The 144,179-nt window shown below is 40.8% G+C and overlaps 2 protein-coding genes across 3 annotated transcripts in view; both read right to left on the reverse strand.

The window, feature by feature from the left end:
• Positions 1 to 31,222: 31,222 nt before the first annotated feature.
• On the reverse strand, positions 31,223 to 103,456 carry FAM149A (family with sequence similarity 149 member A). Of its 2 annotated transcripts, none has more exons than XM_075196745.1 (14): positions 102,461 to 103,456; positions 51,126 to 51,236; positions 48,219 to 48,351; positions 46,810 to 46,952; positions 45,816 to 45,950; positions 43,784 to 43,963; positions 43,365 to 43,552; positions 38,613 to 38,767; positions 38,258 to 38,352; positions 37,131 to 37,355; positions 36,603 to 36,723; positions 36,244 to 36,372; positions 35,990 to 36,068; positions 31,223 to 31,421 (listed from the first exon to the last, which is right to left on the reverse strand). In XM_075196745.1, the coding sequence occupies exons 1-14, from the start codon at positions 103,066 to 103,068 to the stop codon at positions 31,348 to 31,350; spliced, it is 2,376 nt and encodes a 791-aa protein (XP_075052846.1). In that variant the 5' UTR covers positions 103,069 to 103,456; the 3' UTR covers positions 31,223 to 31,347. The 2 variants fall into 2 exon arrangements, with proteins under 2 accessions (XP_075052846.1, XP_075052856.1); XM_075196755.1 differs by lacking the exon at positions 102,461 to 103,456 and adding an exon at positions 56,560 to 57,065.
• A 22,743-nt stretch (positions 103,457 to 126,199) lies between these two features.
• The window catches only part of TLR3 (toll like receptor 3), a 33,832-nt gene continuing 15,852 nt past the window's right edge, over positions 126,200 to 144,179 (reverse strand). The window contains exons 4-5 of the mRNA XM_075196766.1: positions 128,292 to 130,120; positions 126,200 to 126,883 (exon numbers count right to left, since the gene is read on the reverse strand). Of these exons, the coding sequence (XP_075052867.1) occupies positions 126,655 to 126,883; positions 128,292 to 130,120 (2,058 nt within the window). The 3' untranslated portion in view covers positions 126,200 to 126,654. The remainder of the gene's footprint in view (positions 126,884 to 128,291; positions 130,121 to 144,179) is intronic.

Raw genomic sequence — 144,179 nt, forward strand, 5'->3', positions numbered from 1 at the left:
CTGCATTCTCCTACATGCTGTTGCAGAATTCCGAAAATGACCCTAAATATTTCGGGACACAAACAGCATCTCCTGTATGTCACTGTCATTTTTAAAAATGTTCTGTACCACCAAGTTGATTGTTTGAGCAAAACAGGGAATGTGATGGAATTCCCCGCACTGTAATGCTCTAACAATATTGGTGGCGTTATCAGAAATCACAAATCCTGAGGAGAGTAAAAGCAGGATAAGCCATGTTGCAATGACATCCCTTAGTTTTTCAAACAGGTTGTCAGCGGCATGCTTCTTAGTGAAGCAGATGATACACAGAGTAGCCTGCCTCTGAAAGATCTGGCGTTGTTTGTTAGATGCTGCTGCTGTTCCTGCTGCTGAAGGCGATTTACCAACCCAGTGGGCTGTCACAGTAATATAATCTTTAGTTTTCCCAGTTTCACTTGTCCCCATATCTGTGGTTAAGAGTACAGTGGGTAGAATGGCATTTTGTAGCTCAATAATTTTCTTTTTTGTAACCTCCTGGTACAGGTGAGGAATTGCTTTCATTATAAAATGATGTTGAAATGGAATTTGGTAACGGGGACACAGGACCTCAAGTAACTGTCTTATTCCTGCTGCATTAATGGTGGATATTGGACACAGATCTAATACCAGTATACAAATAAAAAATACAGACCATTGATATGGCGCCAAATAATACACCAACCGCTATGTTGGACAGAGACAGTATATGCTAAATGTCATATAAAATCTGCATAACAAAAATAGTGATAAGTAACAGAAAGGCAAGTTGCTGCAAAACCAAGGTGGCTGTGCCCACCGACAAACAGACAGTAAAAATGTTATGTATGCAGCGCTCAAACCTATCTGTCAAACAATATTGAAAGGAATTGATAATAAAAAATCTAGGTCACATATCGTCAGTATAAACATAGATTTATTACCATGCATATAAAACCATAGAAATAACAATAGATGCTGTTGATAGCATAAGGGAGGAAAGGACTCCACATAAACTAGATCACAGTGCACTTGTGACCTAGTCGGCAAAATACAAACAGTAAATAAATTAAATAAAAATAAACACACTGAATAAAATACTAAAATGTGATGCTATTCCATATTCCACAGCGCTACTCTGTGGGTGTTGTCAGCTGAAACAATGTAGCCAAGGGAATATGAAAGCAGATAAACATGAAAAAAAGCTTTGGGAGTAATTCCCACAACAATATAGCCACTGTATGCCGTAGTGCTCAATATAACCATGAAAAAAATCATGTATGGACGAGTGGTAAAGTCTCAGTATCCATATGCAAATGGATGACACATACGGTAACTATTATAGCTGAAGCTCAAATCCCTTGTATAGTAAATGTCTCGTAAACTTTGAATACTAGGTCACCTTTGTCCCAGAGTACTGAGTAAGGCCCCCCAATATGTTCTAATTTGCATACACTTTTTATCCGATTTTAGTTTTTTAGGAAAGCATGAGAAACTGTGCCTTGTATGTGTTTGACATGCATTTAGCCTGTGCTGTGTGGTGAACGCTGAGAGCTGTAAGGACTGCGGATCTTTTTGGAGATTACATACATTAAGCCACATTTCACTTTAGTGCAATTTGCTGCCCGAACGTGCACGTAAAATGCAGCCCACAAATGCACTCTTCAAAGGATATTTTGAGCTGAACATATGTTAAGATATGAGGGGCCCAGAGATGTCGCTCTAACTTCCCGCACCTTCTGTAGTTCCACCACTTGTTACATTAATATAAATTAGAGATGGGCGGGTCCGGTTCTCCGAGAACCGAACCCACCCGAACTTTGGGTATCCGAGTACCGAGCTGAGCAGCTCGGTACTCTCCCGCCCATTCCGAATCCAAATCGAGGCCGAACGTCATTGTGACGTCGTCGGATCTCGGGACTCGGTTCTCGCGATACTTCAACTTTATAAATACACGCCTCCACAGCAATCCATCGCCATTTGACAGAGGGAGAGAGCAGGGTGTAGTCATAGGCTAATTAGAGCAGGGACAGAGAATACAATATTGTTCTTGCAATTGCTCTAACCAAAATCGCTAGTGCAGAGAGGAGGATAGAGGTTTATTATTTTTTCTTCATATTTGGCACTCCCCAGCGCTTTTGGGGTGTCCCCCATAATTGTGCATTAATATTTCTGGCTGTCAAAAGTCATATCTGTCAGCAGTATCTACTCAATAATTTGTAGCACACCTCAGTGTTTTTGGGGTGTCCTCCCTAATTGTGCATTAATATTTCTGGCTGTCAAAAGTCATATCTGTCAGCAGTATCTACTCAATAATTTTTAGCACTCCTCAGTGTTTTTGGGGTGTCCTCCCTAATTGTGCATTAATATTTCTGGCTGTCAAAAGTCATATCTGTCAGCAGTATCTACTCAATAATTTTTAGCACTCCTCAGTGTTTTTGGGGTGTCCTCTCTAATTGTGCATTAATATTTCTGGCTGTCAAAAGTCATATCTGTCAGCAGTATCTACTCAATAATTTGTAGCACACCTCAGTGTTTTTGGGGTGTCCTCCCTAATTGTGCATTAATATTTCTGGCTGTCAAAAGTCATATCTGTCAGCAGTATCTACTCAATAATTTTTAGCACTCCTCAGTGTTTTTGGGGTGTCCTCCCTAATTGTGCATTAATATTTCTGGCTGTCAAAAGTCATATCTGTCAGCAGTATCTACTCAATAATTTTTAGCACTCCTCAGTGTTTTTGGGGTGTCCTCCCTAATTGTGCATTAATATTTCTGGCTGTCAAAAGTCATATCTGTCAGCAGTATCTACTCAATAATTTTTAGCACTCCTCAGTGTTTTTGGGGTGTCCTCCCTAATTGTGCATTAATATTTCTGGCTGTCAAAAGTCATATCTGTCAGCAGTATCTACTCAATAATTTTTAGCACTCCTCAGTGTTTTTGGGGTGTCCTCCCTAATTGTGCATTAATATTTCTGGCTGTCAAAAGTCATATCTGTCAGCAGTATCTACTCAATAATTTTTAGCACTCCTCAGTGTTTTTGGGGTGTCCTCCCTAATTGTGCATTAATATTTCTGGCTGTCAAAAGTCATATCTGTCAGCAGTATCTACTCAATAATTTTTAGCACTCCTCAGTGTTTTTGGGGTGTCCTCCCTAATTGTGCATTAATATTTCTGGCTGTCAAAAGTCATATCTGTCAGCAGTATCTACTCAATAATTTTTAGCACTCCTCAGTGTTTTTGGGGTGTCCTCCCTAATTGTGCATTAATATTTCTGGCTGTCAAAAGTCATATCTGTCAGCAGTATCTACTCAATAATTTTTAGCACTCCTCAGTGTTTTTGGGGTGTCCTCCCTAATTGTGCATTAATATTTCTGGCTGTCAAAAGTCATATCTGTCAGCAGTATCTACTCAATAATTTTTAGCACTCCTCAGTGTTTTTGGGGTGTCCTCCCTAATTGTGCATTAATATTTCTGGCTGTCAAAAGTCATATCTGTCAGCAGTATCTACTCAATAATTTTTAGCACTCCTCAGTGTTTTTGGGGTGTCCTCTCTAATTGTGCATTAATATTTCTGGCTGTCAAAAGTCATATCTGTCAGCAGTATCTACTCAATAATTTGTAGCACACCTCAGTGTTTTTGGGGTGTCCTCCCTAATTGTGCATTAATATTTCTGGCTGTCAAAAGTCATATCTGTCAGCAGTATCTACTAAATAATTTTTAGCACTCCCCAGTGGTTTGCGCTCAGAATGGATTCAAAGCAGTCCACATATGATCTGAATGAGCAACCAGGTTCTGTCACCAGTCCTGATGTTAGTGTTCCCAGTACGTCATCTGGCCAAGGCGATGTCAAACAACAGAGTGTTTTCAAATTAGTGCAAAAAACAAAAACCAAAAAAAAATTTACTGTATTGAAGCGAAAAAGAAGTGTAACTGAGCAAAAGTTAAGTGACGATAAAAAAAAAATTGCAAGCATGCCATTCTACACACGCAGTGGCAAAGAGAGAATGGGGCCTTCACCTTTGGCTATTAGTGGCAGATCCCAAAAAGTTACCCAGCCTACAATTGGTGCACAACTACTGTTACGCGTCAAAGCCGAGCTGCAAGATAACAGTGAGGCATTACAGGAGAATATTTGCTCTGATTCACAAATGACAACAATCCCTGTGGAGAGTCCATCCAACAGTGGGATGTCTAATCGTGAGCATTCTGCTGATGTGTGCCTTAATAGCCCGAGTGTAGCCGGTGATACCCAAATTGAGGATGCCACTTTGGAATTAGAAGAGGATGAGGGGGAGATTTGTGTAGGCGACGAGGGCGCTAATGATGATGTTGATGATTATGATGCAGACAGATACCAAATTGCCTTTCTCAATTTCTATTTATATTCTAGATTATATAACGGCTGAATAGTTTTCTATTTTACTCCTAGTGGAGAGAGGATCTGATGCAGACAGATACCAAACTGCCTTTGTCCATTTCAATTTATATTGTACAGTATATAACGGCTGAATTTATTAGTATTTTATACAAGTGGAGGGGGGCCTAGAGAGACAGAAACCAAACTGGCTTTCTCCATGTCAATTAATATTGTACAGTCTATAACGGCTGGATTTTTTGGTATTTTATACAAGTGGAGGGGGGCCTAGAGAGACAGAAACCAAACTGGCTTTCTCCATGTCAATTAATATTGTACAGTCTATAATGGCTGAATTTTTTTTTTTTTTAAAAAGTGGAGGGGGGCCTATAGAGACAGAAAGCAAACTGTCTTTTTCCATTTCTTTACATATTTAACTATAAGTGTAGGGTGTAATATAGATTCAAAGACGATGGCTGCATTGCCAATATGCATAGATGGAGTGGAAGACAATCTGTTTTGTGTGTAGAATAAATGAAGGCCTACCAACGAAGAATTAAACAGTTTTTTTGGATGATTTATTACCTCAACAATTAGATTACTTATCTCTAAAACAGTTGGAGCACTAAATTGGGTTATTTTAGGCACAAAAACATGTATTTTCCAACAAAATAGCAAAACAAAACCAAACAAAACCAAAACCAAAACCAAAACACTCAATGTCGGTTTTGCAAAACCAAAACCAAAACCAAAACACGACGGTAATCCAGATCCAAAACCGAATCCAAAACCAAAACACGGGGGTCAGTGACCATCTCTAATATAAATGTAGTTGTCTTTCAGCTTCTGACTCCAGTTTTGATTGAATATTACAGGATAGCATTAGTGAACACAACTTAATCAATGCATAAGTTGTTAACTAAAAGCGTGTATGTAGTTTATCGCACATCAGTCATTCAGTTACACCAACGTCAGTTGGTCAGTTACACTTGTCAGTAAGTCTCACGCACGTCAGTCAGTTACACACACGTCAGTTAATCGATCTCATGCAAGTCAGTTAGTCTCATTGACATCAGTCAGTCAGTTACACACACGTCAGTGAGTCAGTTATACGCATGTCAGTCAGTCACACACACATCAGTCAGTCACACGCACGTCAGTCAGTCTCACGCTGATCAGTCAGTCAGATATATACATGTCAGTTACACACACACATCAGTCAGTCTCACGCACATCAGTCAGTCAGATATATACATGTCAGTTACACACACACATCAGTCAGTCTCACGCACATCAGTCAGTCAGATATATACATGTCAGTTACACACACACATCAGTCAGTCAGTCTCACGCACATCAGTCAGTCAGATATATACATGTCAGTTACACACACATCAGTCAGTCTCACGCACATCAGTCAGTCAGTCTCACGCACATCAGTCAGTCAGATATATACATGTCAGTTACACACACATCAGTCAGTCTCACGCACATCAGTCAGTCAGTCTCACGCACATCAGTCAGTCAGATATATACATGTCAGTTACACACACACATCAGTCAGTCTCACGCACATCAGTCAGTCAGATATATACATGTCAGTTACACACACACATCAGTCAGTCTCACGCACATCAGTCAGTCAGATATATACATGTCAGTTACACACACATCAGTCAGTCAGTCTCACGCACATCAGTCAGTCAGATATATACATGTCAGTTACACACACATCAGTCAGTCTCACGCACATCAGTCAGTCAGTCTCACGCACATCAGTCAGTCAGATATATACATGTCAGTTACACACACATCAGTCAGTCTCACGCACATCAGTCAGTCAGTCTCACGCACATCAGTCAGTCAGATATATACATGTCAGTTACACACACACATCAGTCAGTCTCACGCACATCAGTCAGTCAGATATATACATGTCAGTTACACACACACATCAGTCAGTCTCACGCACATCAGTCAGTCAGATATATACATGTCAGTTACACACACATCAGTCAGTCAGTCTCACGCACATCAGTCAGTCAGATATATACATGTCAGTTACACACACATCAGTCAGTCTCACGCACATCAGTCAGTCAGTCTCACGCACATCAGTCAGTCAGATATATACATGTCAGTTACACACACATCAGTCAGTCTCACGCACATCAGTCAGTCAGTCTCACGCACATCAGTCAGTCAGATATATACATGTCAGTTACACACACACATCAGTCAGTCTCACGCACATCAGTCAGTCAGATATATACATGTCAGTCAGTCAGTTACATACACTTCAGTTACACACACGTCAGTCTCATGCACATCAGTCAGCCAGTTATACACATATCAGCCAGTCACATGCTTGTCTCCCCCGATCCTCCTAGTGCCCCTGCACACTTAACGCACTCAATTTCTAGTCCATCCTCTTCCCTTCTATCCATTTTCTCTCTACTCCCTTAGTCTTTCACATGTCTCCTTGCTCCTGTCCAATACCCATTCTAACCCCTTACACTCATCTACATCCCAGATCCAGACCATTCCCACGCACAAGCAACCCAGCCAATGTCATCTATATCTCCCCAATTCCCTCTTTTCCTTTCTCCTGTGCTCTCTGGAATTCCAGATCCATCTGCAATAAACCGCCCTCTATCCATGACCACTTCATCTCCAGCTCTCTTAATCTTGTTGCCATCACATAAACCTGACTTTCTTCCACTAATACTGCTTCTCCTGCGGCTCTCTCTGATGGGGTCCTCTATTTCACCCACTCAGTCAGACCTGATGACTGCCCAGGCGTCGGGGTAGGCATCCTCCTATCCCCAATTGTACCTTTTGTGCCACCTCCCCTGAGCCCTCCCTTTCATTCTCCTCCTTTAAAGTCCATTCTATCTATCCATTCTATCTCTTCTACCTCATCCATCTCTGTGTCTCAGTCATTTACTGCCCCCCTAGTCCCACTTCCCACATTTCTTGATCATTTTGCTGCCTGACTTCCCCATTACCTCTCCTCAGACCTCTCCTCCATCATCCTAGGTGACTTTAACATCCCCATCGACAACCCAACAGACCCAGCATCCATCAAACTTCTTGCCCTTTTTACCTTTAGCCTCTCACAGTGGACCTCTTCCTCCACCCACTGTCTCAGTCACTCCCTTGACCTTAGAGAAGAGAGTGGAGGAACCACACCAGGTATAGTAAGTAGATACTGCCCCTTAATTAGTTATATAGTAAAAACTATTCAAGAGGAACATCTACACTCTTGAAGGGTGCACCCAACACATAGTTTTAACATATATCAAATCAGAAAGAGAAAAGCAACGTGTATCAATGTCAATCATGCGAGTCTTGAAGCACGATCATTATTGCTCCAGATATTCACTAGTCATGCATGGCATGTAAATAATGTTCATATTACATTAGAATCGCTCTAAATTTATTATTATATGGATTTATATATGGCGTGATTATTCTCATGGAGATACACTATTTAGGGAGTTAATACACGGTGCATAACAAGTACCAGTGTAAGTTGAATTTTACCCCCACATTAGAACATATGGTTAATGATATATTAATATCTAATTGAAGGAAAGAAAATGTATTATTAACTGTTCCATTTATGAATTTGCCCCAACAACATGAGACCAATTAGGACTGGTTGCTAAGGAGAAATAACGTATGATTGGCCAGGGGAAGTGCCGTTCAACCTAACATCGGGGGATTATTACCATTGGTCCGGACATTAATTGACACACCTACTTTTTTCAGTATATACGAGCTGTCATTACTTCTGTCATTCAGCCTTAAAAAAGCCTAGGAGCGAAACGCGTGTAGGGATCTCACCTCACATTATCTTGATGTTGTGGCTCTCCTACTGAATTGCCCCCCAGTTTGCTAATAGGTAGGGTTACACACAAAATCTCACGATTACAGGAGTCAGACCATATTTGGAAATCTATTGATGGCGCTTTTTTAGCCCAATTCATTTGGAAATCCAGTGAATCCATTTATGGAAACTTAATTTAGGGACTTACCTGATATATATGGCATTTTTGTCTGAGATATGAAAAGAGCCTCATAATTAAGCAATAACATATCTATCTGAATCTATTACATTGCAACATTAATTTTTATTCTTGGTATATTTCTTACACCTTATGAACTGGCCAACTTTATTCAGGTCTAATATAATCTCCAATTTTGGATAATAGTGAGGCTATGCAATTTAAATTTGCATTTTTAAATCACTATACACATGGAGTTTAAATCCACATTTTTTATTTATTATTTTGCACTCTCTTTTTTCCAATCCTTTTAATATATCTGCAATAAAAGTAACATTTAAAAAAATTGCTACCCTGGAGTGCCTCTAGATACACGTTGCTTTTCTCTTTCTGATTTGATATACTCCCTTAACCTTGTCGTCTCCCATCAATGTGCTCTTTCTGACCACCTCTGCTTCACTCTTTCCTCATCTCCTGCAAACTTTATGCTCTTGGTCCTGCTATTTTCTCCTCTTCACTTGAAAGTCTCCTTTCCCCTCTATCCACCCTGGCCTGCCCCAACCAAGCGGCCTCCCTCTACAAGCACAGCCTTACCGCAGCTCTTCACTCTTCTGTTCACCTTCGCTGCTCTAAACCCCAACCTTACCCAGTTCCTTCAAATATGCACATGTACTGCCAAATGCCACTGGAGAAAATCTCATTCCTTGGCAGACTTTGTTTCAAGTTCAACCTCTCATCCTACAGTTCCGCCCTCTCCCTCGCTAAACAATCATTCTTCAAGTCTCTCATCTCTTCACAGTCCTCCAATCCCCGAAACCTTTTTTCCACTTTCAACACTTTCCTTTGCCTCTCTCCTCCCCCTCTCCCATCCTCCCTTACTGCCACTGACTTTGCTTCCTTTTTACCTTCCAAAATTGAGGCTTTCAGACACAAAATCTCCTCCTCCCATTACTCTTCTGCAGCCTGCACAAAAATTTGTAGCATGACGTCAGGAGACAGGGTAGTCTCTGCAGGCCTGTATTGTTGTACATTCATGAATGACCTAATTGTATCTTCAGTGTTTAGCATTGTACTTTGTTTACTTCTAAAGAGTAATGAAGACCACAGATCAGTCTGAATGTGCCATAAATGCTTACAAAGTGCAGTTGATATGAAGCCTTAACTTAATAGCCTCAGGATAAGAGATAATGTTACCTTAAAAATCAGGTATTCATTGGAGGATTAACCCATAAATATACAGAATGTATCTTTTGTTGCGATAAGAATCTTTAGCGCAAGCATAATAAGTAGTTCTATAGGGCTATAGGTAAAGGTGTAGCTAGGTTTACAGGTTGGCACATAACATTTTTTAACATGTTTATTGTAATTTTACATTAATTCTCTGGACAATCATATAATAAATGAACATGTATCTGAATATGCATATTTGGGTCTGTTCCTTGACTATTTGTAAATATATTCGGACTTAATAAAAAAATCACAATAACTAAATATTTATACATGTTTTGAAGTGCCGCGGCTCATCTGTATTTCCAACTGTAATTTGCAATATATGACACTTTACAGTTCATTCATATAAAAAAAATTATCATATGGCTCAGAAATTTAAAATAACTTTTTTCTGTGTCGTATTGTGCATTTCGATGCTCTGTGATTTCATACATAAGGGTGAATTCATTTTTTAAGGTACAGAAATCTGTATTTCATGTGATTTTGTTATAAATAGTGGAGTGTAGCTGGAACCCAAGCAAAAGCATAAACGTTTAGGTGCTGTTGTCAGTAAGTTTATATGCAGTATATGGAGCCCTACAAAACTAAGTTCCATACGTTCAATTTTTTTGTTGTATAAAAGATAACACTGTATCCTTAAAGTACATGCAAAACACTGTTTGAAATGATTATATCTCAAAGACTGTGTATTACTGAGCTGAATACTACACATGAAATAACTGGACTATTTATACTAAACTAAATAAGTCCCCCATTCTCTCTTTCCCTCCTGTGTAGCAGGATGGCATTTTAGGAAGAAGGTATTTCTCTAAGTGATCAGGCAGAGTTTGACTGACAGACTGGCAGACTAGCTGTGCAAAAATGCACTGTGTGGATTGGTGAATGAATACTAAGGGTTAAGACTGGTGATGTCACAGCAACTCAAGTGACTGCATTCTCAAGTTGTTGACATGTATTAGATCCCATCAGGATACTATCATAAAGATGTGTGATGAGCTTTAGGTATCTGTAGTAGAGTCTGGAGCATATAGCTACCATGGAAAGTCATCTTAACACTGAACAATGTATTTTAACTTTATCATTTACTTCTGAAAATTTCAAGTTTGAGATATATTGGTCCTTTAAGGCTTCATGAAAAAGTTTCAACATGTTTTCTCCAGCTAGTGCCAAACAGCAGCTGACAACAGGCAATGCTATTTATAAAGTGCACAACAGTCTCCTGACATCAATTCCAGTTTTGCTATAAGAACTAGTTAGGCTGAAGGAAATGCCAAGGCACAGCATGCCACAACATAAGGGAGCAGCAGATTACCATGAAACATGTATCCACATGCATTAGCTGTTTCTTCAAATCTGTGAGCACAATAAATGTCTAAGACTCCCACACACACAGCAATCAGTGTCCAGTTTACCCAGACATGTAGGATCTCTTCCAGTGTCATTGGGGCCTATTAGTAAATCAGAAGGTGACCTCATGCACAGGCCAATAGGGCCATCTGCAATCATCTACAAACATGCCAAATAATGATCATACAGATTTCAAGAGGATCTTTATTGAGCATTGGGTTCACTTTCAGCCGTACACAGTATGTACAGTATTGTCTGCATTATGGCAGAGGGTATGGTCATTATTACTGTCGGTCTTCAGCAATAATTTGACCACTTTTTAACATAAGACAGAAACAGGTTACATCCTCTGTTTCATCCACCTGGCTATCTTTTGAGTGGCGCATTAAGTTGGCTGATGTGTCCATATGATTATTATATTTTCGTCAGTAATAAGCTCAGATGGATACCGCTGGCTTGCTGAGTTGCTTGATTATGATATTATCTGATGACATTTAACTGGCCATGGAGGCAAATGAATGCAATTCCTCAGTGCACTGGGTACTGTAGACACATCACAGAGAAAGATGCACACAATGCTGTGCAACATTTTGGCACTAAATATAAGGACTTATTGCCTTTCTGATCATGATGTGCATAATAGGTGCAACGTATCCTGAAATTATTGCAGTATATTTTTTCATACACTTATTCAATATTTACATTGTTTCCAACATATCAAATGACCAAAGAAATACTGCACAATACACTTTAAATATGTTCTAAAATGTCGTCAGTATTGCTGTTTTTAGTGAAAGAGTCAAGCAAAAGGGATGGGACTGCACACTTTCAGATGTTATCTATCATAAAACACCACTTGCTATGAATAGCTACAAGCAAGACATAGCACTTTACAATACACAGAGCTAATAGTATTTGGACAGACACAAACATGAGACAAAAATTGGGCAGGTTGTTTTGGTTCCAAGAGAGAATTGTAATTTACAAACCCAGTGATCATTTGAGACCCTGCTATGGGGCTGTGTTGTCCTTGCAAATTCCACATGACCCGCACTTTGCACCTGTTTATTACAGTATTTACTGTTCAGTTTAAGCTTTTTATCTATTATGATAACATTTAGATACATACATGTGTCTCATTATTTAAACATGGCATTTGCTACAGTAAGTCAGACACTTGCTGTGCTATTTACATTAAACCATATAACCATTTCATACCAAGAGTGTTTTTTAGCACTTCATCTAAGGCCTTTCCACTATTCCAAGATTTATTTTTACATAATTTATTTCTTATATACCGAATTTTAAATATATATATATCCCTCCTCACACTGTCCTCTCATCACGCTGTTCCCCTCATCACACTGTCCCCCTAATCACACTGTCCTACTCATCACACTGTCCCCCTAATCACACTGTCCTACTCATCACACTGTCCCCCTAATCACACTGTCCTACTCATCACACTGTCCCCCTAACCACGCTGTTCCCCTCATCACACTGTCCACCTAATCACACTGTCCCCCTAATCACACTGTCCTACTCATCACACTGTCCCTCTCATCACACTGTCCCCCTCATCACTCTGTCCCCCTAATCACACTGTCCTACTCATCACACTGTCCCCCTAATCACACTGTCCTACTCATCACACTGTCCCCCTCACCACGCTTTTCCCCTCATCACACTGTCCACCTAATCACACTGTCCTACTCATCACACTGTCCTACTCATCACACTGTCCCCCTCATCACACTGTCCCCCTCATCACACTGTCCCCCTAATCACACTGTCCTACTCATCACACTGTCCCCCTCACCACGCTGTTCCCCTCATCACACTGTCTACCTAATCACACTGTCCTACTCATCACACTGTCCCCCTCACCACGCTGTTCCCCTCATCACACTGTCCCCCTAATCACACTGTCCTACTCATCACACTGTCCCCCTCATCACACTGTCCCCCTCATCACACTGTCCCCCTAATCACACTGTCCTACTCATCACACTGTCCCCCTCACCACGCTGTTCCCCTCATCACACTGTCCCCCTAATCACACTGTCCTACTCATCACACTGTCCCCCTAATCACACTGTCCTACTCATCACACTGTCCTACTCATCACACTGTCCTACTCATCACACTGTCCCCCTCACCACGCTTTTCCCCTCATCACACTGTCCACCTAATCACACTGTCCTACTCATCATACTGTCCTACTCATCACACTGTCACTCTCATCACACTGTCCCCCTCATCACACTGTCCCCCTAATCACACTGTCCCCCTCATCACACTGTCCCCCTCACCACGCTGTTCCCCTCATCACACTGTCCACATAATCACACTGTCTACCTAATCACACTGTCCCCCTAATCACACTGTCCTACTCATCACACTGTCCCTCTCATCACACTGTCCTACTCACCACGCTGTTCCCCTCATCACACTGTCCACCTAATCACACTGTCCACCTAATCACACTGTCCTACTCATCACACTGTCTCCCTCATTACACTGTCCCCCTCATCACGCAGCCCCCCTCATCACACTGTCCCACTCATCACACTGTCCCCATCATCACACTGTCCCCCTCATCACACTGCCCCCCTCATTACACCATCCCCCTAACTATACTGTCCTCCTAACCACACTGCACCCTCATCACACTGCCCCCCTCATCACACTGTCCCCCTTCTTAAACACAATTCTTTACTTTTCAAACAGGATAGATATGCGCACAGACAGACAAGTACAGGATAAATATACATAAAAATACAACAAAATCAACTATGAATCTCAAGACAGTCCAAAGTCTTATTTCATATATTACCAATAAATAGAGATTCAGCGCTCATCTAAGGATATGAGAAATGTATGTATCTGGTCTGTGGACTCACTAGTAAATGAAAAAACCTAATAGTAAGTATATTCAGCAAAGAAGTATGCAATTAGAGGAAGTAACAGTGATACACAGGGAAATCAATAGTGACATACAGCACTGTATTTAACCATGCTTAACAGTTCTTATTCTGCAGTCATGGGCATAAGTTTTGAGAATGACACAAGTATTGGTTTTCACAAAGTTTGCTGCTTCAGTGTTTTAAGACCTTTTTGCCAGATGTTGATGTGGCATATTGTAAAATTACAAACATTTCATAAGTGTCAAAGCTTATTATTGACAATTACATTTAGTTTATGCAAAGAGTCAATATTTGCAGTGTTGACCCTTCTTTTTGAAGACCTCTGCAATTCGCCTTGGCAGTCAACTTCTGGGCCACATACTGACTGATGGCCGCCCATTCTTGTCTAATCAATGCTTGGAGTTTGTCAGAATTTGCTTGTCCACCAGCTTCTTGAGGATTGACCACAAGTTCTCAATGGAATTAAGGTCTGGGGAGTTTTCTGGCCATGGACCCAAAATTTCGATGTTTTGATCCCCGAGCCACTTAGTAATAATTTTTGCCTTATGGCAAAATGCTCCATCATGCTGAAAAAAGCATTGTTCGTCACCAAACAGTTCTTGGATGGTTAGGAAAAGTTGGTTTTGGAGGATGTGTCACGGTTCTGTAGGTTTGGATCTGCCTAAATTAGCACTACTTCCAGCAATCCGCGGAGTCTAACAGGCAGAAGGTATTCACCAGGGACTGCCGCAAGGTGGTTTGGTCTTAGCTGCGTCTACACCGCAGGTCGCGGCCCTTACTGGAAGGATAGGGAAATGTAGAGAGGTGAATCCATTAAGCTCGACAAGCTTACTACTAGATAGATGGTGATATAACAAGAAAAAGTGTCAGTCCTGTGGACAACAGGTTACAGCAGGGGTGAAGAAAAGTCAGCTCAGCGGTCAGCAGTTTACAGCAGGAGTGAAGAAGTGTCAGCTCAGCGGACAGCTGTTTACCACTGGGATAGGAGCGAAGGTCATGATGAAGTGTCAGCTCTGCGGATAGCAGGTTACAGCAGGAGTGAAGAAGTGTCAGCTGAGCGGACAACTGATTACCACTGGGATAGTGGCGAAGTTCACAATGAAGTGTCAGCTCTGTGGACAGCAGGTTACAGCAGGAGTGAAGAAAAGTCAGCTCTGCGGACAGCAGGTTACAGCAGGAGTGAAGAAAAGTCAGCTCTGCGGACAACTGGTATAGCAGGATACAATGCACAGGACGGAGAACAACTAGTAGGAGAAATGGACTTATGTCTAGTACCTAGCAGGTAACTTGAAGAACCTCTTTGGTAAGTTAGCTCTCAATTTAAAAACACATATGTATGGCCCAAATATATGGGACTCTCATTGCTTAGAGTTAGGACCACCCTATTAGCAAAATCACTGTGGAGTGGCGGGTGGCTTTAACATACATTTGCAAATGTGTGCAACTAAGACTTTTGCATTTTTATCTACAGTAGAAATGGCAGATCTGTTGCTGGCTATAGCAGTGTGCTGGGGGATCTCTCTGTGTGTTTGTTCCTTTCAGGATAACCCCACCCTTTCAAGCACCTGCTGTAGCCTATAAATTGATTGAGCAACTTCCACTTCTTTATTAACTTGAAGAACAGGCACTGAGCTGCAGGGGAAAGTGTCTTTTAAATTAGGAGACAAATTGAGTAACCAATGGGCGAGGAGCAAAATATATAAAAGGATCAAGTCTGCGCATGAGCAGACCGAAAGAAAGATGGCAGACGGCGGGACCGAGTGCGGCGGTCAGCGAGGAGCAGGTAAGTGTGCCGGGCTTCGGTTATAGAAACTGAATGCCGGCGTGTGACAGGATGTTTTGGTACCATTCTTTATTCATGGCTGTGTTAGGCAAAATTGTGAGTGAGCCCACTCGCTTGGCTGAGAAGCAACCGCACACATGAATGGTCTCAGGATAATTTACTGTTGGCATTCATAGGACTGATGGTAGTGCTCACCTTTCCTTCTCCGGACAAGCGTTTTTCCAGATGCCCCAAACAATCTGAAAGGAAATTCATCAGAGAAAATAACTTTACCCCAGTCCTCAGCAGTCCAATCCCTGTACCTTTTGCAGAATATCAGTCTGTCCCTGATGTTTTTTCCTGGAGAGAAGAGGCTTCTTTGCTGGTCTTCTTGACACCAGGCCATTCTCCACACCTGCCTGCTGCCATCCCAGAGCAAGCTCTGCACTGTTAGTACCTTGATCCCCAGCTGAATCAACTTTAGGAGACGTTCATGACGCTTGGGTGCCCTTAAGCCTTCTTCACAACTATTGAATCTTTCTCCTTGAAGTTCTTGATTATACAATAAATGGTTGATTTAGGTGTAATCTTACTAGCAGCAATATCCTTTTGCCTGTGAAGCCCTTTATGTATAAAGGAATGATGACTGCACGTGTGTCCTTGCAGATAACCATGGCTAACAGAGGAAGAACAATGATTTCAAGCACCACACTTTTAAAGTTTCCAGTCTGTTATTCAACTCAATCAGCATGACAGAGTAATCTCCAGTCTTCTCCTTGTCAACACTCTCACCTGTGTTAACGAGACATAACGTAAAATACGCACATGAGCGCACATAACGTACGGCCGAATTTATCAAGCAATGGATCTTAAGATATGTACCAAGATGAATACAGTCGCAACTCATCTAGGTTACGTAAAAAGTGACTTAACAAACCTTTGCATCTGATAATGGAATCCAGCTGCAACGGGCAAAACGGACTACGAACTTTAGAGCACTCTATGAAATGTCTGTATAGAAATAGATTAGTCCCGTGGACTTGCCTAGTGTTGAGATATTATGAGTTTATTTTGTAATAATTATTATAATGAGTGTACTCTGCAGAACCGTTCTTAGGTACACACCACATTATTATTTTTTACATTATATATATATATATATATATATATATATATATATATATATATATAGTGTGTATATATATATATATATATATATATATATATAGTGTATATATATATATATATATATATATATATAACAGTCCATATTTTCAAAATAATTAGCAGCTTAGTAGCTCTTCCAGTACACCCATTAGGTGGCTGCCCAGTGTCATTTATGTTTTTATATTAAATGTTATACAAATCCCATCCATCCAGAACAGGCTCCCTGGGTCAAAGTTCTGGCCAGCATACATCAACAGGAGGTCTGACCGGGACCTCAACCCCTAGTAGGTCTGCTGGCATCCAATATTAGCAGTCTGTGAAGTTTTCATCCAAATCCATCAAATGGAAGGCTAAGAGCAGGCTCCCCGGGTCAAAGTTCTGCCCAGTGTACACCAACGGGAGGTACGTCTGGGACCCTAACCCCTTAAAATTTGACGATATTAAAGTCATTTTATCGCTTACCAATAAAACATTGTCCAATGCGATTGCTGTGGTTCCAACGCACTATGTATTTAATTGCAAAATATAGCAGGATTTTACAGCAAGCCATTGTTACACATTAAAGATGTTTAAAATAAGTTGGAAAGTATAAAAGCACAGAATACATTACATCTTCCTTATAGGGTTCACCCAGGTTCAATGAATGCAGCCATGCTCTCACGTTGCCAGGATCAAAGAGAACTAGAACAAAAGCCAGCAGGCTTGTATATATCATCATCATCATCATTTATTTATATAGCGCCAACATATTCCGTAGAGCTTGACAATTTGGGAAAAACATAGTAAACTAATGAACAAACTGGGTAAAACAGACAAAGAGGTGAGAAGGCCCTGCTCCCAAGCTTACAATCTATGGGACAATGGGAGCTTGACACATGAGGTTAACTCTACATTTTGCATTTCGGCAAAGCCAGACTGCAAAGCTAAAACTGACTCATAAGCTAAATGATCCTGTCACACAACAATGTTGGTCAAGGGGTAGTTGTCTTGTGTGAAATTGTGTAACGGGTGGTAATAGGGTAATGTAGTGAGGTTAAGAGGGTGGTTGAGGAATATTATAAGCTTGTCTGAAGAGCTGGGTTTTCAGAGAATGCTTGAAAGTTTGTAGACCAGAGGAGAGTCTTATTGTGTGAGGGAGAGAACTCCATAGAGTGGGTGCAGCCCGAAAAAAGTCCTGTAACCGGGAATGGGAGGATGTAATGAGTGTGGATGAGAGACGCAGATCTTGTGCAGAATGGAGTTGCCGAGTTGGGAGATATTTTGAGACAAGAGAGGAGATGTCTGTTGGTGCAACTTTGTTGATGGCCTTGTAGGTTAGTAAAAGTATTTTATATTGGATTCGGTAGAAATCAGGAAACTAGTGGTCTTCATTGGTCCAGGGTTAATGATATTTCAGTTCCTTGCAGGTTGTAGGTCAGTTTAATTGATCCTTTCAAAGGGGTGAGGGGAAACCTCACCCACCCATTGTCCACATGTTTAGACTCTGAATGACCAGTTCAAACTGACCCACACAAAAGTATTTTTGAGTATTAATCTCATATTGCTTGTATCTTGCGATCGCTAGATGCGATCGCTACTCTGTCCACACCAGGTTAATGCTGGTGAAATAAGCTTTAATATGAGACCAAACTCTTCACCTTTTAAAACATCTGAACCATAAATAGCTTTACTACAGTATTATATATGAATAAAAAAACAATCTAATACATTTTACTAATAAATGAATGTGGATTGGAACCTTAATAAATATCTATATATATAAGTGAATGTGTAACTGCGAGTGTATGCGTGCGTTATTTATCGTGCGATTGCGCCATGACACGTGGAGTACTAATCGCAGTCGCACGGTAAAACAATATTAATCAATATACTTTCTTTCATCCAATTATTCAACTTTGACAGCCATGAGCCAACTGGACCTCCTCAAGTTGGTTTCATTCCAATCAGTGCAGGGGAGTCCAAATGCATACCTGTACAGATTAACAATCCAAATCCATCCAGTAGAAGGCCCAGAACAGGCTCCCCAGGCCAAAGTTCTGGTACACCAGTCTGACTTTGACCTCAACCCCCTGGTTCGCCTACAATATGATATGTGTATATATATATATATATATATATATATATATAATCATATTGTAGGTGAACCGGGCCGCCCCTCGTCTAAAGGGGGCGGCCCGACTGTCACTATCACATGACAGGCAGCTTAGCAGCGATTGCTGCTAGCTGCCTGTCAGTGCAGCCGCTGGGTCTTAGCCTGGTCTCGTAAGATCAGAACTCCCACATCTCACGAGACCAGAATAAGAAGCATCCGTGGCCTCACTGACAGGCAGCTGTGAGTAAGTGACGGGTCCACTTTAAGGAGCAAAATCCTTCAGGTATGCTATAATCCTGGCATAGTAAAGTGAAATTATGCAAGAAGATATTTATCTGTAAGTACTTACTGAACAAGTTAGTCATGGAATAAACGGGAACACAAGTGTGCTTTATTCACTTATATATAATAAGTAATATAAAATATCACATGTATAAAAATATTATTCTTTTCTAGAAATGCATGAAATGTAGCCTGCTATTTTAGGTATAGTAAAATATATCCCGCGGGGGGAAGGTGAATCATTACAAATGCTGTGTACAGCAAGACTGAGCCTGGCAAGTGCTATGGTATCCAGTTTATTTATAGATACAAACATATTTACAACAGAGTTTTGTGGTTTCTTGGGGACGAGTAGAACATACAAACAATGTCATTGTCCATCTTTTATTATTACTCCTCATTAAATTGGTACTTGGAATTTTCTTCTTCAAGTTGGTGGATTCCTCTAAAATATTTTTAGTTGATATTGTAAACCTAGACAAAAACACAAGTTCAGGTTTAAAGCTCACATTATGGTACTAAGGACCTGATTCATTAAGGAAAGTTAAGCAAAATATTGAGTAAATTTCAAGTTTTCTGAACAAAACCATGTTGCAATGCAAGGGGTGCAAATTAGTTATTTTTTATTTTGCACATAAGGTAAATACTGGCTGTTTTTTCATGTAGCACACAAATACTTGATAGCTTATTTGTACACTGAAATCTAAAGTTGATCTAGGACATGCCCTACCCCAACTATGAATCTGCCATCACATTTTAAATTTACCTCCCCCTCCAATGCAACATGGTTTTGCCTTACTTGCTTACTTACTTAACTTTCCTTAATGAATCAGGCCCTAAGCGTTTATAGCAATGTAATAAACCATACAAGATAAAGAAAATAATACTCAATAATTGACATGCAATCCTTTGCTGTATGTGGTTTTTGGCCCATACCAGCAACATTGGTTGCATGATATGTAATTTGCTGTTTGTGAAAAAAGTAAATGCTCCGTTACAGTGAAAAATCAAAATGCAAATATTTTACTTTCTAATTTATATTAATTTATAAGTATATACATCATATATACTTACTGTATTTATTTCTCTTTTCAAAGTAATATATGTTGCCTGGTGACCTACACTATTCTGCTGCCTATAAAGGTGGCACATTGTATGCCTCATATCATTGATTTTCTTCCTAAGGGCACCTTTGCTTGTACTCTTTTCTTTAGTATTCTTCACAGTTCATAGAAATTATCAATAACACATGACCCTTATCAGTGTTGTATAGAACGCAAGGCCATCTGTTTAAAGTTCATGCTGATAAATAAAAAGAAAAGATACAGCTAGAAAATGAGTTGAAGATGTTAGAGGTAATATGCAGGGTTCTATTTGTTTCACTTCTGATGGTCTATTGGTCATCACCATGGTCAGGGATTCAGAACTACTGATAATGGTATTAACTTAAGTAGTACTATATTGGCGCTATAGCAGTCACATAATATCTGTGTATTAGAAAAGATATAAGAAAATGCTTCAAATGAAGAGAGGGTGGTATGCATGAGCAATTCTTTCTCTTATGCATGAATTAAAACATTACAAAAATGAGTGTATTAGTTGGTTATCGACAATAGTTTTGTAAAGCTAAGATCATGGGACTCACATAACCTACTTTGCCCCATAGGTTAAGGATACTTAACAACTTTTAAATCCTCCACTCTGGGAAATCCACTGCACTTGCACTTGTTACTTGATCTCTAATGGGGACATAAAGTGGCAAGTGCAGGAGGGAGCCTGGCAACATGCAATGTTTTTTCAGTAATTACAAATATTTGGACATTCTATTTTGGCGATCCAGACATGTGCAGGCGGCATATCTTCTGCACTTGAAAATTATTTTTTAAAAAATATGAGCTCACAACATTATGACATTTTGTAAAAATATCTTTGCTCTATGGAAATCTGCTCCTCAGTTTTCTAGTTCAGCAGAGTTCAGAGGTGCTACATTAATAGGAATTCTCTGAAACATTCATTGTAGTGTGAACACGGTACTAGCCACAGGACTGCATTTTGGAGGCACATGCAGATATATTAGGGGGGTGGCATTCTCCTTACTAATGCTAAACACTCTTGTATAGTACTGCATATAAACCATTTATATGCATTACACAGACAGGATTTTTAAATAACAAAGCAAAAAAAAAACTTTTCAAAAATTGAATTGATGTAACAAACACTTAAAAATAATGTTTTTCAGTAATTCCACATTTAGTAAAGAAATTATTTCTAAGGCCTACATTTTTATACTGACACTACAGTAATTAAAATAATACTAGATTATTAAATCAATGTACTTACATTCTTCAGGGGCCTCAGATGTGCTCCCTGTATCCTCTTGCTGGGGCTCCTCTACAATGACAAGAGGTCCCTCCCCTGGTCTTCCTCCGAGGGAGGGGAGAGGGGTTCCTCCGGGGATGGAGAAAGGAGTTCCTCCGGGGGTGGGAAAAGGGCTGTTCTAGGGGTGAGGAAAGGGGTTGTTTTAAGGGTCAGGAAAGGGCCTCCTCCCAGGCCTCCTGTTGAAGATAGCATTCAGTTGGAAGAACAAGTAACTTTAAGGGAGATGGAGCGAGCTGACAACTGTCAATAGCTCCCAGTCCCTGGACAGTGTGTGACATCACAGACTGTCCCAGCCTGGAAAAAAAAGGAGGAGGAGCTTCAACTCTGCCTGCACTAGGTAAGTATGCTGGGCTGGGGGGTATATGATGTGTCTAGGGAGAGTATGGTGTGTCTGGGGGAGGGATATGATGTGTCTGGGGGGCTTATGGTGTGTCTGGGGGTATGATGTGGCAATCATAGAGCCTTGCCATTTTGTGGTCCAGGATGTACTGTATGTGTATACATATATATATATATATATATATATATATACATACACATACACACACACACACACACACACACACACACACATATTTCCACATATCTGCTATCCATATTGCTTGGGAAACTTGTCTTCTGATGAAGAGATGACTGGACAAAGCCAATCCTCCTCCACGAAGCGTAGGCAAGGTAACTTTGCCCCAAGGGAGTTGGAAATTCTCAGCTGGTGGTGGAGAAGCTGCACCATACCAACTGGCAGCTATCTGCCCCAGTGAAGCACCGCATTTGGAAGGACATCAGGGAGCAGGTCAATGCCATGGCTCCTGTTCAGAGGTCTGTGACTGAGGTGAAACTGTAACCGAAGGCACATTTTTAAATTTATATTATGCTCTAAATACATTACTAAAATGTCCATCTTCTTTCAATATTGTCAGACACACAAATGTTGTGCAAGGCATGGGAATACCAAACCCAAAACCTTTCCAAAATATAACAATTAAAATAATTGCATGCTTACATTGCGATCTGTTTTAAGTTTAAAACATTGTTTATGACTGTGTAGTAGTCTGTGAGTGTTTTGTAACCTTTAGGCCCCCACCAAATTACATATATATCAAAATATATGTCTGCACCAGTATGTTGAACTTGTTTTTTCAGTATACATTGCAACTTTCTTCATTATAAACATTTCACACAGGTGCCAAACTCATAATTGCCTACTGTCCCGGAATTTCAGGGAGGCTAACGAACTTGGGTAGTCCTCCCAGACTCCCAAAAGAGTAGGCAAACCTCTCGGATCCTAAATAATGGCTATATTCACAGCATTGAATATTAGGGATCGGGGCTTAATTGTGTTATTAAGCCCCATCCCCGCTATTTAATGCCGTGAATTTCAGCATTTTATAGTGGGGGCCACGCCCCCTCCTACCCCTGTCACTTGACAGAGTCAGAAAGTCGGCAAGTATGGGCAAACTTAGAGACCACGGGCCACCACAGACATGCCAGGGGGACAGGCGATGGTCCCATGACATCCTTAAACTTCTGTCCTCTGGAGCACAACTGTTTTGGCATTGAAAAGTAAACAAGCCATAGCCAAGAGCCCTAATTATCATTCTCACAACTAACTTCTGTACTAAAATTATTGTCCCCAGAACAGATTTGGCAAACAACTTGTAACTTGTAACAGTTAAGCTTTGCTGCCCTCTTGTGGTCATGCAAGAAAATACTAAAGAATAATATGATAACTAAGAAAAACGTTTCAGTAATACCTACCAATGTTTGTCGAGATAACTTCTCATCACTAGAGATAGCTGACCCTGTCATTCTGACATCCTTTCAACCCTTACAAACATATTTAAAAGCTGACATAACCTGCAAAGTATTGAAATCAAAGATTGCAGAATTGGGTGATCACACTGTCCACGCCAAAAGCAAGATGGAGGAGCTGGCCACATCTGCACATGAAACACCCAATATAAGATAAGTTAACGGATTTGGAAGATAGGTTTCAATGTTACAACATCAAAATAAGAGACATTCCCTAATCTGTATCCAATGCAAATCTCAATAATTTTGCCACTACCCTCAGCTTTTCCTAATGACCTCAATATCGACCGAATACATAGACTCCCCAAATCTAGGCACATCCCAGACGCCTCACGTAGGGACACTACTTAGATCCATTTTTTCACAATACAGATCATATCCAGGCCGTGCCATCTGCCTCTGCATCTGAAATCCTTGAATACTTACATCTGTTTCCGGACATCTCTCCCTACTAACCTGGCAAAACTCTGTCTTTTCCATCCTATCACCACAGCTTTAAGATAAGCAAACATTCACTGCAGATGGGGAAAAACTCATAAATAAATAAAGAAAAAAAAAAAGGAACTTACATGACAATCGCATCTCTAGAATCTGAGCTGAAGATTGTGAAGGAATGGAAAATCCATGTAGAGGTACCGTTCCCATTACCCCTAAACAGATCCCTAAGCAGTAGACAACTGTCGTCTCCTACTCATTTAATATTTTATATGCTGTCTACAATTATTTTTAATTTCAAGAACCTTCTAAAGAAGGTTGTGTTATATCAGCCCATGAGGTTAGATGAGTTACTGTTGTTACACATTACGGGTCTGATTCATCAAGGCACATATACTGTTTGTTTTAAAACTCACGTAAATCGGCTCTGCGTATTCCTGAATTCAACAAGCAGTGGATCTGAAGATACATGTGATTATGAATATGGGTGCAGTTCTCCTCTGCTCTGTTACACAAGACACTGCAGGATACGATCAATGCCTATATGGAATATACATTCGTAAAAGAACGCACCGAAAAAAAACTATTCAATTAATGTCACCTGTTAATAATATAAGCATTAATGACAAAAAGGTTGAATTTTATTTTATTTTTTTCCATTAAATACATTTATTAGTATGATGTTAATATCTACTGAACATAAAATACATTTTTACAGTTGCTCCTGATTGCAAACACATGTTATAGCATGCATACAACACGACATCACGAGACGACTAGATGGCTAGTAGACTAGCCCTGTTGCTGGAGCAAGAGATACGGCAGAAAAACAAGTAACTTTGAGATGCCCAAAGTTCGGATCGGATGTTTCTTCCCAGAAATCGTAGGTGTAAGTGTCCAAGTTTCTGTACCAAGATGAATTGAATGTTGCTTCATTTAGTTGCGCATTGTCCGGTTCTCGGCATGCACAGATTAATCTTTCATATGATATCACAATAATGGCAGATACATTCCTTGATAAAACAGGCTCTACATGTTTTCTCTGATCTATGTATTATTCTCCACCTGTTGTTAATTGGATAAGGTAGTTCAGATTGTTGCTGGAGTTAACATATTAATAAGTGCTAATTGCCCATTCAAGATAGAGAAGAAAGCAGTTGGTAAAAATGTCCGTTACTTAATTCTAGTTGATAAACTCAGTAATAGATACATCCCTCTAGTATCACTTTATACTCCAAACTCTAGACAAATACCTTTTCTTACAAAACCATGCTTGGGCATTCAAAAAATTACCACTAATAATGAGTGCAGGCAACAGTGAAGCATGGTGGAGGTCCCTTGCAAGTTTGGGGCTGCATTTCAGCAAATGGAGATGGGAATTTGGTCAGAATTAATGGTGTCCTCACTGCAAGAAATACAGGCAGGTACTTATCCATCATGCAATACCATCAGGGAGGCATCTAAATTTATTCTGCAGCAGGACAATGACACCAATGACACCAAACATACAGCCAATGTCATGAATGTCATCTTCATCGTAAAGGAGAACAAGGAGTCCTGGAAGTGATGATGTGGCCAACACAGAGCCCCGATCTCAACATCATCGAGTCTGTTGGGATTACATGAAGAGACAGAAGGATTTGAGCAAGCCTACATCCACAGAAGATCTGTGGTTAGTTCTCCAAGATGTTTTCGAACAACCTCCCTGTCGAGTTCCTTCAAAAACTGTGTGCAAGTGTACCTAGAGGAATTGATGCATTGATGTTGTTTTGAAGGGTCACACCAAATATTGATTTGATTTAGGTATTTCTAAACCTTCATTACAGATGGAGGCAAGTACCAAAGTTCATAATTAATGACCACAGTGGACGTGAAGACTACCAAATTTTTCTCTTGGTTCCCAGATCAGTGAACCCTTGCAATTATAATGACCTGGACAAACTCAGTTTGAGGGCCTGGAGGTTGAGTGGGAAAGAAGGCTGTCCAAAGACCTATCTGAAAGAGTAATACTGTACTGTAAGTACTCCTTGAAGTGAGTAAAAATTCAGAAAAATACTATAAAGTATGACAAACATTTTCAATGTGGTGTGATCAAAGACTACAAATTTACCTGACTAACATCAGACATGGTTTTGGAGTTCCTACAGATTGGTCTTGAGTAGTTTTTCAGGATCAGCCTTAACACAATTTGAGCCAAAGCGCTATCACCACTTTTAGAATGTAAATGTGTGCAGCATTTGTTGGTAATACGATGTATGCAAGCTGTTATACTTCTGAAGATTCAGGTCAAAGAAAGAGTGTCCCTCTGGTATCTACCAGTAGTTCTTTAATCCCAGTATCTCAGCCCTATGGTATAGAGGGTCATTCTACAATGACAATTTCCATCTCTTGGGTGACTGCGGTCATGCAGATAAATAAATTAAACACTATTAAAACCATTGTCCAGAGAAAATGTAACATTTGGAATTATTAGTAATAAATTGGTTGTATGTAATATAATAAAGCAAGCCCTTTTTTATATATTTATTTTATTTTAAAAATAATTTTTAATATATATTTTTTATTGAATTTTTTATATGGATTGTAGTGTTATCTAAAGTTTTCATAACTTGTTTATTTATGTTCAGAACTACACATACTTTTTACTGAGATAAGCAACTCAAGGCTCCATTGTGTCCACAATGTCCTTTCCCTGTTAGACTATTAGGGCCTGAGTCATTAAGGAAAGTAAGGCAGGAAAAAGGAGTAAATGTTCCCCGGGACAAACCATGTTACAATGGAAGGGGTGCAAAATACTTTATTATTTTGCACATAAGATAAATACTGGCTGTTTTTTCATGTAGCACACAAATACTTGATAGATTTATTTTTACACTGAAATTTAAAGTTGATCTAGTACATTCCCTACCCCAAATATAAATCTGTCCCCACATTTTAAATTTACCTCCCCCTCCAATGCAACATGGTTTTGCCCAGATTCAAAGTTACTCTTTTTTTATACTTTGCTCTCCTTAATGACTCAGGCCCTTAGACTATACTATTGTTTAGAGAAGGCATGTTAGAGATAAGGATAATTATTATTGTTGGCTAAATAGTGGTTTTATTACTGCGCCATTGGTGATAATCAAAGCCGGATTAACCTAATGGTCTTTGAGGGCTATAGCCCAGGGGCTTCGGGCAGCTGGGGGGCTGTAACAAATATTTTTATGTAATACCGCCAGTGATCGGGTCGGGGGCGGCCTCCCATTCATTCTAAGCAGGCGCAGCTAACAGCAAATCTGATGCTGTTAGCTGCTCTGCTGTCAGTGTGGCGGCGGTGCACATCGTGCTGCTAGAGAGAAGGTCTTGGGAGACTATGGCTCATAGTCACGCGAGATTTCCTCAATAAGTGGCGCACTGCCCACCGCACGGACAGCAGGACAAGAAAGATGCTGTATATATATTAGGGGGAGGGGGGGGGGGCTCACAGTACCCTTAGCCCTGGGGCCTCCATTGCCTTAATCCACCCTGGTGATAATTGGTCATATTTCGCCTCAGTGGGATATGCAACGTGACTGTACGGTAAGGAAACGTCTTTGCTTGTGGAACTATCTATTCATTGAGGAAGGGAAAGCAAAGAAAATGAGCAACTCTGAACCTTGGCAAAACCATGTTGCAATACAAGGGGTGCAAATGAGTTTATTATTTTGCACATAAAGAAAATACTGTCTGTTTATTCATGTAGGACGCAAATACTTGATAGATTTATTTTTACACTTCCATTAAAAGTTCTAGGACATGCTCTACCCCAATTATAAATCGGTCCTCACATTTTAAATTTACATCCTCCTCCAATGCAACATGATTTTGCCAAGGTTAAAAGTTACTCATATTTTTGCTCTACTTTCCTTCATCAATCAGCCCCAATGTGTGTGTATGCTGATCCTATACCCAAAGCTAATCAAATAATTTGCTAGTATTGTGTGGTCCCATCTTTTTCCATAGCTTTTACTGAGGTGTAACTTAGCAACCTAAAACAGACTACCACAGGGAAGGGCCTACAATCACTGCTCTACAGGTTAACATCTGTCCTACATGTAAAAACAAAATAATGTGGTCACGTGACTGTAATATGGCTAATAGCATCTATACTTCACATTTATTTACCCGTGTTGCCCCTGTTTGTGATCCCCTGCCAATCCAGTGAAAAACTTTTCTTTAAAAACACAGTTTATTTTCAGTACATATAGACAAACAAATAGTCTTTTTTTCACAAATTCTCAAAGAAAAAGAATTAACAAAATATAAAAAGGCATGAACTGTACATGGTTATAAAAATATCATTTGGCAAGCAAATATATGCATATAGATATTGTACTTACATGCACTGTATAGGTAGTAAAATTCCAGGCATCATAAACCAGCATAATTACAAAGTTAGGTTTACAGATGAATGAAATAGCGGTATGTTGCAGCACATCATGAATACTGTTAAGCATTTTAAGTCTGTTGACAATTGTGTAAAGATAGGACATGTATTGTTATATCACACTATGAGATCACAAGCCATAAAACTGAATGATCATCACAAACTTTATCATTTCCTTTCCAACAGTTCCAGATCAATATCCTCTACCACACCTTTACCGGAAATCCCCAGACTCTACAAACATCGGGACATAGGTGTCACTAGCGAGCTGTAGGTCCCAGTGCAGGGAGGCAGGAAAACGGTGCCCCCGACCCTCTGCAACTGCCATGCAGTGGGCATCATTATCTCCATGGGTCCTACACTACACCTGCCATACCAATAGTAGTTACAGCAATGCATTAGGGACATTAGAGATCCAGACCAGTTATACATGATCCATAAACTACAGGACACTTTACACTTTAATGTATTAACACCTATGTTAATTTGAAGAGATACTCCTTTTCCATCGACTGTCCATGCGTATATAATTGTGAGCAGAATGGCAAGTATGGGAGTGTGCCTGGGAACCAGAGAACACAGATCCAATACAACATCAGAAGTTATTGAATGACTTTCTGTAATTTGAACAGCAAATGTATAGTTGGTTCTTCTGGGTCACAGCACATTTGTACACATAGTTTTACAGTTTTAAACTGTTTATTTAACATGATACAAATAAAGGTGTGCTAACCCATGACAGCCAATCAGATACCAGCATTTAGCAGTCTGATGTGTCAGATGAAACCTAATATCTGATTGTTTGTTGTGGATTGTAACATATGTCCTCCTTGTAATATTTATTAAATAAGTGCTAACTATTTCCATTAGCAGTTCTCTGGCACTCTGATATACCAGTAAGTATACTACTGGGGAAGTGATGAGAGTGACATCTATAATCTGTAAATCCAGGCTGGAGATAGTTTAGTTGAAAGCCTCTTGATAAACCATTCACCCTGCAGAAATGTGGGATATTTCTTCCTGACGCCACAAGACATAGAGGTATTTCAAAGCAGATGTTGGTAACTAGGGACCAACAAGGATTGTAAGCTTGTGAGCAGGGCCCTCTTACCTCTCTGTATGTATGTACTACCCAGTATTGTTTTATTACTGTTTGTTCCCAATTATAAAGTGCTTCGGGATCTGCTGGTGCTATATAAATAAATATTGATGATGATGATAATGATGATGATGACTTCTCTTTGCAATTAAAGATAACTTAGGTAAGTAGCTCCCAGTTTTAGTTAGAAAGGATTATGATAATAAATGATTACGGTAATTAGATTTTCACCAATAGACCCCATATACCTACAGTCTGAGCATTACAGACCTTTCACACGTTCATAAAAACATGTATCCCGTAAATATCACCGTTTTATCACATATGTTATGATGCATAATCACACCCACATTAGGTTTTATGTGCATCTGTCAATAAAATGTAATGTTTTTTAAAAGGCATCCTTGTAAAATAAGATTAAATGAAAGTTTATGTAGCTTTAACAATGTGAATTAGCACCTCCTCATACTTCTCGCGTATTTATAAAACACGGATTTTCATGCCAAGGTGAAAGGACTCAAAGTGACACATTGTCTACAAAAACTGAATATTGCTGATTTGTTTTGAAGGTAGAGCACATCTGATCTCACCCCGGCTAATGTCCTACAAGGCAAATGTTATTGCTGGGTAAATGGGAGCAACTTAATGAGACAATTTACATTTTACACTGACACCTGAAAAACTATTTTGCTTGGGTACAAAATATCATTGGTCAAGTACAACACATTATTGTACTGATATAAAAATATATTATGATTTTAAACATTTTAAATTTACATCACGCAAACAGGTATATACCAGAATAAAAGTTTTTATCCACTTACACAGTAATTTTAAAGTGCTTCGATTCTTTAAAAGAACACTGAATATGCATGAAATTAAGATACCAATTTGGGTTACTGTATAGAGAATAAACACAAGTTACTTATTAATCGTCCTATCTATTCTACGCTCTAATCTCCATACAATTGCAGCCACTTGTTTAAGTATCAACAACTGACAGCCTCCTTTTAAACAGGTGAATGTCACACTGTCCAATAGGAGAAAAGAACCGTCAGATATGGACAGCTAGAAATAACTGCTGAAAGACAAAAGAATAGAAGCCTCAGCTACTTGTATGTTTGTTTTTACTTTAATTTAATTAATTTAAGAAGAAGTTAGTGTATGAGCGTTGTTTACGTGCTTGTTTTATCAGTTTAGTTTCAGATTTAAAGTGGACGCTTCAGCTACACAATGTTGTGAAGGTCAATTTGTGGATTAACCCAACATACCACAAAGTAGCTCTTGTCTCAGTAATGATATTAGTCATACTTGCCCAATCTCTCGGAATGTCCGGGAGACTTCCGCATTTCGCGTGAGTCTCACGGACTCCCGGGAGAGTGTGGCAATCTCCCGCATCTGGCCACTTCCTAGTGAAGTGGGCAGAATTAGAACGAAATAGCCGCGATTCACTGGGAATGGCGGCAATTGGCCCCCCAAAATGACGCGATTTTGGAGCCCCCCCCATCAAGCCCTCCTCCCCCGGAAGGCTCCCGGAAGCCAACTTTAGAAAGCTGGCAGGTATATTAGTTCTTAAGAAATTGATAGGCTAAGTATTGGTTTAGCCCTCAAAATGGCTGCATGCATGTGTGTGAAGGGTTCACTGAGAGAGAGAAAATCTTTTGGGCATGTCATAATCCTGGTATAGTAAAGTGAACAGCGGATGTGCAACAGTATATCCATCTCCAGTAACTAAATCATGGTGTTAAATATTTTCAAAAGTGCCTCATTCACTAGAAAATAATATATCACATGTACAATAAATATTATTATTTTCTAGGAATGCAGCTATGTACATGAATTGTACTGTGCTATATTAGTTATAATAAAACAGATCTCCTGGGAGTCAGGAGAAACATTACAAATGCTGTGTTCAGCAAGCCTGGTGAGTCTCTATGGTGTCCAGTTTATTTACAGATAAATACATATTAACAGCGACGTTTTGGGGTTTCCTGGGGACCTGCAGAACATACAAAACATATCATTGTCCATCTGTCATTACTACTCCTCATTAAGATGGCACTGGGAATTTTCTTCTTGAACTTGGTGGATTCTTCGGGAAAGATTTTGGTTGATATTGTGAACCTGGAGAACAAAAACAAACAAGTTTGGATTTAAAATGTACTTTTCACATTATGGTACCAAATGTTCATAACAATTTAATAAAACATACAAGATAAATAAAATAATACTTTTCATTATATTACTTACGAGAATATTATTTTTAAATTAAAATAACTTATTCTGATAATGAAAAACATTTGAAGGCATTAAGAAACATTTTTTTTTACCATAGGCAACCTGCAAACTACAAGGAAAATAATTCACATGCAATTTTTATGAAAGGAAATTCAATGGAGGGGGCGTGGCTTAGCAGGTGATCCATTCAGACATATTTCCCTATACTTCCATGACTATATATTAAAAAATTCCCTAACATTGGGATTCTTCTACTGTAGTAATCTGAAACAACTCCTTACTTCTTCTAGGAGATTAGGCCTCACAAGCCATATAAGAATGCTAAATTTACACAATTTGGGCAGCACAGAAGTTAAGGCCCACCTGATCCCTGCAAGGGGCCATGGTTATTCTTTTCCCCCGGGTGAGAGGTATACTACCAAGTAGATCAAAAGTCTCCCCAGTGCTGTGTGGGTCCCACTACTGCAGCACCTGTAGGGATTTTCCATGCCCAGAGCAGCTGATCGGCCATCCATCCTGCTAGGCCTGTGAGGGCCATCTTGATTACTGCATTACTGCTCCCTCCAGCCAGCAGCGCAGTGTATCATTGAGAACACTCAGATATACTGTTGTTTTGTACCCTGGGTTTCTGGGTTCCCTCTCAAATGAGCATTCTCGCTCACTGATGTTGTCACCCTGGTGGGCAAGGGTCCTCCCTCCCCAAATGGTCCTATACGTAAATCAGCTCCAGGCACCTTCTGGACTATCACCCATCTACCAGACCTAAGGACTTGATGCTGGCTAACACTGTTCTATAAACTGTGTGTTAAATGTATTTTCTTGCATTTTCTCTTGAGGTTTTCTCCCCCTTCCCATCTGTATAGAGATCCAACATCACTGTTCACTTCAATGGTTTGGTCTTATCTGACTAATTATTTTTAAATGCTTTTATTAGAAAGCAATGCACTTTATTGTGTTTGATATGTCATAAACTCATTCTCACTAGGGGTGAGCGGGTTCGGATTTTTGAAATCCGAACAGTGCCGATCCGAGCACTGTTCGGGGATTCCCGCCCGACGCAAAACTCAGAACGAGGCAAAACGTCATCATCCCGCCGTCGGATCTCGCGAGATCCGGATTCATATTATTCCCCGCTTCCCGCCGAGATCTTCACTCGGGCATTGGAGAGGGAAGAGGGAGGGTGTGTGGTGGTGTCCTCTGTCCTGCTCAGTCCAGTGGTGCTGTCCTGTGCTCTGTCCTGCTCAGTCCAGTGGTGCTGTCCTGTGCTCTGTCCTGCTCAGTCCAGTGGTGCAGTCATGTGCTCTGTCCTGCTCAGTCCAGTGGTGGTGCTGCCATAATTCCAGTGGTGCTGTCCTGTGCTGCTTAAGTCCAGTTGCACTGCCATATAAGTCCAGTCCAGTGGTGCTGTCCTGTGTCCAGTCCAGTGGTACAGCCATTTAAATCCAGTGGTGCTGTCCTGTGCTGCTTAAGTCCAGTCCAGTGGTACTGCCATATAAGTCCAGTCCAGTGGTACAGCCATATAAATGGTGCTGTCCTGTGCTGCAAAAGTCCAGTGGTGGTGTCCTGTACTGCATAAGTCCAGTGGTTCTGTTCTGTGCTGCTTAAGTCCAGTCCAGTGGTACTGCCGTATAAGTCCACTGATCTGGATTTTAGCAGTTTTTATGCTTTTTAAAAAAAAAATCAGAACCCAAAACCCAAAACCTTGAGGGGGTGTTTTGGCAAAACCCATTAGAACCCAAAAGCTGAAGGTAATCAGAACCCAAAACGCGAAAAGTGGCCGGTGCACATCCCTAATTCTCACTAGTCCTTGGCCCCAAAGTGTTACCTTATACATTGGAACCCCAGCTAATTAATTAGTTAGGGTGTTTATTTCCCTCTCAACCTTATGATTTCCTTCTTTTATAGTTACTTCACTGGTCCATCCTATTCAGGTGGGGTTCATCCCGGTTAGTAAGGTCTTAGATAACATTCGCAGAGCAATTAACTTGATCCAGGTGGCTAATGCCAAGAAACGGTCTGTCCTGGTGATGGATTTAGATGTCAAGAAGACATTTATCTGGGTCTCCTGGCCCTTCATATGTAAAACCCTTCTCTATTTTGGCTTTGGGGGTGGATTCCTCATGTGCATGGATGTGCTCTATAGGAACACTAAGGTTTCTTTTTATTAAAAAAAAATGTTTTTGTCTCGCCAGCCTTCAAATTCTATAATGGAAATAAGCAGGATGCCCTTTGTCTCCACTGTTATATGCATCTAATGGAGCCTTTTGCTTCCAAACTGTGGGATAACCCAAACATTTCTGGTATAAGAGTTGGCCCCTCAGAGCACAAGGTAATGTTATATGCTGATGATATTCTGCTTACTCTGTCGACCCCTCTCATAACATTACTCAAGTTAAGGATGAGAAATCTCTTTTTATGTTAAGATCTCCAATTTCAACATCAACTCAGGAAAAACGAAAGTGTTAGATATTAAACCATCCAATCTAACTGTAAGTTTCAGCTGTCATCAAGCTTTAATTTCAGACGGCAAAAATACAGCCTCAAGTATTTGGGGATTTTGCTCATAAGAAAGTATGACCAACGTTATGCGGCAAGTTAACAGTCAGTATATAGAAACATTGTATCTGACCTACAAAATTAGAACTCACTCTGCATCACATGGACTAGTCAGGCGACTATACGTGTTCCAAGCACTCCCGATTTGGGTTCCAACAAAAGTCTGTCTCTCATGACAACATATATTATATATTCTGCAATTTGGTCTGGCAGGTGTATATATAACACCAACTCTATATAAATTTACTAAGTGGGGAGACCTCTGAGTTGGTACTCTTCAGTTCTATTTCCTGACTACGCACTGGGTTCTAGAATTTGGGTCTCTATTGAATCACCAACCACCAACACAATCTTTTATATATTATATACAAATTAATTAAAATCCCAACTAAAGCCTTCTCCCTTAAAATCTGGGACTGGCAAACCCAAAAATTCAACCTTCTGTCAAATTTCCCCGTTCTCATCTCAATCTGGACAATCTGGCATTCCCACCTGGGTTTGATCATTCCTGTTTTTCCCATTGGATCGGACAAGTCTTGTATTTGTCATAGGTATCTTACTCCTTTGGGGCTTTCCTCAATTTGTAGAAATTCAGAAATTTCTCAAAATATTACGAGCCGCGGCGGTGCCTCCAGTCGCTGTGACTCGCTGTTACAAGCTGGCAGCGTCCTAGTTGTTTCCATGATGTCCCGGCAGTGAAATCTGGTTTCAACCCGGCCGTCGCTAAAGGTATGTCGCCAAATGTCCAAAAATTAATTAACAGCGTAGCGTTCAGTTCCTGTTTGCTGACCTGCTCCTGTCTCCTGACCTGCTCCTTGTGCTGATTCTTGGATTGATTGCTGCACTTTGATACTTGATATCCCCCATCTGTAGTTCTACAAGCAACATCATAACCAAACACTTTAGGCATGACAGGGCTTGCTGGGACTTGAACCTCACCAGCAAAAAAACACTGTTATCTATTTTCCAACTATTTTATATTCTCACTCTAACCATCCCAGGAGCGTAGGAAGAGCCCTAGGGAGAATCCCTTGGCTTGAGCTGGTGACATTATGGCAGTGGGACCTCATGCTGTGGGTTTCCCTGCGATAGTGTCCGCAGCTCAGCCTGTCATAACCTAGGGCTGGTAGTGACTTTTTTTGAGGGGAGGTAACATTAGTCCCCCTGATTTTGATGCTACTAACTTAGGCTATGAGTGCTGGCAAAAATTTTCCTGGTGGTCGCTTTATTAATATTATTAGTTTTTTTTTCTATTTTTAAACCACTGCAGAAATCAGTGCTGATGATTATAACCATAATCAGCAGGGATATTTGGATCAGCAAATGATACAACTACAGATGTATCTGCAGGTCTGTATGAGCCGGCCTTGCGTTAACGCACCATTACTGAATTTAGGCTACGTAAGAACCTCCCCCGTACCGTCTCTCCAGGAGTAAGGGGGTGTAACTGGGAGATGTAAAACACTTTGCATTTACGCATATGCGTGAGGCCTGTGTGTGAGAATGCACAGAGTGAATTCACACAATTTATTCTAAGCAAACTGGCATAGTACTCACTCTGCATTAGACCATATGTGAGTGCAACTTTTACTATTTGAACTTTCAGCATTGAAAATGTACTTGATGATTGGAGCTTGTTTCTCTTCTCTAACAGCACTTTCTGATTGTACACAAATGTACATTTTATTAGTAGGCTCTAATAGTTGGATACTGACAATAGTTCTGCAATGCTAAGGTCATAGGACTCACTTTAAACGCTGTGGGTCCTGAATCATAGGTTAAGACCCCTTGAGCTAGGTGATATTGTAGAAACTGTTATCAGTGTTGATATAAAGATGAAATGCAAAAAGACAAAAAAACAACAATTTTATTCAATGTTAGCAGAGATGTTTTCTTACTTTTCATGAAAGCCTGTCCCATCCATGTATGGTTAGCAAAATCCATGGGGGTAAAAGATCTTCTGTGTGATGTCTCTGACTGGGTTAAAAAATAACAAACATGCATTTGCATCTAATTGTAGGTCTATGTTGGTAATATTTTAAATATAAACACTATAACACTTTTATTCAAACCAGCTACACACACACACACACACAGACACACACAAATACTCCCATTACACTACCCTATATTTAAGTAAAATAAAACTTACCCTGAATGTGTGAGTTGTGTTGGGCCTTGAAAGTTGTTCCAAAATGATTGTTCTTTCACGTAGGGGGCGCCGTCCTGTGGTGTCAGGTACAGCACTAGCTACCCGACTGTGAGGAGGTTTCCCTCTGTTCTATTGGACAGAATAAAAGACTATTAGACCTGAACACAAAGAATTTTTTAATTTTTTGATCAAATTAATTTTCCACATATAAAATTAAGACAAAACAAATGAATAATAACTTAGTATTTCTTGTACAAACTAATTTAATCTTCCTTGTATCAGCGGTTTTCTTTATTACTACGGTCATACTGACACTATTAATAAATAAGTAATTAATAATTAATAAAAAAAAATCCTACTGCTGAATGTCGAGATCCGGGCACTGAGAGATGTTGCTCAACTGTTTCAGAGTTAATTGGTGGCAATTTATTACTTTTTGTTTGGATAGATGGAGATGTTAATCTCTCTAGTCCAGTGTATCTGAAAAGAGAAAAGCAAATAACAATAACATATGTAGATGTAATAAATATACTTTATTCTGGAACTTTTACTAATATCAAATTATTATAAGCAAATAATAGTTGAAGCTCATACATAAAAAATAAGCATTTCATATCAAAACTACCTATACATTTTATCGACATTATTCTTTAGTTACTGACCTTTATTATTTGTCTACTCTATGAATTTTTGGTAGTTCATGTGATGCCAGTGGCATTATATGCAAATAAGACTTTGGAGACTGTTTCTGATTGGCCCGGAATTATGCAGCATGAGGCTGCATGACCAATTGCATCACTACATTACATCACTCATCATAAAGTATTTGCAAGTTGCAAAACTATAATCACACCTAACAAACTGAATGTTTCCTGTAGCAAACTCACAATTTTGTACCCCTGAGAACTTCGTCACTGTAAACATTGGGTGTTTTAGATCGCATGGGATCTAACGTGATAGCAGGCAGTCTTCGCTGTGTGGATGTTTTCCTAGAAGGAGTGTGCAGAATCCGAGAGGATGAAATAATACTGCTGTCATTTAACCTTCCTAGTCGATTTCGTGCAGAATTTATTACTCTTGGCATAATATTTAAAGATTTGTCTTCTTGTTCACTTTGAATAAAAGAAAAACGTGTCATGTCAATATACAATATGCATGATTTCATTAAACTTTCAAGAGCACCTGTTACTTTTTAGATGAATTGCTTTGCTCTACATATGTGTAATAAAAACAAAAAGAGAGGGGGCATAGGAACACCGCACAGACTGTATGTAAATGCACTGACTGAGCGTGAGTGTCAGGGACCATGCAGTACTATGCACACTCCTGAGCCACTTCCATCACAGAAGTAGAAAAGCTTCGGCATAGGATGGAACTGCCCTGGAACAAGAATAATGCTGCAAATTGCCGAAATCTCGAGCACAGTTATGTCATTTACATAGTGCATCTAGATTATAGCTATTATAAAAAAAATGTAACAGCATAAACACCTGCATACAGGCCACAAGGTAGTGATTACTCTCATTACCATGGGTGCACATTCTCACTTTCACATTTGCCTTGATACATAGTCCCCTAAGCTCTGATTCTATAAACAGGCAAATAAGACACCCTCACTCTGCTGTAGTATAGATTGTATAGATAGTATTTATATGAATAACATACTTGCCAACTTTTATTCGTTGGCCTCCGGGAGATCCAGGGGGAGGTGTGGGGGTGGAGGTGGAGCTTGACGTATCGTGTCATGTTGGCCCCGCCCTCCAAGCAACGGTCACTATTTTGGCCTAAAACAATGGGGGCGGGGCCATGATAACGCGATCATCACTTCACTAAGCCCCTCCCCCACCCACTTAATTTACTAATGAAGTGGGCTCCATCCTGGAGGTTGCTCTGCTCTTCCGGGATTCCGGGAGGACTCCCAGAAATTCAAGAGTCTTCCGGAGATTCTGGGAGGGTAGACAACAATGTGCTACAATTGTTCGTCTGAAAGTGCTAAATACTGCACAATACATACTGTGTCTTCTCCACCAGTCCAGCATGTCGATGTTGTAGAGGTTTAGCTTGTATTGTCATTAATCCATTTAAGTCACTGCTTAAATTACGATTCACCTGCAACAAGACAACCAATATATTTTAATTTTACTATATTCCGATATAGAGTTACATGAAATTTAGTCTTATCAGTTATATAGGTGACTTCTATGGGAAGATAGACACACTGGGGCAGACTGACAATTCATGGAGGAAAGAGCACTGTTCATGAACCTGAAGTGAGCTAGTGACAATGAGAGCCATATGACTCAATCTCCCTTAGGCAAGTTGTCTATAGGTCAATTAATCAAAGCCAAAAAAAACTGTTTATCATGTACCTGACAAGTAAAAACAGAAGAGCCAAATGATATGCTTCGTGCTTCTGAGCCTCGTGATGGAGGAACGCCTGTTGTCCCTGACATTATCCGTGGAACTGGTAGATGAAGATACCTGCTTCCAGTTGTATGAGCCATTCCTGCTTTTTTGATCCCCTCTGAAACGGGATATGGTGTACTATTAGAACACCTGTATACCAACATTTAATGCATGATATACAATAAAGATGTCAGGCATGTAAGGAGAAAACCTAATTAACCATCAGCATATTAACACACTATTAAGTAACAGTATAGAAGCCCAGATGATACATAGAAATCTCTATTACAAACCATTCTATAACCATTGTTCTGTCATAAAAGCATCCACAAATGGAAATCGTATCAACTATTGGATCTATAAATAATGTTTGAATACAAGGTATGAATGTGAAATAAATACTAAAGTTATTATTTATGTAACGCCCCTTAGTGGCGAGTTAGGTGTTTGTGGAAAGAGCAGTGATTCAGACTGGTTGCTATGGGGACAACCCAGTCTGCTAGATACAGAGTGAGAAGGAGGAGGGGCTGTAAAAATGGGGGTAAAGATAAGGCATACTTGCCAACTCTCCCTGAATGTCAGGGAGACTCCCTGAAATAGGGGTGACCTCCCTCACTCCCTGAAGTGTCTGGCATTCTCCCTGATGCTGAGCCAGTACAAGACCTGGTTGGCTTCGCCATCTGTGGCATGATGATAATTAAGAAATTGTGTCCTATGTCCATGTAGTGATGCCTATAGTGATAGCCATTTTCATGGAGACCAAGATTTAATCAAAGACTGACAGGTAAAACAACATGACTTCAGTAATGGAGACAGAAATGTAATAGACACTTCAGTCTCTAGATATTCATTAGCTGCTTTTTATTAGTTGCCGACTCTCCCGGAATGTGCGGGACACTCCCGCATTTCTGGGAGACCTCTCGGGAGAGCAGGGCAACCTCTCGGTTTTTCCCCCTTTATAGATAAGTGGCGGGGATATTGTATCATCTTAGCCCCAGCCCCTGCTGTAATTGGTCAAAATTGTGACAATCGTTTAGGGGGCGGTGCCAATATGATGCGATTCATCAAGCTCCCCCTCCGCACACCCACCTCCCCCGGTATCTCTCTGAAGCCAACGAGGAAAACGTTGGCAAGTATGAGATAAGGAGGAGACAGAGAGAGAGGAGAGGTGATGTGAGAAGCTGGGGACCTTCTAGGCTCCCCCGGCATTGCCTGGGAGTGCGAGCGCAGTGACTGCGCCAGGGCAAGGAATGTGTGCCCTGAAAAGGGAGAGAGTCCCCAGAGCAGAGACCCCTGGAGAGAAGGGGGGATTGCTGCAAGTGGCTGCATGCATACACTAAGGGAGAGACCCCGGGAGAGATGGTTGTAGCAAAGAGGGGCAGATGTGGAGTTGTGGTAAACCCAGAGAGGGGCAGAGAGAACACTACAGAAGAGTGTTATAGCCAATAGCCGATTTTACCCGTGTTTGCAGAGATTAAGAATTTGCTGGAGAGAGTAAGGAGCTGTATATATTTCTGTATTGCTGCAACCAACATGATTATCGTGCTGGAGGAAGAGTGTAAATCAAGAGTTCAGTTTGTGATAGAGATGGATCGGCGCCCAAATTATTGTGACTTTTATTGCACTACACCACAAAATGATATCACCTGTGTCTCACTACTTACAAAGAGACACCTGCATGTGCAGGGACCCCCATGCCCATCAGCTAGCCAGGGCTTGAGAAGGAGGTGCGATGTGTAACCTTTGCACCCTACACTACACACAGTGATTGCAATTAAAAAAAAGAAAGCAATGTATAAGCAAAATATTCATACATGAAATTTTGATACAGTGTAATTTATACTTCTATTTCGCTGAAGATAATAGGGACACCAGTAACTAATCATATCACATCCAAACCTCAGACACACACTCATCCACTTTGGCCTTGATTAATTAAGGAAAGTTAAGGAAACGTAAGCAAGTAAGGCAAAACCATGTTGCATTGGAGGGGGAGGTAAATTTAAAATGTTATGGCAGATTTATAGTTGGAGTAGGGCATGTCGTAGATCAACTTTAAATTTCAGTGTAGAAATAAGTTATCATTTATTTTTGTACTACATGAGAAAATAGCCAGTATTTTCCTTATGTGCAAAATAATAAACTAATTTGTACCCCTTGCATTGCAACATGGTTTTGTCAAGAAACTTAAGTAAGAAAACTTACTCAAATTCCTGCCTAAGTTCCTTAATGAACCAGTTCCTAAATATTTCACAGCAAACCTCCCTACCCCAAAGTAGAACAATGGTGGGGACCCAACAGAAAGGCTAATGCAATTATCCAACTAGCTGCTTTGACACAAAGTGACAGCAGCAGAGAAATTCAAACTTCTGCTGCAGCAGAATGAAACGGTAGAAGGGGCTGGTGTGGACGGCTAGTTGAAGAGTAAGAGTTTAATTCTAAATATTTGGTATAGGTGGAGTTTTTCTGTAACCCCCATTTCTGAACTGGATAGCCTATTTACCTTTTGCAATAAGGGAACAAACCTTGCCAAATTGGCCAGTTTGTAAACTGTATGCTTTGTCCTTTCCTGACCAGCCCATTTCTCACTGAAGAAGACTTGTCTGGATAGTAATGTGTTACCCTGTGAGCAGCAGAGGGAGCCAGAAGGCAGTCACTGCAAGGATACCTACTTCCCTAGGAGATGTTAAATACTTTCGTGTTAAAAAAGAGAAAAGTATTATAGGAGTGATACCTTTATTGGCTAACCAAAAATATATATTATATTTGCTAGCTTTCAGAGCACAGAGGCCATTCATCAGGCAAGTTTACTATTTTGCTTCACTAGAAGTAATTTAAACTGAACCAGGCCCAATCTGTCAGTCTGTATCCCTTAGGCAAACAAAATATATGTTTGTCATTACGAAAAGGTCAAAATTTTACATTAATTTCACACTTTTGGCAAATGTACAAACTAAAAGTGCGTCTTGGCAGATCCACAAAACCCCTTTACTTGTTAAAAATAATAAAAATCAATCAAAAATAAAATAAATTCAAATAGTACACTGTAAATAAAGAGCACAAAAATTACTATTTTCTAAGATTGCTAATAACTTTTTTGGACAGTATTTACTAAAGAATCTAGAAAGAGTTGGATAATTAACTAGTATTGCACTAAACTATGCATATGATGTCTTACTACATAACATTATCTCCTTTTCAAAATCTCTCTGGAGGGGAGACCAGTGTGGCTCCCAGTCACACACACAGACTCTCAGCATGTGATGTGAAGGCAGAGGGGGGAGGACAGGGAGGATTTTACAGTGCACATTGCAGACAGAAATCAGATAGGCATTCTGAAGCCTCTCTGCTCCCTACATCATGTGCCATGGCACTGGGGATGCAATGGAAGTTACATGTTTCGAAGTCAGATAATTGGATATGGTCATTTCAATTAATATCTAACAACTTGATTGTCTTTGTCCAAAATTATGCCTATAGCACGCTACGGCGTGAAGGAGCGTAATCAACCGCAACACGTGGCAGACACTTTTACACACATTTACACGGACACATACACATGTAAATAGCTCATATTAAAAGTAGTTGCAACACATAGTTATTTGTACTGAAATGAAGCAGAGCTTATGGTGAAATATTATAAAGTTATAAACACATTAGTGAGATCTAAGGTTCAGGTAACAGGAAACATGTCATGTGTGGTATCATTCTGATCCCCTATTTATTCGCAGACGTCCGGTTCATTCACCGAAAGGATCGCACATTGTGTATGCTAGTTATGGATGATAGGGAATAAATGATTAGAATGATATTGTCTGTGTAATGCTAATAGACCAGTTTGAACTAGCTCTCGGCGGGAAAATTAAGTATGCATCTTCTGTAGAAGTTAAGCCCACCCCTGGATGGCATCGTTTGAACTGGCCAATGACCTGCATTACACTCGACCTTCATGAAGCCTGAGCCTATAGAAACATGCCAAATCATCTGTATTGTTTTCACTGTATCACTAACTGTATATAAGCAGGAGCTTTGGGACCAGTGTTCAGTCTACTTGACCACAGACTTCAAACCTGAATGACTGTACACTGGATCCAGGGCGCCTGCTAATAGTAACGGCTGTACTTATTTTATTCTGACTTCTTATTCTGCTACTTTTGGCTCTTAAATCACATTGTGCTTTGGAACCACATTACGGCAATCGGACAATCGTTATTGGATAGCAATTAGACATGCATAACACATGACACTGTGGAAACTGCACAATTATACATCAAAACTAGGCTACTGAAGAAACAAACTAAGGAGAAATTGTAATTGCAAGGCTTTTTCTTATAGCCTGCCACAGTGATTAATGTTAAAAATATATTGTTTTTTCATGAGATTGATGCTTTAATATGTGTATTCCTCTAAGGTATGACATTCTTAATGGCTAGCAAGATAATATTACAAATGAAAGCCCTTTCATCAGCCATTTTTACAAATCCTCTGTAAACGTGTCACTGAAGCGGCCTCCGTGTCCTGATTTTATTTTCAATAGCCATTAGAAGTATTAGTTTAATAATGTTTTGTGTTTTGGAGCTTTCTTTTACTCACACAAATGGAATCTACTGCAACTCATTTACTTCTTCCTAGCACAGTGTAACATTCTTCTATGACTATACTGATAATTAAAAATCATAATTAGCTTGTTTATCAGAGGTGCAGAGGTTCTGTACCTGTAGCCACTTCCCATGATTTAATGATTAATTCTTGCATGGACTCCGCAACACTTCTCCAGGTATCATCAAAAGCTTCTGCGGCCACTGTGTCTTTGATGCAGTCATTAGGAGAGACAGGGGGTATGCCACGCCACCTCCTCTTTTGGTGAAGCTGAGCTTTCCTTTGATCCAAACCCTCATCATCACTAATGGTCAAAAAATATTTCATTTTACTATGCTTAAGTAATCCATAACTCCCCATGCAAAAATCTGAGCATGCCTATTACAGTCTTAGGTCAGATCTACTGTTATTTAACATCAGTAGACTCTGCACATTAACAATAAATGGACATACATTAAAATAGACAGTAAATATAGAAAAACATGTACGATCACTATTTACTTTACAATAGAAAGTTATGAAATTGGTTATTTACTGCTCTTTGCTGTCAAAAGCGAGGTACTCCTCAATACTGCCATCTGCATCATAGATCTCTTCCTCCAGGAACGAATAAACCGAAAACTCAGAACCCAGAGAACTAGTGCTGGATGTGGACTGGTCAGTTCTATGTAATGGAGATGCTGCCGGCACTAGCCGTGACCCAGAGACACAGAGTCTGCAGTAAATTACAAACAGTTAATTTACAAAGGGATGTTACAGCTTTCAGAAAATGGTATTGTCAAAGTCAAATAATTGGATAAAAGTATATTGATTAATATTGTTTTACCGTGCATTCAGTACGCCACGTGTCATGGTGCTATCGCACGATAAATAACACACGCATACACTTACACATTCACTTATATATATAGTTCATATTTATTAGGGTTCCAATCCACATTTATTTATTAGTAAAATGTATTAGATTGTTTATTCATGCATATATAATACTGTAGTAATGGTATTTATGGTTCAGGTGTTTTAAAAGGTAAAGAGTTTCATCTCATATTAAAGCTTATTTCACCAGCATTAACCCGGTGTGGACAGAGTAGCGATCGCATCTAGCGATCACAAGACACAAGCAATATGAGATTAATACTCAAAAGTACTTTTGTGTGGGTCAGTTTGAACTTGTCATTCAGAATCAAAACATGTGAGCAATGGGTTGGGGGAAGTTGCGCCTCACCCTTTATAAGGAGCAAATGAACTGACCTATAACTTGCAAGGAACAGGAATATCATTAACCCTGGACCAATGAAGAACTCAGTAAGTGTTATCTGTACACTATATAAAAGTATGCTGGCCTTTATTCTGTCTCTCTTTGATCATGGCTCCATGAGAGCATGGCTGTATCCATTGAACCTGGATGAACACTATAAGGAAAATGTAATGTATTCGGTGCTTTTATACTTTCCTGCTTTATTGTAACATCTTTAATGATTGAAAAAGGCTTGCTGTAAAATCCTCCTATATTTTGCAATTAAATATATTTGTGCGTTGGAACCACAATAATTGCATTGGACAATAGTTATTTATAAGCGACAAAATGGCTTTAATAGTATCTACATGATTAGAACTAGTAGTGGTTGACGTACTGCTGAACCTTTCCTTTTTCTGCATAAAGTAATATGACATATGGGCCACAGTTTCCCAGCCATGAATGTTGTGATTATCTGGCTGGAAAACCATTGCATTTAAAAATGCCTGTGTGCCACATATCTAAGGCTCATTAACACATACAAAAAGAAAAATTTACTACCACATATGTCTATAATGGATTTCTGAAATCTGTCATGGTGAGAATATAAATAATATCCTTCACTCATACATATATTTACAAAAGTGACTGTAATTATTTGCTTGTGCATGAATAAATATTGTAGCATAAGTTCATGCTGCACAGTTAACCTCTCCCTTCTTCGTGGCATTGGTTGGATTAAAGGAGGCCTGAAAAATACAACCAATAAAATTGGGGCAGAAAGGAAAATTACCATAAACCAATTTATCTGCTCTCATCTGACTAGTGGAAACAGTGGGCCCTGTTGCTTGGGAAACTTCAGCAAATTCTTAAATGTATTAATTGTCAAATGTTTCCCATGAACATGCAACAACCATGTCATAAAATCACTACCCTGTAAACACGCTATTTGAATGTGATATATGTATCAGCCTCCTTTGTTGTAGTTTAGAATCATTTGCAATCAAGCCTGGCTTCTTCACAATCAAAGTGCTCTGGAGTGTAAACAAGGAACCACTCATGGGACAGCAGACTTAAATGCTGATGGTTTCATACTGGCACTACCAATGCTCTCTCCCACAATGCATTGTACTATTAGAGCTGTACACATTTTTTGATGTTATAGAGACACTTCACTGTTCATACCAAAACATCACCTAAGTAGAGGTTTCTTACTAGACTTAGTGCACGGTCCTTACTAAACTAATGAGCAGTAACACAGATCATTGAAGACTCTGCTCAAGATCGCTTAGCCTTATCCAATTAGCTATATAAACACAAATCTACTTACTGCCTCAAGGAACTGGTGCTCTCAGCAATACATTTGGGACCTATAGAGGAGCCTGTAGATGAGGAATTTGAAGTCCTGCTCTGAAAGTGCTGGAAGCCTTCATCCTTTGGAAAAATAAGTTGTTTTCCCAATATTCTAAAAGACACAAGTAAAATATGTTAGATTTATTAAGCAACACTTTAAATCTGTATTTGGCTCATTATCAAACGCTACGGCGATCACAAACCTAAAACAAGTGCAAAGCGTCAGAAAAAGGCCAGTGTGTCTTTGTGATATCACTGAGCCAGTTTTGCTTGGCAAACAGAGTATGGTGACAGCTCTGCAGGGATGCACAAAATATGTTGTCGTAATTAGGTATAAGTCCCAGGGCAGTGCCCATATTGCACTCAAAACAACAATAAAAATAGAAATGAGCAAATGGAATTACTGGACCGATTTAGAAACATTTCAAGTTCCATAATGTACATAGGGACGACAATCTGGAATTTTCTGCTTACGCTGGGATCATGTAAAAAACAGAATATCCATGGGAATCCATTTGCACATGTAGGTGCACAAGAAGCACATGTTGTGCATTTGGAAAAGAAATGTAATAAACTTTTATACTGATAGACATGAAACGTTCATGGCACAAAACCTCTTCGTCCATTTAGTTGCCCGAGGAGTGACTAGCCCAAACATATAAAATATAAAATATAATTGTGGGAGGGGAACATAAAATGATGGATATGAATTTAAATGAAATGAACACTTGCGGGTATATTTACTAAACTGCAGGATTCAAAAGGTGGAGATGTTGCCTACAGCAACCAATCAGATTCTAGTTGTCATTTTGTAGAATGTACTAAATAAATGATAATTAGAATCTGACTGGCTGCTATAGGCAACATCTCCATTTTTTTTAAACCTGCATTTTAGTAAATACACCCTTAGATAGCTTATTAAACTAAAGCATGTTCCACTAACTCAATACAGGATGTGGTCATTGTTTTACCTAAGGTGAAGAGATCTCTTGGTCCAATCCTTACACTCCGCTTGAAGGTTCTTATTTTGAGAAGTCGCGCTGTCTTCAAAAAGCATCTCATCAACATCCCAGAATAATTGATGAACTCTCTGTGTGTTGGCTTTATCAAACTCCTAGCAAGGGTGGTAGAGAATTAGAAAATGGAAGACAGGACGCTCATTTTTCCTATCCACTCAATAAACTCAATAAACGCAATTGTTTGATAAATGTCATACAAATCAACCTGAGAAAAGGAATTCAGTTTAATTTACATTGCTATCAGATATACCTAAATAGAAAAGAAATAAGACTACACACAGTTAATCTCATACACTATATTGTACCAGCTGTATGGAATTTATTGAGCACTTGTTTTTTTCCACTTTGTTTAAACCTACTGCCTAATGTTTCTTAGTTACTGGTTATTAAATGGTATTTGGTTGTGGTTTAAAAACCAACTCATTATTATAAATTGGCCTCCATACATGACAGGCAAGTTCAATTGATGATAACTGCATTTCAGTGTTGTTTGAATCATACATGTTTTGTAGATCAAAACATGAACTGATACCTCATACGTCCATTTTGCTAGACACATACAGAATAATAAGGATAAGCACTGATCACAACTGCTTTTTGAGTTATACAAAAATCTCTTTTTCTGTTAACTGCAGTAGATTTATTTTGATCATGTAAGACCATGTCTGCAATAACACATCTTATTATTAAGACAAGGTGTTTTTGAACCAAGCTTGCACAAATTATGTATCGATCAGAGAAGACTTGGCCATATTCCAGTCAGGTAAAACAAATTATTCTGACCACCATAAAAGTAACATAACACTGGTTCCTTCCCTATCTTACACCAACATTCTCTTTGCACAAACAAATGCTGCTGATAATGATAATCCTGATGACAACAATGATTTGAGTTCAAATTACTGCATTGTGTGTTGCTGTATACTCACCAGGATGACTTAATTTGTTAAAGGCCAAGTCTACATCCCCAAGTAAACCATCACCCACAGAGGTGCCACATTTGGTTCAAAAGTACTTCATCTGTGACCTGTGTAACCACAAATTCTATCTTCCTACTACTAGTTAGATGATCTGTGTGGTACACAGATAGCGCCTAAGCACCAGTTCAGTACAGCACTAGCTGACCATGCCTATGTATCCTGTGAATCTGAACACCTAGTCATTGATCATTATTATGCTGAGTGAACAGACCGCAACATCTGACATCATACTTCTGGGGACTATGAGCACAAAATGCTAATGCTAATCTCATCCTCCATCTACAAATGTAATATGAGTCCTTTGTGATTGACTTAAAGGCCACGGATAAGGGTCTGGATTATCTATCGCCTGTATGAGATTAACAATGAGAAGGAACATACATCGTCTCTCCAGGAATAGACTGAGCTCCTTTCAGTGGACAGTCCAGTAGTGTAGCTTTGTATTCCTGACCAGGAGTTATTTAAGTCTGTTGGGGTGGTTTGTCCACTGGAAGATAGAGATGAAACTGATTCACTGTGGAGAGATATAAAAGGAATTTGTTTGGCATTCACTATCTGTCATTCGACACGGTTATACATGTGTATACAAAACATCATCGACAACATTAAAAAAAGCATAAAAATAACAAAAATACACTAATGTTAAATGCATAACCATCATTCTAAGTACTAATATAAATTAACACTTGCACACTTCATATTTCTTTAATGGACTACCTTGGTTCAGAAAGTTGGCTTTTTGGTCTGCCTGGCACACATGTCACTACTACAAAGTATGGACCTCATTTCCAATGTGCAATCAATGTACAGTACAAATATTTTGGTATGCATTGATGACTCTAGTTGGTCCACCCTGTGTACACCAACACGCAGTACACTCCATTCTTGGGAGACACCCTGCCAACCAGGGCCGGATTAACCCGAGGTCTAACTGGGCTATAGCCCAGGGGCCTCGGGCATCCAGGGGGCCCTTCAAAGTCCGCAGCAGCATTATTGATCGGTCCGGGGGCGGGGGCGCCCCCAGCCCGATCAATGCTGCTGAGCACTGTCAGTCCAGTCCTCCGTCCCTGGCGCTCAGTACTCTGCTTACTGAGGAGATCTCGCGAGTGAACTCTCGCGAGATCTCCTCAGTAAGGAGCTTACAGCGCGCCGGGGATGGAGGACTGGACTGACAGGTAAGCGCTTTGGGGGGGGCCCTCACGGGGGACGGGGGGCGGCGGGCGGCTCACAATGGGGGCCTCACGGGGGAATGGAGGCGCCCTTATATGTGAAATCGAAATTTAGTGCTTCTCTACTAAAATGCAACCGAAAGGCGCAAAATATGATGCATTAAAAGAATAGGACAATATCTGATGACTTGCAGCTGAGCGGTGGTGCAAATATCTAGTAGTTTTGCTGAGTGTCAATGGCTGTGTGCCCCTAAAAATGCTCCCTCTCCGCCCCTTTATCTCTTTTCAATATTCTTTCTCTGAAAACTCAAATCTAACTTTTGCACTATGCAAAACTAAGTATACCCCTGCGTCTACTCCCTGTACTTTGTAAGTAACGCCCTTATGGGTGCAAACCTCTGCTCCTCTGCAAACATCAACACCTTGTTCTGTAAATGCACTTGTGCAAACTACTCAGCACTGCCAAAGACGATTGTTTGCAGCATATTTGACATTTTGTGTTATATAAATCAGGTCATATTAAAAGAAAAATCTAGTCATGCTACTGAAGTAACTGTATGTGGAGTTACTGCTAAACCGGAATTAATGGGAAGTAAAATAGGTTATTTAAGTCAAATTCTATGTATACAAATGTACAGGAAAAGAAAGGGAAGATTAAAGTGGGTGGATGGTAGGGGCACAGGCAATGATGGGGGACTAGATGAGAAGGGCAACATAAATCTTTCTTTTATTATATAGACACTATCTATTATAATTCATAGACAGATGACATGCACAGATCTGATATCTTAGAAGTACATTAAAGATGTTTACCCAAAAATTATATTTTACAGATTAATTCCTCAATAAAACTTCCAGGATCACTGCTACTTACCCCTGGGGCAAAGTCTGAGCTGGAATCCACCTAAAGCATCTCCTAAATGGCCCATTTTGGAAAACTCAATCTGAACATATAATACATGCCGCTCTATGGAAGCTGCATTGAACAGAGCAGCCCCGATATGTAAAGACTTTTGTATGGGTAACACTACTCCTCTCCTTATTTGCACAGGGAGTACTCTCCCACCCCTTTACTATAGGGATCAACCCCTCCAACGACTCATTTCTCACTTATGTCTTACAGCGGCGCAAGGTCTTCTCTACTGCCTCAAACCTCCTTATGATTATCTGGAGGTTCTAGGCCTCTGGAGCTGTTAAAGGCTTTGATCATAAAGATGTTCTAGGTATACAAGTGTTTCCCTGAATAAACATGCTATTAGTTCTATGACTGCCTCTAAGATCACAGAAGAAGAAGAATTGTACCAAAAGGACTCTCTCCACTGGGCACCGGAAGGGTGTCGACTATCATGGCTCAGTCTGTGACAGACTGAGCAGTGTATTCATTCAACTTCTCGGGGGTTTCAGCCACTACCGATACCAGCGCCAGCAAAGGTGAATTTGGCTGGAACTGCAGGTGTAATGGACATGGATCCTCTGGCTTTGGGTCAGTCTGAGTAAGTCAGGGACTCAGGCATGGTCCCATGTACACTGCACATCCTGCACCCATGTTAGATAAATCAGTGTGAATTTGTATTTGTATGGGTAGGAGCAGGGCCGTAACTAGGGCTGTGCGACAGGGGCGACCGCCCAGGGCGCAACGCTGAAGGGGGGCGCAATTTAGGAATATTTTAGACTAATTTGGTTAAAATTGAGGGCTAGGGGGGCGGCATTTGTCTTTCTCGCCCAGGGCACTAGAATTCCAAGTTACGGCTCTGGGTAGGAGCAAGACAATATATGGACACACTCCTTGTTATGCACAAGGCAGAAAATTCGGGACATTTTCACAAAATAAAATGGGCTGTACTCTGCTACCCATTGCACAACAGCAAAAGTATGGAAGTACCCAACAATTATTATCAAGCTTGAATTTTTCAGCAGTTAGTTACATTTCTTCATGACACTACACTTATTAGGAAGACAGTTATCACTTGCTAGTGTGCAGGAGCATAGCAATTTATATATAAATGTATACATTTGTATAATTCTCTATGTTTGTCTTTATTCTATTTATTGTTGCATGGTCATAGATCTTTGTATTGTCAAGAAACAGTAGTCTAAACCATATGAGTTTATATAGTACCATGAGTAGTTATGGATCGCTTCCTGTACAGGCTTGGTAAAATGTACTGGGAGAAGGTCTCCTCCTTTCTCTGAGAAGCAGGAGTCAGTGTTTCCACGAGACAATCCTTTTCTGAAAAATAGTAAAACATGGTTATGTACAGTGCTGCAAAGATTCCAAGCTGTGAAAGCAAGTGCAAAAATGCATTTATTTGATAGCATTTAAAGAATACACTGTTTTAACATTTTAATTAATAATTTTATTTTAAAAAAACAAATAAACCTCCACCAAGGAAATGTACAGACCGATTTGGAACTCAACATTTTAGGAGTCCTTGGGGCTATATCTACTAAACTACAGGTTTGAAAAAGTAGAGATGTTGCCTATAGCAACCAATCAGATTCTAGATTTTGTAGATTGTACTAAATAAATGATAACTAGAATCTGATTGGTTGCTATAGGCAACATCTCCACTTTTTCAAACCCGCATTGACAGTGCTTACATGCAACATTGTGCCAAACATTCGTGCCGCTCTGCAAACATTTGTACATTACGAATCACTTAGCAAACTTTTAACTTTATGTTCCCCAAAAGATTGCAATTACTATTATGTGACATTAACCATATATTATATTAATTGTTGGAAAGTGCGGAATGGATCATTGTGATAATAAAGCTGGCCCGATGAAGAGAAGGCTTATCATACAGAGTGCAGCTTACTGTAACAACTATGAAAATTGCCATAAGAGATATTATATTATGGCAATCACTGTCTCTGAATTTCTGCAGGTCCGCATGAGACTGCCCCTTCCCTCCCCTATTCCTCCTCTCTGGTCTTTAGGAGGCGCAAGTGGTAGATGCACACAAGCCTGCATTGACACATATGCCTTCATTATCCTTGTGGTCATATGAATTTGCGCAATTTATACTATGCAAGCCAGTGTAAGGTCAGGTGTCAGGATCTATGTCAGTGGTTATTTTATTTTGGCAGTTACCTGTACTATCACAATATATAGTCGCTTTGGTACTTTTATTGCAGCTACTGTTTGCTCTGGGAAACACAGTAATTATTTGCAAATAAATTGCAGAGCTGAATACATTGGCTCAATTATTAACAAACAGCTTATCAATTTAGCCAGGCTGTTCAGGGAAGAATTATTAACTGCTCAATGTGGTGTCCTTGAAAAGCCTAACAAAATGATTGTCCAAAGTCCCCAAAGCCTATGTGAAGATAGCATTTAGCACAGGTTGAAGAAACCTATAGTTCCCCAGTGATTGCTACACTTTTTTTTAACCTAAGCACTACCAGTTGTTTAAATCTCTGTGTAGAAACACAACTTCAATGTCATATTACACAGTTAGACTTCAGATGAGCACACAAGTCATATGTGTGTAACATATGTAGTGCATGCGTTTCCCCTTTCCTATCAAGCACTGTTAAAAAACCATGTGTTGATATAGAGGAAAAGTTATGAAAACAGGTAATGGTGTTAAAAAAAAAAGTCTTGATACCCATAGCAATCAATCAACGGTTTGCTTTCATGCACTAGAAAAATCCATCTTTTCTACCTGTCGAAAGACTTCCTAATTGTCCCCGAGAGACCTCTGTAACATGCATATGACAGCATCAGTAAAACATATAGTATAATGACATATAGGTAGCGAACACAAAAATGTAAATGCAGAATTCCTATTCCCCATTAGGAGTCTGTCTGATGTGCTTGATTTAAAGACACCTGCTTGTAAGCATACACCCTACGGGAGTTCCCTCACGTGGTTATCCAATATTTGGCCCTCTTGGACACACTTGGAAATGGGATCACTTTTGATGACACCTAGAGACCCCTATTCAACTGTTGGGACTTTACTGCTCTATGTATTTTATTGTTTGTGTTACAGTTATCTATGTATGATGCTGGCATTCCTATATGTGTGAACCATCCAGCGCTGTAAGTTACCAATATCTGTTCTACAAAAATGTAAATACTTGAGTACATGGGGACACCAAGCATATTGAAAGCAGAGTCTCTACACAAGCAGGTCCCATACTTTAAATCAAATTACTCTCCCCACCCTCATCATTTTTTGGGTCATGTATAAAAATGTTGGACTACCCTGTTTGCCTAAACTCATAGCACGCATGGCAGCAAGGGAATACCTAAGTGACGCTGAATGAAGGTGGTTGTTGAGGCACATTTGGAAAGAGCTACAATGACCAGGACAGCTCAACTCATCAATATTTCACTAGCAATGTGATGTCAAAATGGAACTCTATAGGTTGTAAGCTTGCGAGCTTTGCCCTCTTACTGCTTTGTCTATCTAATACCCAGTCTTGTTTTATTACTGCGTTTGTCCACAAGTGCTATGGAGTATGCTGGCGATATATATACAAAAATGTTAATGTTAATAATAACTCTGAATTGGCACAAATGGCAACATTGGGTGGAAAAACATAATCCAGGATCATGATATCCATGTATTAATTTGGTTTGCAAGGCAACTGCAGAACTGTCTGCAATCGTCCACCTGTGGCGCTAGTAGACTGTTTCATAAAAAAAAATTACAGGAGGAGAACTCCACAGAGCAGGATACAATAGTTGGATCGCAATGTGTAAATCGCTCATGAGACCTGGTGATGTACGTTTGTGAATTCAGTGGTGCAAAGGCAATGCACTACTACCAAGCATTGGAGGAAGGTAATATGGTCAGATGTATCATCCTTCATCATGCTCTCGACAAATGAACCTAAGCACGTGTGACACCAACCTTAAGAACTCTTCAGCACTGGGTGCTTGTTTCCAAACATACAGGTGGTTCTATAATGTGTAGGGCAAATTTCATGGCATGACTTGGGTGCACAAATTCCTTTAGAGGACAATATCAATGCAAACTGCTACTAATGTTGCTCCCCATGTAGCAGAATTTCTTTCCAGAAGACCTAACAAGAGGTTGATCTTCCAGGATGTCAATGCCCCCATCCGCAGACTATGTGTGGTTGCCCAATGGTTTGATAAAGATGACGCTGATATTATCTATAAGTCATGCCTTGGCAGTCACCAGATCTGATTTCACTCAACAATTTATGGGATATTTGGAAAAATGCCAAAGAAAGCATTTTCCAACATTGCCCAGGTATCACTTGAGTGGCTTTCTTGTGTAAGAATAGTGCTGCTTCCCTACTGCACAATTCCAGACATTGGTTCTGCGACAATACAGGTCAAACTGGCTGCACATATTGACCCCACACTTAATTAATTTACTTGTTTTATTTTCATTTTTTTGTCCACCACCTGTATGCCACAATGATTGTATAATGATATACTGTGTATGAAGTGTGCACAAGCATGCATCTGTATATGCAGCACATTCAAAATGTGAATATTCATATACATTATTACATTATATATACGGTTAATGTTCTTGTTATTATAGTTGACCTGTAAGGCACCACAGTGTTCTGCAACTTTGGACAGTGGTGAACAGCGCAGAATACAAAAAACAGAGACATACAAGGTAAACTAAATAAATGTAGACATGTAAATACAGGGTAGGGAGGGCCTCCTCCCTTTCCATGAGAGAGGTTACATGCTAAGTAGAAGATGGCCCAGCTGAAACAAGATGGGCGGATGTGGCTCAGAGTGGAGACTGGGACAGGTGCGAGGGTACATTAGTGTGTGGAGTATAGGTGAGAGTAGGGTGAACCCTAATAAAGAGATGGGTTTTCAGAGAGCGTTCAAACATTTGAAGGCTGTGTGGACTGTTACTACTGAATGATAAGTCCTGATTTCACAAAGTTAGGTAACTTCTTTTTTGTGCTATCAGATTTGACAAATATGTATACATTATAACAATATAATTTCCATATATTATATTTCAGAGAGGTTCCCTACCTACAGAAATTAAATAGATGTAAAATTAAAATAAAGGTCAAATGATATATAGTCGAATCAGCTTTTCTTATAACTTGAATATTTTTATTCAACTTCTTACACTGTTAAGGATGTTGCCACAAATACAGTTTACTACGGTCAGCTAGTACATATACTAAACCATTTTCTACTAAATAGCCTCCTGATCATCTCACGCTCTCTTTCAGCTTTCTCATAATGACAGTTTAGATATTTCTATTAATGGAAAAATGAGTCAGCAATTTGACGACGTGGATAATGAAAACAGATAGCAAATCCTCATTGAATAGTTACGTATGGTTAGACAGAGAATACATAAAGTATATTGTGACTAACAACTGTTTTCAGACTCCCTAAATGATTTAATAATAGATGAGAGCTATAGTTAGTAAGTGATTAATTAGGAAAGTATGGACAACCTCATATCAACAAAGGTGACAAATGAAAGGGCTTAAATTGTCCTGATGTTCAGTCAAGTTTGAGATCTACAACAAAGTCGTATTAAATAACACCTTGAGGACGAAATGCAATATTCCATTGTAATGTAATATTAATGAACGCATATGATGAGCACGTTGGTTGATATAATCATTTATCAGCTGTTAGCATACACCTTCTAGAGATTAATTTAAATTGGCATCAAATAACTGTAGACTGCTATTGTGTCCAAGATACGACCTTAATCTAAAATAAAGTGTACAGTAAAAAAATACAATAATTATTATAGAAAAAAATAACTTCAGGGAGTTTAAAATTAGCATTAACTTATTAATTACATTCATTCAATTTATTGTACTTTATCCTACCATATTCCTAGAGTCTACAACTTTAAACCAAATCATTCTTATTGTCATTAAGATGTCATTGATCATTTATCTAGAATAACGCCAGTACTCTGAATGTTGGTGTCTACTTAAAATTGATGAGAAGCAAAACCGTCTAACTCCATGAAGCGTGGAGTTTGGATTGCCCTGCCCTAAGTGGCAGCTGCAGAACAATTTCATTCTTGATCTAAGCTCACACATTAAAATAAAGACATGAGTTCAAGTTTGTGTTTCAATTTTTCAGTTAAGATCCATTTATTCTTTTGTTTACATGTTTATTAAGAAATAAGTTTATCTCGAGCAAAACAGCCAAATATGATGAGAAGACCACAGGTTGTGAAAAATATGAACAGCTTACGAATAGAATCTCTATATCCCAAAATGGCATTGGACTCACTAAATACATTACAAATATTATTCATGCAGAACAGGGGACTGGACAAACTAATTCTATTAATGTACAGTACTTAAAACTGTATTCTGCACATGCAAGGTTTTGATACATCACACAAATACATCTTGTATGGTACATGTTATGTAGAATTTTTTTTAACTTAGGTGCATCTAGATAGATGGAATGGAATGAAATCATTTTAACTGAATATACTGTATCTATAACAACAACACAATTCATTTACTCTTCTGGTTCTATTGCATACATACGCCTCAAACCTCAGTTAGCTGTGTCAGTTATGGTAGTAGGAAGTACTGGCAGCACTTACCCGACGACCACAAGCTCAGTGTCAAGGCTCAGATTGTGCTGCTGCTGTTGCTGCTGCCGGGTAGCATGTTTCAGTCTGCAGGAGGATGAGGTGTGGGCAGCTGTATGCATTGATACAGACAGGCAAGAGCCCTGGCACAATGGAAACAACCATTTATTTCCCTCTAGGACAATGGAAATAAACTGCTGAGACCACCTTCAAGCATGGTTTACCACTAGGTCTGCCCAATGCATTTAGCTACAGCAGTGAGTTATTGTGGAGACATGGGTGTGAGCTAATTTGTTTCAGGAGTGATGAGGTTAATCGTGCATGCATGGTGCACCTCCCCATGTATAAATAGGCTGTGGTCTGCTAGTGCAGCTGTCAGTCCGGGAGGGGAAGTGTCTGAGCTGGGAATCCCAGTAGTAATAATAACGTGATTTCTCAGGTACCTGTGCTGATCTTTCTGAGGTCCTCTAATCCCCCTCCCTCTCTCACAGATTTCTGCAAACCCAACATGGATGCGTGATACACCAGCTTGTTTTTTTCATTGTATTAGTTAATCCCACCCTCGTTCTGTAAATTATAGACTAGACCAATCTCATACTGAATTAAGCAGTCATTCCCTTTCTATAGGCTGGGACTGCTGTGTTAGGAGAACATCGTGATGTTGACAGATATGATGTATTATTTTTTTTAAAGAGAAAGTATCTAAATATGATGACAAGAGACTGCTATTGCAGATATAGAAAACTTCCATTGACCAATTTATTGTAAGCCTCCTTGAAACTTCCACTCAGCTAGTGTGCATAACACGTTATTCTACATGTATATATGAACAAAATAATAATTGTTTCGTAGAGTTGAAGTTGAAAGTTCCCTCCTTATTTTTATAAAACGCAAATTACCATGTTATCTTGTCTTAGGATCAAGCAAATTATTCTATCTAAATATTTAGGGCAGTTTTACTAGTAAATGGTCTGAAAGAACATACTGTAATTCCGGGTATGGGTGAAAACTGGAATGCTGGAATGAGTCAGTTCCCTGCAGCGCTCTATATACTGTATGTATTGTAGCTATATATTGTTGTTATCCATTCTGTCTGTTAGAATGGAGCTCTGAGTACCTTAACCATACATTCATTGCCGAAATGCGGTTCTGACTACATTAGCCAGAGCCGTAACTAGGCAGGTGCCGTCACCCAAGACGCACGCCCAAGGAGGTGCAGCAGCCACCCGCTTCCTGCCTCTGTGTCCAGGATCAATCACTTCATACATCGCCCCACTTGAACCAAAACTCTAGCCTCCGTCTGCCTGACCGATATTACCAGCTTCCCCCACAAGAAACAACTCATTCCCGGCATCAGAAGCAGTGGAACGCATACCACCGAAATCAGAAAGTTCAGATTTAGGAACGCAAATTTGTGTTCCAAATGCCAATGCAGGAAGCCGCTCAGCCACAGCTACAACGCCGATCACAGCTGACCACCACTGCTAGAGAGGAAAAGTCATCTCCACAACAAACTGCTTTATAAGAGCATAATTCTCAATTCTATACCACTACCGTTATTCATCCCTTCCACCTACCTCCTCCATATCCAACCTACTATTCCAGCCCACTTATATACAGTGTGAGCTATAAACATGATCTAACTAGTTCCACCGATGGCACACACGAAAAAAGAGGAACAATAAGTCAAATTCTTATGTATAACACATAATTACACGGAGACAGGGTTTATTAGGTTTTGTGTGCGTGAGTATATATATATATATATATATATATATATATATATATATATATATAGGAATTCTCCGTTACATATATTTGCAAATGCATGATATATATATATATATATATATATATATATATATATATATATATATACATACACACACATCATGCATTTGCAAATATGTGTAACTGAGAATTCTTTCAGCAAAGTGCTAGCCACACCCCCACATTCGGTTGGCCACACCCACTCGGCAAATGTCACTCCCACTTAGATGGGGGACGTCGGTGCCCTGTCTCGCCCAGGACACTTAAATGTCTAGTTACGGCATTGACATTAGCCATTCATTCTCCTTGCCAGAATGGATTTCTTTGTACCTTACCCATCCATTCCGGGTGATGGAATGGGGTCTGAACTACTGAGCCATACATTTCTTGCAGAGGAATGTGTCTGTGAGTACATTAACCATCCATTTCGACTGCCGAAACTGGGTTCTGAGTACCTTAACCATCCATTCTGTCTGCCGGAATGCGGCTCAGAGTACCCCGAACGTTCATTCTGGGTGCCTGAATGGGGTTCAGAGTACCCTTGCCAACTAATCCGGTTGCCATAACCGGGCCTCTGAGGACCTTAACCATCCATTCCAGCTGCTGGAATGGGTTTCTGAGTACTTTAGCCATCTATTCCGGGACCTGGAATGGATGTCTGAGTACATTAAGCATCCATTCCGGCACCCGGAATGGGTTGCCAAAGTACTTGCACATCCATTCCGGCAACTGGAACGGATGGCTAAACTACTCGGACAACCATCCTGGCACTCGGAATGGATGGCTAAGATACTTGGACATCCATTCTGGCACACTGAACAGATGTCTAAGGTACTCAGAGCCACATTCCAGCACCCGGAATTGATCGCTAAGGTACTCAGACATCTGTTTCGGCACACTGAAGGGATGGCTAAGGTACTTATAGCCACATTCTGGCACCCGGAATGGATGGCTAAGGTACTCAGACATCTGTTTTGGCACACAGAATGAATGGTTAAGGTTCTCGGTGCCCCATTTTGGCAGCCGAAATGGGGCACTGAGGACCTTGACCATTCATTTCAGCTGCCAAAATGGGACAACAGAGCACTGAGTGAGACATTCAAAATGATCCTGTCTTTTATGTCAGGACAACTGACTATTCTACACCAGTCAGGTGAGTTTCTGATAAAAGGTGGGTGTTCATCTATCTTGGACTTCTAACAGGTTTAAAGACTATCCTTACCTATAGTGTGCCAAACTGTCCAACATTATCATAATGATACATTGCCATCTAAAATCGGTGCATTGAGTACATCCATATGACAACTATATAAAGTCTCAACGCCCACCATATACAGTTATATAGCCAGCATAGCAAACCATTGCCAGGCAGCATCACAGACCAATGCTTTCATATCATGGCCTATCATGCCACTATATAATTATAATATATAGAACATGTATGCTATGTATACTTTGCCACATGTTCTATTGCTATGTCACCCTGATCGTTGCACAGTGGGTGAGTATACTGGCCCCATATAACTAAATGTTAAATAAATAAATAAATAAATTATATATATATATATATATATATATATATATATATATATATATATATATATATATATATATAATCAGTGAAGAAGAAACTAGATATGACTGGGTATATAAATGAAAAGATTTAGCAAATTTCTTGAAATGCTGTAATAACCTTCAATTACCCTGGTGACAATACAGAAAGGGCCTGGAGACATAAGTACACAAGGAACCAATTAGTGTAATGTCTGTGACATCCTCTGGAGACTTAGTACAGATGCTCCCATAACAAACTATGGATATGCTCTGCCTTTAGTGTTTTTGTCACAACAACAACGTAGTGTCTAGAAAGGATATGAATTCTAACAGTGTTTTATGCTTTCTAACATACTGATCATACACCATATTTTATGATTTAAACAGGGTAAATAATTGTTAAATGAATGTTGTTAAGTGATCTTAATGCTGTTGAACTCTAAGTTTTCAAAGTAATCTGAAGGCCATCATTAACCCCCCTCAGCAGTTCTGACTTTCAGGGTCTGTAAAGTGGGGTATCTTCCCGTGACTCCTGTCAGCTAGTCATGTCAGTTAGCCATTGCATATAGAGAACTATACCTCCCAATGGCTGCATTTTATGCCACACCTAGCATTGTGTCATCAATAAATCAACTATGTTAAGCTTCACATAACAATAGGGGAACACCACTTTCTACCACAGAGACACCTCTTTTGCTGTCTTCCTGAAGACTGAAGTACACAGACACAGACATGGAGAACCACCAAACAGCATTCCACATCAGTGGGTTTGAAGGCCCAGTACAAAACTATTCCCATTGTGTCTTCAGAGTTAATGATATTGGAAGCAAATTGTGGCTATCTACCCACTGCTTTTCCAAGTTTTCCCAGCAAACAGAGAAAGCAACTAAAGTTCCCCAGAAAGATTTAGACATCGGAAATTCATTTTTGGGGCTCTCAGAGGCATCCATAAAAAGGAAGCAGATGGAAGATACAAAAGAGATGCTGGGGCGAATCCTTTCCACATGGCAAGATCCTATTAATTGAAATTGCATACTGGTATGCAAGAACTTTTATTATGTACCTTCCAGTTTTTTGGGTTTTTTTTGTTTTTTTTTGTACCTTCCAGTTTTAATATCTTTGGATATGTTATTGTTGGTTTGACTTGGTTGCATATTCTATTCCTGATTTTGAGAAGTGCAGGAAATTCTTTTGATTCATGAATTTATTTTAACACTGGTTTGGAGCATGGCCGGATTAAGGGGGGGGCACAGGGGGCACGTGCCCCGGGCCCCCCTCTCTCTGAGGGCCCCCCGCCGCGGGCTGGAAGGAGAGAAGCTGCTGCGCATGTGCAGCAACTAGAAGTCGGCGTAAATATGTAAAAATGTACAGCAGATCTGGCCTGCTGCCAAGGATTTGTCCGTCTGGAGGGGGAGGGTTTGTATTGCTGAGTAGTGAGTGCCTGCATGAGGGGGATTTACAGCTGACAGCCGCACAAACAGGAGAATGATGACAGCTGAGTGTTGTAGTACAACACTTGCGAGGTAGCGATGGTTGGGTGTTGGACATTTGCCAAGTTGTCTTTTTAAGTGTGTGTGAGAGAGAGATATATTAATGGTGTAGTTTTGCTGAGAGAGAGAGATATGGTGCAGTTTTGCTGAGAGAGAGAGAGATATGGTGTAGTTTTGCTGAGAGAGAGAGAGATTTGGTGCAGTTTTGCTGAGAGAGAGAGAGAGAGAGAGATGGTGCAGTTTTGCTGAGAGAGAGAGATGGTGCAGTTTTGCTGAGAGAGAGAGAGAGATATGGTGTAGTTTTGCTGAGAGAGAGAGAGATATGGTGCAGTTTTGCTGAGAGAGAGAGAGATATGGTGTAGTTTTGCTGAGAGAGAGAGAGAGATATGGTGTAGTTTTGCTGAGAGAGAGAGATATGGTGCAGTTTTGCTGAGAGAGAGAGAGAGAGAGATGGTGCAGTTTTGCTGAGAGAGAGAGAGAGATATGGTGTAGTTTTGCTGAGAGAGAGAGAGATATGGTGTAGTTTTGCTGAGAGAGAGAGAGAGAGAGAGAGAGAGATATGGTGCAGTTTTGCTGAGAGAGAGATATAGTGTAGTTTTGCTGAGAGAGAGAGAGAGAGAGATATGGGGGTAAATGTATAACCCGCATGTTCATACATTTACCCCCTGGTGTAGTTTTGCTGAGAGAGATATGGTGTAGTTTTGCTAAGAGAGAGAGACTATTAATTTAATGGTGTAGTTTTGCTGGTGGGTGCTATGAATTTATTTTACAGGTGTTGGTGTAATATTTAATTTAATAGTGGGGCCAATTCAGGCGAGTTGATGGGATCTTTAAATGCTGTGCTGGTTTCGGGACTATTCATTTATTAATCAATTTAGGTCTAATTTTGGGGAGAAGGAGGGCTAATTTATTAAACGTCAATATGAAATATTAATTGTCAGAAATGGTTGTGTGAAATGGGTTTATTTGTTACATGTAAATGCTATTAATTTATTGCTGGGCTGTTTTGTGGGGAGGGAAATAGTTTTTTTTTTTATGAAATGTGCTGTTGATTTAATGCCAGGGCTATTTTAAATTTACACGAATATTCCAGGATTTACAAAAGCAGCAACTGAGTTTAAGACACCAGCAGCCACAGGTGATGAGAGCAGGCAGTCTGTCAACCAGTGGCGGATCCAGGGGGGGGCGATATGGGCGATGGCCCCCCCTAGCAGGGGCTTGCTGCCGGCGGCTGCACAATATGTGCAGGTCCGCTCGGCAGTGACAGTGTGCTGCCCGGATGCTCTGATTGTGAAACACAATCAGAGCAGCCGGGCAGCACACTGTCACTGCCGAGCGGACCTGCACATATTGTGCAGCCGCCGGCAGCCTTGAAGTCAAAAAGGGGGCGGGGCCTAAATCGCTCCCCCTAAATCGCCCCGGGTAGGATACTTTTCTAGATCCGCCCCTGCTGTCAACTGTCCTGAACCTGTTGGAGCAGTCCTGAATTTGGGAAACTGTCCCGCTTAGACAGGATTTGGTCCGACTACAAGGACAGTTGGGAGGTATGTCCCGCTTCACACTGTACTACTGGTTAAGGCAGAGCTGCCTGCACCTAACAGTAGTGCACACAGTATTGTCTGTGTATATGTATAAAATTATAGCCATAGTACACCTTAGGGGCCCCCCTGTCTAAAGTGCCCCGGGCCCCCCAGAGCCTTAATCCAGCTCTGGGTTGGAGGAAAACTGATGATATATATTTCATCACATTGAACTGAACTATAGGGACTTTTTACAAATTATAACTGCCTGTACTGTGATGTATTACTTTTATAGATAAAATGAGATCTTTAATCTCATCTTGAATATAATAAGTGTAGTAAGACTAATACGTTTATTCCTCATCCATTGATCCAGATTATCTTGGGCCAGTGTGTGTCTTTGCTTAGTCTTGTTAGTGTGATGAGCTACAGAAAGCTACTTATGACCCAATACTAAACTTAGAAAAATGCCCCAGAATTCTGTGCAATAGTCGTCTTATTCTCCACCTCTCCTTTGCTGTCCTCAATCTCTCACCTTCCTCAATGTCCTGTCCATTCCCCTGCTGTGTCTCTAACTTCCATCTTACTCGCTTCTTCTCTCCAACCCGCCTCCACCCGCATGACCATGCCCCAAACATGGTTTTGTCACACCCCTATAGCAGACAAACTCTGTCATAATCATCTATGGAAGTGGCACCAAGAAGTTGCCATATCGGGGCTCCAAATTCCTATTGGCGGTGGTGATGTGGGGCTCTTATCCTGGCTGTCTAATGATATATGTTAGGTACTGTGTGTTGTACACGTGGATGTTCTGTATATGCTTAATATTGGACTGCATGTAATATAAGTTTGATGAACACAGTATTTACTTTATTGTCACTCCACTTTTGCTAAATAATGACTGTACTAAGCTTGTTGCACATATGCAAGAGTATTTCCTTCTTACCATAGAACACAGGCCAAGCTTTCACTGCTAGGCTGCAATAAGCCTGTCCTTTTATGCAGTGGTAATCGTTTTTATGATTATCACCATTCCGACACCGATAAGTCTTACACCTAAAATCTGAATGTCTGAAAAAAAAATTTTTAAGCATACTTACCCCCAAACCGATCTCTGACCGCAGCAGGATGCTGACCGCAAGTTATTCTGAATACACAGGTGATAAATCTGATATTTCATGTCAGACTCCATGTTATTTTTGTGCTACCATTTTGTATCATGCATAGTTATTTAGCTGCTTTAGAAATGTAATTAATTTAATTGCTGAAAGTGCAGTTTTGTAAAAAGTAATCCTACAGCCTTGAGTTGAAGGTAACCAAGACATAGATAAAAATTAATTGCCAGATCTGGCCTGTAGGAGGGGGAGTCGGTTACACACCACAGAAATATGTGAGAAAAAACAATCACAGCATGTTCATTATACTGCTATAAGCTTATTGTGACTGGATCACTCATAAATAACTTATGGTATCAATTTATTTAAGGGAAATAGCGCAGGACGCTGATTTATATAAACTGCCAATGCACTTCTTTTTAATATTGTATATATTCTGAGATAGGAAATCGTTATTTCTGAGACCAGGGTAGAAACAGTTTTTTCCTGTTTTCACCTTACTAAAGGATATGCCTTATTTCTGATGCATATATCTGATACAATAGGCCTTTGTGGACGGAGGTCTTATGTGTATTGGGATGTATTTAGTATGGAAGTGTCATTGTTTAGGATTTGTAAGGTTGCAAGTGGAAACCTCCAATTAGGCATATGTGCAAGGAAGTCTGATAGCAGGAAGTGCTAACGAAGTTTTGTGATGAAGTGTCATGCCTACTCTGGCCAAAGGCCCAGCAGGGGGTCGTTACTGTGTGGCCTTTTGCCCAGAGTGAATTTCATAGATAAGTGTTTGTTAGCCTTAAAATGCATGTAAATCTATGTTTTGGGAAGCAGGGTACATCCTGATTCTAAAAATAGACTATTTATGAACTGTATAAAAGATGAGCTGTGTGAGCATGTAAGTGTTCTTCTGATTTCAACATCTGACTTGATCACTGATACCTCTAATCAGTGAGAGCAAATAAACATCTTGCTTCAAGACCTGCTTAAAAACATCTTCAATATTGCTGTATTCCTGTGATCTACAGATTAGACCTTAAATGTAATCCGTTCGCCGGCTGTATGAGGTTTGGACCCAAGCTTTCCAGTACCACCGCTCCGCCTGCTACCCAGAAGCCCTGGTCAGTGTGATAGGCCAGGGGGGGATCCATTCACAGCAACCCTGATCCACAGTAAGAGGTCAGGAGTACCAGCCCAGGTACACCAGCAATGAGATACACTAGCAGTGTCATTTACCCATAGGCTTTAGTTTTGTTGGCAAGTTTCAAGGACATGAAGAACTGCAATCATGATTTGTAACAGTTATGTCCAGTTTCACAGGACATGTATATCTTTCTTTGTTCTTTGCAATATTTGCTGATGTTGGGCTTTGTAATTCACGCTTGTGCAGTGTTAAAATGTCTACGTGACTGAAACATTCTAAAAAGATGATGATTTGTTTTGATAAAGTTAGAGCATATACTACACCTCACCTGTGCGTGTATTTATTGTCTCTCCCGGCCGCGAATGAATAAAGTTTTCCTCTATTTGTGTATGAGCTCACAATCAATCCATGGCATACTTTGGATGCGACACTGGTGTCCGTCACTAGACTTTCACGTCATCGTGACCTCTGTCAATTTTAATTTAAAGCGGCAATGTCGAGTTAAGTGTTTAAACACTAAACCTGCGGGGCCTGACATTGCCGCTTTAAATTAAAATTGATAAAGGTTGCGATGACATGAAAGTTTAGTGACGGACACCTGTCTATTCGTAATAACTTGCGGTCAGCATCCAGCAGCGATCTACAGCGTCGTTTTGGAGGTGAGTCTGCCTATATTAAAATCGTTTTTTCAGACATTCAGATTTTAGGTGTAGGACTCCTTGGTGTGGGAACTTTCCGCACCGTTAAAGAGTACCCAACCCCTTTTATGCCAGACACACATGTGAATTGTATATTTTTTCACTATTATGTGCAACCTCTTATGTAATGTGTAGCAAGTACATTTTTTTTGCAGTAGCGCACTGTGCTACACAGAACACACTAATTTAACCTTTGCTACCATTATGTTGGTCACTGGGAACACTATGAAATGTGCCATTTTTTACCTTGCAAAAAAATTCTCACAGCATTGAGGTGCTGCTACTATACTGGGCACCTGGGCTGATACCACTGACCTCTTCCTGTAAATCAAGGTTGCTGTGTATGATCCCTCCTGGCCTATCACACTGGCCAGAGCTGCAGGTAGCAGGCAGAGCAGTGGTACTAGATGCTGGGCCCAAACCTCAGAACAGCCGGAAAACGGATTAGATTTGGTTGTAACATGCAGGTCACAGGAATTACAGCAGGGAAGAAGATGTCAAGCAAGATCTTGAGGCAAATGATGTTTATTAGCTCAAATGTCCTAATAAAGACAAGTCACACTGGTTTATGGTACCAGTGATCTGAAGATCAGATGGAACAATAATAACAATGGTCAAACAGGGGCCTTTTATACAGTTTTTGACACATGTGGGCAGGGGTTAACCCAGCCCCTTCCTAGCTGGCACCAGAACATCTGATCAGATAATTTAACATCAGGATATAATCTAATCTTGCATCTAACACAATTTAACTTCCACATCAACCTAATTACCTCAAAATGTGCTGTCTATATTGTTAGAAGGCTTCCTGTCTCTCTAACAAGATATGCACACAGGTAACGACCCCCTGGTGGGATTTCAGGCCAAAGCAGGTGTTTGTCACATCACATGAAAAGACTTACTGCTAACAGCAAAACTGTCTCCGAAGTTACAAACCAATGCCGCAGACATTAATGCATTTCATATACAAAAATACAACACAATATAATAAAGTAAGTATATTTCTAATGCACAGTATCAAGAATCAGTACATTTGCAACAATATAATTTGGCACACTATGCTAATAATTAAAATATATTATTACAATAAGTTATTTATAAGTGATCCAGCCTCAATAGGCAATTATTAAAAGGTAAAAAAGATAAAGCTGTTGGCTAGTCCAGACACAGACTTCAAAAGTTAGAATGGTCAATAATTTATTTCTGCACAAATGCAAGCAATGTATAAAACCTACTGTAACGTGGTAGTACTGAGGGCGGTCATGTAGACAAGGCAGCTATAGGCATAGCTTACCTAGGTTTTATCAAAGTTTTTTGCACTATTTTACATAGAACACTTCTAAATAAGTAACAAGCAATGTATAGTGGAAAGTATTAAAAAATTGGACGATAAGCGGCTAGCTAATCAGTGGTGTAAAGTCTTAGTAGAGGGGGCTGCAATGCTCATTGTTACGGCATATTCCGTGCAATGTGTTTTTAGGTGCATTGGCACAGGTGGTTCATACGTAATACTTGTGAGGTTGATATTTTAAGAGTGAAAAATAAAGTAATACACGATTAACTGTACTTGAGGAATTGACCAAATAGTGAAAACTGCTATTTAATTGTGTAAGTTACATAGGGGGCACATTTATCATTAATCGGCAAAAGTGAGAAATAGTTATCAATCCTTACCGCAAGGATAAGGATTGAACTATTTCTCACATTTATTAAAAAGGGAACACAGAAACAGCAGTTCCGAAAAACTGCTGTTTCTGTGATAGAAAAAATCACACTTACCCCCCTCTTCGGACGCGCTGTCTCGGGATCTCCTCTTCTTCCTTCAATTGCGCATGTGCAGTGCACATGCGCACAAAGTCCCCACTCTGTCTCTGCAACTATCGTTGCAGAGAGAGCGCGCTGAGTGACAGGGAGGGATCATGTGATCCCTCCACACATGCGCTGTCCAGCTCTGCTCTTCGGAGCAGAGCTGACAGTAGTGAATTTCTTCAATTCCGATGATGTACGCCAGCTTCAGCTGGCGTACATTATCAAGACAAGTTCCCGAAAAAAATAATAATTCGGGACTTGTTAGATTGCGGCCAGAGCAGTCACCATTCTGTTGACTGGTGACTGCTCGCAAAAACGATCAGGAGTGCAAAGCAGCAGATATCCATGATATCTGCTGCGATGCACCTTTAATAAATTTGCGGAGGGCACATCGGGACTTTAATTCCATGGTAAGTGCACAATAGTGCACTACTGTGATTTGTTAAATATGCCCCATAGTAAGATAATTACATAGTTAAATAGAAAAAATAAAAGATTTATCAATACAACCTTTTGTCAATTCTATATGTGCTACTCCTGAAAAAGACAGGCAAAAAAACCAGCAACAATGCATTTGCCAATTCAATGTCTCGGTGGGAAAACATTGTTCCTCCAGCTGTAGTGGTGTCCCCCTTGTCACCTGTATAGTCCTGGCCTTCTAAAAAGTTTGTCAGACTATTCTTTATATTATCCTGAAATTGACGTTAAACAGGTCACTTGTAAAGCATAAAGTAAGTGTAATGTAATTTTGACTTGAGAGAAAAATAATCTTTTCCAGAGTATTGTTATGGTACAGTGGCTAACAAAGCATTTAATAATTACTTAGTCATTTCATCATTTTATACAAGCAGCAAAACAAAAATCACTAGCAGAATACTTGTCTGCATTGGCAAATTATCATAAGACAGAGAAAATGTATGATATTATATAGACCTTTAGTTTCAGTGCTCAGAAGGGCTTTAAAAATTGTGCAGGACATTGAAGAAAAACTCCACCAAAATAGAGTTGAAGGAGTTAATTTAAAATTGGAGTTCTACTTATCTTGAATATTTTGTTCTTCAGATCCACTGGGGAGGGAGCTGCCTTGATACCGATAAGATGAGGACGGGAACAGTGCCAATTACCTTCACCCAAAGCAATTATTTTCAATTATGAGTGCCATTTTGTTAAGCACAAAGCTCACCAATAAAGAATCACGAAGAGTCATTTATGAAGCTACAACAATTCAGATTAACAGTGATTTTTTTTTTCTTTGCAAATCATACTTTTTGCTCCAAGCAGATACATAGGTACACGCTCCCATGCCACTTTTGGGAAGTGCCTTCTATCACTTTTGGACTACCCTTTAATTAACTGCCATTTACAGTTTTCACTAAACACTTCCTCCTTTATTTTTTTAAATGTTTATGAGAGTAAGGGAATATTGGATCATCTTTAATGGCTCACATAAGTTTAAATTTTAATACTTTATTTTGATAAAGCACCTAGACTGATATCCAGCTGGGTGTTTGGGTGACTCGCCTCCAAGCTCAAATACACCAGTTTTCTACTTTCCATTCTACCTTCTCTCTGCCTGGACTCCATCAGAACCCCAGGCTATGGCACCATCATGAACCTCACACTTAGTACCTTAACAATCTGCTCCACCACTATACACATCTACTATGCTCTTTACTCTCCAAGTTTTCTCTCCACGCTGCTCTATCACCTGGTTTAAACCCCAAACTAAACTGTCCCACATGATCCTATTGTCTTTCCTCACCCCCCACCCCCCCCTACCCCTACCCCTCTAGAACGTAAGCTGTCACAGGCAGGGTCCTTTCTACTTTCTGTCTCATGTCCGCTATCCGCCTACCTTGTGTGTTCCTTGTCATGTCTGATGCTGTCTTTTGTCGTGTCGGTTGCTGGATTTTTCTGTTTGCCTTGCAATTTGTTCTGTTAATTGCATTCATGCATTTATTATTCTGCCCAAAAAAATCTGTGGTGCCATACAAATAAACAATGATGATGATAATGAAAGATTATTATAAACAATGAGCAAAACGGGCACCATTGTACGCAGTGTTTCTGTGCTTTTGTACTCCAAAAAAAATGATCCAAGCCCTATATACATGCATTTCCCTCTTACAGGCAGAGGATGGCAATGTTGCATAGTGGACATGCATAGAATGCTTACAGAATGTTTTGTTATTGCAGGCATTCTATTGAGTGTACGTGTACAATGCATACAAACCACTATATATATATATATATATACACAAGTTAACCCGTGCATGATACTCATGCATTCTAGTCAAATCATAGTAACATAGTAACATAGTTGATGAGGTTGAAAAAAGACACCAGTCCATCAAGTTCAACCTATTTTGGATCTCCTGCGATCCTGCACTTATATTTGAAATTAATCCAGAGTAGGCAACCGCCCATCTGTTTCAATTTTGAAAATCCCCCCAGACTCAATATTGCAATCCAATTTTTACCCTATATCCACTACTATCCTTTATTTTAAATTAACGGTCGTATCCCTGGATACACCTTTCCGCTAAAAATTTGTCTAACCCTTTCTTAAACATATCTATTGAATCTGCCATCACAACCTTCCCTGGCAATGAATTCCATATCTTGACTGCCTTTACTGTAAAGAACCCCTTCCTTTGCTGGTTGTGAAATTTCCTCTCCTCTAACCTTAGGGGATGACCACGTGTCCTGTGTATGGTCCTTGGGGTAAAAAGTTCCCATGAAAGCTCTCTGTATTGACCCCTAATGTATTTGTACATAGTAATCATATCTCCCCTTAGACGCCTCTTTTCTAAAGTAAACATGCCTAAACTGGCTAACCTTTCCTCATAACTTAATGACTCCATACCCTTTATCAATTTTGTCGCCCTTCTCTGAACCCTTTCTAGTTCCAAATTATCTTTTTTATAGAGTGGTGCCCAGAACTGTACTGCATATTCAAGATGAGGTCTTACCAATGATTTATACAGTGGCAAAATTACACTGTCTTCCCTTGCATCTATGCTCCTTTTTATGCATGCCAATACTTTGTTTGCCCTTGCAGCTGCTGCTTGACATTGAGCACTATTGCTAAGTCTACTGTCTATGAGCACTCCCAAATCCTTTTCCATTATAGATTCTCCCAAATTAATTCCATTTAATTTATAGATTGCTTTCTTGTTTTTGATCCCTGAATGCATAACCTTACATTTATCTGTGTTAAACCTCATATTCCATTTAGCCGCCCAATCCTCCAGTTTATTTAAGTCCCTCTGTAGAGAAGCTACATCTTGCTCTGATTTTATTACCTTACAGAGTTTAGTGTCATCTGCAAAAATAGAAACTTTACTCTCTAAACCATCACCAAGGTCATTAATAAATATATTAAAAAGGAGTGGTCCCAGCACGGAACCTTGAGGAACTCCACTTAAGACCTTTGACCAATTAGAAAATGTTCCATTTATCACAATTCTCTGTTCCCTATTCTCTAACCATTTTTCGATCCAAGTACAAATTTTGATTTCTAGACCCAGTTCCCTTATTTTGTAAACCAACCTCTTGTGTGGCACTGTATCAAAGGCTTTTTGCAAAATCTAAGTAGACCACATCTACTGTCCTGCCCTGGTCTAAGTTCCCACTAACTTCCTCGTAGAAACTAATTAGATTAGTTTGACATGACCTATCCCTCACAAATCCATGTTGATTCCCACTAATAATTTTATTGCGTACCAAGTAATCCTAAATACTGTCCCTTAAAATACCTTCCAGTAGTTTCCCCACTATTGATGTCAGGCTTACAGGTCTATAATTCTCTGGTTGTGATCTCGTCCCCTTTTTAAACAACGGCACCACATCTGCTATTCGCCAAGCTACTTAAGGTGTTAAAAAGGTTCTTGTCATGCATTTGGGCCTAGCCCAGGCCTCCTCAGGGGAAGAGCGTTACTTCCCGACGCAAGCGCCCTTTTTTAACGTGGTTTTGTCCACATGTCACCACCTCATCATTTTTCTTCATCACCTCATCCTTCATCTTCATCGCCACATCCTTCATCAAGCTACTTAGGGTGTTAAAAACTCCCCACTGTCACCCCCGGCAACCACCAACCACTCCCAACTGTCACTTCTCCTTCAAGAAATATATAGGTCAGTGTATAACTCTGCCCAGCAGGTGGCACTGCAGCATGGTTTTGGTTTTTTTCACACATGCCACTAGGCATTTATATAGTAGATCTTTACATCAAATGTTGTATCTTTTTATTGTGATGGTCAGAAAATGACATTTTTTTGTCCTTTTTGGAAATTTTACTGTAAAAAAACAGCTTGTTAGCTAAATTATACATAAGAACTTTTCTTTGGGTGTCGCAGTAAATATGAGTCCTTGTTAATTAGAATAGTCATCCACCAGCCAGTATAGATAATAGCTCATACCTTACTTGCTACTGACTGAGAGGGAACAATGTTCCCTTTCATTTTTGAAATGTGAGTGTCTTTTTTGGGGTGAGATTTGGTGGAAACGTTGTTACTAATCTTACTTATGCAAAAGCAGTTGGTGGCTTTATTTCGGATTTGGCTGTTGTAATTGTGTGACAATATCCTTTCAGAGTATACATGTATGGGACAGCATGACATAACACATCATACCTACCAATAACCACATTCTTCTGCACAGCAAGTGATGACCATACTATGTAGATAGTGACCGCTATTCTTCTACACAACAAATGACCTCCATTCTCATGTTCTTTAAATTGCCCCCATTACATACATAATAAACTTTTAGAGTTTTCTAATCGGAACAGTGTACTCGTACTGAGAAGGTGTGTGATCACACTACAAGTGTTAGGGTGTGCCCCGTCCTCACGGGTGCGCCCAGTACTTCAGAATTGCTGAGTCGCCCCCTCCAACACCCTTTCCTGCCCATAAAAATACCGAACTTCAAGGCAGTGTTTATCAGTGGCAGGTAGCGGCATACATCTCCCAGCTGGCCTGGATTTGACCACATCTCCCAGTTGTCCTTTTAGGGGCATCCATCACCTGGATTTGGGCAAAGGTCCTGATCTTTGGGACTGTCCCACCTAATTTGGGACAGTTTGGAGGTATATTCATTCTCCTTCAAGACAATATTTTCAGCCATATGTTGAAGAGAAATAGCCACCTTATAAAAGCCTCATGATGCAGGGAGATACCCCTATTGCAAACCATATATTGCAATGATATCTGACCATTGCAATCCGCATATTGGGAAGAAATATCCACATATTGTGGAGAAATACCCACATTGTAAGGTAAATATTGCAGAAAAAAAAAACATTTCTGCAAACATATTTCAGACAAATATTCTATATTAAAAATAAAAAATACCCAAATATCGATATATATAGATGCATATATATATACAGAGAGAGAGAGAGAGATATACATATATAGATATATATACATACATAGTGTCAAAATAAAGTATGTGAACCCTTTGGAATTACCTGGATTTCTGTATAGCTTGGTCATAATATAATATTCAACTTCAAACACAAGCCTTTATCAGAGACAGTCCTCTTAGTTTCTTAACATCAAGATGATAAACTACCCAACTTCCATAAAATACTGCAAATTTCTAAAAGTTCTAGTATTTGTTTTCAGTGTAAAGTTCCATATGAGCACCCCTTGTTTATGTTGTGTGTGTGTGTGTGTGTGTGTGTGTGTGTGTTTGTGTGTATGTGTGTTCGATGAGTTCGATTCCCGACCAGGGCATTATCCGTGTGGAGTTTGTATGTTCTCCTCGTGTTTGCGTGGGTTTACTTGGGGTGCTCCGATTTTCTCCCACACTCCAAGAACATACTGGTAGATTATGAACCCTTGAACCCTTGTCTCAGTGTGTGTGTGTGTGTGTGTGTGTGTGTGTGTGTGTTAGGGAATTTAGACTATAAACTCCAATGTGACAGGGACTGATGTGAATAAATAATAAATAAATAAAAGATGTTGATGATGATAGTTTTGATATACACATTTGATTATTTAAAAAACGAAAGTACATATACAGGGAATGCTGTAAATATAAAGTATACAGTATTTCTGTCCATATGCAGAGCTGTACACATCTCGAGATGTGTCCGCCTGTACATCAGCAGCATATGCGCCTGGTTGATGGCAAGTAACAATCATCAACAAGTTTTTACACCTGGTCTCTAGCAGGTGGCTCCTAACAGGTGCATGTGCGTGTTTCTGCAGGACTGGATGAGACACATTTTACGTAACCACTCCTTTACTGTACTCAGCCAACGTTAGAACACATAGGGGGGTATTCAATTGTTAGCGAGATCGCTGAAATACTCGCGCTCCAAAAATATTACCGTTAATATGGTAATATCTCGCTGAATTTGAGCTCGCAGCTCCCTGAGCTGCGAGCTGAAATCCAACGGGTAAATTACCGTATTAACAGTATTTACACGCAATATTACCGTATTAACGATAATATTTTTGGAGCGCGAGTATTTCAGCGATCTCGCTAACAATTGAATACCCCCCATAGATTGAAAAAGCCAGAAGCTAAAAGCTTTGATGTGTGATTGAGAGTAAGACAGAGACCTACTCGAGAACCGACGGACAATTTACAATCAATAAAGGACGTTTTTCCGGGATTTTAACATCTTAAAATTCTGCATTTGAAAGCGCCTATAAACTAGACTTGAGCACACTATTGGAAAAAAGAATAAATCACTATTAGGTTTTTATTTTTTCCCTGTATCTCTGGGATTTCAAGCTACTTAATAAGATCAATTGGAGAAAGCAGCAAGTCCATTGTTATATTTAGATGGAGAGAACAAGAAACACGCATATTCTTTTTTAGAGCTAATCATAAGTTAAAATGATAATAACTCTTCTCTTATTATTTTTTTCTTGGTTCTTCTATTTTATTTATATAAGAATCATTTGAGATATCACACTGAGTGTGACATATTTCTTTTTTTATCCATGCAGTATTGTTTTTTTTACTTTTAGGGAAGCAGGTAGTATTGTTTTGACACATCTGTTGTTATTGGGAGGTGGAATCAAAGAGGATTGGATTTGTTTTGGAAATGTACCTAACAAACTATTATATGTTTCTATTTGTTTGAGGAAGCCAAGAAACGTGTGGGTAAATAATTGGTTTGGAAAGGACATATTCACTTAATTGTTTGACTATGAGTGAAATTCAAAGCTGAAGAATAAATTAAGAAAATTTGGGTCTATATATGAACACGTGATGTTGGAAGATAATCAAAATATTATTGTTTTCACTCAGCATTTAGTGTATAATTAAGTGTATAATACATTGTAAATTGATATTTAAGACTAGTCATATAAGTAAAAGTGTCAATCGCCAATATATCTGCATTATGCACAGTGTCTACAAAATCTTTGCATGGATAAATTTAGACATGGAAAAAAAATATTCCTGCATTGTAAAAATTGATCGGATCCAGTGTCGGACTGGGGCATGAAGGACCCACCGGCGGACTGCAACACTAAGGGCCCACCAGAGGGGGTGTGGCCAGCCATCATAGAAGCGAGACCAGACACTAGAGGGGTAGTGGTCAGCCCACAAAGGACAGCTACACCATAGTGTAGTATATAAATATGCAGTGTGTATATAAAGAGTACACAGTCTTGACCTGCCAATATATAGCAGCTTATTTCTGGAAGGATATGCTGGGACTTGTAGTTTCACAACACCTGGAGTGCCACAGGTTAGCCAAATCTGCACTAGACTCAGAACATTTGACAGACTGTCCTACCTGTTCTTGTCACTTTTACCACTTATGGCTGCTAGTTTCTTTAGTTGTGGCTTGTCTGGATCCTGGAATGTTGAGGGCCCTATTTGGAAAAAATAATGGGTACATTTTGAAAATTCCAACTAGCCCTGGCGTTAAATCAATAGGACCCACAATTAATACTTAGGCCTTCCTCCAGCCCCAACATTAAAGTAATAGTATTCCCATTTAATAAACCTATTTCCCTCCCTCCAGACAGCCCTTGCAATAAATTAATCGCATTTACGTATAATAAATATACCTATTTCCCGCAACCCTCACTGCCATTAAATAATTCATATTCACATTTAATAAATAGACCTCATGCTCCTCAAACTCAGCCCCACATTCAATTAATAGCCCCCAAACCACCCCATCTTAAATTAATAGTCCTCACCATAAAATTAAATTGCCCCACCTTCACCCTACAAACAAAATAGCACCCATTATTTAGCCACCATTTACCACACACACATTACATTGCCACAAGCCCGCTGTGCCATCACACACACATTACTGTGCAGCTTAATCACCATGCTGTGCCTCCTTATGATCACACTGCGCCCTCCGTGTTGCTTTTGCCCTTTCTCCTGGCCCCCCTTTATCACCTTGTGCCATGCTGCTTTGGCCCCCCTTCGCACTCTGCCATGCTGCTTTGGCCCCCCTTAACTCTCTACCATGCTGCCTTTACTCCCCCTTCACTCTGCCTTGCTCCCCCCTTGCTTCCGTTCCTTCACTTACCTTTTCTATTGGCTTCTTTATTCTCTTCTGGCTTCTGGAAGACTCCTCTCTGTGGCGCTCCTCACTCAACGTCTGGCATGATGACGTCACACCCGACATTCAGTGCAAATGGAGCGGAGAGAAGGGGAGCCAGCACCTCAGTCACTTGATTTTTTTTTTTGTTTTTTAAGTTTCCCACTCCCCCCACCAACGAAGAAAGGAGCAATCAGGGTCGAGGCCTACCGGGGGATAGCCTGGCCCCCCGACGGGCCAGTCCAACCCTGATCGGGTCAGTGAGGTATAAAATTCTTTCTGTTATTAAGGGTTGAATCACCATGGAAGCCACAAAATCCCTTATTCACTCTCTCATCTTGATTACTGTATCCTTCTTATTTCTAGCCTTCCCAACTCCCACCTTGCCCCTAATAAGTCTATCCTGAATGCTGCTGCTGGCCTTATTTTTCTCTCCCGCTGCCCTCTGCTGTCCCTCTCTGTCAGTCACTACATTGGCCACCCTTGACCTACAGAATTAAATTTAAACTCCTTACCCTCACTTTCAAAGCTCTCAACCAGTTATCCACAAGCTTTGTCGGCCCCTCTGCTCTGTCAGTGACGACTGGCTCACTACCACAATGATCACCTCTTCCCACTTCCGCCTCCAGGACTTTGCCTGGGCTGTTCCCCATCTGTGGAATGATCTCCCACGTCCTATGAGGTTAGCGTCTACTCTCCAAGGCTTCAAGTGTGCCCCTTCTTTATTCAAACCAACAGCCTTCCTAATTAATTTCCCTCGGCTATCATCTCCACTCCTCCCCTCAGTACCACCCTAATTGTGTCTTCCTCTTTCCTTTAGGATGCAAGCTCTCAGGAGCTGGGCCCTCTTTCCTCGAGTTCCTTCTTCTATTGCATCACTCACTGTATATCTAGACCTACTTCACATTGGACATTACCATCACTCTCTTTCACTGTCCTTTAATAACATGATATGCATTACCAAGTTATCTGGGTATTATTTGTTTAATCAATATGTCTGGTCTTTGTATTATTTTGATTTTCATGTATTATGTAATGTTTTAAGGATCGTTGCAGTCAGCATACTGTATACTACTGTACTGTGCTGCAGACCTTATATGACTCCATATAAATAATAGATAATAATAAAAATAATATTGATAATGAGCTACTGTGTACAAATTCAGTATAAAGGCCATCGACACCATGCAAAAATATTTTCCAACAGTCTAGTATCTTTCTGGCTGCTGTAGCTAGAAATTGTATTTTGAACCTATTCTTAATCATACAAATCTTTCCCCCAGCCATAATATGACCTTACATGAGATCCCCACTGTTAGCAAGAATTAGCTGCCCCACCCTTTCCACCCACAATTACCTGACCTCATGCTGCAGGCAACAATGAATCATGAGGGTGAGGTACCTTATTGTCTGCTGTTACTGAGCCTGAGGCTTCAATTGAAATGTTACGAAAATCAACTTTTTTTTTTACATACACCAGAAAACATTAATATCACTTACAAATGTTAATTCTACCAACAAGATTCAGTACATTTTGAAATAATTCTCACCATTTTGCTGCCTAAGTTTACAGTATCTCATTGTAATCAGCACCAGTGGTCAAAGTGGAAATTTAGAAGTGGAGGTGTGAAAACTGTAAGTGACTGTAAGTTGATTGTCTTACAATGAAGGCAGTAGGAGAAGTGACAGTATGGCATACCTCCGTATACACCCCCACTTCCACCACTGGTCTCCACCCTGCAGCTGGTCTACATTGGAGAGAATATAAAACAAATAAAGCACATGGTTGGAAAGGCAGCCACTGCAAAGAACACCCTTCATGGAGACAATATATACATAAATCCCGGTGCCCATAGAGTGTGAGCTTAATTTCGAACCAATACAATTTTTGTGCGTACATAGTGGTTTGCAACACTACCTTATCTTACAACTACCTGTGGAACAGTTTTCATAAATGTCCCCATACTGTACTAAGCCTACTCTACTCCAACATGACAGGACCTCTGGACATATCCTAATACTGTGGTATTGTATTATACATATCCACCTTATATAAATCCGCAACTACAAAAATGTACAGTGTCAGAAGAGACTGTGCAATATTAATAAAATCTGGATCACAGTATAATTTTTTTCTTCTTACGAGATCTCGCTCTGAATTAACCCCTCTCTCCCCATCCCCCCCTCTTTAGTCTTTTGCAGGATGAAATTCTGCTCATCACAGAATGTGTCTCCATGGGGCAGTACATGGCTCCTGTGTTAACAAATTGATTGGAAATTAATCTTTATGGTCACATTATCAAATCCTCCAGCTGGGAATCCAGAGTACACACACAGATCTGCCTGAGTATTCTTCCACTATCACTAGCATAATCATTGTGTTGATTGTTCCCCCTACCAACAGAAGCTAGTTATATGACATTTCTTATGATTCTTTTATCACATTGAAAACCAACAAGCAATGGTATTTCTATTCTCTCTGAGATACATGGCTGCTCAGAGTTGTATGCTAAGGGAACGAGATAACACTGTTTACCAAAGCTCCACACAACAGGACTATCTCCCTTCTTCCTGTTAGTAAAGGGATTGCATAAAACACTCAGCAAACATCAGACCACAGTAGGACAAAAGAGACATTGTACAATGGAATGTGGGAATGTGGGTGGAGCATTGTGAACATATATGACATGTCAAATATATGCTAAGATTAGTAGCCATTGGAGGATTAGAAATGCTCCAGAAAAAAAAATACTACTAAATTTGAATAATAATAATAATAATAATAATAATAAAAAAAAATAATAATAATAATAATAATAATAATAAATGTTCCACTACCACAGCAGTCTGTTCAAGGGCAGTGCCAAATAGTCCATACAAATGTACAGCAAAAGAAATAAAAAAATAACAGTGCCTGGAGAAAATGCTAATAAATAAAATTAAAAGATTACATACCGTATATACTCGAGTATAAGTCGACCCGAATATAAGCCAAGGCACCTAATTTTACCACAAAAAACTGGGAAAACTTATTGACTCGAGTATAAGCCTAGGGTGGGAAATGACTTGCTTCTTTTAATAAACTCAGGCTCCCAAAATGTCTCCAAATGTACCAAAAAATCAGCAACCATATTAGTAAGGTGTATATATTGTGTATATATAGTGTATATAGCGTTTACATAGGATAGCAGATGCCACAATTTGGAAAATATTGGAGAGGATATGTTTGTTATTAATAATTACTAGATAAACTGCTCACCCCAGGTACTACGCCCCCTTATCCTACTAGGCTGTCTTTAGGACAGTACACACATCCTGCATCTCTTTCTCATTGACGAGGAGCTCTGGATATGTCCCCCTGTGTTTACTCTCCTCTGTGCCTGGTAGGGAGGGAGGGATTTTCTTCAGCCCTTAACTTCCACTGCGGAAGATAAGAGCTGAGGGACCGGAGAACAGGCACTCACTCGAGTATAAGCCGAGGGGGGCTTTTTCAGCATAAAAAAATGTGCTGGAAAAGTAGGCTTATACTCGAGTATATACAGTAATCAATATTAGAATCCAAATATTTGTTAACGTGGTATAGATTGGCAATGATCAAAAACAAAGGCATGGCTTCAATATGTATATAAAAAAAAAACTATTGCAAAAATATATCCATACAAGAAGAAAAAATATGCTTATTTATAGGGGGAAAGGACTAGAAAGTTTGAAAGGACCTATATTAGAAATATATATATATTTTTACTATGACAAATGTTACTATGTACAGTCTATCATAAATCTGCCTGAATTAAAAACTAAAATGTCCCAAAAGAGAAAGTTGTAGGCAAAATAAATAGAGAGCCTGCAATATAATAAAGCACAAACTAGACTGTGAGGGTCTGCTGATGTCCTTCAGTGGTCCAGTCTAGAGTAAAGCAATGCATAAATCCGCTATTAGGGGAGGTGAAGAGGTGAGGGTATATTTTCCCACTCAGAGGATAGATTCAATTAGCTTCGGCGGCACGCGCATTATTACCATTACTCTATGAGCCCCCATATGTATAGCTAATTGAATCTACCCCAATGTGTAGGGGGTGCCCTGTATTGCTGTGACTCCAACTAAACCATGCAGCCTTTTGTTATCACGGTGAGGTCTTTCATCCTCATAGTCTTGTTAACTTTGTGGATCAGGTTCCACACTGTTTGGCTCTAAAATTTTGTAAAAATGTTTCTAAGTTAAGGCTAAAAATTAAAAATTGCCTCATCCAGTTCCTAATCTAAAATAATAGGCCCTTGACCCAGACTCTTGCTGATGGAGTATAGAGACAAGATCCACCTCATTATGCTCTCACCCAGGCTGATGCTTCAGTGGGTGGACTCCAAAGACTTGTCTATGCTATTAAGTGCCTTTACTGTGTCCATAGAAAGAAGGGATGTAGGAAGACACTCTTCATATAAGTGTATAATCCTTGGGAGAAATATGTACAGCCTGATGGCTATAAGCTTTAGGTCTACGTTTAGTAAACACATAGGTCAGTAATTGGTACAAGACAGTGGCTTTCTGCCCTCCTAGTGAAAGACTGATATATGTGCATTCAATGTTTTATTCAGGAGGTGTTGGGCCTTTGCAAGTGAGTTGAATACTTTGAGGTAGTGGGATTTAGTGACCCACATTGTATTGTGATATTTCTAGTAAGAGATGACTGGAGTTCTTCCAGGCGCTACTCTTGAGTGTTTATACAGGTTTTTGTATATATGTGAGGAAACCAATCAGATTTTAGCTATCATTTATTTAGTACATTCTAAAAAATGACAGCTAGAATCTGATTGGTTGCTGTAGGCAACATCTCCACTTTTCAGCTTGATACATTTACCCCCTGGTGTTTACTTCATTTTGTCTGTTTCTTCCTCCCTACTGTAATTTAACACTTCCACTATATCCTCATTTTTGTGTAATTACTGGCCTTGCATATGTCAGAGAGATATTTCTATTCATTTTGCTTCATAGAACATTCGTCTAAAGGGTACTGCAAGCATTGACAAATTTATAATAGGAGCATCAACTCAATGAGAGGTGCCCCAAACCTGTTGTAATGGACATTGATTACATTTCTCACTCTTTTTATAAGTGTATTTACTGAAGGTAGTCAAGTTACACACGTACAATAACAAATACCATCATTAAACATAACATAACAAAGCGTAACAGAGCTTGTGCATAGTTTAGAAGATTAACAGTTGCGCGTACAAACAAACAAAACAGTGGTCATCAATACAGCTGACTGATTTTTGAGTATATGGGGAAAGGGAAAAAACGGGGAAGAATTGGTGTGGAAAACCGTTAGAGATTTAGGAAGGAGAAGGAATGAAAGGCGTTGGCCGGAAGGGGAAATACCCAAAAAAAAGCCAAAACTTCAAGTGAAGGGGGAGCAAAACTTAAAAAATGATGATCAAGGACCACAATTGCTGTCAAAGGATTTGGAAGAGTTTATAGTTATACTCATCATGTATTCCATGGGATTAGTGAGCCATATTCTATTAATAATAGGTTGAATTGAAGGGGGTTGGACTGTTTACAATCTACAGCTAGCTGGCAGCAGAGATCATGTGTCTTATGAGTTTATTCTGGTGGGGAGTCGCAGATGGCACTTTCAAAGGAAGGAGAAAAAACTTGGGGTCCAAGGGGATATCAAGTTGCTCCCTTTTTATTGTAAGCATTAGTGTAAGTAGAGAGGACCTCTGTTGCTTTAGTCTATTTATGTATTGCTTTGAGTGTTAACGTTTGTGCCAAAAGACATGAGCATACTCTTCTCTCTCTTCTTGTTAAGCTCACCCCTAATTATGGTGTATAGTCTGAGAGTAATGTGCTCCTTCTTAAGGAAACCTGAAAATGTGAAATATCTGTATGTAATAAAAATAAATAACATATCTCTTTTGAAGCAAGATGATTTGTTTGACTAATTGCAGAGATTTCTTAATGTGTTTCAATACAGCATGGTAGCAAAATTGTGAGTTACCTGAGGTTGCATCTATTGTGTGATCTAATGTAAGGTAGTCACCCTTACCAGGAGGTCAGGCTATTGTCAGAGTATAACACATTTCTATAGATACCTGTCTTTTCATTGCCAATAAGTAGTACTTTGCTGTCTATTGATATGACAGCATCTAAGTGTTGACAGCATCTGTCATTTTATACCAAGGTACCACAGCATTGTTGTTGTGTGGGGTAATTTGCACCAAGTCTGATAATTACGGTTGGGCAGGAGGCCAATTTGTGTCATATTTTCACAGCATTCCTCAGAAAATAGAGCTTGAGTTCAGTAAAGTTCGGCACCGCCAGTATTTAGTGAGAGTTAGTAGAGTAAGTTCGGTACTCAAATCAGGGAAAAACAGGTATGTCTATGAAAAAAGGAAAGAAGAAAGCAAAATATAACCTGGCTGTATCACTGTTTGACAGTCACTTTAGTCAGTTATTACTGTCCAGAGGTTTTAGTTCCAGTGTTATCAAAGGGTAACAGTAAAGGATCCAATGATCATTGTGCTGTCTGAGATCTTGTCACAGTCTTACCTTGTACAATCATTCTCACTGAGACCATTAGTGGGTACTGCCATTCTGTCACAGAGACTGCCAGCAAATGCAATGTTGTGAGGATGTTATGATGGCCTAACGGATATTAGGCCATTGGTCTTTAGAGTCTCCCCTGAGTGGAAAAAATGGTAAATCTGGTATATTAGCATGGATGGATCCTGAATTATTACACATAGACTCCATATAGGTATACACTTTATTCCCCTTAACCTGCCCCTACCTACCTCTCCCCCCCATCTGCACCAGTATACCAGATTTATCATTTTTTCCAGATTCTGTGTTATGAAGACTACAGACTAGCTTCATTAGGGTGTATAGAGCTGCATCCCAATACCTATCACTAACACGCTACTGTGGAGCGCAAGTTTCTAAAATAAACTCTAAAACTAGATTCCCGAAAGTGTTCCAGTTAGTAAGGCTCTGCGGTAGGACATGGAGAGCCTCGAAAGATATGGGAACAACTGAATGTTAGCACAATAAAAGTGTGAGTGTGGTAATCTATTCTTTGATTAAATAGATGCGAGTTCTATACACAAAGTCGCTTGGGCTGCCAGGGTCTGTGTTGAGTAGACCCAATGTGCGCTATGCCCTGTCTATTTTGTTTTTACTGTCTGCTTCCAAACCCTAGTCTCACCTTTCTCCCATTCTGCCAGGGATAAGTTGCCATATGTGGGAACATCAAGAAGAACCTGGAAATGCAGAAGACAAACTTAAACTAGCAAGTAATTATATAAGTGACCTTGCCTCCTTTTTAATGCAGCTGCCAAAACCAATTTTGCTCACTAACCATTTTACTAACACTGCTAGAGCCAGAGAACTCAGCAGTGGAAAATCACAGATGAGAGGTTAGATTTTAATATCGATGAACTATCACTAAATCCGCACATTCTTTTGTAGTAATACTCGCTTACAAACTGTGCCATATAGTTACAATAACATTTTATAAAAATAAGAACAACCATACAATTTAAAATAAATTGTTAAAATCAACTTGAAGTTGCATTTTGGGTGTGTTACACTATGATGTCAAGACCTATTGTATTGTCTAGGTCAATGATGTCTTTGTGTTCTGACTTTTCCGCTGACAAAATGCAGGCTGTAAAGGCTTTTTGCTAATCCTTCTACATTGTACAGCCTGTACCTGCTTGCATGCCCCTTTAACAGCATAATTAGTATTGCAGCTGTTAAAAGTGACGTCCATGCTGCTACTGGGATGTTAAACCACCGTAATAGTTCCATGTCAGTTTTGTAAACAGTCTAAATCACGGGTTTATCAGGAAATTACTTCTTCAGAATTAGGAGTAAGTCGCTATTCCATTGCCGGTGTAACTAGTAGTGTAGTTAGTTCATCGGGATTAGAATTACCACCAGTTTCCTTAACAACCTTGCAATTTGGAAATGCATGCTGCCAATTACCTTCCAGTCTGATAAGTTCTTAAAACATTTATATTGATAAAGTACTTGTGAATAATATTATTTTCTATAAAGCAACTTTTTTTTTAAAATATTTATTTTTCCTGTAATGCAAAATGTCTACTACACCTTATGGTAGCATTCTTGTAGCTAAATCAGGCAGCAAACATATTCTTTAAACTGATATAATTCCTAGGCTAGGTACACACTGAAGATTTTTCAACCAATTATCAGGCTAAACACACAGTAATAAGAAACAACCTGCATTTTCCATGGGATTGCTGCTTTAATATTTGATTGGTATCTAGAATTAATGCAGTTTGCAATTCTGAGGCATGCACAAAAAGTGTTTACATTTGAATTGTGACCTACTTTATATATGGAATAATGCACTTACTACTGTATATGATATGGATATTGGAAGCCACCAGGGACTTATGGTAGTCATTATTGCGATACTCACAATTCCGATTGCAAAATGACTGGTAACAAGTAAATGCTGACTAAACTTAACAAAGACCCTGCACCTGAGCAGCATGGCTTCTATATATTCCGATTGCACTCAATTCCGGTACTTACAATTTATGTCACTTCTGAAGACGACAGTAAGATCTCTCTATTTAAAGCAGCAATATATAGAAGGCATGTCGATCAGGTGCAGGGTCTTTGTTATGTTAAGTCAGCATTTCCTTCTTATTAGTCATCTTGCAATCAGAATTAATTTGTAGGTATATAGTGTGTCGACATTGTGAGTATTGTAAACCCGTATGCAACCCACAAGGACTATATTTACCCTATAAATGTTTTCTTGTATACATTTATACAAGGTGACTAGTAATATCATAATCATTTTCAGTAGGTGGTGCATTATTCCATAAATAAAGTGTTTATACAGATATACAGATATTATTTACATTTTTTTATACATATATTGATATCACTTGTGTTTATACATACAGTATATTAATATCATATGGACAGTTGTACTGAATAAGGAAGACTTTTTATTTACACAGGGCTTATTAGTTATTGGTGGATAATGCATTGATTCTACAACAAAAGCAATCTAGATTCAATTCACTATGCAATTAAAATCATTTCACAATAAGCTTAACTTTTTGGTACATGTGGGATAGTTTTATAACTATACTCAGGTAAAATTCTGAATTAACTATTTTTGTACAATATGTGTTGTGAAATCAGCTCTGCACACAACATTTAATTGATCTCTTTATTGAAATCTTATTGCCATAGTTTGGAGTATCTCATGAGACAATGGGATAAGTCCAGGGCCGGTTCAAGGTAGCCCGGCATCCTAGGCAAAGCTTAAGCTTGCCGCCCCCCCCCCCCCCCCAAAAAAAAAAAAAATCTATTTTCCCAGCCCCTAACCCACTTAAAAATAATATCTCTTACCTCCTCTTGGCTGACTAGGATGCAGTCCAGATGTCTGACGCAGCCAGGGCCGGATTAACCATAGGGCTACCTGGGCTACAGCCCAGGGGCCTATGGCATCCAGGGGGCCCTTGAAAGTGCTCAGCAGCAGTATTGATCGGTCGGGGGCGGGGGCGCCCCCGGCGCGATCAGTGCTGCTGAGCACTTTCACTGCGGTCCTTCCCCGGCGAGCTGTAGTCTCCTTACTGAGGAGATCTCATGAGTCTCACTCTCACGAGATCTCCTCAGTAAAGAGCGAACAGCGCGCCGGGGTAGGAGGTAAGTGCCGGGGGGCGGGATCACGGGGGGGGGGGCAGCTCAGATCACGGGGGGGGGGCCCTCACGGGGGAATGGAGGCCCCCTTAGCCCAGGGGCCTCCATTCCCTTAATCCGGCACTGGACGCAGCACTGATGTCTAATGCAGAATGCTGTCCAGACTTCACCGCTGCCCAGGAGCAAACACAGGAAATCTAGAGGGGAGGCTCCTAATGCTAGACTTCAGAATAAAACAAACAAAAGAAAAGAAAACATGACATCACTCACCTGTAACACCCTGACATGTACCCCGCTGCCCACCAACTTCACTCACACATGCCCATCTGCCCACTAGCTGTTCTCACATATGTCCCCCTTTGCCCATCAGCTTGTGTCACATATGCCAGCCGCATAACACCAGCTTTATTCACATGCCCCCCTGCCCACTACTTGGCTTTTTTTTTAGTAATTGCCCACTACTTGGCTCTCCTCTGTTGCTGTCTATTAATGTATTCTGTAGATGATATATAAAATATACTAACACATGCAAATAAATAGAGAAAGGTAATCTAAATGACAGATAATCGAGATTGTTCTATTTTATTTGCATTTGTTAATGTATTCTGCAGATGTAAAATTAATTATACTAATAGAGGGCAACAAAGGAGAGCCAAATAGAGGGCAAATACTAAAACACATAAATGGTTCCTTAACTATCCTAGAGTAGCCCCAGCAAGGTGAATTAAAGCTGTGGCTCATTATGCATCGCTGCATTTTGTCACTGCACTATTTTAGTACAAAGACCCCATAGTCTCAAGGACATTTCTAAGTGTAATCCCCCAATTCCCTATTTTCTCCAGCCTCCTCCCCAATATTCTGTAGCATCCATTCTCCCCCATACACATTTTCTGTAGCATCCATCCCCCCTACATTTTCTGTAGCATCCATTCCCCCCCTTTCTGTATAGTCTCCATTCTCACCCCCTTTGTATAGCCTCCATTCTCACCCCTTTGTCTAGCCTCCATTCTCCCCCCTTTGTATAGCCTCCATTCTCACCCTCTTTTTTAGCCTCCATTCTCCCCTCTTTTTGTAGCCTCTGTTCTCCCCCCCTTTCTGTAGCCTCTGTTCTCCCCCCCTTTCTGTAGCCTCCATTCCCCCCCTTTCTGTATAGTCTCCATTCTCACCCCCTTTGTATAGCCTCCATTCTCACCCCTTTGTCTAGCCTCCATTCTCCCCCCTTTGTATAGCCTCCATTCTCACCCCTTTGTCTAGCCTCCATTCTCCCCCCTTTGTATAGCCTCCATTCTCACCCTCTTTTTTAGCCTCCATTCTCCCCCCTTTCTGTAGCCTCTGTTCTCCCCCCCTTTCTGTAGCCTCCATTCCCCCCTTGTATAGCCTCCATTATCCCCCCTTTTTGTAGCCTCCATTCCCCCCCCCCTTTCTGTAGCCTTCTCTTTCCTGTACTCACCTTAGTTTCTTCATTTTCTTTCCTTTCTCTTCTTGCTTGCTTCTTTCTTCTTTCTCTGTCGGTTCCTCTACACTGGCAGCGGCAGCATCGTGACGTCACTACCCAGCACCAGAAGCCGGGAACCAGGCGCCGGGTAAATTTTAAAATGCGGTGCTGCTACAGTGCAGTACCGCAGGCGGGCGGGTGATCGGCCATAGGCGAACGCACCGCCCGCATTTATTTATAAAGTAGTACTGGGTCCCTGGCCTTAGTGCCGCCCCCCAGAGGCCGACGCCCTAGGCAGCTGCCTAAGGCTGCCTAATGGGAGCGCCGGCCCTGGATGAATCACATGACGGTTAGGACAGGTCAGTGCTGAATGGTGACATTTTTTGGTCTTTAGATCTTTTCTGGCAGGTTACTATATAATATCCTGTATTCCTGATGTCAAATAAATGACTGTGTCTAAGAACAAAAACATTCTCCAGGTATTTTAAATAAATAATCTGATGTATAGATCTCTGTGCACAGTTATAGAAGCATATGTCAGGCACAGCTTTACTACAATATGTAATTTGTCATCTACAGAGGAGATTTCCAACATGTGTTTTGGTACACACATCACAATAAAGGTGATATGTGAATTGTGGGCCTGATTCATCAAGGAATGCAAAGTAAAAGCCATTTGCGTCTTTTTGAAAAAAAATTGCAAGCACGTACACCCGTATTCAAGGACAAGCAGATCTCAAAAAAAATTTCTATTTGAATACGGGTGTAAGTACACTCTGGTTATATGGTACTTGCCATATGCAGGCCTACGCAACAGACTGCAGTATATGCACAATACATATGTGCAATATAAATTCCCATCAGAACACAGAAAAAATAAATCTTAACACCTGTTAAAACTATAACCTTTAATAAAAATACATTAAAAAATGTTGTTGTTTTTTTTTAATGAAATACATATATCAGGGTGTTATTAATGCTTACTGCATTTTTACAGTTGCTTTTGATTGCAAACACATGTTGTGGCAGGCATATGCGTTTGTCATCACTATTAATCAGCACTTACATTTGCCCTGTAGCTGGAGCAAGTTATACAGCTAAAAATCTCATACCTTAGAGATGCCCAGAGCCTAAATCAGACAAATGTGTGTGTGTACTTGACCTTGAGATGCCCCCACTGTACAATGCCTATGGTCCCCTTCCCTCCCCTGTTCTGCCCTTCAAATCGAAGGCTGTTAGAAGTGTCATTAGGTTCGAGCTTGAATTGTAAGTACTTGCGTTCACTGCATAAAGTCCCTTTCTGAGCATGTGCAGAACAATTTCACGCAAAATACAAAACACAACGGGATTTACATTCTTTGTTGAATCAGTCTCTAGATGTTAAATAAAAATGTAAAGAATAGGCCAGGATTACCTTTTTCGGTTCATTTGACTTAAGTTTTATGGGGTTGGGTATGTTTTCCCGACTGCAATAGCTTTAAAGCGGCAATGCGTGGACCCACGCCCTATAACATCTATAAGCTGTAATCTTACGTTGACGTCGGGTCCACGCATTGCCGCTTTAAACGCATAAATCTCAGTGTCAGGCTCTTGAGTGACATGAATAAGACAGGCAGCGTTTTCTTCCGTCATCATTATTATGAAGGTTGTTGATAAACAGTAGTGAGTGACTGTGTTATGGTAAGTCTGTGTTTTATAGATGTCAGATTTCTCCTCATCGTGATTTTAGCGTAGGCATAGCTGCTGTCGTGGTTATTAGTGTCGTGAAAAGGACTATCACCGAAGTCTATGAACCCTATTATATTCAGTCTCATCTCCTTATATAAGCGGGGATAACGCTACCTGTAGACAATTAGATTACTGGAATGTCCACAGCAGCAGAAGGAGAGTGAGGTGACCTTGTTGTCAGCATTTACCTGTCCAGTCATGTGATAACGATATGAGGAGGGAATAGAGGCATGTGGGAAGTCACAGACTGAGAGTTACACACTGGGGGCCTGAGTCGTTAATGAGAGCAAAAGCAAAAAAAAAAAAAAAGAGTAAGTTTGCTCCTGGACAAATCATGTTACAAAATGTACCTCCACCTCCAATGCAACATGGTTTTGACTCAGGCCCTAGAAGGGACACGCAGCAGTAGTGATTTCAAGCTCCTGATGCAGGAAGATTGTGGTGCCAAATGCACCTTTATATGAAGCAAAATTCAAACATCCAACTTGTTTCAAGTATTCCTATTTGTTCATGATAATGTTTTTACTTATGAGAATATTTGCACTCTAGTGTGTCATAAATGATTCATATGGATAGCATGCTAGTGGGTGTGCCCCACCATGAAAAAGGTTGGGAACTACTCTTGTCATTTCACAACAATTTTCGCCCTGGTACAGTTTTCACATACATTTTAATGGTAAGAAACAATGTTGCAGAGGATTGACCACAATGTTTAAGGAAATTTGGTATTTATTTTATATTTCTATTCCAAGCTTACTTTATTGTTGCCAACTGTCCCTAATTTCTATATAGTGAAGGTTATTTAATAACATTACTCAAATGTGCAAATCTGCACTAAAACTGGAGCAGTCAATCTAATGTGCATTAGACAGATACAAGCTAATTGCTGATTACTTGATATGGACTCTATGTACTAATGTACACAGTGTACTACAGTACATACAGCACCAGTACTCCGTTTCTGGGGAGAACAGCACCATATGTAATATTTAAACATTATATATAAACGGAGCTCTGCTTAAAAATGGAGCAGCGCTACTGTTTGTTCTCTTTAGTACTGTTTTATTAATCAAACTGTAAATGTTATTTGTGTATGAAGAAAATAAAAAGTAGCAGAAAGAAGAAAAAAATGTATCCGAGCTGACCTCAGGAGTAAGGGCAGAAATGATTTGCTCTGATTCCTACTCTCACCATAGCGGTCAGTCGTGCAAAGTTGCTAGTTGTAGACAAATATGGAGGAAAGAATGGAAATGGGCCTCTTAAAGTGGGCGTTTTCGTCAGGTGATATGGCTTTTTTCCCGTTTTACCCTATACATTAAATCACCAGCCTACCTGTTCTGTTATCGCCATTTCTTTATCAGCCCCCCCGGCTCAGTCCGCCCCTGCTCTTTATGGTGATAACAGATGAAAATCTTTTTAAAAATGCTTTATTCTTTGAGTATGGCATTTCTATTGTATAAAGGTTTTTATATATGTTTACACTTTTCTAAAATACATTTTATCTAATTTTACACTTTTTTAAAATGCAATCTAGCAAGTTGGCTAACGCATGCGCACATCTGACAACAGGACTGGTGAAGTGGTAACTTAAGTCTTACCACTGCCAGCCAGTATCACCGTGGCACCGGAGTATTGTTGAACTGCCCCAGCGACATTTTATTGATAAATTTTGTCAATAAGGTATTTTTTATCACCATGATAAGTGCCAATAAATAATCCTACATATCACCATGAAGGACTGTTCAAAAAAAGAGGGGCTTATTTCTGATGAACTGGAACTTTGTTGCTTTTTACAAAAATAGTATAGCCTTACTACTATTATGTTGCAATAAAAACATATAATCAATTTAATATAGTGATATACATCGGATATTTACTTTATATAGCCACACAATCTTCCCACGCGGATGGACTCCGCTCCGGAGACGCAACAGAGAAGAAGCAGACAAGTCAGCATACAAGCTGCAAATATAAGTGAACTTAACACTTTACTTTATCAGTGCCTCTGGCTCTTCACTGTTGTGGAACTACAAAGCACAGCATGTCCAGCCAGGGGGCAAGCTAGAACTTATTCCAAAACAGCTGGAGAGCCAAAGGTTACATTACATACAGCAAACCACATAATACACTTTAAAGCAGAGGTGTCATCTTAGATATGGGCCACTGGTCGGCACTGTGGGTGTGCATGACCAGTGCTGTGTGCTCGGCCCCAGGGTAAAAGTTGTCAGCCCCTGCCTGCGTCACTATTTTCCCATCGCACCCATCCCTGTAAGACTTATAAACTTCCCACTGAGCAGACTATACAAGCAGAGAGAAGGGGAACAAGCTCCCTAATGAACCCCTGCAGTGGTAGAACTACCATTTTGTCCCATTGAGGTAATGGGGCCCGCTGCAGCGGGAACTAGCGAGCTGTGGGCCCTGGTTCCCTTCTCCCCGCTTCCCTGCACCGGGGCCCACAGCTCGCTAGTTCCGCCTCTGCACCCCTAGTTTGGCAGATTAGAATGGTGATGTAAATTCATCCTAAATATGTCCTTACTGGAGATTCCCTTTCAATCATAGTGATAGTGGTCAAAGATAAGAAGATCAGATGCAATCATGAAGTTCATAAATAATTTCCCCACAAAACCTAAAGTAGAAGCACCCCTTAGAGTTTGAAGGCAGTGCAAACATATAATCCCTGGGTGATACAAAGATAGAAACAGCACTGGAATGGGAGAGGGTTTAATCAACTTTAATGCACTTGTTTCTTGTTTTGTTTTTAATTATTATACACCTAGGCTGTAACTAGGATGGTGTAGCATCCCATGGCTCAGAGCAGATGGGACACTACGGCTGGAAACAGCATCTACCACTACCAAGGTGGCTAGTCCCAGAGCTATCTGGCCCATAGCACTAAAATGTCTAGTTATGGCTCTGCAATCAGGTGTTTAGAAAAAGTTAGATAGTGGTGTTAATATAGGAAGAACAAAATAGCTAAGACGTTCCTTGCTATTCTAAAGGACACACAGGCATTTTCACTCTTTAAAAAAATACTTGTATTTTGCAACAAGACGCATGTATAGTGCCAGTGGCGCACGCAGGGGGGGTTTCTGAGTCTCTAGAACCCCCCCCTGCGCTAACTAAGTGGCCACTGTCCTATACAGCAGCCGCGGCGCTGTCAAAGAAGCGTCCGCGGCGGTGCTGTAGTGTATACAGCACGCTTCTTAGACAGCGCCGTGGCTGCTGTATAGGACAGAGCTGATCAAACAGAGGGTGCATGCGCAACAGCTCTCTCTCGGGTTGTTTTTTGGTTTTTTTTGTCGGGGGGGAAACCCCCCACCCCCGACAATCCTCCGTGCGCCCCTGAGTGCCTACAAATTTCACTTGAGAATTTCATTTCTAGGGACACCAATGCAAAAAAAACTTCAGCCGGCAAAAGTGCAACATGTTATAAAGTTAGTCCCAATGCCTCTTCACTCTCAGGATTAATATAAGCCATAAATGGGGATTAACTGAGCAGTATTTTAGGAGAAAGACTAAAAAGTTTAAATTTATGAATTTGTTTTTTTTTCTTGTAGGAGGTTGGATTTTGATGTAATATTTACACTTTTGCACAGTAACGCACAGTGTTAGTTTGCACAAGGCTTTTCCGAAGTGTGGAGAAGAGCAGGAGCGCACTTGGGGCTAGATTTACTAAACTGCGGGTTTGAAAAAGTGGAGATGTTGCCCATAGCAACCAATCAGATTCTAGTTGTCATTTATTTAGTGCATTCTACAAATTGACAGCTAGAATCTGATTGGTTGCCATAGGCAACATCTCCAAAACCGCAGTTTAGTAAATATACCCCTTAGTGTAGTTTTTCAGTTGCTCAGAAACAACCCCCTCCAGGTCAGGACTGACTGACAGGCTGGTTGACAGGCATGCCGCCAACTCAACAGAGGAGTCTGGTCTTGCCTTTCTTCACTCTATGTGACCACCCTTCTCTCCTCCGCTGGCTGTGATGTCACATGTGGGACGTACACCAACTCACGTGCATGCTGTTCCTGTGCAGGAAACAAGTGATGCAGACAGAAGAGTCTGCCCCATCAAAACAGAGTGCCGGATGAAAGAAGGGGGTGGAGACTGGGTTATTAATTTAATGGTGAGGGTGGGTGCTAATCTTTTAATCGTGGGTGAGAGATATGAGGTCATTTAAGTTGATGGTGGGCACTATTTAACTTAATAGTGGGGTCATGGTAGTGCCTATTAATTTAATGCTGGGGTGCTTTGGGGGCTATTATTTGAATGTGGGGCTGAGTTTGAGGAGAATGAGGGCTATTTAGCTACAAGAACAGGTAGGAAAGAGCACTGCCCACCTTCTGGTGGGCAGTCCGGAATTTGGGTGACTGTTCCTAGTAGTCAGAACTTTGGTCTGACTGCAAGGTCAGTTGGGTGGTATGTACCAATTCACACTGCTCGTGAAGGGGATATTGCATGCATCTAATAGTAGTGCACAAAGCATTGCCTCTGTATTTGAAAGGAAGCATTGGAGAGCAGCTTAGCACGGTCTAAAATGATAGCCACATTCCTTGCATGATGTTCATGCCCACTCTGGCAGCATAGCATGGAAATTCCCCTCTAGAAACCCTGCAGTTATCCTGAAGATCTGCTCTGGACTGACCATAGATACACCCAGGGCCGCCATCAGGGGGGTACAGGGGGGTACCCTTGTACCGGGCCCGGGCTCACCAGGGGACCCGGCGGAACACACTTACCAGGGAGCCCGCTATCTTCAGCTTGGCTGTCACTGTGACAGCCTGGCTGAAGACAGCAGCGAAGACGCCGGGACTAAAGGACAGCGGGCAGAGCCGTAACTGTACCTTCACCCTTAACCTGTGGAAGCTAAGGCCTGAAGTCTCTCTCTCTATTCCTCCCTCTCCCCTAATTCTAATATATATATATATATATATATATAACATAGGATTTCTTTTCACAATGTGATCCAGCTCCCAGCATGCACTGACCGTCTCCTGTGGTGGAGAGTAGGCGTGCTCTTTGAAGCTGACCCTTTGGAAATGAGATGTCTGATAGGTTGCCATGGTTTAGTTCCATCTCAATACAGTGTTAGTAATTTAGTCCTACAATGTTCATTGTTCCTTACAATATACCAACTTTTTTATATGTTAAATAACTGTGGCACTTTTTTGTTCTGTAAACTCTATTTTATTTTAAAATATTATATGCAAGTGACAACTTATAATTGAATTGTCTTATAATAATGTCCAGTGGTCAAGTTACACTGAGAAACATGAAGCGTCTTTTGTTTGAAGAACCTAACTTTGTTATATAAAGCATATAAAAGTGCCTTGGCATCAAATAGCAGAATGTGCTACACAATGACACTTTTAACTTAGCCTTTTCCTTTTAGGGAAGCTTATGTCCATAAAAACCTTTAGAGAGCTACACTTGGTGTGTGAGACATGTTTTAACAAATGTATATGAAAACCCAATCACTTATTAAAATAAAGTACCAATACCTACAACTTTTGTTTTTTCTTGTGTGTTACTTTTGCCAGCTCATTAGCGTGCACTAATTTTCTTTTTGTATGCCCCATGCCAGACCAATCTTTTATTCATGCTGCAAATACCTGTATTGTATTCCCAGAAAAGTAAAAGACACTGAAGAAGGAACAAGATATGATGTCGCAGAAGGAAAGGCTACACCACTCTTTAACTTATTTTTAATTAGCTTAGTTGTTTCCATTTCGAAGAAGAAAAATAATTAAATATTCAGTGCAGTTACCTAAGCTTTGTCTTGAGTATATTCCTAGACACGATCCATTTTACTTTTTAAATCTTCTTATATAAAAAAAATAAATCAGAAGTTAATCAGTATGTATTTGGAATATAGCATCTCCATATGCCTATTAATAAGGATATTTGAAGTTGCCAAAGATTTCTATGTACTGATAAAGGCACATGGCCACAAGCTGTGTTATACAGCCACTGCTCATGTTCTTATAACAGTAGTGTGTATTATGCAAAACATTTGCAGTTCCTTCCAGATTGTCTCTATTCTTTATTTGAAATATAGGTCTCCATGGACAAACTTGTCTACTGACTTCCAAACATGTCTCTGGCTTCTATAGGCATCACTCTCTATAATATGTATATATTTAGTGCGTTCTGGTGTTTGATGCAGAGGATCATACTAGGGAATCCATGGAAAAGTGTGTTTATAACAAATCCTAACAAACCATAAGTGTCTCTGTTGACCCTTCAGAAGAATAGTACAGTCATGGCCAAGTTTTGAGAATAACACAAATATTATTCTTTCCAAAGTCTGCTGCCTCATATTTTATGATGACAATTTGCATATGCTCCAGAATGTCATGAAGAGTGTTCAGATGAATTGCAATTAATTTCAAAGTCCCTCTTTGCTTTGACAATGAACTTTATTCCAAAAACAACATTTCCACTGCATTTCAGCCCTGCCACAAAAGGACTAGCTGACATCAGGTCAGTGATTCTCTCGTTAACACAGGTGAGAATGTTGACGAGGACAAGGCTGGAGATCACTCTGTCATGCTGATTGAGTTAGAATAACAGACTGGAAGCTTTAAAAGGAGGGTGGTGCTTGAAATAATTGTTCTTCCGCTGTTAATCATTGTTATCTGCAGGAAACACGTGTATTTATTATTGCTTTGCACAAAGAGCACTTCACAGGTAATGATATAGCTGCTAGTAAGATTGCACCTAGATCAACCATTTATCGGATCATCAAGAACTTCAAGGAGAGGTTTAATAGTTGTGAAGAAGGCTTCAGGGCGCCCAAGAACGCCCAGCACGTGCCAGGACTGTCTCCTAAAGTTGATTCAGCTGCCCGATCAGAGCACCACCAGTGCAGAGCTTGCTCAAGGATGGCATCAGGCAGGTGTGAGTGCATCTGCACGCACAGTGAGGCAAAGACTTTTGGAGGATGACCTGGTATTAAGAAGGCCAACAAAGAGGCCACTTCTCTCCAGGAAAAACATAAGGGACATACTGATATTCTGCAAAAGGTACAGGGATTAGACTGCTGAGGACTGGGGTAAAGTCATTTTCTCTGATGAATCTCCTTTCAGATTGTTTGGGGCATCTGGAAAAACGCTTGTCCGGAGAAGAAAATGTGAGCGCTTCCATCAGTCCTGTGTCATGCCAACAGTAAAGCATCCTGAGACCATTCATGTGTGGGGTGCTTCTCAACCAAGGGAGTGGGCTCACTCACAATTTTGCCTAAGAACAAAGCCAAGAATTAAGAATGGTACCAAAATATACTCCAAGAGCAACTTCTCCCAACCATCCAAGAACAGTTTGGTGACAAACAATGCCTTTTCCAGCATTATGGAGCACCTTGCCATAAGGCAAAAGTGATAACTAAGTGGCTCAGGGATCAAAACATCAACATTTTGGGTCCATCTCCAGGAATCTCCCCAGACCTTAATCCCATTAAGAACTTGTGGTCAATCCTCAAGAGGCGGGTGGACAAACAAAAACCCACAAATTGTGACAAACTCCAAATATTGATTAGGCAAGAATGGGCGGCCATCTGTCAGTATGTGTCCCAGAAGTTGATTGACAGCATGCCAGAGTGAATTGCAGAGGTCTTCAAAAAGAAAGGGCAACACTGCAAATATTAACTTTTTGTATAAACTTAATGTAATTGTCAATAAAAGTCTTTGACACTTATGAAATTCTTGTAATTTTACTTCTGTATACCATAGCAATATCTGACTAAAAGTCGAAAAATACTGAAGCAGCAAACGTTCTGAAAACCAATACTTGTGTCATTCTCAAAACTTTTGTTCTTTGACTGTATGTCCTTATATACTGCCTTATGTTGTAATTTGCTGATATACACTATATTATGTAAACTCCTCTGCTAATTTATACTGCACTGTGATACAGTACCTGACATTAGGAGCTGGGGGACAAAGTGAACAACTTGCACTAATACCCTGGAAATTCAAATTTCTGAAAAAATGTGCCCTTGAATAAAAGCAGGATGCAAAGATAATTATAGCTGTGGAAGTATCTGCAGTAGTAGAAGAGCTCCTACATACCAAAACAGTGCTAGCTACTGTCTAGTTACACCCTTAAAGGAAGAAAGAGAAGCACTGTATAATTTTATTGCACAGACAGCCAGGCTATAAATAAAGTCCCAGACAACTTTCTTTCAACCATATAAGACAAAGCACTTGCAGTGCATGCTGGGTGCTGGATACAAAAATCCTGTTTTAAAGGGGACAGGAAAGAATCCATAACAAATATTTATGTCCCATGACTACAGTGGGCATAATTTACGAAGCACACCCATTGCACACCTTGGTTGTGCACCTGTGAACCTGGATGTTCTTATTTTTTACTCTATTTATTGGAGCATTTTATTTTATTTTGTATATAATCAACTTCTCTTCCCCAGTTTACTTGATTTTACCTTCTACTTATTGCAATCATCTCAGGAACACTCCTGTGGTGTTGTTCTACAATACTCAGGAGCCCACAGTGCTGATCGTGTGGTTTCCTTGACTGCCCCCACATAATTGTTTTCAATGTATTTTGGGATTCCCTTGTGAGGAAACAATTCAGCAGAACATATCCACAGGACAATTACACTGATAATAAAAATAATTCTGAAGCATCAAATAAAGACATTTAAATTTCATATGACCTAGAGGACACATTACATTAAGTTGCAAATACTGATTTTATTCATTAACTGTTAAATTTATTCTACAATACTAAGATCTAAGAATGACAAAATAAAAGGGCATAGCTTTTATAAATACAAGTGGGTAGATTTTGACATTAGATGAAAGAAAATCTAAATGTGACCTGGCACAGTCTACCTTTAATATACTTTATTAATTTAACATACGGTAATTTAAAATGTTAAATATAAATCCCTATAAGTCCTTTTTATAAACACCTTACCTTGCACTCTTGGGGGTATATTTACTAAACTGCGGGTTTGAAAAAGTGTTGATGTTGCCTATAGCAACCAATCAGATTCTAGCTTTCATTTGTTTAGTGCAGTATACAAAATGACAGCTAGAATCTGATTGGTTGCTATAGGCAACATCTCCACCTTTTCAAACCCACAGTTTAGTAAAGATATCGCTTAGTAAGATTCACTCTATTAGAATGTATCTTATAGCTTCTTTATTTTCACAGGGTAAATTGCATCCACACCAGCACAATTGAACCTAGTTTTATAGAATTACACATACATAGGTGCACATTCAGCATATAAATGTGAGTAGAAGTCTATTGGGAGCATGAAGAAATATATGAAGAAAAATTGTCGCACCAGTTTGTATTGAGAGGCCGCTACTCAAAAAGAAATAAATAAATAATAATCATTTATTAGCCCAGATATCAAGTGGAGCAATGTTAGGTAGATAGCAAGTCACAAAGCATATACCTGAATACTAAGCCAGGAACGGATAACGCTATATGATAGGGGCACAATTAAAAATATTCATTATAAAGGAATTTGTCTGGCTCTATGGTATAAATGTAGCAGATGGTACCAAATGTATTTACTTTTATAATTATTGGGGATAATCCTGGTGTAATTTTATTTAGTGTTATAACATAATAGAGACAGGACCTACAAGAATCCAGCCCTCAGCTCCTGTCACAATAAAAGTTAAAACCCTAAATTAATGTTGGCTTCTTTAGGAGACAACTTACACTATAATAGAGGGATTATAGGTATGCTCAGTAATTTTATACTCACTAGTTCACTTTTGTTATTTCGCTGTTTCTAAGATTTCTACTTTAAATATAAACAATAAAGGTTATTTTTTAAGCAAAATGGGACTCACAACTATTAGATAAAGACTTTGAGACTGATAGTACATTAATCAAATTCTGTCCTCTTAAATTTCGTATCATAAAAAAATATGCCAGTTTTTCGCCAGATTCACCGTAGTGTCCAAATATTGATTGTTGTAGGGTGTAATAAATGATATAAAACCCTTTAAGTCCAGATGTCAGATGGTTTATGTGGGAATTGTATTTTTCCTGAAAAGTGCACTGTTTACCTATCCAGGTGTGTATAATGTTCAGTTTCAAAATAGGTAATTTCAGATCATTATCATCATAGTTTATTTGTAAGGTGCCACGGAATCCGAAGTGCTGTACAATCAACACAATATAAACAGACCACAGACAAATAAGTAAGAGGCAAGAGAAAAAACACAACACAATCAGATGATTATATTTATCATGATAATGAGAGTGAAAGTGTTATCCTTAAACCATAGGACAAAACATTAAGAATATGGGCGGTAGAAATAGATTGCAGACCTGAAACAATTGTTAATAGGATACTGTAAAACAGTGTCTTTATATCTAGACACACTAGTTGTGTCAGTAGTGTAAAGCTGTATCTGTTTTTGTCCGTTTCTAACCCTTCTGGCTCAACTGGTATAGCTGACTCCCTCTGAAGTGGCAAAGTATATATATATATATATATATATATATATATATATATATATATATATATAGCTCATAAGATGTAAAATAAAAAAAATAAAAATAAGTGACATTTTAGTAAAACAATCCTCATCACAAATCCCCTTTTACTTGGGACACTACCACAATAACAGATAGATTGACAGGTATTTTCTGCGACATTGATCTGTGCTTTCTGTACATAGAACACATATATTGCTAGCACTTAATGTCCAGGGGGTATATTTACTAAACTGCGGGTTTGAAAAAGTGGAGATGTTGCTTATAGCAACCAATCATATTCTAGCTGTCATTTTGTAGAATGTACTAAATAAATGATAGCTAGAATCTGATTGGTTGCTATAGGCAATGTCTCCACTTTTTCAAACCCACAGTTTAGTAAATATACCCCCAGGAAAAAATACCGATCTAGCTAAAGCACGGGTAAGGAGTATGGATGGACAAGCAAATAAATAAATTAAACTGGAACCTTGTAGGCATATTGTGTTAATATGAATGGTTCATAAATACATTTATCTGCAGAGTGAAATTCTTCTGGAATAACACTGAAACACTTTGAAAAATATTGGGATGCACATCAGAATACGTACAACCTGACAACATTTCACAATCACTAGCATCTTCAACCTATCTATAGAGACAAGTTCTTTGGCTTTTGCCAGTTGCTGTCCATTTGTCCATTTAAAACCATGAAGTAGGAGATGAAGGATAGTGCGGCATTAGCATGTAGTATATGCAAAATTATCACTTATTTATTGGATGCAAATATAACACAAAATATGTAGCTAGTGTGCACAACCTATATAACACTTGTTAACACTTACACAAGATGTGTAATGTAGATTTGTTAATATTTTGAAGTCTGCTCTACTTTAAATTGCACCATAAGGAATTTATGAGTAAATTCATGTTAACACACAACAATCATACCTGCAGCTATTAACCAATAAGTACATGATATAAATGTAAATCACACCTTGCTGTTGTGTCATTGGTATTTAGCAACAAATACAATCAACCCTAGTGATTATGTAAAAACAAATTGGTTCTAGTATCATCCGTATGGCTTCAGTGATTATTAAGTATGATATCTGATGTAACAGAAATGGCTGTATTATTGGGCACATGTGAACAGACAGATAGATTGGATAATACATTGCATTTGCCTTTTTAAACCAAACCGTAGAAGAAATTACTTGCTTAAAGTAATGTGGAGGCTGATTTACCATTAGGATCAAATCCAACTTCTAGGTGCTACATTGGCATCTGAAAATACATTTTCTGGTGCATAGAAAAAAATGTAAAATGTACAGCTTTATTTATAGATGGGGGTGTGTGACATAGCCCACCTCTAGAATTCAGTGTAACAAGAGAGCTGTCCAGTATGTGTGCAGCATGCAAGAGCATGAAGTATATGCTTGGTATACAACATTTTTTACATTTGCACCACTTGTAGTGCAACATGGTGTGCTCGGCTGAAAATTCCATACCCGGTCAAAATGTGCACCTAACTCTAAACCATCATTTGTTTCTCTATGCCATTTAAACTATAACAAACAAATACAGGCTTATTACATTCTTACAATCAAGAGAATCGGATTAGGAAACACTACAAGCCCTTCTTTACTAAAATTAAAGGTTGAAAAGTGGTTGTTTTTGCCATTATAATGACGATGAGAGCCCTTTTTAAATTAGGTACTAGGTTCAACTAGATTCATACCAGATGTGTACTAAAGATACTTTTGTTGAATAAGCAAGAAAGTAGAAATGTACAGGGCCTAACCACTGCTTCCTGATAAGGTAGAATTTGTACATAGACAAATATTAGATTGTTGGATGACAAAGGGGCTGATTTAGAGTTAGGTATAAATTTTGCCAGGGTGCAGAATTTGCAGCTGAACAAACCATGTTGTACTGCAAGGGGTGCAAATAAATTCTTTTTTTGCACGCAGGGCAAATAATGCATATTCTTACATGCTGCACACACATACTGACCTGCTTTGCATTGCATTTTACAGTTGGGCTGGGCCATGCTCCACTCAAAACCCTAAATCAGGTTGTGTTTTACATTTTTCTACCTGCAGTACAAAATGTTTTTCAAGGTGCAAATTTTGCACCCAGTAGCTGAATTTGCTCTGAACTCTACCTCCGGCTCCTAACTTTTAAAAATTAATTCTTAGGGTGTCATTTAGAGTTGGGATTAAATTGATCTAGAAGGGGCAATCTGCAGACAGATAAGTTAGGAAGGAGTGCTCCTTAGATCAACTAATTTGCAGTGCTAAAATAAAGCAGACCAGCATTTGTATGCCACATGCAAGAGCATTCAGCATCTTCCCTGCATGTAACAACAGCATTTGCACCCCTTTGCAACATGCTTTGTCCAGGAGCCATGGAAGAGGTGTGGAACAGTTTCTGGAGGACACCGATTCCTCTGAGAAGATTTGTGCCTCATCCAGAACAGGCTGAGTCTCCGCAAATGTATCAACAACTTATTTCTCAATTTGCTGCTGCCATGGTACTTTGCCTTCAGGAACGAGTGGTATATTTAAAGTATAGCTTTCTAGCAAACAGCATACTTGACTGAACAAAGAACTGCTTTATTGAAGTGTTACATCATCTGTCATCAGTTTGGGAGCTATTGTAGGAGTGTATTGAAACAGCAGGTGCTGCTGAAAGATACAATTTGTACATAGAATAGTGTAACCATCTGAAACTGGATGCATGCATGAATGCTCAGTAATTTAAAGAACCCTGCACTGGTAATAAAACTACTGTATTTCATTTAAAATGTTAACTAATTAATGTTGGATGTCACAGTGTAGATACAATATAAATGTACTTTTATAGCTTAATGTGTGAATGAATGAATAAATAAATCATTGTAATTTACGGTTATGTTGCTAAGATTTCTTTTTTCCAAGCTATTTTGGCAGTTTCTTGAAAATGAAACTTACCCTTGGCTGTGGTGGCAGTCATCATAATCTGTGCTCTCCTCCCCAATATCAGGTAGGGTAAAGAGCATGGACTTGGTGTTCCACCCAGAAACCGAGGTATCTTGAAGCCTAGGGGATCGACTGGAGTGGTTTGGTTGCATAGTGGCTGTTATTGGGTTGGTACTTGTGGGTGCAGGATGTACAAGAATTGTAGTTGGTGGTATCGGAGATATAGCTGGAGGTTGTGGACCTGCCCACGGTTCCTCCTGCATAAGTAGTGCCATGCTGTTGGCTGCTGAGTTTGCATGCTGGGGCTTTGTTGAATGAGCTGGACTACTGGGGGCAGAAATTGCACCCGGATGAGGACTCTGAGTTTTCCCAGAGGGAACACGAGACAGGGAAGAGGCGGATGAAGTGGACGTGTTGAAGATGTGCAGAGGTGACGGCGGTGCAGAAAGTAGAAGAAATGGTGTTTTTTGGGCCAAGGATAGGGTTGTGGTTCCTGAAGAATTTGCTGTACTAGAACCTTGAGGATAAGGATTACTGGTTGGCCCAGGACTTATAGGTGATACAGTGGATTTGAAGAATTTAGCAAAGACAGTTCCCAGGTCCAATACGGCAACCTTCATGTCTTTACAGTGAACAGATCAACCAGCAAATTATGTAATTCAAATGTAGTTCACTGCAAGAGGAATACTATAAAATGCTGTGCATCCTTGTTCTCTACTGGCAATATGTGTCCGATAGGAAAGGATTATAAAGTAAAATAATGGAAAGATAAAAATTTTATCCGCCAAGGCATTAGACAATTACTAGCCAAGTAATGTGCTGGTTAAAAATAAGAAAATTCAATTTTCAAGCCAATCTTCTTCTTTTCTCTCATTACTTAGAAATCTTTTATGAGTAGGACTCTTGTCCACAGATGTAAAAATCCATGTAGTGGAAGCCTTGCTTTTGCAAAGAAAGAAAAACTGCATATCTGTAATCCTGGGAGAAAGGAGAAAGCTGCCTGTTTATGTCTTGATTCAATGGCTTGGAGCAGCTGACACAAGAGTAGAGGGGCGGGTGGTTGCTATGATAAACAAAAAAGGAGAGACTTGTAATTGGGCCTTTCCAGCTATGAGGCTTGCAAGGTAAAGCTTTCACCCTGAGAGACAGGAAAATACAACAGATTAGTCACAGTATTGTAGCAGAAAGCCAGTCAGAGCGTGGACGAAGGAGGTGTCCAGATTTAATATACTGTATTAAAGTGCAAATGGATCTGTTCGGAAATACTACACTAATGTTTTTCACTAGCACAGGGCACATTTTAGGCAATCATGGTTTGTAACACTAATGTTACTAACACACTTCTGACCAATCCATTGTATATATCTTACACCTATTTCCTAGTATAGATGCTTGTGAGAGTTAACCCTTTTGAGCCCACAGAGTGTATTATGCTGTATTAATGTTTTTGCTTAACAGATAATTAAAATAATGATGCACAAATTTTATCAGTATAATTTCAATGACTGTGGCATACAGGTGTCTGTAAACGTTAATTGCTGTCAAAGGACCATTAGGGCCATTTAAGAACCAAAATAATTGCTGACTCACAGCACATAACAATAAGTATTATAAGTGTGCACCCACTTGCTGCATCTGCAGATGCTTTGTGCAGCCACTTGCGAGTCAGTGAGCTGACATTGGTATGTGCAAGCTGGAACAGGAAAAATATCACTTCAAAGTCCTGCCTAGAATTAGACCACCCCCTTAATTTCGACTAAAATACCACTTGTTATGCCTTACATTAATAATGACAGTGAGGAGGCATCAGGATTGTCTTTATACAAAGTGTCACATGTTATTTACTTAAGTTCCATTGGTATTATTCCCTCTGTAATTACACTTTCCATATTACATGTATTTGGATGATGCAAAAGCTGTCCCACTGAAACGAATGGCCAATGGTCAACCCGTGTTCTCCACAAACCTCTGAGGACACTGAAAATGTTTTGTCCACAGCCACTTGCTAAATTGGGAACACTGCCCACCAGTGTTCCCTCTAAGCTGAGCAATCTGGAAATGATAGAGTTAAACCTCTATCTTACTAAGAAACATCCTGCAGATTGAGAATGCAAACCTTTCGGGTGGAGCCCTCATTAGAGTGACCTTTTAACTCTTTCCTTTCCAGATTGCTCAGCTTAGAGGGAACACTGCTGCCCACATGTATAATTTCCACTCCTTGAAATATTTTTGTCAACAACATGATATCTGCATTCGGCCTTAATATGTGGCATATTACTCTGGCTAGTCTGCATTCAACAAAGATCTCTCTGCGTGTACCTGCTATTGGTGTGCGCACATGCCCTTGGGGGTGTGGCTACAACCCCCATTATGACATGACCATACCCCCCCACACTCCCTTATCTGTTGTCCTGATTTGAAGTGCTGCAAATTTGGGAGGTATGCCAATTGTACAAACTTGCAGGATATGTCTTTATAAATAAATAATACTTACATTTATTATGTGCATCACTATGTTCACTAATACATTTCTGTTTTCCTTTATGTTGCAGTTTTTGTTTATTTTGCAATCTTTTTTATATTTTATTTATAGTAACATAAAAAAAATACTTAATGGTATGGATCATATTGGGTGCATATTATATAGTGCATCTTAATTCCTACAGTTTAAATACACTGTGCAGAGACATAAAACCGCTACAAGGCCACGTTATCTACAACTGTAATAATCAAAAATTATATGTTGTTACTATCAAAATCTGTTATGTAAAGAGCTTCATTTTGATGGCTTGGTAGGTGTAAACTACATTCGAATTGTATGTAGCTGTGTATGATATGCAGCCTCTGTACAATTAACCTGTCCTACTGACCGCTAATGTTTTATATTGTTTGTTTAGTAAACATATATCTCATGTTAAAAAATATTGCAATGTACTGTATTTAATTAAATGTAATGTACTTTAGTAATATCATTTCTTAAAAGTGTTGTGAAATATAATCTTTAGATGTTTAGAATTTAATCAAATAAAAAATAAGTTAAAATGTATTCATGGCCAAAAGTTTTGAGAATGACACAAGTATTTGTTTTCACAAAGTTTGCTGCTTCAGTGTTGTTAGACCTTTTTGTCATATGTTGTTATGGTATACTGAAGTAAAACTACAAGCATTTCATAAGTGTCAAAGGTTATTATTGACAATTACATTAAGCTTATAGAGTCAATATTTGCAGTGTTGACCCTTCTTTTTGAAGACCTCTGCAATTTCCCCTGGAATGTTGTCAATCAACTTCTGGGCCACATACTGACTGATGGCCGCCGATTCTTGCCTAATCAATGCTTGGAGTTTTTCACAATTTGTGGGTTTTTGTTTGTCCACCCGCCTCTTGAGGATTGACCACAAGTTCTTAATGGGATTAAGGTCTGGGGAGATTCCTGGAGATGGACCCAAAATGTTTATGTTTTGATCCCTGAGCCACTTAGTTATCACTTTTGCCTTATGGCAAGGTGCTCCATAATGCTGGAAAAGGCATTGTTCATCACCAAACTGTTCTTGGATGGTCGAGAGAAGTTGCTCTTGGATAATGGTTTTGGTATCATTCTTTATTCTTGGCTGTGTTCTTAGGCAAAATTGTGAGTGAGGCCACTCCCTTGGTTGAGAAAGAACCCCACACATGTCTCAGGATGCTTTACTGTTGGCATGACAGAGGACTGATGGTAGTGCTCACCTTTTCTTCTCCGGACAAGCATTATTCCAGATGCCCCAAACAATCTGAAAGGGGATTCATTAGAGAAAATGACTTTACCCCAGTCCTCAGCAGTCCAATCTATGAACCTTTTGCAGAATATCAGTCTGTCTCTTATGTTTTTCCTGGAGAGAAGTGGCTTCTTTGCTGGCCTTCTTGACACCGGGCAATCCTCCAAAAATGTTCGCCTCACTCTGCGTGCAGATGCACTCACACCTGCCTGCTGCCATTCTTGAGCAAGATCTGCTCTGGTGGTGCCCTGATCCCGCAGCTGAATCAACTTTAGGAGACAGCCCTGACTCTTGCTGGATGTTCTTGGGTGCCCTGAAGCCTTCTTCACAACTATTGAACCTCTCTCCTTGAAGTTCTTGATGATCCGATAAATGGTTGATTTAGGTGCAATCTTACTAGCAGCAATACTCTTGCCTTGAGGAAGAACAATGAATTAAAGCACCACCCTCCTTTTAAAGCTTCCAGTCTGTTATTCTAACTGAATCAGCATGACAGAGTGATCTCCAGCCTTGTCCTCGTCAACATTCTCACCTGTGTTAAAGAGAGAATCACTGACCTGATCTCAGCTGGTACTTTTGTGGCAGTGGTGAAATGCAGTGGAAATCTTGTTTTTGGTATAAAGTCTTGGCAAAGAGGGACTTTGAAATTAATTGCAATTCATCTGATCACTCTTCATGACATTCTGGAGTATATGCAAATTGCCATCATAAAAATTGAGGCAGCAGACTTTGTGAAAAATAATATTTGTGTCATTCTCAAATCTTTTGGCCATGACTGTAGAGCAACTAGTGGTAGTTAGTTTGTTTATATATTTTACCCTCTTAAGTCTAAATAAAGTATCTATCAATATTCTGAGTCTTGTATTATTATTATTATTATTATTATTATTATTATTATTAATATTATTATTATCATTTTTAATATGGCACAAAAATTTCCACAGCACTGTATAGTCGGAAAATAGAGCATGGTACATAAAACATAGTGTTTGAACAATCAAAATCCAAAAGAAGGAAAGACAAACTGTAGTACATTCAAGAAGCATAAATGCAATGGCAACAAGAAATAATAGAAAATAGGTAGTACAGAACATACACGAGCGAGTTAGGAGGGAGCAGACAAGAAGATTGGAGAAAAAATTACCCGGCTCATGAGAGCTTACAATTTATTTAGGGAGGGTCCAGGCTGAGACAGAGAGACTATGTGGACAGACAGGCTGGTTGTGGAATTAGGTGGGAGACTGGTAGGCTTTAAGGAGGTCTTAAAACATTGGAGGCTGTTAGAGTCTGAGTCTCCCATATGTGGGGATGGGAACAGGAGAAGTCTTGGGGTGAGAAGTGGTATGTGGTTATCAATGGAGAATCAGGGTACTGTTCACTGACAGGGGGTAGGGGAAAGTATGAAGTGAGATGAGGTTGGAGATATGTTAGTCTTGGGGGTAAATGTATCAAGCTGAGAGTTTGCCAGCGGGTTTGAAAAGTGGAGATGTTGCCTATAGCAACCAATCAGATTCTAGCTGTCATTTTATAGAATGCACTAAATAAGTGACAGCCAGAAAACTCTCAGCTTGATACATTTACCCCCTGGTCTTCTAGGTAGGTGTAGTCCAATGCAGTAATTCTTCTCTTTTTTATTTTTTATTAAACAAGTCTTTATTTACGGTCAGAAAACAGAACACAGCAAAGACTGAATACAATGGTACATAAAATTAAAGTGCACAAGTATAAGAAATCTCCCTTGGAAGAAGAAAGCAGTATTCAGGGACAATGTAAGATCATAGCAGAAAGATCGGGGGAATTCCGTATCGTAGGAAAAGAGCAGAGAAAGAGAAGGGAGGGGGGTAATTCTTCTGTTTTAATCAATCCTGGCTGTCAATCTTATGAGGATGGTTGCAGGTAGCATAAATGCTTTTCAAAAGAGGAGCTTACTGATTTTGATGTATTGTTTCCAACCTTGATAAAAGTATGTTTGCTTTAAATTTCTGTGAAGCATGACCACTGGTATGGAATCTGAAAAGTACCATTGTGTTGAGGGGATCTGGGTATTAAGTATCTTAATACTATCCCTCACTATTGCAAGGGATACAAAGAAAGAATCATTGGAAAGTACCAAATAGTCTGGTACTCAATCTCTTATCACACACAAGGCCCATTGGAAGATGTTCCACAAAAGGACCTAACAACACACTGAGGGCTAGATTTACTAAACTGCGGGTTTGAAAAGTGGAGATGTTGCCTATAGCAACCAATCAGATTCTAGCCTTCATTTATTTAGTGCATTCTACAAAATGACAGCTAGAATCTGATTGGTTGCTATAGGCAACATCTCCACTTTATAAAACCCGCAGTTTAGTAAATATACCCCTGAATGTTTTAGTATTTTAATTACATAAAAACCATACTGCTCAAAATCCCCCATTTACCTAATTATTATTCTACTTAAATCATTGGCAAATCTTCTTTCATTGGACGTGAATTAGACCATTTGTAATCAAAATAAATAAAACCTTAACAGAGTGGCGAGATTTGCTATGTGAATGAAAGAAGGATTGGCTGGAGGGTGAGAAAAGCTCTGTAATTGGCTGTTCATAAAGTGACCCCTGGAGGTTGTGGTAGGCAGATGCCATTTAGAAATAACTGTACTTTTGATCAGTTTTGTGCCCTACCGTCTACATAATCTTCTTCTGGCTAACACAAAACAGTTACAAATTTGTGCGGCACTGGTAAGTTATAAGGTGGTTGCTAAGTTGTCAAACTAAAGACAGGGTTGTTTTAAGGGTGTAGTTATCTGCATACATGGCGATAAGTGTTTGGCTGTTTGTCCAGCAGTGAACATGATGCTAATGCAAGATGATTGATAACCACAAGTTGAGGGTGGAAGAATGTATGAACAAGCCCAAATGGTCAGGGACACACTGATGGTCATGCAGCACAAACACAAGCCATTTGGCATCAAATTTAGCATAGATCCATGCGAATGGAGGGCTTTTGGTTTTGGTTTTTTAACCTGGAACATAAATTTGGTGCCGTGCAACACACAAAAACAAAAGCCTTTTCCAAAACAAGAACATGAAGGAAGTTGTGGCTCGGGCACATTTGGGCTGCAAAATTGCAGCCTACACTAAATGAGGCAACAGATAAGGCTATAATCATTAATTTGACTCCAAAAGGTATGGCTGGTCCCTGTCAGACGCCGTCCCCGTGCCTCCCCGCTGGCCAGGGACGGACATCTTCCTCCTTCTGGGCGCTCCGTTGCTAGGCAACGGAGATGCCACTTCCGGGATCGACAGGCGCTGCGCGATTCCCTGTCAGCGGTCAGCGTGTCTGACAGCCGCTCCCTGTCCACCAATGAACACTGTCCACCAATGAACACTGTCTCCCTCCTATTTAAAGATGGCTCTGACACCCTTAGGGTGCCAGAGCAACTAGTTTACCTAGCCTCCAGTGTTCCATGATTCCTGTGTACCCTGTTGTTTCCCTGTGTACCGACCCGGCTTCCTTTGACCTCGTTCTGGATTATCCTTCTGCCTTATATTGCTCTCTCTGGATTGACCCTCGGCTTGCTGACTACCCTTTGGATTCTGATTTTGTACCTTGCCTGCTCGCACGTTGCCTGACCACAGCCTGTACGACCACGATTCTCATCACTACCTCGTGGATAGCTTCCTGGGAGGGCTGTGACCTGCACATCGCTTGACGCGAAACCCAAACTTCCTTGCGGGGGTCCCTGGTTAAGACCAGCGACGTGTTAGACTCTGCGCCTTCTAGTGTTGCAGTGTCAATATCCGCAGCTAGCAGTAATCTCATCGTGACAGTTTGCTCTGGCCCAGAATGTCTACAGAAACTCCTGCTGAACCCTCTGCCCGGGACCTTCTCCTCCATTTGGCTCACAGAGTGGAAAAGCAGGAGTCCGAACAGGCACAGCTTCTCCAATGCATCCAAGGAGTCGCAGCTCGATTCGAATCCCTTCAGGCCTCAGTAACCTCCCCCCAGGCCATACCGGTAACTACCTCTGGAGCCGCGGTCACTCTCTCTTCTTCTGTTGTGGTCTCTACCACTTCCGTGAGACTCTCTCCGCCGGAAAAATTTGATGGTGAACCCAAGAGATGCAGGGGATTCCTGAACCAGTGTCTGATTCACTTTGAGTGCAATCCTGCTTCGTTTCCCTCTGAACGGGTAAAAGTGGCCTTCATCATCTCCCTCTTATCCGGACAAGCCCTAGCTTGTGCCTCTCCCCTGTGGGAGCAGAATGACCCTCTCCTTTCTAATGTATCTTTGTTTATTTAGGCATTCCGGAGAGTTTTTGATGAACCCGGCCGGGTATCTTCTGCCTCCTCCAGTCTTCTGAACCTCCGCCAGGGGTCTCTGACAGTCAGTCAGTATGCGATTCAGTTTCGCACGCTCTCTTCCGAACTGAGATGGAACAACGAGGCGTTGGTGGCGACTTTTTGGCAAGGACTGGCAGACCGCGTCAAGGACAAATTAGTGTCACGCGAACTCCCTGCAGATCTGGACTCTTTGATTTCCTTATGCAATCGCATTGATTTGCGCTTCCGGGAGCGAACTCAAGAACGCTCTGCTATCAGATGAATATCTCCACGTCTTGCCCCCCTTTTTCAAAATCCTGGACCTTCGGAGGAACCCATGCAGATAGGCCATTCTCGCTTATCCCCTGAAGAACGTCAAAGACGTTTCAAACAACATTTTTGTTTGTATTGTGGAGAACCCGGTCATGTTCTATCCTCCTGCACCAAGAGGCCGGGAAACGCTCCTTCCTAATTGGTAACAGGGAGGCCGACTTAGGAGTTAGGTTTACAACTCCCTATACTAATTCCGGTTCTGACTTCCTTATGTCTATATCCCTGGATACTCCTGTTGGCCCTCATGAGACCTCAGCCTTTGTTGACTCCGGCTTAGCCGGAAATTTCATCTCTGCCACATTGGCATCGCAACTCCGCATCGCAATAATCGATCCGAAAATTGCCTCAGCCGCTTTTTCTCACCGCTGTGGATGGGAATCGTATTTCCAATGGTTCTGTTACCCACATTTTTTTTCCTATTCGGCTGACGGTAGGGGTGCTACATTCTGAAGAGACTGAGTTCCTGGTTCTTCCTCGGTCGGTTAATTCCGTTATTTTAGGACTACCGTGGCTCAAGCTTCACTCCCCCCAGTTCGACTGGAGTCGCGCTATGGTTACCTCATGGGGCTCCAAATGTCTTGGATATTGCTTGTCAGAAGTCAAGCCCAGAGATCATTCTCTTCCTTGTTGTTTGTCATCATCGTAGGCTGACTTGCCTTCTCCCTACATCACCTTTCAAGACGTGTTCTGCAAGGCTTCTGTGGAGGTTCTCCCTCCTCATCGCCCTTGGGATTGCGCCACCGAATTGCTGCCGGAAAAACCACTACCTAAAGGCAGAATCTATCTGTTATCCCTTCCTGAGAATCTGGCGATGTCCACCTATATCTCTGAGAATCTCCAATGAGGCTTCATCAGGAAGTCCACGTCTCCCGCAGGTGCGAGTTTCTTTTTCGTCAAGAAGAAGGATGGGACCTTACGGCCCTGTATTGATTACCGGCGACTGAATGCCATCACTGTCAAGAACTTATTTGGGAGCTCTTTGACAGGATCAGTGGATCCAAGATCTTCACTAAGCTGGATCTGCAGGGGGTGTATAACCTCATACGTATACGTGCAGGGGATGAGTGGAAAACTGCCTTTTGTACACGAGAGGGTCACTTTGAGTACCTTGTCATGCCCTTCGCCCTTTGCAATGCTCCAGCAGTGTTCCAATCCTTCATCAATTAAATTTCCCAAGATCTTCTCTACGTCTCTGTTGTTGCCTATCTAGACGACATTCTAATATTCTCTCCTGACCTGACCTCCTAACGTTTGCATGTAAAAGAGGTCCTATCATGTCTACGTTTGAACCATCTATTCTGCAAGCTTGAGAAGTGTGTGTTTGAAGTCTCACAAATTCCGTTTCACGGCTTCATTGTTTCTGGCTCTGGTCTCCGCATGGATCCTGAGAAACTATCTGCCATAATCAAATGGCCTAGACCATTAGGATTAAAGGCTGTGCAAAGATTTATTGGCTTCGCCAATTATTACCGGCAATTTATTCCGCAGTTCTCCTCAATAATTGCTCCCATCACGGCCCTTACTGGGAAATCGGCCGATCCCCGGAATTGGTCCTCTGAAGCCATCACTGCGTTCGAGCTACTCAAAAAAGCCTTTCTCTCGGCTCCAGTGGTCGCTCAACCAGACCAAAACAGACCTTTTTTCCTAGAGGTGGACGCATCCTCTATTGGTGTCGGGCAGTTTTATCTCAAGAATCCAGCTCTGGTAAACTCCTGCCCTGTGGTTTTTTCTCAAGAAAATGTTCCTCCTCTGAAATGAACTATGGCGTCGGTGATAAAGAGTTACTAGCAATCAAATCTGCGTTGGAGGAATGGCGCCACCTACTCGAGGGCACTCTCTACACGGTTACTGCCTTCACCAATCATAAAAATCTTATCTACCTTAGATATTCTCGTTGTCTGAATCCCCGATAAGCCAGATGGTCTTCATTTTTTGCCAGGTTTGATCTTAAACTTACCTACCGTGCTGGCTCCTTAAACTCCAAGGCTGATGCTTTCTCCAGGTCGTTTGTCAGTTCCAATGTTCCATCCATTGTGGAACCCCCACCTGTGATTGAACCTTCCTGCATCATGGCAATCACTCGTACCCCCCCCCTGTTGGTTGTTCTTTCCTGAAACCCCACCTCCGTCTGAAGGCTGTTCATTGGGCGCATACTTTCAAGTTCGCTGGACATGCCGGGGTTGAGAAAACTCTCTCATTACTATCCCGATATTACTGGTGGCCTACCATCCGTATGGACACCCAGGAATTTATAGCCTTTTGTGTCACGTGTGCCCAAAATAAAGTTCCTAGGCGACTCCCCGCTGGGTTACTACAAACCATTCCCATTCCCTACCAGCCCTGGTTAAGCATTTCCATGGACTTCATCACAGATTTACCTCCTAGCTGTGGATTTAACACCATCTGGGTAGCAGTGGACAGGTTTTCGAAGATGGCCCATTTTGTTCCTCTGAGAGGGTTACCCTCCGCCTCCAAATTGGCTCAAGCCTTTGTCAAGAAGATTTTTCGCCTCCACGGGTGCCCTCAGGAAATAACCTCTGACCGTGGTGTTCAGTTCATATCCCGATTTTGGAGGGCATTTTGCAAGGACCTTGGTGTTGCCCTCAAATTTTCTTCAGGTTACCATCCACAAACCAACGGACAGACTGAATGGGTAAATCAAGATCTGGAACTGATCCTCCGTTGTTTTTCGTCCCACAATCAGTCCAACTGGATCTCCTATTGCCTTGGACTGAATTTGCCCATAATAATCACAAGCATTCTTCCACTGAATTCTCCCCCTTCTTCATTGTTTACGGGTTGCATCCTATCATTCCCACTTTTTCTTCATCATCCGCTACGGTTCCTGCCGCCCATTCTTTGACTCGTGATATGGCCAAACTTTGGAACTCTACCAGAGAGAATCTACTAAAGTCTGGACTTCGATACAAATTCTCCGCTGATCTTCACAGAAGACAGTTCCTACTCTCCAGGTCGGAGATAAGGTGTGGCTGTCCACTAGGAACCTCAGACTCCGGGTCCATTCTATGAAGTTGGGACCTCGGTTCATTGGGCCTTTTCCGATTATTCAAGTTATTAACCCTGTTACTTTTAGACTCCAGCTTCCTCCTACTCTTAAAGTCCATAATACATTCCACATCTCCTTACTCAAACCACTGGTACTTAACAAATTCTCTCACGTCCCTCCTGTCCCTCAAGCTATCCCAACTACCACGGGGGACGAATATGAGGTCAGACAAATCTTGGCAGAACGCAAACTTCGGGGACGTTTTCAGTATCTAGTTCATTGGAAGGGCTTCGGACCCGAGGAGAGGTCGTGGGTCTTTAAAGAGGATTTACACGCTCCACGATTATTGTCTGCCTTCCTTAGGAGACAGCGCTCTTGTGATTTTCCCATTAAAGTGGGGGGGGGGTACTGTCAGATGCCGTCCCCGTGCCTCCCTGCTGGCCGGGGACGCCACTTCCGGGATCACCAGGCGCATGCGCCCGTTGCCATGGCAATGGGACACGCTGCGCGATTCCCTGTCAGCGGTCAGCGTGTCTGACCACCGCTCCCTGTCCACCAATGAACACTGTCTCCCTCCTATTTAAAGATGGCTCTGTCACCCTTAGGGTGTCAGAGCAACTAGTTTACCTAGCCTTCAGCGTTCCATGATTCCTGTATACCCTGTTGTTTCCCTGTGTCCCGACCCGGCTTCCTTTGACCTCGTTCTGGATTATCCTTCTGCCTTATATTTCTCTCTGGATTGACCCTCGGCTTGCTGACTACCCTTTGGATTCTGATTTTGTACCTTGCCTGCTCGCACGTTGCCTGACCACAGCCTGTACGACCACGATTCTCATCACTACCTCGCGGATAGCTTCCTGGGAGGGCCGCGACCTGCACGTCGCTTGCCGCGAAACCCAAACTTCCTTGCGGGGGTCCCTGGTGAAGACCGGCGGCGTGTTAGACTTCGCACCTTCTAGTGTTGCAGTGTCAATATCCGCAGGTAGCAGTAATCTCATCGTGACAGTCCCTAATTTCAATGTAATTAGATTCATCCTATGTAATTACTATAAATGTCACTATATTTTGGGAGCGATATTTAGCTGTATATAGACCACTGTCTTTTTACCCCTACACACTGCCATTTGACATGGACCATGTAAGTTAAATGAAAGCTAGCTGTGTTTTCTTCTGGTTTAGCCAGTAAATAATCACCTAACATTCATGAACATTTGGGTGCCAGGGACTATTGCACTAGTTTCTAATAATCAGTGCTATCACTGCCTGTGATTACATACCAGTTGCTTATCCAGAATACACTTCAGATAAGCCAGCAGCGAATGTCCAATAATATGCCCACAGTAGTTTCCATGGCCTCGACTCTTGTCTTGTGTTTCGCACCACCTTGTCTTGTCTAACTGGCATCATTATCATCATCATCATCAACATTTATTTATATAGCGTCAGCAAATTCCGTAGCGCTTTACAATTGGGTACAAACATTGATAAAACAATACTGGGTAATACATACAGAGAGGTAAGAGAACCCTACTCGCAAGCTTACAATCCATGTCTCCTTGTCTTGTGTCTGCCCCACCTTTCTCCCTCTCTTGTATGACCCCTAGCCTCTGTTTATCTTCTTGTGACCCATCTGCCCACTGCCTGCATTCAGTGGTGAATTAAAATTACTTTTGGCCCTAAGTGATTCTGAAACAGTGGCCTGAAACTCCATACACGTTTTGTACCATCGATCCTGAATTTCGTTCCAGTAAGTTTTGTTAGAACATTCTGAAAGCCCCACGTTTCACACTATAAATATTTTAATATAAAACCAGTGCCAATGCCTATGGCTCTGCACCCTGTGTCTCATTTAATTCTGAACTCAAGAGTAGTTTGCTTTCTGACATTGTGATCATGGACAAATACTAAAATATATGTTAAGCTATAATGCCGGATGCCAAAACGTTTTTGATCTGAATGTTATTTTTTTTTTACAATGACTTACAATTTACAAAAGCAAAGTAAAATTATGAGAATATGTTAAAAGTGAACTTATTTGTGATAAAAAAAAACAACTATATACCGGCGGTTCCCAAAGCGCCGCGGCTCCCAGGGGTGCCGCGGCGCTGTCACTGGGGTGCCGCGAGCCAGCCATAGGATAAAAGAAAGAGCACATAAACTTACCAATCCGTCGGGCGCCGGGACCCAGTAGCCTCCTCTCTCCCGCAGCTGTCACTGAATATCGACGTCAGTAACAAGCTGCTGCGGGAGAGAGGAGGCTGCTGGGTCCCGGCGCCCGACGGATTGGTAAGTTTATGTGCTCTTTCTTTTATCCTATGGCTGGCTCGCGGCAGAGGAGTGAGAGGTAGTGTGACAGCAGGGCAGACAGAGGAGTGTGACAGCGGGGCAGACAGCGGGGCAGACAGAGGAGTGTGACAGCGGGGCAGACAGAGGAGTGTGACAGTGGGGCAGACAGAGGGACAGAGGAGTGTGACAGCGGGGCAGACAGCGGGGCTGACAGAGGAGTGAGAGGTAGTGTGACAGAGGAGTGTGACAGCGGGGCAGACAGAGGGACAGAGGAGTGTGACAGCGGGGCAGACAGCGGGGCAGACAGAGGAGTGAGAGGTAGTGTGACAGAGGGGCAGACAGAGGCACAGAGGAGTGTGACAGCGGGGCAGACAAAGGGACAGAGGAGTGTGACAGCTGGGCAGACAGAGGGACAGAGGAGTGTGACAGCGGGGCAGACAGAGGAGTGAGAGGTAGTGTGACAGAGGAGTGTGACAGCGGGGCAGACAGAGGGACAGAGGAGTGTGACAGCGGGGCAGACAGAGGGGCAGACAGAGGAGTGTGACAGCGGGGCAGACAGAAGGACAGAGGAGTGTGACAGCGGGGCAGACAGCGGGGCTGACAGAGGAGTGAGAGGTAGTGTGACAGAGGAGTGTGACAGCGGGGCAGACAGAGGGACAGAGGAGTGTGACAGTGGGGCAGACAGAGGAGTGAGAGGTAGTGTGACAGAGGAGTGTGACAGCGGGGCAGACAGAGGGACAGAGGAGTGTGACAGCGGGGCAGACAGAGGGACAGAGGAGTGTGACAGCGGGGCAGACAGAGGAGTGTGACAGAGGGACAGAGGAGTGTGACAGTGGGGCAGACAGCGGGGCAGACAAAGGAGTGTGACAGCGGGGCAGACAGAGGAACAGAGGAGTGTGACAGCGGGGCAGACAGAGGAGTGAGAGGTAGTGTGACAGCGGGGCAGACAGAGGGACAGAGGAGTGTGACAGCAGGGCAGACAGAGGGACAGAGGAGTGTGACAGCGGGGCAGACAGCGGGGCAGACAGAGGAGTGTGACAGAGGGACAGAGGAGTGTGACAGTGGGGCAGACAGCGGGGCAGACAGAGGAGTGAGAGGTAGTGTGACAGAGGGGCAGACAGAGGGACAGAGGAGTGTGAAAGCGGGGCAGACAGAGGGACAGAGGAGTGTGACAGCGGGGCAGACAGAGGGACAGAGGAGTGTGACAGCGGGGCAGACAGAGGGGCAGGCAGAGGAGTGTGACAGAGGGGCAGACAGAGGGACAGCGGGGCAGACAGAGGGGCAGTGGAGGGGGACACAGCGTGACAGGGGCAGAGGAGGAGGACAGTGTGAGAGGGGCAGTAGAGGGGGACACAGCGTTAGAGGGGCAGTGGAGGGGGACACAGCATGAGAGGGGCAGTGGAGGGGGACACAGCGTGGGAGGGGCAGGGAAGGGGGACACAGCGTGAGAGGGGCAGAGGAGGGGGACAGCGTGAGAGAGGGCAGAGGGGGAGACAGCGTGAGAGAGGGCAGAGGAGGGGACAGTGTAACAGAGTGCAGAGGAGGGGGGGACATCGTGAGAGAGGGCAGAGGAGGGGGGACATTGTGAGAGAGGGCAGAGGGGGGACAGCATGAGAGAGGGCAGAGGAGGGGGGACAGCGTGACAGAGAGCAGAGGAGGGGGGACAGCGTGACAGAGGGGGTAGTGTGTCTGGATGCAGAGGGGGCAGTGTGTCTGGATGCAGAGGGGGCAGAATGCCTGAGGGCAGAGTGTCTGGATGCAGAGGGAGCATTTTTGCATACAACTAAATAAGTATTTCTGTCCTGACCTAAATTCTTATTACATTTTTTTGACCCAACTACTTCTAAAACAGGACTGCTCAATAATTATTTTGGAGGGGTGCCTTGAAAAAATTTGGAGACTCTAAGGGTGCCGCGAACTGCAAAAGTTTGGGAACCACTGCTATATACTAATAATACATTAAGTGTGTTACGAGCCGCCGCGGCTTGTCTCCTGGTCCTGCTAGCGTCTCGGCCGTCACCCGGCGGTACTAGTGGCCGGACGCATGCGCGTAATTTAACACAGCCTGTGGGCTGATTAATGCAATTATTCATGGGGGCTGTGTGAGACTCAGAGCTAGGCTCTGATTGGTGGCTTGTGGTATTTAGGGCAGTGAGGTTATAGCGTTCTGTCCTCAGTTCTGCTGCCTGCTTGTGCTATCCATTTTGCTTCCTGCTACCTTGGATTTGACTACCCGTGTTTTGACCCCTTCTTGTTATTGGACCTGTGACCCTTCTCTTCTGACCTTGACCTTTTGCCTGGAATTCGGATTTTGCTTCTCTGCCTGTGAGTTTGACCTTTTGCTTGCCCTTGGATATTGCATCTGTGCCTGTGACCTTTTGACCTAGGATTCTTCTTATACTACTGTCCACCAATCACTCCACTCCTGGGAACTCCTTTAAGTCAGTATACGTTTCTCGACCTTCGGTCGGCCCGCAGCCCAGTCTGTCCCCACCACTAGGGGCTCCAGCGAACACCTGGCCTTCTGAGTAATTCCCGAGTTTCATTGTACTGACTTGGGAGTTCCTAACAAAGTGGTCAGCTAAAAAGGAAATTCTGCTTTCAGGTTCTTTTGTATACTTATATTATACTAATTATAAGCACTGTCTGTTGTTAGGATTTCTTATTTTAGTAGTAACAAAGCATTGTTTACCCAGACTGTGTCAGACAGGAAAATGTTAACGATGCAGGTATTTCCTGAGTGTGGATTATTTTAAGGTGAAAACAAAGAGTAATTCCAGAACATGGTATCACAACTGGTGGGTCACTCAGGACAATATCTTGTACGTAATTTACCAGTGGTGTATGACACACATCAGAGAAGGATGACGATCACACATGTACAAAGCACGTGTGAACAAGCTCTAAGAGAAAGAACATGCCGCTAAGATATAAGAGGGAATATGAGCTGAAGGTATCACTTAAAGGTTAATCCAATCACTCTAATTAGAAAATCATGACATATTAACTCACTAGTAATTAAAACCAGTGTCATAGCAGATTATCTGTAATCAAATACTCGAGTAGAAAAGAAAAAAAAATATGTTAGCTGCTTGTGGTACAGAAAGGAAAAAAATGGCTGTAACAAATGCTGACCCTGAGCACCATTGGTTGTTGTTCACATCCAAGTAAAAGAAGAAACAAGTAATTATAACGGGGGATACATGTGTCTATACAACCCGGGGGTATATGTAGCACATAATGGGCACAGGAACTGAAGTTGCTCATCATTTATTTATATAGCGCCACTAATTCCGCAGCGCTGTACAGAGAACTCACTCACATCAGTCTCTGCCCCATTGGAGCTTACAGTCTAAATTCCCTAATATAGACACACACTCACAAAGAGGGAGGGAGACAGACAGAGAGGGAGAGACTAGGGTCAATTTTGATAGCAGCCAATTAACCTACCAGTATGTTTTTGGAGTGTGGGAGGAAACCGGAGCACCCGGAGGAAACCCACACAAACACGGGGAGAACATACAAACTCCACACAGATAAGGCCATGGTCAGGAATCGAACTCGTGACCCCAGTGCTGTGAGGCAGAAGTGCCTAACCACTAGGCCACTGATCCTCATACCTAGGCCTTTTTTGTCTTCATTGTGAAATTAAATAACAATGTAGAGATGATAGGGGTAGAATCTTCTGAGGAAAAGAAAATCTGTGAAGACGGGTCTAGGAATAACAGTTCTCCGCAGATTTCCCAGCAGTAAAATGTATTTCTAAGACTTGGTATTGACCAAGGTTAGCAAAAAGTTATCATGTATTACAAAGTAAAGACTCATGTGATACCTACTATTATTTTTGGTGAGGCTACACTTACAGAGCTGTTCCAGCTACCAACTTAGAAGCAGAATATAATGTAACAGAAAAAAGAACATAAGTAACCAACTTATTACATGGATATAAACTATTAGTTACTGTGATATATTGTCAATTTTAGGGTTGTTCATTTCAGAACTATGTATACATGTATTCATATAACTATGTGTATACATGTATACATATGACTATGTATACATATATATTTGTTTGTGTGTGTGTGTATATATATATATATATATATATATATATATATATAGTTCCTCCAAATCGAAAAATAAACTATATACTGCCTACGGGTAGTACTTTGTAAAATAAAAGCACTCACCTATGACTGCCCCCCCTGTCTGCCTGTGTTTTTCCTGCACCTCACTATATGGAAGCAGAGTGCAGCAGTGTGCACAGTGAACTATAGCTTTGGCCCACCAACTTTCCTTTGTTATTAGTTCTGTATGGGCAGGGACACCTGTCTGGTAAGCTACCTGATATACGTGGGAACAAAAGGACTAACCTAGACCTGGGTGGTGAGTATCAGGATCTTCAGGTAGGTTGAGAAAGAAAAATATTTCTATCGCACTGATAATAGGGATGACCCTCTTTAATATTTTAATCCTAGAAGATTCTGTTCCAATATAACAGGGGTGCTAGCAATAACTTAACCGCTGAGTCCTTGAAAAAGCACAGCGAAACGCGTGTCGGCTGTTCCCTGAAAGCTTGCAATACTTAATTTAACCGTTTAATAAGAGTCTGAACCCCTCATTTTTGCAATGCTGATAAAATGCCCTAGATAAAGATATGAGGCCAAGATTACTATAGTATAGGGAAGCCAATATTTGGAGGAAGATTCTGTCCTCACTAAAAATGCCTATATAGCAGCATATAACATCAATTAGTTATATACAGGGGATGTAGTAAGAGAGGCAATATTGGAGAGATTTATATCAGAAATAGCTATATATTGGACCTTATTAGACATATGAGAATATATTTTTAGGTATTCTCAGAACAATTCGGCATTATATTTCTGTCTAATCCAAATATTGTCATTCTCTACAATATTAGAAGTAAAGTAGCAGCGCATCCAGAGTTTTAATTCCCACCACCGGCGATGAAGTCCACTCTCTCATTTTATCCTCCCCCCCCCACTACCTGCCCCCTGGATCCCATCCCCTCCCACCTTCTTCGCTCCCTTTCCCCCACCACCTGCTCCCACCTCGCACACCTCTTTAATCTCTCCCTCTCCACTGGCATCTTCCCCTCCTCCTTCAAACATGCTCTCGTATCCCCCATTCTTAAGAAACCTAATCTCGACCCCACTTCTCTCTCGAACTATCGCCCCATATCTCTTCTCCCTTTTGCCTCCAAAATTCTCGAGAGGCTCGTCTGCAGCCGTCTCACCTCCTACCTTTCTGAATACTCCCTCCTTGATCCTCTCCAGTCTGGTTTCCGCCCCCTCCACTCCACTGAAACTGCCCTGGCTAAAGTCACCAATGACCTCCTCTCTGCAAAAGCCAGGGGCCACTTCTCCCTTCTCATCCTCCTTGACCTCTCTGCAGCCTTTGACACCGTTGACCACCCCCTCCTCCTTCACACCCTCCAGTCTTTCGGCCTCTCCGGCCCAGTCCTGTCCTGGTTCACCTCTTACCTTACTCACAGTTCCTTCTCTGTCACCACCTCTGGGTCTCTCTCCCCCCCATCCACCCTTCCAGTCGGGGTCCCTCAGGGCTCTGTTCTGGGACCCTTACTCTTCTCTCTATACACCTCCTCCCTGGGTGAACTCATCAGCTCCTTCGGCTTCAGCTACCACCTTTACGCTGACGACACTCAACTATACCTCTCCTCTCCTGATCTCTCTCCCTCCCTCCTCTCTAGGGTGTCCGCCTGCCTCTCTGCCATCTCCTCCTGGATGTCCTCTCGATTCCTAAAACTTAACCTTGCCAAAACTGAGCTCATAGTTTTTCCTCCCTCTCATACCCCATCCCCTTCTGACCTCTCCATCACTGTCGATAACACCTCTATCTCCCCTGTCCCCCAACTTCGCTGCCTTGGTGTCATCCTCGACTCCTCTCTCTCCTTTGGCCCCCACATCCTCTCTCTTGCTAAATCCTGCCGCTTCCAGCTGCGCAACATCGCTCGCATCCGGCCCTTCCTCTCCCAAGATGCCACCAAATGCCTTATCCACTCTCTGATCATCTCCCGCCTGGACTACTGCAACCTCCTCCTCACTGGCCTCCCCCACTCTCATCTCGATCCCCTTCGATCCGTCCTTAACGCTGCAGCTAGGCTTATTTTCCTCTCTCGCCGCTCCTCTTTTGTATCCCCCCTCTACCTAGCCCTTCACTGGCTCCCATTCCCCTTCAGAATCCTCTTTAAGCTCCTCACACTCACCTACAAGGCCCTCGCCAACTCCACTGCGCCCTACATCTCCACCCTCCTCTCTATTCATGCTCCATCCCGCCCTCTCCGTTCTGCCTCTGACCGTCGCCTCTCTTCCCCCCTTATAACCTCCTCCCACACGCGTATCCAAAACTTCGCCCGCGCTGCCCCCCTCCACTGGAACAAGCTCCATCCCTCCATCAGAACTTCCCCTAATCTGTCCAGCTTCAAACGGGCCCTAAAAACCCACCTTTTTCTTAAAGCCTTTCTGTCTCCCACTTAACTTCCTACCTTATCTTCTGCCTCTGTCCCCCTACTCTCCCTCTCTCCCCTGCATCTCTCTGTCTGTCCACCCCTCCCCTTAGATTGTACGCTCCTCTGAGCAGGGCCATCTCTCCTCCTGTTTCCACCACTTCTAACTCTGCTCTCCAGCTACTTAGCCCTCCTCCTCGAGGGTCCTCCACCCCACGTCCACTCTCCCTCCTCCCCCCTGGGGGTCTCCCTGTCTTCCGCGCCCTCCTTCTTGGGCCCCGTCGTTTGCGGATCCTCCCTCCCCCTCCCCCCCCCTCTCTAGCTGTGCATTGAGCGTACTGAGTTGCTGTGTTTACTGTACTGTGCTGTCTCCCATTGTATTGTGATTTTGTTTGTCTCTGTACGGCGCTGCGGATGCCTTGTGGCGCCTTATAAATAAATATTAATAATAATAATAATAATAATTCACACCATTTCACATATTATCACACTATATTTTGCTTATTTTAAATACATTTTTTATATTTTTACAATAAAAGTTATATTTTAGATGTATCTGATTTTCTACAAACGATTCTATTACTGACGATATGGGAACTTTAGTGCACCAAGTAATTAACTTCTAGTTTTTCCTTTTACTTGTCTTCAGAGGTAGGTGTATTCAGTAATTATATAATTTTTGGCTTTTAGCTGACATTATTCCTACAGAGAAGTTTTAGTTTTTTTCTTTGTTCCTCTTATACCCTAAATAATATGCCACTTTATTTTCACTTCCTTGAAAAATCACATATGCCAAACACACATGACAATTACGAAGCTGCTATTTTTGGACTTTGAACACACTGACACCAGCATTTTAATGTCATACCATAAATGGGTTCACGGAAAATCAAAAATTACACACTAATCTATTTCATACTTTCTTTTCTTGCAAGTGTGTCCCTAATAGACCTGATGTTGGTGTCTACAGGGGAATGGACTGGCCTGGTTAGGTCCATCATGCTTAGAATTATGGATTGTTTGGGGCGGGGACAACTCGTTTATCTCCCCTCAAGAAGACCCTGATGGCAAACTGACATAATGGACATAGTCTTACTGGTGATGAGACCGGCTAATATTGACAAGTATGTTTCACAAGGACCAAATCAGACTGATAATTTAAGGTTTTGGTCCTATCAAGGACATCAGTCCCTGCCAGGGGCAGACCTAGATTGGTTACTCCAAGGGGGGCAGGGGGGGTCGCACTGGTCCCTGCCCCATTGGAGCTTACAGTCTAAATTACCTAACACATACACACCAGTGTTATTTTTGACAACAGCCATTTAACCTACCAGCAAGTTTTTGGGTTGTGGGAGGAAACCGGAGCACCAGGAGGAAGCCCACGGAAACACAGGGAAAACATACAAACTCCACACAGTCTGGAATAAAACTCATGACCCCAGTGGTTGGAGCCGGAAGTGCTAACCATCATGCTGCTCCCATATATATTCCCGAGTATATATGTGAGGAAATGACGCCCCTCAGTATGCCGACAAGGGACCTTTACTTTCTAGTTCCCCTTTGTTCCCGAGGACTGGCCAGTTGCTATGGAGTTTTGTTATTGGGTGGTTCATTACCTGCCACACAGGAAGTAGCCATAAGGGAAAGGCAACTTCTCACTGAAAAAGCACCTAGCCAAAGTCTTCCCATTCTGGTCAGTCTTTTGTTTTGTTTATACAATGTAAGTCCCATCTTTCCTGCACCCCATTCTTTACATTAATTAATTCCAATTTGTGTCAGGTGAATCCCAGGTCTCCCATGGCTGCTAGTGCTTGGGAAAGACTTGCCTTTAAAAGCTGTATGCAGGTAATCCTTTAGCCCAGATAGAAAAAAGCATAGCATTTGATCATGTTAGGACTGACCAGAATGGGAAGACTTTGGTGTGAGTTGGTCAGCTTAACATATAATGCAATATGTGGAACTAACATTCCCTGTTTTTAATATAGAAAAGTAGTGAGTACAGCATTAATTATGTGTATGGAGAATGCAGAGTATCCCTGTTATATATATATATATATATATATATATATTGTCGAAGTCAGCAAATTGGATAAAGTCATTTCAATTAAAATCGAGCAAACTTGGTTGTCTTTGTCTGAAAAGATGCGTACGGTACGCTACGGCGTACAAGAGCACGCTACGGCGTGAAAGGGCGTACGCAGCTACTATACGTGGCAGCAACAGTAATTGGTCTTTTACCATACATTCGCACAAACACGCATACTTATAAAATAGTACACATTAATGGTAGTTGCAACACATAGTCAGTTATGTCGAAATATAGTAGTATTTATGTGTTATATTAAAGTTACATGCATATTAGTGTAATATACGGAACAGGTTGAAGGAATCATATCATGAGTGGTATCATAATAAACCTCTTAACATCCCCTACTGTTTGGTTCACTCTGCGAAGGAATCGCAGAGTACATACGCAAGTTATGAATGATAGGGAATTACTTAAGACTAAGGAATCTTGGAGGGAAGAGCCGAGCATACCCCCTGGAGAGATGACCCCCTCCTTTGGATTCCTTAGGATGAACTAGCCAATGATTGACAACCCCTTGGACCTTCCTGAGACCTGGACCAATAGATGCAAGCTATACCATCTTCATTGTATTACTGTATTTCTGTGTGCATATAAGCAGCAGCTTGACATCTAGTGTTCAGACATCTTGTCCCCAGACTTCAGGATTGAATGACCGCACACTGGATCCAGAGCGCCTGCGATAAGTAACGGCTGTATTTATTATCACTTCGCTTGAACATATTATACTACTTATTGCGAATAAATCTTTGTGCGTTGAAAACACAAATCGAGGTTCGACAATCGTTATTGGTTAGCGACAAAACGCACTTAACAATATATATATATATATATATATATATATATATATATATATATATATATATACACACATATACATACTCCATCACGATGCACCTATCTGGCACAAAAGTTGGCCCACTAACAGTAATGGCAGGGGTCTGATCAATGGCACCTCGGTGGATGTGGAAAAATCAGTTGGCATGTCCAGATGTCCAGGCTTTTTTTGGCACCCGCAAAGAAGGGAGAAACTAATCAAGCATTCTCCTTCACACATTCGCAATCCACCTATGCACAGACAGCACAAGGAGCAAATTGTCACTTCTCAGTCGTTTTCACCCTTATATGCTAACCCATGCACATGCCCAGAAATATGGGTGCAGTAACATGAAGACAGATGCATGACATTCACAGGAGGGCCAAAACATGACGTAGCAGCCTATTAGGAACATTGCCCCCCTACCCAGCCAGTCCCTGATGACATATTACAACAAGGTGACATAGGATTTGCATTGCAGCTCCACATTTGCTGCTCCTTATTAAATGAGCTTTAATGTTTATTTGTTTTAACAGCTCATGGAAAGTAAGGATGTGACAGCACACAGATCACATCTTTGTCACTGAGACAGTTATAGAGCATAATTATTAGCAGCTAACTAGCTAGCATAGTAAGTAAAAGTATTCGTAGACATAAAATAAATTGCATAAATACACATACCACAAAATAGGTTTATTTAGTATTGAACATAATTACAAAAGCTTCACTGCCTGCTCATTTCCCTGAAATGTATGTCCTAGAAGTGTAACAAAAATGTGCATATAGATAAACCACATATTTCCGAAACCAGAGGTCGAACATTACACACATACCATTGTCTCTTTTAAGCAGTTTCAAAAAAATAACGAAACAGTGTGTGCAAACCAGAAAAACAAACAACGGGAGTGCAATTTTTGCTCTTTACACACCTGCAAACATTACATAAATGTTTATTTTTATTACCGAATGTAAATCTGAACTGAAGGTCGCTTCCTAGGAAACATGGATGTAATAATATGGTAATTGCTAATTATGAATCCATAACAAATTATTTGTTACTGCATTTTTTTTTCCTGAAAAAGACATTAAAAAAAGAACTGATATCCTTACATGCATATAGTCCATGTTCAATTTACCAAGTTACTTGACCCTAAAGCAATTTTTAGTTTTTGTTTAAATGCATTCACTCTTTCCTTATGAGAAGGCCACTCTAGAACGCAGCTGCTCTTGAACATGCCTCTTCTCAGGTGTATGGTGTGGTTTAATTTATAATCCGGGATGTCCTCCAGAAATAAGAGTATGATGTTATCGCGATTCTGCTCAATAGCTTGCTTGACAGCATGATGAATCTTGAATCTTTTAAAAAATAATAACAATATAGTTTATTATATGTACAAGATACATACTTCCTTACAGAAACATATACATTTTACCAAATTAAAGAAATCTGGGTTTCCCAATACAGCTAAACTGTGGAGATCTCACGGGTGCTGGAACCCCCCGTGGCCTCTTGCGAAAATAATATCATTTAGAGGTCTTTAAAGCATTATCAATATAGTCTAATGTACGTCCAAATCATGAGAAACACTCATAAGTATAAAGTATAAGTAAAGTATAAAGCCAGTTTGGTGTGTTTGTTTCCAAGTTTGTTAGCTGATTTAGAAAATGTTTGCTTCAGAAACGTGTTGGTCGATTATCTTGCCCATGTTTTTTGTCACCCGCAAAGATAGGAACAATGAATCAAGCATTCTCCTTCCTCATTCATTAAATTACCTTGCAACAGATTACTGGTAACATAGAGAAATGATTGTAGAGATGCAGTGGAGATAGTGATCAGGGCCACAACTTCACCCATTTGGCTACATGGTAAATCGAATAGCAATAATACGTAAAATAATGTAAAAGGTAAAGCTAAAAAAATATCCCTTCTACTTACAGCCTCCTACACAGCTAACAAATACGTCACATTTATTATTTTGAATTCTGTGTGGGGTAACAGCTATGTACAAATGCAACACAGAATGACTCTAGCCCCAACTTCTTATAAAAAGGAATCATAGACCAGTTTTTTGGAAACCACCTTAATCTTAGTCTGAGAATTTGTGCACATACTGTAATAGCTATTTACCTGCATGCAGTTGCAATATACCATAAGAGGAAAGGAATAATTTTACAACTAAGATGAGTATATTCAGTCATGGGTTCTATAATTCCTTCAGGCCATGAGTAAATACACATATACTGTCACAATACAAGAGGACCTCGCCAAATAAATGAGAGCTAAGCTGGGGTTGTAGTAACTGTGGTAATATTACTATGGAAAATATAATAAAGGAATAAGATTGGTTTTTGCCCACACTATATCCAAACAGTAAACAAAATAATTATTATATATGCTCTTAAAACAAAGACCTACCTGCCATGAAAAAAACACTTAGAAAATGTTCTTGGATAAAACTGATGTGAAACCCTTCCTCTGCGTAGGCGCTACATTAATTATTGTACTTTGTTTACATGTAAACAACACAATTCAACAAGGCTCTTCCTTAGTGATGAACCAAGGGCACTCACATTATTGGGTGAAAATACTATGCATTACTTCTTTGAAACTTAATGAGAAATGGACCATGCATTTGTTTCCCTAACAATAATAATATCAATGTGACGCTATGTGTTCACCCATATTTAATAACTTAAATAACATTAAAACTCTCTAAATATGTTTTCATATATTATGACGCAAGTTTAAAATGGTCACACTTACCCTTTACACCATTGATCATTTAAGAAATAGTGGGTTATAACAAAAATGATCTTTCTGCTTTGGTTGATACTGTTGACTATTGACTGTAGAATTAATGCTCCACCTTCGAAATCTCTTTCCTCAAAACAGAATCTAAGTGGACAGGTCTCATCGTTTTCAAGCGTAAGCAGATATCGTTCAACCCAATTCATGTCTTTCTTGGCATGAATGATATAAGCATCGTAATCATAGTTTTGGTTACCCGGATCAATTTCTCTAAAGCCAAGAATTTTGTTCTCCAAAACACTCCAGTAAAACTTAATTCTCCAGCCTTGGAAATTTAGCAGTAAAACCAAAAATATAAAACAGATGGTCAAAGTGAAAGTGAGTGTAAAAACTGCTTTAAAAGGAGCAGTGTCCTTACAGGGTGAACTATCAAATACTTCCACTAAAACACCATGATACTTAAATGGTGTATTACAGACGTATTCCAGGCCTTGGACACTTGTGTTGGTTCTATTTAGCCAATTTGCAAACCAAGATATGCTTTCACAAGTGCAATCAAATGGGTTTGAGCCCATATTTAAAATCTTTAGGTTACTGAAAACATTTTTAAATGTTATTTCTTCAACTGATGTTATGAGATTTTTATGAAGATCCAGGGTCACAAGTGAGCTTTGATCATCAAACAATGATGTTGGCAGCAAGTAAACATTGTTTTCACCCATTTCTAAGACGTTTAAGTTTGAAAGTCCTTTGAAGGCATCGGCAGGTATCTCATCAAAACCGTTGGACAACAAGTCAAGTATTTCCAATTTATTTAGCCCTTTCAGGAACAAAACAGGTCCACCAGGATTAGCTTTTTTCCATAGCCGTGCCAGGTTGTTGTGTTGTAGGTTGAGAATTCTAAGATTATGAAGACCAGCAAAGTAATCTTCCCCTATGTTAGCAATATTGTTATTACTAATGTCCAACAAGGTTAGGTTCTGTAGATGGCTAAAAGGAGATTTGCTCAGACTTTTAAATGTTAATGCCGACTTTCTCAGGTACAATTTTTCAAGAGTTGGAACAAAACTAAATGAATTGCTTGTTAGAGACAGTTGATTGTTGTAAGATAGATATATCATTTTAATACTGTGAAGCCCTTCAAATTCATAGCCAGTAAGGTCTTGGTTAATCCTGTTCAAGCCTAAATCAAGCACTTGAAGATATTCCAGATAGAAAAAAGCTTTATATCTCAGTGTAGTTAAGCTTGTTTTTGTCAAATTCAAAGATATTAGTGGTGACTTTGAAAAAGATGAAAATGTGTTATTAGTAATAACTGGAAAAATGCATTCACTAAAGCTTACATTCTTTAAGCTTATCAGACCTGCAAAAGTGAGTGTTGTAAGTGCAATTTGTTTATTTTTTTCCATATTTAAGTATTCCAGGTTTTTGAGCCACTGGAATGATAAGTCATCGATTTTAGGATCTTTTGAACTACTGAAAAAGTTTTTTAAGTTCAAGGACTTGACATTTGATAAACCATTAAATGCTTTGGAACTTAGATAACTGACTTGATTTTCCTCCAAGTTTAGAATTTTCAAATGGTCCAAATAAATAAACGAATCATTATCAATCTGGGACAAACTGTTTTTGGAGATATCCAAACTTGTTAGATTTGTGGATGCTAGACCTTTTAAAGTTGTATTGTGTATCTTTGAAAGTTGACTATTAAGTAGAATAAGCACTTCAATTTTAGTGTTGGCTAATTCTTTGCAAAGCAGTTCCGTCAACTTGGGCCCAAGCGACATGTTAGCCATTACAAGTGTATGAAGATTTCTCAGTTGCTGAAAACAGTCTGGATTGATCTATGGAAAAAGGAAAACACAGTATTTATATTTCAAAATATATCCTGAATGCCCAATTTGCCTCTTTTGACTCAGCATACAACTTTGTTTAATAAAATGAAAATTCTCAATTCAATAAAGTTTTATAGGTACAAGAAGTAGTCTTGTAGCAGACATATGTGTGGGGGTGTATTCAGTATTTAGAGTTCCAAAAAATGCATGGGGCAAACATGACTATTGTGCAAACATATAACTTAATATATAAAATGCTAAATAAAACTCAACACAAATTATTTAAAGCACTTTAGAAAACACACCTCATTTTTTCATGTGATAGCTGCTTTAATAATTGCGTCAAACAAAATATACATTAAAGTTCCCTTTCAGTCATAGACAACCTTATTCTATTATCCCTTTTTAACAGCAATAATTAGTCTAATATCAATTACAGTGTGCATTTTTCTGCATTGGCTAAATATTTAAAATATTTCTCCACCAAAAACTATAAGGTAGTGTCAGGGCCGGACTGGGACTAAAAATCAGCCCTGGCATTTAAAGCACACAGGCCCACCTCTTGTGGGCTTCATGCACTATATTGTTGCACACTGATGCTGGTGTAGTGTGCGTTGCTGGTGCAGTACAACATGATGTAGTATAAGTGTGTGTGTGTGTGGGGGGGTATTTATTTCTCCTAATGACCCGCAAACCAATAAATACATTATTTGTACCAAAATTACAGCAGTAAATAACCCCCCACACACACTCATACTACATCAATACCCACCCACATTACAGCAACCAGCATCACCCCCACATTACAGCATCCAGCATCACCCCCACATTACAGCAACCAGCATCACCCCCACATTACAGCAACCAGCATCACCCTCCACATTACAGCAACCAGCATCACCCCCACATTACAGCAACCGGCATCACCCCCACATTACAGCAACCAGCATCACCCTCCAAAGTACAGCAACCAGCATCACCCCCACATTACAGCAACCAGCATCACCCCCACATTACAGCAACCGGCATCACCCCCACATTACAGCAACCAGCATCACCTCCCTACATTACAGCAACCAGCATCACCCCCACATTACATCAACCAGCATCACCCCCACATTACAGCAACCAGCATCACCCCCACATTACAGCAACCAGCATCACCCCCACATTACAGCAACCAGCATCACCCTCCACATTACAGCAACCAGCATCACCCTCCACATTACAGCAACCGGCATCACCCCCACATTACAGCAACCGGCATCACCCTCCACATTATAGCAACCAGCATCACCCCCACATTACAGCAACCAGCATCACCCCCACATTACAGCAACCAGCATCACCCTCCACATTACAGCAACCAGCATCACCTCCCTACATTACAGCAACCAGCATCACCCCCCCTTCCCCACATTACAGCAACCAGCATCACCCTCCACATTACAGCAACCAGCATCACTCCCACATTACAGCAACCAGCATCACTCCCACATTACAGCAACCAGCATCACTCCCACATTACAGCAACCAGCATCACCCCCCACATTACAGCAACCAGCATCACCTCCCTACATTACAGCAACCAGCATCACTCCCACATTACAGCAACCGGCATCACCCCCACATTACAGCAACCAGCATCACTCCCACATTACAGCAACCAGCATCACTCCCACATTACAGCAACCAGCATCACCTCCCACATTACAGCAACCAGCATCACTCCCACATTACAGCAACCAGCATCACTCCCACATTACAGCAACCAGCATCACCCCCCACATTACAGCAACCAGCATCACTCCCACATTACAGCAACCAGCATCACTCCCACATTACAGCAACCAGCATCACCCCCACATTACAGCAACCAGCATCACCCCCACATTACAGCAACCAGCATCACTCCCACATTACAGCATCCAGCATCACCTCCCACATTACAGCAACCAGCATCACCTCCCACATTACAGCAACCAGCATCACTCCCACATTACAGCAACCAGCATCACCCCCACATTACAGCAACCAGCATCACTCCCACATTACAGCAACCAGCATCACTCCCACATTACAGCAACCAGCATCACCTCCCACATTACAGCAACCAGCATCACCCCCACATTACAGCAACCAGCATCACTCCCACATTACAGCAACCAGCATCACCCCCACATTACAGCAACCAGCATCACTCCCACATTACAGCAACCGGCATCACCCCCCACATTACAGCAACCAGCATCACCCCCACATTACAGCAACCAGCATCACTCCCACATTACAGCAACCAGCATCACTCCCACATTACAGCAACCGGCATCACCTCCCACATTACAGCAACCAGCATCACTCCCACATTACAGCAACCAGCATCACTCCCACATTACAGCAACCAGCATCACCCCCCACATTACAGCAACCAGCATCACCCCCCACATTACAGCAACCAGCATCACCCCCACATTACAGCAACCGGCATCACCCCCACATTACAGCAACCAGCATCACCCCCCACATTACAGCAACCAGCATCACTCCCACATTACAACAATACTCTCTCCTACTTATTAGCAATACTAACCCCCAAACACACTACTTCATTGCCACCACGCCACTCCATACTACAGTAATACCACCAATTATACAGGCACCACTGTAGGAAACCAATGTTTTGCTATTTTCAAATCTCCCACAAAATAGCAACAACAGAATACTTGCACACATATAGGTAACAGGTACCCTTTTCCCTCAATTAAATAGTAATGGCAGAATTTTCATGAATCATTCCACATGAAATAAAACTCTAACAAATATATCAGAAAAAACATAACTATTGAACGATCATTTGAACCCACACGGCCGCATTAAAAGTATTTCCATCTACAGCAAAATGTCAGAGAAAAATATTTTTTTACTACAGTAACTGGATATGTGTCTTTTCTAGTCATTTTAAATAACACAGTATATTAATTAAGGGGAGTAAAGGAGGTGGGTGAGAGATAATTGGATGTGATCCATCAGTTTGATTAGATAGGAAACATTTAGATTATTTACCTGGAGACGTCTACCCCCTTGACTCACAGGCAGGGCCGACAAGAGGAATTTTGGGCACCGGTACAGCAACTTCTTTGGGCTCCCGTCATATTGAACAATGAAAGACTTGCCTTTGGCAGAAGTTCATATTATGCCACACCATAGTGCCCCCAGCTCATAATATGTCACATCGCAGTGCCCTCAGGTCATATTATGCCACATAATATTACCCTCAATTCATATTTGGCCATGCAGTAGTGCCCACAAATCATATTATGGCATAGTAGTGCCCCAAATCATATACCATACAGTAGTGCCCCCAAATCATATTATGCCACAATAGTGCCCACAAATTACATTATGCCATACAGTAGTGCCCCCAAATAACAATATGTCATACAGTAGTGCCCCCAAATAACAGTATGCCATAGTAGTGCCCCAAATCAATAGTAGTGACCAGACAAAAACTCATTCACAAATAAAAATTGGTACAGCATATCAGATACTGAGAGTGTGAGTCCCATGAGCAGCTTAATACCCCATTTACACTGCAAAGAAAAATAGATATATTGACACAATCACAGATAAAATGTATGACAAGCAGCGTTTTTTCCTCTTAATTAAAAATCTCTGTACAGATAAATATGCAAGAAACATTACAGAGCAATAATAGCAATACATAGTGTTTTAAACATCATTGGATACACAGTAGTGCCCCTAGTTCAAGAAAGGATGGTGAAAAACACATTGGACACGAGAAAATATATGAACTTACCTGATTATGGCATCCTGTGTTCTGTTCTTCTACTGGGCGCGCTGGGCGAGCAGGGATCAGCAGCTGTCAGCTCACACAGCCAGTCGGGAGCAGGGGCCGAGGGCAGTGGTCAAAGTGGAAATTTAGAAGTGGGGGTATAGAAAATATACCTGAATGGAGTATGAAGGCTTGATTTTTTTTATATTTTTTTTTTTAACACTTGTCCCCTCTGTGCATTCCCATTTACTACTTGTGTTTTATGATGGCTGCATCCCTGACATTCCCATTCTTAAGATGTCTCTCCCTTTACACTTTCTTTTAGCTATGCTCCTGCACCATCTTATCTTTTGTCCCTCTCACCCATCTTCCTGCACCCCCTTCCCCCTGGCTCTCACCCCTCCTCCTGCACCCCCTTCCCCCTAGCTCTGTCACCCCTCTTCCAGCACCCCCTTCCTCCTGGCTCTGTCACCCCTCTTCCTGCAACCCCTTTTCCCCATGGCTCTGTCACCCCTCTTCCTGCAACCCCTTCCCCCCTTGCTCTGTCACCCCTCTTCCTGCACCCCTTTTCCCCCTGGCTCTGTCACCCCTCTTTCAGCACCCCCTTTTCCCCCTGGCTCTGTCACCCCTCTTGCAGCACCCCCTTTTCCCCCTGGCTCTCCACCCCTCTTCCAGCACCCCCGTTTCCCCCTGGCTCTCTCACCTTACTTACAGCACCCCTTTTCCCCCTGGCTCTCTCACCCCACTTCCAGCACCCCTTTTCCCCCTGGCTCCCACCCCTCTTCCAGAACCCCTTTTCCCCCTGGCTCTCACCCCTCTTCCAGCACCCCTTTTCCCCCTGGTTTTCACACCTCTTCCAGCACCCCATTTTCCCCCTGGCTCTCACCCCTCTTCCAGCACCCTCTTTTCCCCCTGGCTCTCACCCCTTTTCCAGCACCCCCTTTTTCTCCTGGCTCTCACCCCTCTTCCAGCACCCCCTTTTCCCCCTGGCTCTCACCCCTCTTCCAGCACCCCCTTTTCCCCCTGGCTCTCACCCCTCTCCCAGCACCCCCTTTTCCCCCTGGCTCTCACCCCTCTTCCAGCACCCCTTTTCCCCCTGGCTCTCACCCCTCTTCCAGCGCCCCCGTTTCCCCCTGGCTCTGTCACCCCTCTTCCAGCACCCCCGTTTCCCCCTGGCTCTCTCACCCCACTTCCAGCACCCCTTTTCCCCCTGGCTCTCACCCCTCTTCCAGCACCCCCTTTTCCCCCTGGCTCTCTGTCCTCTTCCAGCACCCCCTTTTCCCCCTGGCTCTCTGTCCTCTTCCAGCACCCCCTTTTCCCCCTGGCTCTCTGTCATCTTCCTGCACTCATTCCACCCTGGCTCTCTCACACTCCTGACAACTCCTCCCCCCTTGCAAATAACGCGGCATCCCCCCCTTTGCAAAAATCGCGGCACCCCCCGCGCGATCCCCTCCCACATTCACAAAAATAAAAATCTGCAAACTGTGTCCACATTACAGAGCACAGTGCAGAGTGATCCAGCGCAACAGAGGTGGCTGATTCCTGGGGAGGAGCCAGCCATCAGAAAGCCAGGGGAAGTGTCGGGCCGGCCCATCTAGCCATCGGCCCTTCTGGCATTTGCCAGAAGTGCCAAATGGCCAGTCCGGCCCTGGGTAGTGTGTGTACAAAATAATAAAAAGTGATGTTTTGATGCACAATTAAAACCACGAGCAGTGTGTAAAACAGTAGGGTAACAATTGTTGTTCCTTAGTATATTCCTTAGTGTACTGAATAAAACAGCTGGGTTTAATAAATGCCACTGTTGGACAGTTACAAGAACATATCTGTATTGTTCATACATGTTAAACATTTTTGACCACACTCCGATGGACATGTTATTTGCCTATTGCTCTAAGGTTTGGAGTAGGCGTTGCACATTGTGGTCTGCAGATCCTCTGTGGCCAGGGTTGTAAAGGTGAAAAGGTACTACCTAATGGCACATGTTGACCTCCTGATTTCTCACAGACTAATGCTTGCTACACCCTCATTTAGGTCTTAAGTAAAGTTAGTGATAGCTGCTACCCTAACGTTTATCCTCAAGTGCATATAGTCACCTGGAATGACAGGGCAGGTTTGGTATCTCAGAGACTTGCAGTGGCATGTGTAATGCAGGTGTGGTGAAGAAAAGGAGAGGGCTCTGATTCTTTCATAAGCTTTATGAGTGCTTTATATCACAGAATGTATAGTTGGGAGTGTGAGTAAGGCTGGGTACACACTTTGTGTTTTCAGCAGATTATCGGGCCAATCAGACGATAAACACCTGGGGATAAATGTATGAACCTCCGGATTCTTCAACTCCGGCGAGTTCAGCGTCTTCAGTGCTTAAATTTAAAGCGGCGCTGCCTTGTAAAGGGAGACTTCCCTTTACAAGGCAGCGCCGCTTTAAATTTAAGCGCTGAAGACGCTGAACTCGCCGGAGTTGAAGAATCCGGAGGTTCATACATTTACCCCCTGATTGGGCCAATATCACAGTAGTGTGTACACTGCAACGATGAACAAGGATCATTCCAAAGCACAGATCATCATTTGATTTGATTGTTCAGCAGAACTATAGATCTCATTCAGCTATGGAACGACCTCCTTAAGGTGTGTATACACTCACAGTCAGGATCTTCATAGAGTTTTTATTTTTTCAATCGATGGTTATAACAGATAAAGACCACAGATCTGAAGGTAAATCTAGTAAAACATGTATAGTATGTACACATGAATTGGCATGCTGATTGGAGGTTTTTTTTCATAGGTTTTTTTTCATAGTAAAATAGATAACACATTGGCCGAAAAAATTTGCAGTGTGTACCTAGCCTAAGATCAAGTGTCAGATTATCTCCAGCATTAAGGAGCCAACAGGTAGCATATGCTGCACATACAAGTTCTCTCTTTCTTCAACAGAGTACAATCTAGACTTATGTCTCTCGACAAACCCCTTTGGGGGGGCAGCAGTGCTGTAGATATGACAGACTCAGCCTGAGAAAGTTAAATCAATCCCCCTTTTGACTTGAATGGACAGGAGAGGTATGGTTCCACCCAGGGCTACATCACAAAATAATTTAATATGTAACCCCTGGGAATGCTGCAATTGGACTTGAGCACCCAGGGGCTAATAATCACAATTGCATCAGTAAGAAAAGAGATGGATATAGCTATTTACCAGGCCAGGAAGAGAAACTACATTTCCCACAAGGCTATTGTGAAAAGGGGGCGGAGTCTAAAAAGACTGAGAAACCAGAGGGCAGGGAGGGAGAGAGGAGCATCCTGGGAGAGACTGAGCTGTGTGACTAGTCCAGATAGGTGACCCTAGGCAGAAGGGCACTGGATTGGTGGTCTGAGCAGAGAGAACAGACAGTTTGCAGAGATATCAGTGCTCAGAGCAGTCCTGAACAGAACCTGCTGGCAAGTCACAGTTTGAAGTTGTAGGAGGAGGTTTGCATGCACCTCTGAAGAAGGACATTTTACAAGTCAGCCATTTTGGAGATCAAATCAAGTTCAGACCTGTGACACACACTGGTGCAGATAAGTTACTGGTTATTTTTACCTCTCTGTTATTATTCAAGTGGGGTTTGGACTATATCTGGCCACAAGGGCTGAAGAGTCAGGGAAAGATGGGTGGGCAGGTAAATGTGCACCAAGTGTTCTAATCAGCATTTGTGGAACTACAAGTCCCAGAATACAAATAAGAAAGCATTTTACAGTTGTTGCTACAGGAGGGTTTGCATACTGTGACTTCTGTGACTGATATTCCCAGTATCAGGAGCAAGTAAGATATCTGATATATTTTTCCATGTGTATAAGGCTGTGACAGTCAATGTTTATATTGTATGCTGTTAATGTTATTGATTTATTGCAAGTTGTTGTGTTAACTTGGTGTTCATAGTAAGAAGTGGTGCTCCACTTTCATCCACACTGTCTTATTACTGTATTGTATTGTTCGCACTATTATTTTGAATAAAGTATATTTTTCTATAAAATCACAAAGCTGCATTTAGGGTTTCCATTTCAATAAATGTGCCTGGATGGCTTTTGCAGCACACAGTTTGTCACAGATTGTTAATACTGGGCAGGAGATTTCCCGAATCTCCCCCTGGTGTATCTTTAGAACATCCCCAGAAGAGAAAGCAGTGATTCGGGTGGAGGCACTGAAAACCAAGTACCGAGGTGAGAAGCATCTGCATCATTCAATATATATACACCCTCACAACGTTTAATACAGAAGGGGGTGTTACAAATAACATAGGTTTTAATCCACGAACCTGTTCACCAGATTTATAGGGGTTGGAAAACCCGAATTTCAGTAATTTTATGATAGGCCAGGAGGCGAGGCAGCAACAGATAATATCTGTACAATAAAGGGGTCCTAGGGTAGGAAAATAGCTGATCACCTGTCAGTAACTTCCAATACTGTTACACTCTCTACAACCAAATGCTGCTGCCAAGCCTCCTTGCTGGTAGTAATATATATTGTCATTTGGCCTGGGGCTCCCATCCCGTCATAATTTTGCCATTTGTAATATGAAATACATTGGTATTTTAGTGCCTTATTGTTGGATAGGTGCACCTTGTGTAAAAGCTCTGCAGCTTCCCCCAACATTATAGCTCATTTTAATAATAACACATAGAAAATCTTATAATCAATTTAAGCAGACACACACATTTATAACCAGGTAAAGATGCAACATGAGCGCCAAATCCACTCTGATTCACCCATCATCCAGAGCACACATTTGCTTCTTAGCTACAGACACAATCATAATATCGTAGTGGTTAGCACTTCTGCCTTACAGCACTGGGGTCATGAGTTAAATTCCCGACCATAGCCTTATCTGTGAGGACTTTGTATGTTCTCCCCGTGTTTGCGTGGATTTCCTCCGGGTGCTCCGGTTTCCTCCCACACTCCAAAAACATTCTGGTAGGTTAATTGGCTGCTAACAAATTGACCCTAGTCTGCGTGTCCCCCTTGAAAAGTAATACTATTATAATGCGATAAGGGGGTGGAAAGGGTACATATCTGGGAGCATTAGTTGCTGTGCCGAGAGGTGTACTCTCCGGAAAAGTACAAGAATTTTACACTAGCTTAGAGCTAGAGGTGTTCAAATCTCGTCCAATACTTATAATATGGCCAGTTTTGCACCAACACATAACCTCACAATGGCAGAGACTGACAAACTTACGCTTACATACAGACTCACAATGACAGTGACTAACACACAATGATAGTGACTGACACAGAGACAAACACTGGTACATTGTAAGTAGAGATGGTCACTGACCCCCGTGTTTTGGTTTTGGATTCGGTTTTGGATCTGGATTACCGTCGTGTTTTGGTTTTGGTTTTGGTTTTGCAAAACCGCCATTGCGTGTTTTGGTTTTGGTTTTGTTTGGTTTTGTTTTGCTATTTTTTTGGAAAATCCATGTTTTTGGGCCTAAATTAACCCAATTTAGTGCTCCAACTGTTTTAGAGACAAGTAATCTAATTGTTGAGGTAATAAATCATCCAAAAAAACAGTTTAATTCTTCGTTGGTAGGCCTATTCTACACACAAAACAGATTGTCTTCCTCTCCATCTATGCATATTGGCAATGCAGCCATCGTCTTTGAATGTATATTACACCCTACACTTATAGTTAAATATGTAAAGAAATGGAAAAAGCCAGTTTGGTTTCTGTCTCTCAAGGCCCCCCTCCACTTGTATAAAATACCAAAAAATTCAGCCATTATAGACTGTACAATATTAATTGACATGGAGAAAGCCAGTTTGGTTTCTGTCTCTCTAGGCCCCCCTCCACTTGTATAAAATACTAAAAAATTCAGCCATTATAGACTGTACAATATAAATTGAAATGGACAAAGGCAGTTTGGTATCTGTCTGCATCAGATCCTCTCTCCACTAGGAGTAAAATAGAAAACTATTCAGCCGTTATATAATCTAGAATATAAATAGAAATTGAGAAAGGCAATTTGGTATCTGTCTGCATCATAATCATAAACATCATCATTAGCGCCCTCGTCGCCTACACAAATCTCCCCCTCATCCTCTTCTAATTCCAAAGTGGCATCCTCAATTTGGGTATCACCGGCTACACTCGGGCTATTAAGGCACACATCAGCAGAATGCTCACGATTAGACATCCCACTGTTGGATGGACTCTCCACAGGGATTGTTGTCATTTGTGAATCAGAGCAAATATTCTCCTGTAATGCCTCACTGTTATCTTGCAGCTCGGCTTTGACGCGTAACAGTAGTTGTGCACCAATTGTAGGCTGGGTAACTTTTTTGGATCTGCCACTAATAGCTAAAGGTGAAGGCCTCATTCTCTCTTTGCCACTGCGTGTGTAGAATGGCATGCTTGCAATTTTTTTTTTATTGCCACTTAACTTTTGCTCAGTTACACTTCTTTTTCACTTCAATACAGTAAATTTTTTTTTGGTTTTTGTTTTTTGCACTATTTTGAAAACACTGTTGTTTGACATCGCCTTGGCCAGATGACGTACTGGGAACACTGACATCAGGACTGGTGACAGAACCTGGTTGCTCATTCAGATCATATGTGGACTGCTTTGAATCCATTCTGAGCGCAAACCACTGGGGAGTGCTAAAAATTATTTAGTAGATTCTGCTGACAGTTATGACTTTTGACAGCCAGAAATATTAATGCACAATTAGGGAGGACACCCCAAAAGCACTGAGGAGTGCTAAAAATTATTTAGTAGATACTGCTGACAGATATGACTTTTGACAGCCAGAAATATTAATGCACAATTAGGGAGGACACCCAAAAGCACTGAGGAGTGCTAAAAATTATTTAGTAGATACTGCTGACAGAAATGACTTTTGACAGCCAGAAATATTAATGCACAATTAGGGAGGACACCCCAAAAGCACTGAGGAGTGCTACAAATTATTTAGTAGATACTGCTGACAGATATGACTTTTGACAGCCAGAAATATTAATGCACAATTAGGGAGGACACCCCAAAAGCACTGAGGAGTGCTAAAAATTATTTAGTAGATACTGCTGACAGATATGACTTTTGACAGCCAGAAATATTAATGCACAATTAGGGAGGACACCCCAAAAGCACTGAGGAGTGCTAAAAATTATTTAGTAGATACTGCTGACAGAAATGACTTTTGACAGCCAGAAATATTAATGCACAATTAGGGAGGACACCCCAAAAGCACTGAGGAGTGCTACAAATTATTTAGTAGATATTGCTGACAGAAATGACTTTTGACAGCCAGAAATATTAATGCACAATTAGGGAGGACACCCCAAAAGCACTGAGGAGTGCTACAAATTATTTAGTAGATACTGCTGACAGATATGACTTTTGACAGCCAGAAATATTAATGCACAATTAGGGAGGACACCCCAAAAGCACTGAGGTGTGCTACAAATTATTTAGTAGATACTGCTGACAGATATGACTTTTGACAGCCAGAAATATTAATGCACAATTAGGGAGGACACCCCAAAAGCACTGAGGAGTGCTAAAAATTATTTAGTAGATACTGCTGACAGATATGACTTTTGACAGCCAGAAATATTAATGCACAATTAGGGAGGACACCCCAAAAGCACTGAGGAGTGCTACAAATTATTTAGTAGATACTGCTGACAGATATGACTTTTGACAGCCAGAAATATTAATGCACAATTAGGGAGGACACCCCAAAAGCACTGAGGAGTGCTACAAATTATTTAGTAGATACTGCTGACAGATATGACTTTTGACAGCCAGAAATATTAATGCACAATTAGGGAGGACACCCCAAAAGCACTGAGGAGTGCTACAAATTATTTAGTAGATACTGCTGACAGATATGACTTTTGACAGCCAGAAATATTAATGCACAATTAGGGAGGACACCCCAAAAGCACTGAGGAGTGCTACAAATTATTTAGTAGATACTGCTGACAGAAATGACTTTTGACAGCCAGAAATATTAATGCACAATTAGGGAGGACACCCCAAAAGCACTGAGGAGTGCTACAAATTATTTAGTAGATACTGCTGACAGATATGACTTTTGACAGCCAGAAATATTAATGCACAATTAGGGAGGACACCCCAAAAGCACTGAGGAGTGCTACAAATTATTTAGTAGATACTGCTGACAGATATGACTTTTGACAGCCAGAAATATTAATGCACAATTAGGGAGGACACCCCAAAAGCACTGAGGAGTGCTAAAAATTATTTAGTAGATACTGCTGACAGATATGACTTTTGACAGCCAGAAATATTTATGCACAATTATGGGGGACACCCCAAAAGCGCTGGGGAGTGCCAAATATGAAGAAAAAATAATAAACCTCTATCCTCCTCTCTGCACTAGCGATTTTGGTTAGAGCAATTGCAAGAACAATATTGTATTCTCTGTCCCTGCTCTAATTAGCCTATGACTACACCCTGCTCTCTCCCTCTGTCAAATGGCGATGGATTGCTGTGGAGGCGTGTATTTATAAAGTTGAAGTATCGCGAGAACCGAGCCCCGAGATCCGACGACGTCACAATGACGTTCGGCCTCGATTTGGATTCGGAATGGGCGGGAGAGTACCGAGCTGCTCAGCTCGTTACTCGGATACCCAAAGTTCGGGTGGGTTCGGTTCTCGGAGAACCGGACCCGCCCATCTCTAATTGTAAGTAGCCATCCCCACCACCACTTCCTCTTACCTTTCTTGTTGTCTAAGTTGTACTGGTTTAAGACCCACCCCCCGTTTTCCTGCTATAGTCACGGCATTACTTGAGCCTCAGGATGCGGCCTCCAGAGGTTGTATCCTTGGGCTCTGCATGAAGTGAGCTTGTGGGAAGAAAACTAAGTGATCCTCACATTGGGAAAATGTAAGTGAAGCATTTTATTGTATAATTAGTGCACTCTGACATCAGAATTTGCAGATTATACAAGTACTATTTACAGAAATATCAATTAACTTGGTTGTTTGGAAAAAGAAAACTCACGATAAGCTAAAATTTAGCAGAGAATGATGGTTTAAAAACTTTGTAGAATATTAAAGAAGGCCACACCTTAAATCAACCAACAAAATCTGTGTTTAGATTTAGGGGTGTGCACCGGGCACTTTTAGTGTTTTGGGTTTTGGGTTCTGATTAGCTTGAGGTTTTGGGTTCTGATTTGTTTTGCCAAAACACCTGACGAAAGGTTTTGGTTCTGATTTAGGGTTTTGGGTTCTGATTTTTTTTTAAAAAAGCATAAAAAGCGCTAAAATATATTATTTTGGGTTTTTTACACTCCTACACTATTATTAACCTCAATAACATTCAATAACAATCATTTCCACTAATTTCCAGTCTATTCTGAACACCTCACAATATTCTTTTTAGTCCAAAATGTTGCACCGCGGTAGCTTTCTGGACTGTGTAGTGGAGTGGCCCCGGTACCAAATTGGGTACCGGGGCCACAATACCTCCTCCAACTGGTCTCAATTCCACTGCACATATGGCTGCTCCTCCATCCTCTGCAGCATATAGAGGGTGGAGTTCTAGCGCGTCAATACCTCTTGTTTTCGATCATGACAGTGCATTTTAATTATTTTTGGATTTGCCCCCAACACTGAATGTAGTTTAATATCTGATACGCATCTATCTGGACTGCGTAGTGGAGTGGCCCCGGTACCCAATTTGGTACCGGGGCCACAATATATCACCCTCAACAGGTCTGAATTCACTGCACAGATGGCGGACACCGGATGGACGTCTAAAAACCAACATAGATGTTAAGACCGCAGTTACTCTTTTTTGGGACTGCACAAACAATTAACGTAGTAATATAAATGGAAGTTACTATTTTTTTGAACTACAGAAAGAAAGAACGTAGTAATAAAAAGGGCAGTTACTCTTTTTTGGAATTACAGAAAGAAAGAACGTAGTAATAAAAATGGCAGTTCCTCTTTTTTGTAACTACAAAAACAAAGAACGTAGTAATATAAATGGAAGTTACTATTTTTTGGAACTACTGAAAGAAAGAAAGTATTAATAGAATCGGCAGTTACTCCTTTTTGAACTACAAAAACAAAGAACGTAGTAATAGAAATGGCAGTTCCTCTTTTTTGGAACTTAACAAGAATTATATAATTTTGTTTATTCAGAAATGATGAGTCTCTCTATTAGAGTGTAATGCCCCTTAAAACTCCTTTAAATAAAATAGTACGTATTCTAGGAGACCCTGTTTATATATTTAACTTGGTTCTGCAAAAATATGCATGATGATCACTGGAC

The sequence above is a fragment of the Mixophyes fleayi genome, chromosome 1 (assembly GCF_038048845.1).
Source record: "Mixophyes fleayi isolate aMixFle1 chromosome 1, aMixFle1.hap1, whole genome shotgun sequence".
Taxonomy (NCBI): Eukaryota; Metazoa; Chordata; class Amphibia; order Anura; family Limnodynastidae; genus Mixophyes; species Mixophyes fleayi.

Excerpts from the sequence above, each read along its gene's own strand:
- FAM149A (XM_075196745.1), bottom strand. The coding sequence starts at position 103,068 with ATGAAGGTTGCCGTATTGGACCTGGGAACTGTCTTTGCTAAATTCTTC. Across the intron at positions 43,964-45,815 it reads AGCACCAGTTCCTTGAGGCA|ACTCTGTGTCTCTGGGTCAC; the intron begins GTAAGTAGATTT and ends AATTTACTGCAG. Across the intron at positions 37,356-38,257 it reads GGACTGGTGGAGAAGACACA|TGAACAAGAAGACAAATCTT; the intron begins GTATGTATTGTG and ends TTTTATTCAAAG.